Source organism: Ictalurus punctatus, chromosome 20 (assembly GCF_001660625.3).
Source record: "Ictalurus punctatus breed USDA103 chromosome 20, Coco_2.0, whole genome shotgun sequence".
Lineage (NCBI taxonomy): Eukaryota > Metazoa > Chordata > Actinopteri > Siluriformes > Ictaluridae > Ictalurus > Ictalurus punctatus.
This window is the reverse complement of record NC_030435.2, coordinates 19,033,333-19,177,511: the sequence shown is the minus strand read 5'-3', so window position 1 is coordinate 19,177,511 and position 144,179 is coordinate 19,033,333. Positions and strand designations below refer to the sequence as shown.

The window sequence follows — 144,179 nt, the reverse complement described above, 5'->3', positions numbered from 1 at the left end:
ACTGAAAAAGGGAGCAAGGAAAGAAAAATGAGAAGGAAAATGGAGGAGGGATGTGAAGAAAGAGATGGAAGGCAGGAATAAAAAAATATTGGAAAGGAAGGAAATGATGGAAAGAGGAAGAGTGTGGGGGGACAATTGGAGGAAATGGATGAAGGAAGCTCAGAAATGGAAAGAAGGAATGAAAAGGAGAGCGAAGCAAAACTCGGGAGAATGGAAAAACGGGATAGGAACAGATGGAAGGGAAAGAAGGAATAAAAAAAGACGGAAGAAATGAAATGTAAGATTGAAAGGAAGAAAGGTAGGAATCAAAAGAAGGAAGGACATGGAAGGAAAGATGGAAAGGGGTGTAGGAAAGAAATAAGGGCAAGTAAAATCGAAGGAAAGGTGAAGCATAAAACAGGAAGTAATGAAAAGAACGAAATGTACGTAGGAAGGTATGGAAGTAAAAGAAGGAAAAAAGGAAGGAAAGAAAGGGAAGGGACAGAATCAAAGAGAAAAGAATGGAAGAGGTGTAGGAAATAAATAGAAGAGCTATTTTTGGATTCATTGGATTTGACTCATCAGCCACATACATGGAGTTTCTTCTCCACATTCATTATTTTGTGTGTGTGTGTGTGTGTGTGTGTGTGTGTGTGTGTGTGTGTGTGTGTGTGTGTGTGTGTGTATTATATAATACCATAGACAATGCGCACACTTTTTTTTTTTTTTAAATTTCTATTCACCTTTTCTCCTCTAAGCCCCTCAGTGTTTCATTTCAGTCTCAGCTCTTACAGATTGGCCTAGGAACTCCCATGCCTGTGCCCCATGCAGCTGAGCCTGGCACTGAGAGGCCACTACGGCAGCCCCCTCACCTGTTTGCCACACCCACCGCAACCTGGGCCGAGTTCCTCACCCCGATGAGAGCCCGCCCCCCATTCCCCCCAACTTCCAGCAGCCTTAGTGGTAGGAGCGATCTGCAGGGCTTCAGGACTGCGCCCAGTTCAGAGATCAAGAACAGGAGAGGTCATGTGAGTGAGGGTCAGACAGGCAGGCAAGCAGCAGGGCCAGGGGTGGCACACGGATACAGGGTAGGTCATAGGTCAAGTTTTACGTCAGTCAGTCAGGATGAGGCGGTGTACAAATACAGTACAAAGTGTAATTGACAGACAGGAGACATTCTGTAAAAAAAAAAAAAAAGAAAAAAAGAATTTAATAAAAAAGAATGTCAGTGGCTGAAAGTTTGGTTATTATCTCCATAACAAAGTAGCAAAACTTTGACCTACTATTCAAAAGGCATTCTTAGCCTTCACGGCCGCTTTTCCACAGTGTGATGTCATCATGAGCATTGTCCCTGGCGACGGCCCACATCGAGCCGCAAGCTGGGACTTTTTAGCGCCAGTACCGCTCCCATGGTGTGAGCGACAGATTTCCCTCCCTGCCTCTGTGATGTGGTGGGTTTGGGACTCTAGATGAGGTTGTCTTGGCTTGGTCTGTGAATGTACTGAATATCATTTAAGCAGATTGTTGCATCATTCCCCTCCCCATTCTATGTGTTTCCATTACTTTCCTCATCTTAAATACACAGCAGAGGCATAAGTACTAATCTAACTACCTTGACTATGATGACTTTCATTGCCATGTGTAATACTGGATTTAGTGAAAGTTTTCATTCACATCAGCCAATCTGAAACTTCAATACTATTCAAGTCTAGACACTTTGACTTACTACCATTATACACTTCTTAACGCTGTGCTTTTAACGGCGATCGCAGAACGATGTGGATGCTGTGAACAAGGCTGCCCCCGTGTTAGCCTCCTCCAAGGTGGAAGGACCGTCTGCACCCAAACCCGCAAGCGCTGCCCTGGATGACACGGAGATGAAGAAGGTTATTGAAGAGTGCAAGCGACTGCAGACGGAAATGATCAAGCTGCAGGAGGAGAACCGGCAGCTTAAGGTAACATCAGGAGACCACAGCCCTGAGGAGGTGGAGTTAAAAAAATGTTTGACTGAATTGTATAAATAAAAACAGGCCTAAACATGAACCAACATAACTTGGAATTGGAGTTCACTTTTCAACCACTTTGAGACCACTGGAACTCATAACAGTATGAAACCCGGAGTGGTTTATAGCCTCATCATAATTTAAAATGTCAAAAAGATTTGAGTGCTGTCTGCTTGAATTTGTGGTGTGTGATTGTCAGTATAGCATTTTAACTTGCGTTGACCAATCAGGAAGTGGCTTTGTGTTTATGCTTTTGCAAGTATACACAAGTAAAGAGAAGACAAGCCAGTGGAATTATGGCAGAAAAACTGGTTATGCTGTGATATTTTGTTAAAAAGCTGTCATGAATATTAAGGAGTATTATACATAATATATTTGGCTTACTATTTGGCACAGTTTAGTAGAGTATGACATTAGACCCCTTATGCATTCTAATATTTTGTTGGCTTTGGGTATGTTACCATAATTTTAGCATTGAGATGAATCTCTAGGTCTTCAGCTGACACTTTCAAGTGAAAAACGGTTGGTGGCGTGTGTAAATCACATCCTGTGTTTACCCTACTTTCTCAGGATGATGGATTGAGACTGAGGAAAGCTCAGCGACCCGAGCATACGGCCGCCAACTCCAGCTCTCTGATTGGCCGAGAGGTGGCCACCAGCTCCATCCCATCACTCCTGGTCGTCATAGCAGCCATCTTCATTGGATTCTTCCTCGGCAAGTTCATCCTGTAGATGGACGTGTGGAGGGGAGTCTGATGTGTCTGCCTGCCTATCAACCGGTTCCAGAGAGAGGGAGGGAATGAGAGAGGGAAAGAAAGAGGGAGAGCTCACACGGCCTGGATGAAAGGAGAATGTCTTTCTGTTGACTTTGCCATATCATTGGTAGCTGGGCCAGCGGCAGAAACACACATCTGTGCGGCATCATAACGTCCTCAGCCTCACATACGGTTAGTCCAACACGCGAGAGAGAGAGAGAGAGAGAGGGAGAGAGAGATGGAGGGAGAGAAAGAGAGTACAAAAAGCAGGAGCAGAAGTAAGTCTCTTTCCCCTCTCTGTCTCTTTTTATTCCCACACCGTTCTTTTCTTTGTGCAATGGACAGAAGGTAACTCAGCAAAAAGGCTTAAAACACAGCAATGGTTTGAGAGAGTGTTGAAACCATCACACAAAGAAAAAAAAAAAAGACACATCTCAGAGATCCAAATTATAAATGTGTTAATATAAATATTTTTGTCCCCCACATCACCACTACAACCACCACCACACTCCTCGCCTCTCTCTTTCTTGTTTTATTAAAAGTTCAATGGAATGTTAGGTGTCTTGTAAATGTAATTTTAATCCTTTTTAAGAAAAGGAAAAGCAACCTCAATCAAAACAAAAAAGACCTTGTGACCCTTTTCACCCCCGGCAGCCTCAGAAAGACGGCAGATATTTCTACCCTTCGCTGCCTCTCCATTTCCACGGGAACGTCAACAGTTGGGCTGGGAACAAAGATGCCTCCTTTTGTACATTTGTCTTTTTTCCTGTCCCTAACGATACCAATGCAGACTTTTATTACTGTTATATCATATTATTAATATTATTGTTCTTTATTTTCCCTCAATACAAAGCATTTATCCCTACTTGAGGCAAATGTTGACTGAAGTTCGAGTCTACACCTCTCCTGTCCTGTTCAATGCTATTCAACATTAAAGAAATAAATAAAGTGGGAAAAAAAAACTCCATTTGTACAGCTGTGGGTTTTTCCCCCCCATGTGTTCTGTCTGATCCATCCATGTCCTCTTCTACATGTATGCGCGTGTACACATCCAAACCACCATGTTTAAGTTTCCAGAAGAATTTCAGATGGCTATCTTCCATAGTCTCCTTGTGTAAAACTTTAAGAACTCACTTGTGTATATATGCAATAGAACTTTCTGCAACACTGAAGCTCTTTTTAGGTTGTCAAGTAACTAGAACACCAAGTACAAATTATGGAATCACCACACTCTGAGGATGTTCACCTTAGTTTTTTACTTCATTGAAAATAAACAAAGCACGGATATGACACAAAAACAGTTTTTGTTTAGTAGCCGAACAAGTCTGGCTTTGTGAAACATACCTCAAACAACATAAATGAAATAATTTTTATTAATGGCATATTTTTTACCAGATCAAGTAGAGGAAAATAATTAAGGAATTGCCTTGTAATTTGCATTTCTGAAACAAATACCAGCACAAGGTTAATGGTGCAGATTAGTCCGCAGTTAAGAGTGCTTACAGACGTTAACCTTGGACTTTTTGAAAAGAAACATGGCCCCAACAACAGAGTTGTCAGTTGAAACAATGGAAAGGATTATAAAATGCCTTCAAGAAATAAATCCAGCACGGGGTGTGGCAAAAGTTGTTGGTGGTTCCCAGTCAGCTGTGTCTAAAAATTGGTGCAAGTATAAACAAAATGGGAAGGTTATAAAAGGAAAACATACGGGTAGACCAAGGAAGACCTTAAAGCATCAGGATAGAAAACTTAAAGCAGTATGCCTTGAAAATTTAAAATGCACAACAAAACAAATGGGTGGAAACAGGAGTCAATGTTTGTGACAGAACTGTAAGAATTCGGCTGAATGAAGTGTGATTTACGTATAGAAAATCCCAAATGAAAACCAAAGTTAACACCTAAACAGAAGAAAACAAGGTCACAGTGAGTTAAAGAGAAGCAATCATGGAGTGTGGATGATTGGATGAAAGTGATATTCACTGATGAATCACGAATCTGCATTTGCCAAGGAGACGATGCTGGAATGTTTTTCTGGTCCAGAAGAAAACCATCAAACTTCCCCACTCATTTATGATATGGGGTTGCATGTCAGGTAGAGGACCAGGAGAGACCTCAACATTCAATGCACAGGTGTACATTGAAATGTTGGACACTTTTCTCATTCCATCGATAGAAAATAGGTTTGGTGATGAAGTCATTTTTGAGGATGATGATGCATCTTGCCAAAGAGCAGTGTGTTAAAGTGTTTCTTCAGGAAAGGCTGAACAACTCAGTGACCTGGCCAGCAAACAGTCCGAATCTCCTAATTTAAAAAAATTGGTCCATGACAAGGTTCTGTCCTGCAAAGCTGAACTGTCAGCCTCTATTGGAGAAAGTTGGAACCAGCTTAATGTAATGTAATGTAATATTGTTTTTCGTTAGTGAAGTCCATGTTGCAAAGAATTCAGGCTGTCATAAAAGCCAGAGGAGGAGCAACAACGTACTCATTGTGATTTAAAAAAAAAAAAAAAAAAATTCTGTTGTCATAATTTTTTCCTCTACTTTATCTGGGGGAAAAATATGCCATTAATGAAAGTAATTTATTTTAATTTGTTTGCGTTATGTTTCATGAAGCAAGAATGTTCAATGTTCAAAAACGTTTTGTGTGATATCTGTGGTTTGTTTATTTGCTACAAAAGTAAAAAAAGCTGGGTGAGCCTCTAAGTGTGGTGATTCCATAATTTGTGCCTTTTTTCATGGTTTAACCCTATATAGTTTCATCACAATGTCGCTTAGCAATACCTGTGATTAGCATACGACTAAAAGTAAAACTCGTGTCAGGCTGGGACGTCAGGGTTCTGTTTTGATGTTGTGAGAAGATAATATAGGGTTAAAAAGTGAAACATGGCTACTATTGCCAGAGCCATATCACCCTGCAGCTCTTTCCTGGTTTCCCACGGACGCTAAGCAGGATTGAACCTGGATGGGAGACCTCCTGGGGAAAACAAAGGTTGCTGCTGGAAGTGGTATTAGAGCGGCCAGCAGGGGGCGCTCACCCTGTGGTCTGTATAGTGACGGGGACACTATACTGTAAAAACAGCACTGTCTTTCGGATGAGACATTAAACCGAGGTCTTGACTATCTGTGGTCATTAAATATCTCAATTAGCCCTTCACTATCATGCCCCCCCCCTAATAATCTCCATCCCTGAATTGGCTACATCACTCACTCCTCTCCTGTCCACCAATAGCTGGTGTGTGTGGTGGCGTTCTGGCGCACTATGGCTGTAGTCACATCATCCAGGTGGGTGCTACACACTAGTGGTGGTTGAGATTTCCCCGCCATACAATGTAAAGCACTTTGAGTGCCTAGAAAAGTGCTATATAAATATAAGGAATTCTTGTTAGGGGCCAAGCACTGAAGGTGTGCGTATCCGTTAGTTTTCTTCTTATTATTCTGCTTCTTCTTCTTTCCCACTGGGAGTCTATGGTAGCCCTCTGAACCGTAAGTAGGAAAATGATGAAATTTGGCCCACTCATAGATATGACCATGAATAGTATCTGAACCAATTATGAGGTCTCTAGGACAAACTCTATAGTGCCACCAGTAGTTCAAAAATTCATATTTCAAATGGTTATAATTGTTGAACACTTTGTCCTAGAGAAAGAAATTGAGTTCGTCAGATTAATCTTCTCACTTTGAAAACAATCCATATATTACATTAAGATTCCACCCATTACTGCAGTCACCATTTTCAATTTTTTCGCTATGGTTCGTTCAAATTTTGTCCGATTCTTACCAATGTTGGCTCAGATGATCAGAGGACAGAGCTGCACAAAAATGACTGAATATAATTTTGATGTTCATATGTGTTCAAAAGTTATGTTGTCTCAAATTTAACAATGTTGACCCAAAATTGGATCAGAGGCTGTATCTTGGCCACACTTTGATCAATTTTAACAAAACTTCATCAAGCATGATCTGAAGGGGCATGTTGGATTTGAGAACAGCACCACCTACAGGTCTTGAGATTTTAAAAATGAAAATTTTTTGCTCATAACTTTTGAATAGTTTGTCAGAAAATTATGATATTGGTGTCTACGGATTCACTGGGTCATGGCAAATCCAGGGACACCAATTTTGCCAGGATCAGACGAACTTCCTGTCTGCCATTTTGAAATTTGTCATATTGTAATCTCTCTTAAAATATTTCACATATCAGCACAAAATTTGGTAGTGATTGTTCATAGCATGTCCTCTAGGTATCTGAGAAATTTTAACACAGCGCCACCTAGTGTTCTAGAGAGAAGGGTTTTTTTTGTTGTTAAAAGAACCCTTACCAAAATTAGCTCAGATGATGAGTGCACAAAAATGACAGCAGAATTTTGATTTTCATATTTGTGCAAAAGTTATGATCCAGTATCTGTTAACATTCTAACTAATCATTTTGTGTGCTCATTCTCACCTTGGAAGCTCTCCTCAGCATCAAAACAAATGTACATTCTCTGTGTGGTGCACTGTGATAAGCGACAAGCACCAATTCCGAAAGTCCTGGGTTTAATTAACGTGTGATGCAAGTTCTTAAAAGTTTGTGTAATGTATCTTTGGGTTCCTTTCTTTTGTGACTCAACATTTCAACCTCTTGGCATGCAAATAAATGCCTCTGTTCTGTTAATTTCCTGTTTGGTCTTATTCTCAGCTGTGCTTCTGAACCTATCTTTTATTCATTAATGTACATTCTGTTTCTCCTGTTTGTGCTCTTCAGGCTCCACATTGTGCTTGCTGCGCATTTGGTGCTTGGCCCCGTTAAACACTGCATGTAGCTTTAATTATTATTATTATTATTATTATTATTATTATTATTATTATTAATATTATTATTACTAGTAATCTTACTACGTCGGGGCGCATTTGTTATTACCACAGTTTAAATATAAATAATAATAATCATTATATACAACCCATTCAAATATTTTATTTCTGTTCTTACAATCCAGTTATTAGGACAATGTCTTTTTAAGGCACTTGCAGGTAATTATGCATGTAGTTCAGCTGTGGATCTACATAGGCTTTAGTAACAATATAGCACTCTGTATCAAAACAAAACATAATCTAGAATGCCTCACATCCTCTCTGTCTCAAAGGAGTATCATGTTTTACTCTGCTTGCTTTTTAAGCCAATACAGTTCATACCAGTGGGGGAAATTAATATTGCCGGTTCATGTCCGATCCAGTCCTGGAAACTGCAATGAAGAATGTCAGTTTTTTGGTGGGACATCCGAAGCCACAATTGCTTGGAATATTTATGCCATAACCAAATACAGTAAGCAAAAATGATAGCTTACAGCATGCATGCAGACATCACAAACCATCAGGAAATCAGAACTGGCACTCTTCTTCCGCCCTGTTCCAGCTTTGCTCCAAGCTAAACATGAACACTGTGTAACAGCTTCACAGTTTCCTGTTTCACAGACGAAAAACAAATGTTAATTCTTTACCGTGCTGTACGAGTTTACCACTGACAATATGGTACACTGTCATTCCCTTGCTATCTACACAACCCTGAATTGGTTCATTTTGTTATTTCAAATGCACTTGCACACTCTCACGCTCATCATATCATAGAAAAATATCTCTTTGTTAGCATATATGTGTACAGTAAAGGTTGAGAAAATAAACAGGAAACCCTCCTTGATGAAGCTGATAAGATAAGGGCTATCAAACAATGTTTTTTATTTCATTGAAACCGTACAAGTTGCAAGTCATGCTTTATTAAAGTGCAGTTACTGTGGTGCAGCAGTTTCAGTTCTTTGCAGTCTTTTCAATACAGAGGCAAAAAAAAAAAGAAATCTTGCCTCTCCACACGTTTCTCCATCTCCATTTAATCTACCCTTGATGTAGGCCAGAAACCAGAAAAATGAGCAGAATGCCCAAGTGTGTCAAGTAAACTTGTTCCCAAATGGCCAGAGTGCGTTCTTTCGTTTTTCTGGTCCTCCTTGTGTCAATATGTACAAAGATGTACAGAAATATCAGTTCAGCTTCTGGTGGTGTTCTTTCAACCAAAGAAGTTCATAATCAGCATGTTTAATCCCACAAGAACCACAGTTTCCATCAAGTAGCTTTGGTGAGCTGGGCAACAGCGGTTATTCAACTTTTGCTGCTGTTTTGTATGGTGACCAAGGTTGACGTCTGACTTCTGGCTGTTGGCCAAGCACTGCACCAACGGCGTCTGGTAGGAGGTCGCACGTTTGTCGGGATGGTCAGGACTGGAGCCGTCGCTGGGCCGCTGGCCGTTGTAGAGCAGGTAGCGACCGTGAATGTCCTGCTCCATGTGAAAGAGCTCATACTCGGTGTGTGGGAGGTGGATCCCCAGCGCCACGCAGCCATTGGTCAATGTCACGTCCTGTTCCACTCCAATCTGCCACGAGCCTTGAGCACCACATTCATTCCCGTTAAAGATGTTCAGGAGAGATGTAGTGCCCGGGTCCATCGGTACCACCCGCATGTGGTTCACTAAAACCAGACAGAGCGAGTTACATAATATTATCTATATTTCATTTTACACTGATGTATAGATTAAATATGAATTCCTTTTGAATTATCAGTAGGATTGTTGGGTCTCCCATAATAGACAATTTTTGTTCTGTGGGGTACCCTGTCTAGTCAGGGCCTTGAAATCATCCCCCTGAAAACTCTGTATCTTGTCAAAAAAAGGGGGGTTGATGCCTCACAGTGAACTAACTAACAAGTTTTACCCATACTTACCTTTAAACACAAACTCGGTTCCCCCCATGACGTGTGTGGAGTGCACGCCGTGGCTGTACCTCCCCCTGGCAAAGATGCTGAACGTCGGGTGCTTGCAGACGGGATCTGAGTAGTGATAGTAGTGACCCTCCCATGTGTTGTTGTTATCATGGAAGATGAAATGTCTTGTGAGGAACAGTGCGTCTGGCCGAACTTCGCACCGCTGGGAAACCCACTGGCCATGCAGGTCTACAGTGAGCTCGGCCCGTGGCGGCAGGATTGGAGGGCGGAACTCGTCCGAGTGCGAGATGATCCGACACGCGATGCAGTTCTGCTCGTGACTCTGAAGGTGGCAAGAAAGGTGGAGAAAGAGAGATCAGAACTAAAATCTGACAAAGAAATGAAATCTTTTACCAATTTAACAGCTAGAATTGCTTTCTTTTGAGCATGCTGGCAACAATGATCCTTAGTTTAAAGGCATTAAATGGTATGCATAGGCATGGTGGTAATTTCCAGAAATATTTTCAAGATTCAGAAATGCTGGATGATTACAAAAGAGGATCAAGTATTTAATGATCTACCAGAACAAGAACGCACATTATATCTGGAGGCACATTTTTTCCCAAAAGCATTGCAAATTCATCCTGACTCTTCATTTTGTTTTTATTAAGCTAATTTATATGAGGGCGAACACTTTTTAAACACTTCTGCGTAACATTGTGACTTACACTGACTTACAAATGCAGGCCATGTGGGTGATTATCACATATTCAAGAATTTCAACACATTGGCGTGAGAAAAACATTGGAAATCCCATTTAATCACAACACTAGTAACTGCTGTTTTTATAAACTCCAGATAACCACCAAGGACAGTGTCTAACACCTGGATGCTGAACGGAAGGAAAGTCTACAGGCAGTTTTGCATAACTAAACACTCTAAACACTAACAAAGGATGAAAGCGATATGAGAGACAAGTTATGTGCTAATTTTATCTAACTTTTACATTTTGCTTTCCTGTGGTATCCATGCACCTATACAACAAGCACGAATTCTTCACTGTGAAAAGTAGTCCCATCTCTGAAACGGTAGCTTTTTTTTTCAGCCAAGCATCCACTTTTTCTATGATCACTACTTAATAATAAGCAGGCCCATTATTTTTCTGAACAAAGATACCACAGTTGCACCCACTTGTTTTATATTAGCTGAAAAGAGTGTGGCTTGTGAATTCTCAGGTCAAAGGTCACCAGTGTAAAAAGTGAAATTAATCGCTACCAAAAAATAGTGTGCCTTTAAGGTCTCCGGGTCCTTTCCCCTTGAGTGATTTGGCTTTTCTGGCATTTTATTGGTGTTTGCTCGGCTACTTTAGCTTTTTCAGGTGGCTCCTGTATTGCAGTAGGAAGCAATCAAATATCGTAAATGCTACAGCTATACTGTAGGATTTGCCACCTCCAAGAAAAAGCATTCTAAATATGTTTCCCATAAACATCAGTGGAATTCAACATCTGCCATTAGACATCTTTTATAACAGAGTTTAGTGCAAACGGGTTATCCGTGGTTTTCTCAAAATATGGAAATGTTAAAATTCTAGTCCATGTTTCCCACATGCTAAAAGAATATGAAAGAATATGTGTCAAAGTTAAGGTCAAACAAAACTGGCCACATGTTTAGACTTTACAAGCAAAAAAGGATTGTGAAACAGGATCGTCAGTCTTTGTTCAAATGCTTAAACAGGCTGCAGTGTCTAACGGACCCATGCCAGTGTGTGTCCAAAGGATTATATGTTCTGTCTGGGAGAAGAAAAACAGTTTTGACTAGAGAGCTGGACATGTCTTCCTTTACGCTTATTTTATTTTTTATTTTATTTTATGGAATGGCAGTAAATGGTGTGCATGTTTTCTTTCCTCGAGCAAATATTTAATGATGTGCTAGAACGAGGCGTCTCTACTCGGTACAGACTCCAACACAGGAAACAATGGAAAGAAAAGAAAAGACAGACTGCATGTGTGGACAAGATGTGTTCACCCCATCCTGCTGATGAACATTTCAGTTGATGAATCCCTGGTCTTCTGGCAATGCAACACATCTGACAACATGTCTCACTCTCTCTTCCTGTCTCACTCTGCCTGGCCCCAGTTTCTGTTTCATTTAGCCAAGCCTATCCAAAGTCATTTGGAAGTTGTGATTATTGTAGTTAAAACACCACATAAGAAAAACAACGTATATTTTCCTTTCTGCACCATTAAAACACGATAACGCCAACATCTCATTTGGGCGCTGACTTACTCAGTTGTGCCAGTCAATTAACAATTGACACCACTTGCAGACTGGTCCAAACTGGTTTGGAACGGGACAATGGAAAGCAGTGGCAGAGGAATGGGAAACGAGAGGAAAACAGTTGTGACTGCCACTGGCCTCTGCTCAGGCCGCTCTGATCCACCCAATAACCACAAATGAACAGAGTGGCACTCTCGAATCCTCTGAAAACAGATCCGGAGCTGGGCATGAGCAGCTATTTGCGATTTATGGCTGGAATTGTCATTACAGCAGTAAAAGATCTAAAAAAAAAAAAAAAAAAGGAAGGATCCCTCCTCCTGTGGATGGCGGAGTTGTTAATTAAATGTCTTTTATTCAAGGTTCCACCATGTTTGGCTGATGTGGTCACAATGCATCAAAGTGTAGACCAAATCGTTAGGGTTGATTAGAATGAAAATGAGTGCCACATGCTTCGGAGCTCATTTACGGTTGGTTGGGGTTTTTTTTCTCCTTGGCTTAGTCTTTAGAGCAACTCTTGTTTGGAATTCCATGTGGCTGGATTGTGTAAACCGTTTTTTATGTGGATATCGTTTCTGTAAGGAGGGCTTTCTGTCTCATTTAAGCAGATCTGAAATTATACCAGACATAAAAAAGTAACGTCTTTTTAAATGCAGAATGTTTTCCATATATTAAAAAAAAAATAAAAATCTTTTTACTGTACAGTTCTTGTGTCCAAGGCCAGTCTGCTTGTTCTTTGCTGTGTCTCTGAAGGATCCCATGTCAAACACTTGAAAGGTGTTATATTCTGTAAACTCAAAGGCCAGACTTGAATGAGGCTTTTATTTTCATATTGTGGACAAAGACAGAGGGGGAGCGATAGCTGAGAAACGGAGAACTTTCCAAAACTGCCCCAGGCATGTGTGAAATCAGACCCGGAATGTGTTTGCTGGAATAATTCATATGGCCGCGTGAATTCTGCAAATACCACATGTTGATTGCTCTGGGAGATAGGATAGGATTCGCCTTTCGTGTCCTTGCATGGAGGAGCTTAACACTGCAAAGCTTGTCGCTGGAAATAACATCTGATCACTGTTCCCACCCTGTTTGTACATCACTGACCCTATACTGATCTGTAAAACGTTAAATCATCGAAATCATCTGATACAAGGCTCGGTTTATTTAGACAGCTGTTTAATGTGGGGCTAGTGAATGATGTGACCTGTGCTATGACATGTATCCAAATGAGACAACTGCTGGACAGGAATGCACACACTTGTCTTCGGGGATAAAGAGACAGACAATGTGAGTGATTGTGAAGGTCTAGAGTATGAGCCAAAGTGTAAACCACCCGAAATGCTCATCAAAGCTCAAATCAGGGCAATTTCACTGTCGATTTATTTTGAATGTTTGACATAGTAACAGCAGTGCCAAAGTGTGGTGAACAAAAACCAGTGTTTCTAAAGTTTTATTGAGAACTTTGATCTTGCAGCGGGTTCATTTTATTGAGGTAAACAGACTGAAGTAACTATGCAATTTTTTTTTTTTTTAATCAAATAAATAAATAAACAAACGTCCTGTCCGAAGCAATCCTAATGATTCATTTGAAGCTAAGTTGTGAGTTCCTTCCTTATATATATATATATATATATATATATATATATATATATATATATATATATATATATATATATATATATATATATATATCATGTCTTTATATGAAGCTAAATGACTAAATGATACTAAAACCACAGCTGGTTGCCTGTTCCCTCCAATTTCTGCCTCAACAGCTGGGGAAGGCATACTTTCCACTTTTACTCATACACACACACAGACACGTACATATGATTTCAATCTGATTTGCAATATTAAAATCATTTCATGCACTCCTCAACTCATGTCAAGTCACAAAGTTCTCAAATCACCTTCCAGCATTTTTATATGCACATATGGAAAAGTGCATGAATGTACACATATGCACTCGTACACACACACACACACACACTGACCTTAGCATTCTGCAGTGGCGGCTGATAGCTGGAGGGCCTGTGGCTCATCCTCTGGCTCAGCTCAGTATTGATATCACCTAGGAAGAGCTCCTCCACGGGCTGCTCCATGTTCCTGTTCACGTATTGCTTCTCAACACGCAGCAGTTGCAGCTCGTGCATGGCGAAGTTCAGGCCGTGAGAGCAGTTGCAGCTTCCTTCCTCGCTACACAACTCATAACTTATGTTTGGCTCCAAGGAGGCACCTTTCATTCGCTCGCAGCTCTGTGCCAAACGCCTGCTCAGCTCCTTTGCCGTGCCCGTAGAGTGGCATACCACCTTTATTATGGGTAGAACGGTAAGAAAGCACTCATAACATCACATATACATAACAATAAACCTTAGCCACAGTCTCTGATTGGCTAAACATCGGCTAAACTCTGATTGAGTAAGCAAAACATGGTATATATGAAGAAAAAAGTGTATTAATATCTGAAACAATAGACTCTGTGGAGGAAAAGCCACTAGTGGTCTGATTTGCCTCAATTTTGTTTGTTGTTGCTTTATATAACATTAAATGTCATGAAACCCTGCAACCGCAAGGTGAATATTCACTAAATTAGTCTGAGCAACAATATATACCATTCTCTCTCATATTTACAAAGGACATCTAATTAGGATTCCTCTGTCAGTAGGAAACCTATTGTTATTATTAGCATTCTTCTTCTTCTGCTTCTTATTATTCTCCTTATCTCCGTAAAGTGCCCAAAAACTTAAGATCTGAATAGTAAAAAGTTTTTAAATTTGGCACATTGATACTACAGGCCACGAGTAACTCCCACACCACAAATGGCCCACATGAGCCTATAGGTGGCGCTACAGGCCACGCCCAAATCTATGCGATTTTCCCTCTGCCCCATAAGTCCAAAATGTCTGAAAATTGGTATACATGCCTTATTTCTCATTTCCCCATTTCTCATGGGGAACAAAAAAGCCATTGGGACCCATAAAATCTGCCATGATAGATTTTCTGGTACATTGATAATTTGTGTAAAACTACAAAAAGTCTTCTCCTTGGGAACCGTAGGTCCAACTGACTTGACCTGTGGTACATATATGTGGGGAAACATGTACTTCTATAGGGTGATAAGCAATAAGGAATCAAATATAAATTGATTGAACTATTTACATATTGGTGAATTGAAAACTGTCAACTGTCAATTGACAACTAGTTCTTGTGTCCATAAATCAATGGAACATTAACCCATGGACTTGATCTGTATCATGTGCGATGGCAACCTCATATCTCCAAAAACAATGGCATTAAAAGGAATAATAATTTATTGCTAACGCTAAAATAATCTTTTACACATCCGCTAGTCATAAAACGGATACTCCGATTCAATCACCAGTTTATATGAAGACTCTTGACAATGTCGTGTAGCAAATCTGAGAAATGGCTTAATGTAAAATGAAAAATAGATTTATTGTGAATATCTGAAATATGCATGCTTGGCTAAATGCTATTACACTCTGCCAGTGGATGTCTCCCTTCCTCTACAGTCCGCACGTGCTTCAAAATTCTCACTGACACCTGATTTTTCTCTACAATGATCATTTGTGGAAAACTCCAAAAATAAACTTAAAATCTGCCATTGATCCAAATGCGTTGAAATGTTGTATCTGTGGGATACATTCCTCTACCATGTAAATTTTGAAATGGTCCGCAATCTTGGGGAGGAATCCGCCATTGCTGCTTGCAGCTATATTTCAGAAATGTTTTTGTAAAATCCCCATCTACTCGTAGCCTATAGCACATTATTAATGGTGTTACAGATTTCCTTATTACAGTGTAACGTCATGCTGTCTCACCTGAATGCGGTGGATGTGGTAGTCAGCCTCTGTGCCACCACGAATAACCCATGAAGTCTGGCGCATTCGCACAAGACCCTGGATCACCAGTGTGTAGGTGGGCACCGTGCAGTGGTTGTCGGCGTAGTAGAACTGGTGGGCCTGAAATGTGTGGTTGTGTTGGAAGTGGTAGAGGCGGGTGATGAATTCCGGGCCAGGACGTACCTCGCAGCTGCCATAGAAACCGGAAAATGAATGGAGGAAACAAATTGTGGAGGGTTAGAAAGGAAGCTAGAACTAAGTGTACAAGCACACATGTTCCTATTTTCTATCAGTTATATGAAGTCATAAAAAATACCATTAATGCACAATTAAAAACTGTTCAAAATACATTTAAAAAATGTGACCTTTTATTGATTTTAATTTCACTTTAACGTGAGACACTAGATGTGATCTCTTGTTTTTTTTTTTCTTCAAAAATGTAATTTTTCAAACAGTAAAATATGACATTTTAATGATTTTTAATTTTGTTTTTATTTATTTCACTGTGAAGGTGCTCTCAGTGGACAACTTTGAAAGATAAGTTTGTTGGAAAATAATTTCTTTATTATTTAGTCAAGAAAATATCGTGTAAAAAATACTTTACACTGTAAAAATATTTTTCACTAATTTTACTTTAAAATCTAACGTGATGATCACAATTTTGGGAAACTCTTCTGTAATATCCTTCTCATTAGGAACAGGAATGAAAGCCGATCATCTAAAAACAGAGATTTTTGGTTCTGAATTTAGAATATTTTTTTTTTGTTGTTGAGAATAATGGTTTTAAAAATATTTTTTTTGTTGTGGTTCTACTCTAGTTACAGTATATGTGGAAAATGAATGTCTTGACCAAAATTGTCATTACTACCTACAATTATTTCCACAGAATAAACAATCATTCTAGCTAAAAAAAAATCCAAGTGAACCTCTTTATATTGTGAATTACATAATGCCCAAGTCTTTGCCAGACCGTACCATAAAATATTAATGTTCCAGACAAACAGTGAAAGCCAATGTGGGTTAGATATTCCTTAAATAATCCATCATTTTCTTCATTACCTGTACGGCATTAAGCATCTATTTTCACATTCAGTACTTTTCACTATTACAGGTCAGAAGCAGATTTGATCTCAGGTCACATGCTCACCTGGTGGAGACCCAGAGGCCATCTATGTTAGGGGGCATCGGCACAGTAACACGTGCTCCATTATGGAGACGCTTTAGCATGTGCTGGCACTGTGTGTCTTTGGGCGGCCAACTCAAGCTGTTCTCCAGAGCCAGACGAGGTGATCGAGCATCCGCGACATACAGAGATGAACCCACTGTCCAGCCTGCTGAACACACAACCACATGAAAGACATGCTTAGCCCTCTGCCTATTTTGTATTATTTTAAGTCATAATCTTAAGGGTTATAAAATAAAGCACTGCTTATTAAGTGGGATGTACTGACTTGATTCTATACACTCACTTCATTAGTGGATTTTGGCGGCTCACTCACTTCTGGATTTTCATGCACAAAAGTCTCTAGAGTTTACACAAAATGGTGTGAAAAAACATTCAGTGAGGAGCAGTTCTGAGGGCAGAAACACCTTGATGAGAGAGGTCAGGGGAAAATGACCAGACTGGTTTGCGCTGATAGGGAGGCTGACTCAAGTAGCCACTCTTTACAACTGTGATGTGCAGAAAAGCATCTCAGAAAGCAGGACATGACACAGCCAAGAATCTGAGGCCGCAGTGGGTACAGGTTCACCAAAACTGGAGAGCTGAAGATTTGAAAAATGTCACCTGGTACTTTTCCAATCTTCAGAGCAGTTCTAACACTTAATGGCAGACCACAGTGGCCCAATGACAGACTCTTTCATATTGATTTCCCAGTGGGAGGTTCTTTAAGCAACACTTTTTAAACCCTTCAAAACAGCCCACTCTTGTGATGATTCAAAAATGTGAGTTGGAAAGTATTGAGTTTTGAAAGGTGTAGACGTCAGCTATTAGATTATCATTTATATCACATCTGCTGATATATGGACTCATATTATTTTCTAAGAACTTTTATTTTGGGATAACATTGGGCACATTTCTTACCTCATATATTACAACCACCTCTGTGGTCACCAGGAAGCCCCAAAAAGCTGAGGAATTTAAAGGCAAACATATCCGAAATGAAAGAGCATCAGAGCTTGAGGCTATTGGGCAAAAATCCACGTGTGAGGATGTCTTTCATACACCAAGATAAGTTTGGAAATCATTATTAGGGATAGTTATGTGCCAATGCTGACCAAAGACAATGCTAGTCTGTCTGCGCTACTCTCAAAAAACACAGTGAACACTGTTAGCTCATTTGAGACCTCTCTAAAGAGCTAAAACATAGTATATCCTTGAAATGATTGCATTTCAAACACAACTGTATTTTTTTAGCATTAAATAGTCTGTTTTCCATGGTGTAAAGCACTCAGTAATCTCACCAGCTCAAGTGAAATCATTAGTGACCATGCATGTGGGGTAACAGGTCCAAAATTTATGTCTTCCAACATTTACTTGCATGCAAATAGCATGTAACATGGAGTAAACAGGCTCAGGCTAACCAAAGGTTATCTCCACAGGATATTAAAATCTATCTTAAAGCAAACTTCAGATACAGTACTGCATCTAAGTGATGTAGCTGAATGGCAAAACTCCACTTATAGTTTGCATTCATTCCCTGACTTGTAAACAATGGTTGTAGCAGAACAGTTCACACCAGGCTTAGGAGAATAATGGCATGGGGGCATTGGACTCCTGATCAGAAGGTCATGAGTTCAAATCCCACAAATCACTACCAAGCTGCCATCACTGGGCCCTTGAGCCCTTAGCTCTCAAATGCTCTGTTGTATAAATGAGGTAAATGCAAGTCACTCTGGATAAAGGCATCTGCCAAATGCCATAAATGTAAATTTAGGAGATGCAGGTGTGTGGGCTCTTGTGGATGCAGCAGTCTTAGCTGTGTTCCTCCCCCTTATTGAAAGCCATTATTTTTGGAAATATGCAATGTGTTGGAAATATACAGTTCTGGAATGGAAAAGTTTGTCATATTTTACCACAAAAAAATGAAAGTAAGCCAATATTAACCTTGCTGAAATATTTGCATTAATGACAGTATTTTGAGGTATAGTCCCCTCAGAAACTATTGGAACAGCAAGGCAACAGCATTTATTTTTGCTGTTAATTGAAGACATTTGGCTTTGAGATCAAAAGATGAATATGAGAAGAGAGTTTAGCTTTTATTTACCGGTATTTATATGTAGATGTGTTAAACAACATAGAACATATAACAAAAATACTGGAACATTTGCTTGTATTTTTCTCATTTGTAAGTCGCTTTGGATAAAAGCGTCTGCTAAGTGAATAAATGTAAATGTAAATGTATGTGACTGACATGTGTTTCTTGTTACCCAGGTGTGTCCTGTTAGATTGATAGTTTATACAATAAATATCTCTGAACAACTACTCCTGGTTCTGTGAAGACTGCCTTTGTTGTTAAAAAGCATAAGCCAACATGAAGATCAGACAGCTGTCTATGGGAGAAAAGAAAGCCATTTTGAAGCTGAGAAAAGAGGGGAAATCAATCATTGGACATAGCGAATTAGAACAATTTGGAATGCCCTGAAAAAGAAAGAAACCACTGGTGTACTGAGCAACACACACCAAATGGTTCAGCCAACAACAGCTGATGACGGAAACGTTGTGAGAGCTGTGAAGAAAACCCCAAAAACAACAGTCAGTGACATCACCAACAACCTCCACAGGGCAGGGGTGAAGGTATCACAATCCACCGTTTGAAAAAGACATAGAGAGCTAAAATATAGACGCTATACCACAAGATGCAAACCACTCATCAGCCGTAAGAATCGGAAAGCCAGATTGAAATCTGCAAAGAAATACAGGAATGAGCCAAAAGAATTCTGGAACCAAGATTAACCTCTAGCAAAATGATGGAAAGGACAAAGTGTAGAGGAAGAAAGGATCTGCTCATGATCCAAAACATACAAGCTCGTCTGTGATTGTGATTGCATCAGCTTGCAAACATTTTATTAAAATGTAACCCAAATCCTGTTCAAATGTTTACATCCCCCTGGATCTTAATGTATCGTTTTACCTTCTGGGTTGGCTGTGGCTCAGGTGGTAGAGCTGGTTGTGTACTAATTGTAGGGTTGGTGGTTCGATTCCCGGCCCACATGACTCCACATGCCAAAGTGTCCTTGGGCGAGACACTGAACCCCAAGTTGCTCTCGATGGCAAGTTAGTGCCTTGCATGGCAGCTCTGCTACCATTGGTGTGTGAGTGTGTGTGTGAATGGGTGAATGAGACACACTGTAAAGCGCTTTGGATAAAAGTGCTATATAAGTGTGCCATTTACCATTTATTTTACCATTTACCTTCTTGAGTATCAGTGAATGTTTGCACCTTTTGTAATAGCCGTGTACGAGTCCCTCAGTTGTCCTCAGTGTGAAAAGATGGATCTCAACATCATATAGCCGCTGTTGGAAAGGGGTCAAATATGCAGAAGATGCTGGAAAAGCAAAGAATGTGCAGGACCTGGAGGATTTTTCTGAAGAACAGTTGGAAGTTTAACTACTCAGGACAAACAAGGGACTCATGAACAACTATCACAAAACATAAACACAGTCATTGATCATCCAGGTGACGACACAGTATAAAGAATCAAGGGTATGTAAACTTTTGAATGGGGTAATTTTGTATAACTTCAGCTGTTAGCTTGTCTTGTGGACCATATGTATACAAAGAACATGAGATTTTTATGATACCTCTTATTTTGTTAACAGTATTAAGATTTAGCAGATTCTGCAAGGGGTATGCAAACTTTTGGGCACAACTGTACTTTGCATAGCACTGTAGCAACTAATAGTAGTAGCATGATAGCTTAGCTGTGCCTCCCCTTGGCTAGCAACACCAAACTAGCCTAGGTAGAAAAGTTTTATATTTTATCGTTCTGGTAGTCCTACAAGCAGTAACAACACCCGAGTCATACATTGATACGCCCTAAAATTACTGATAGAACTATGAGTTTCACTTTGTAGTGTATTTTTGTAGGCTTGATAGGTTTTGAAAGTAACATGAAAGTAATCTGATTACTTTTTACACGCAGTAATCAGTCATGTAAGAAGATTACAATTTTAAAGTAGTAATTAGTAATCTGTAGTGGATTACGTTTTTTGAGTAATTTACCCAACTCTGGTTACCATATTCAACAAGGGTTCAGTTGTATTTAGGCAAGACACAATAAAAAACAGCACTTTCCATGCTTAAGAAAAAGGCATAGGATATAATGGAGTGTAAATTTTCAGGGGATGTTTAAATTACCTGGAGTTACTTCTAGAGATCGGTTTTTAGTAGGTAAAGGACAGTATAAACTTTCCACATATGAGAACGTGCAGTCCATGAAAAATTATGCTATTGCAGATCCAGATAAAACAAAAATCACAGAGATTCTTAGGTTATAATTACATTACCGCACCTATTCAACTAAACTAATCCCATCCAGATAGGGCTTTAGAACCATAGTTTTTCATATAGAATGAGCAGCATGTTGACCAGTGAGGACAAAGTAACAGTAGTACAGTATTTTGTCCCAAGTCCCCCCCCCCCATTTGTCTGTCTGTCTGTCTGTCTCTCTCTCTCTCTCTCTCTTCACCCTGAAGACATACCGGCTCCATTTGCACCTGCACCTACTCCCACTCATCAAGCCTGCCAAGTGAATAATTCTAAACTGTGATATCTGAAACCACTGTGGAGAAGTTGGCCACAGCAAAACCCGGAAGGCTTCTATTATGTAAACATATTGCAATAACATGAAAAGGCAACTTGACATGTCTGCTGTTGGGAGATTTTCTAATGGCATGTTAGCCCCCTGCCTTGTCATCGAGTTGCACAGTTTCACTTTTTTCAAGGAAGGCAATTTTGTATTCACAGCATTTAAAAAAAAAAAAAAAAAAAACAGAAAACCTTGCTATTTATTCAAAGATTGTAAAGTTTGATGTTATGTTTATATCCATGGACTCATTAGGAATTTGAACCAAACTGACTTGACGTTGGTACGGAGACTTAGACAGATTAATGTAAATCTGATATTGCATGACGCTCATGGACAGAATAAAGCCAGTACAGTGATGAGCCACTGGAATAAATAAGATCATCCAGCATTATGAACGCATACATGATGCCAAAACCTACAGTATAAATATACAGTGGCACTGAACCATGGAGTGTATTTATGACCCATGACCCATTGAGGGCATTTACAACCTACTGGCGTCCAGCAGCCTGGGTACATAGAGGACATGACTGGACATGATTTCATTATAATTCCCATGCATGAGTATGCTGCCAGCCTTTGTCTACTGTACTCTTAAATGTTACCAGTGTATCACAAATGAGTTGGTGTCTGACCCTGCCTGTTTTTCTGCTTTCGCTTAACAAATCTGCTTTTTAAAATCCTTCTTATGAGGTTAATTGTCAAACCTCCATACCTGGAAGCCAAATAGCCCCTTCTACTCCAGCCTGAGGCTCATAACCACTTTTTCTCAAGCTCTAATTCAAAGCACCCACTCAGTTCCCCATGCTTTAACCACCGAGAACATTTCCAGTTGGACGGATCCCATCAGTGAGCTAACAGTCCTGGGACAGCTCACAAACAGACAGACGAGCTCTGGTGAGAGCTCGAACCGACCGAATCTGGTGAGAGAAATCCAGGACTTCGGTGACATGCTGCTTCTCTTCTAAAGCACTTTACCGTGTCTCCCTTCATGTCTGAGGGATAGCCTGTCTCTGATAGCCTTCTCTCAAGAAACCGTTTATTAGTTCCTGTGTCAATACAGGTTATATACACAAGTTTTATGTATCCACAGGAAATTTATTGGATGTATATAAAAAAAGAAATAGATCTTAATGTGCACAGGAGTAAGTGTATGTATTAGATTACATTGCCTCATGTCTGTTTTGCTTAGTGTCTAATAAGATTTGGACTGAATATTGTTTTTATGTTTGATTAATGTTACTTTATACATTTTATTGAGATTTGCTAACTCGTATGTGCCAGCAGCCTAATCATTTTTGCCTCTTAGTCTACTGAGTAGGATTTCACAACTTTAGTGTCAGTGTGTAGGAAAACGGCTCTGCATAACATCAAGCCGAGCTCTAAGCTGCTCCTTTGGTTTCTCTTCGACCTTATCCTGAGGTTTCCCCCCCCCCCATAAATTTACAGTACGCTCTAATCCAGCCTGACATCGGCAGTTTTATGGGTGCCAGGAAAGGCTGCAATAACGTGCCACTTAATTGAACGTTAGATTCCTTTAAACACACTTGAGAGTTCAGTGGATTTGAGAATATCACTTTTTTATCTCTGGGCCCCATTTGAAGTGAGAGCTGAATGTTTGGCCTCCGGGTGTCCTTTCTAGCAAATAGAACGGGTCAGGGGCAATGCAGTAATCTGTGCTTACCATGCCAGGCCAGCATTACAGAGTGCTAAAGTGAAGCCTTCAACTCCTGAATGACCCTCATCTACCCAAGAGCCCCAGGGAGTGCACTTTATTACCGTCTCTTCCTCTGAAAAGAAATGATTTAAACATAATCTCCCCATTGAACCTCCATAGCATGGGAACATTGTTCTTACAAATGTGAGCTTGCAGGCCTTTTGGAAAAGAGAAAGCAATACTGAAGAAAAGTCAGTGATGTAGTAGGGTACCCCTGGTCCAGAACATTTGGTGTTTCCCCTGATCTAACACACCTACTTCAACTCAGTAAGTGATGGTAATTAGCTTGTTCACTGAATCAGGTGTGTTGGGTACAGAGGAAATGCTAAAATGTTCAAGACAGGAGGCGACTCCAGAACCAGAGGACGCTCATGAGCACCCTCTGTGTGACCTTACTGAGCCTGCTGAAGCAGACACAACAGCTGTCTATGACCCAAAACCTGTTGCAATTATCGAAGACCAATCACTGCAGATGAGTTGTAAGGCTGATGCATCAGCATTAAAGCCAACAACAGTGAAAAAGATGTTCAAAGAAAATGAGTCATGAAGTGTCTTTTGTTAGTCATTTAACTTGCCATCAAGCAGCATTTACCATTAGAGTAACAACTGATGTGAAATTGATTATAGAGTGTGATCAGTGATCTAATTAATCTGTATAGCCTACACATTTATAAATCGTATTCCGTTTTAGAAAGAATTACAACATGCAATCCGCTGAGTTCATCATGATGCAACCAATTAAATTTTTATCAGTGTGATCAGTCACACACCTCAACATCACCAAAGTGCAGACTTCGAGAAGGAACGCAGGACAGAATCAAAAGCAAAGGTTCACTTTTCCTCAGATTTTTTTTTGTGTGTGAAATGACAGACCACCAGTATTTTCATCTTTCCAAACAACAGTCTGGAAAACAGTTTTCAAAAATTGATCCTCTTCAGATTGACCACATTAGCCAAATGGATCCTATACAAAACAACTGAAGACTAATATCAATAAATTTAGGATGCCTTTTGGATTTCATCAACATCTAGAGAGTGCGATAAAAATAAGGAACAAATTACTGAAGATCATCTAGCAGTAAAGTTATGCATTACGTCTGTAACATGTTTTGTCTGCATGAGCCATGAGACAGTTTGCACATCTTGTAATGCAGAACTTATGATATTACTTTACATATTACAGAGATACAGCAGTTTATGATGTGATGCGTAAAGACTTGGTAGCACATTGTGAGCCAAAAAAATTGTGAATTCTGAAGAATCTAATATGGGATTTGAGGAAGATGAAAAGTAGTTTGCATTATGATAAAAAAGAAAGAAAGAAAGATTGAAAGAAAGAAAACAGCATTACTGATGTGACATGTCTCAAACACTCTTTGGATTATAGAGACTACAGGGTTATCTGTTGTGTGAAATTTTCATTAAGAATTAACTGAGAATGAAATAAAAAAAAATATTCCGAAGCCTGACTACAATCTTAGTCTTATTCATAACATAAAGAAAAAAAATATATGTATCTGACTCTTCTGTTTGGGTGAAACATGCCATCCCTCATTTCTGATGGATATAGCCTATGATCAGATATTATTTAAAAAAAAAAAAAAAAAAAAAGTTTATTAAGAGCAGTTAAACACACAAACAAGTGAGCAATTTACCAAATGTGCTCATTTATTTTTTTGCATGCACACCCTGCACATTTGCGCATAGTAACGTGCACATTTTTGCGTCCAACAGAATGATCCTATATACAGATATTGGGTACTTAAGCACCCTTAAGGTTTTTGTTTGTTTGTTTGTTTGTTTGTTTGTCCTGGATAACTGCAACTTTGAGAAAAGAGTAGAACCCCTTTAGAAAGCTTGGACTGTTAAAAGAGTGTGTTCAGTAACGTCGGAAACATGAATGAGTGGTTCGGACTCACCAAGCGTTACCAGCAGCAGTGTTACAGTAACGTCCATTCTCCTGCAGCATGAATCACAGCTCCTCATTGTGTCTTCATGCACTTCCAAAATAAAGCGCAAATCAAAACGCGCATCCAGACTTCAGTGAAATCGCTGCAGACTCTGCGGGTTCAGAGGGAGCCTCCAGAGCCCCGAATCACCCGATGAACTGCGGCGAGTGCAGCGCCGATGCCGAAGAACCGTGTCGGTGCTTGGAGTGTTTGGAGTCGTTAGACCGCGGAGAAGAGCGAGCGCATTGCACCGGGACTAGATGAGCTGAGACAACTTCCGTTAGCGTGCTTTCAACTCCAAGTTCGCCATCACCACTGGAGGCTGATCTCTAAAATCGGAGCCTTTTACTATAGTGACAAGATTCACTTTACTGATCCGACTCTTTTGAACATACTATTATGCTATGAGTGAATCGAAGGTTCAGGGTTGATTCTAGGTTTGATTCGTTTGATTCACCACTCAATTCTACATGGCTAATGGCTCAGGCTACAATTCTAAACCATGGAATAATCCACACAAGTTTTATCCTCTTAGTATGTCTATGTAACAACAGTTAACACCAATAGTCTACTGATAATAGAGTTTAAGCAGTTTACAGTAATCCCCAGTTTCTCCCAGTTATGAGTGCATCCTACAGCCCTGTTGTACAAACTGTGTACATTTTCAAAAACTATATATTTGTGTACATATAAGTTTTATTTGGGGGGTGGCAAGGAGGTTTAGTGGTTAGCACGTTTGCCTCGAACCTCCAGAGTTCGGGCTGCGAATCCCACCTCCACCCTGTGTGTGTTGAGCCTGCACACTCTCTCTGAGCCTTGGGGGTTTCCTCCGGGTACTCCGGTTTCCTCCCGCCGGTCCAAAGACATGCATTGTAGGATAATTAGCATTTCCAAATTTTCTATAGCGTGTGTGTGTGAGATTGTGCCCTGTTATAGGTTGGCACCCCGTCCAGGTTGCCCCCCGCCTTGTGCCCCGAGCTCCCTGGGATAGGTTCCAGGCTCCCCCGCGACCCTTCTGTATAAGCGGTACAGAAAATGGATGGATGTTTGGATGGACGATTTATTTACTGTCGCAATTGTGACCTCTAGGAAGGGAAAGTCTCAAAACATACACAATTAAATCCAATTGTTTTTTAAAATGAAACCCATTCACTAACTTGTATTTTTTTTTTCTTCATGTTGCAAACTAACCACCATGTTAATATTGATACATTTAACATACATATATAATGTGGATAGTCAGAATTATCTATGAGCAGTGAGCTGCTGTGTTTCCACCGGTTTCACCTGTGACTGTTCACGTTTACAGCTCATGTGAGAATATTATAAATGTGGCACTCATTACAATTTTTAATTAAAATAATCAATAACAACCCCTTAAAAATTACATTTACCAAATAAGGTAAACATAGTCTATTTGTATTATAACAGGCTTTACATAATTCCTTTTATAGAGTTCTGATACAGACATCATCTTTCTCAGTTACATCCATCCATCCATCCATCCATTTCTGTACTGCTTATCCAGGGGAGCCTGGAGCCTATCCCAGGGTACTCAGGACACAAGGCGGGGGACATCCTGGACGGGGTGCCAACCTATTGCAGTCTTGGGTACTTATTTAAATCAAATTAATCTGGTCATGTGACCAATGTGCACTGCACATTTGAATGTTTTTCAGCTCTAACACACCCAATTCAACTCATCAGCTCATTGATAACTCTTCTGTGAATTAAAAAATGGGAATGTAAGAGCTGAAAAACTCTAAAATATAGAGATCCTATATGAGCAGGATTGGAAACACTGGACTTTTCTAAAATTATATTATAATACAGTTATGTAGTACTGTATGTAATTACATACTGTAATTACATACAGTATGTATATATGTTTTTAATATATCCACAATCACATGTAATTTACATGATATTAAATATGAAAACCTATCTAACAATTATTTATCTTAAAACTTTCATTTAATTTTGGTAATGTACAGGAAAACAGAAAGTCCCCCACTCTCACTATCCGATCTAAAACCTTCAATTTCTTTCCCTGTGGTATTAACAATATAGTTGCATAAGTATTCTAAAGACAGCAGTGCCTCAGGGAAGAGCTATGTAATTTCCTGCAACTGTCATAACTGTGTGACCGTATGGAAAGGGAAAAAGCACAAGCGTCCAAAATTTGGGTTTGGTTTCTATGCGTTCAAAAGACTTTAATCTCAAAGTTTGACTACAATCAGACATGGCTTTTCTTTCTCTCTCACGCTCTCTTTCTGTTTTTATCTCTATGTCTCTTGCCCTCTCGAGAGACCCTGCAGCTGTAAAAGTGAGAAAATAGAGAGGCTGTAATGGTGTCTGTAAAGTAGTGACTGCATACATATCCGTTTCTGTCAAACTTGGTTTTTCTCCCTCACCCTCTCCATTGTTCTAACTAAATGTTTTCAGCGTAGTAAAACCACAGGTATTAGAACAAGTGGCATCCCCACCCCTCTCTCAAACACACTTCTCTGGAGTGTTCTCTAGTGAATAGCGTCTGAGATCACAAGTAAAGACAAGCTGAGATTTAAAAAAAAAAAAAAAAAAACCCACTTGGCAGGGATGAAAAAGCCTACAGAGCTTATTATCTGTGGATTTCCAGTGACCTCACCCTGGATATGAGCTAACTTCAGTATGGAGAGTTCTCTTCAGAGAGTAAAAGCAGCATAAATATGGACCTTTAACAATAAATCAGTGCATATTTTAATCCCGTTAATAAATAAAAATATTAAAAACCTCTCAAGGAAACATTCTTGCATTTCTTCTTGAAAATATAGTGCCTTTTTATAGTCGTAATTATTTCAGCCAAGACTCTGTGTGTGTCTGTGTGTGTATTTAGGGTTGGGAGGATTGTATGTGTCAAGGCTTGGTGCACATTCTAATCTATCCGTTTTATTAGTCTTCTCTGATGCCTCCATGGTGGAGATCCATACAAGCACAGCAAAAATTCATTTAAAGACCACACCACACACTTTGATTTACCCTGACTTTTGACCCCTGATCTGTGTGACCTGTAGCACTGATCCATGAATAGCTTTTACACACCCTCTCTGATGTTTTTAACCCATATGTGTGTTTCGAGATCCAAAACAAACACCAGCCTAGAGAAACACCCCAGGCACTAGAGAGACCTCTGAGATGAGTTCCTGCCTTACTCTGGGCGCTAACTGAGCACTAACTCAACCTGCTGGTCTGCAGCTCACAGTCATAACGCCATGGCTGGCTGTGTATGCTAAAAATAAGACATGCTATATAGTTGTTTACATAGTGACATGTAGCCATGTACACATTACCATGGTGTTTTTTAGTCTGCCCAAAATGGATGCTGGTCAAAGGAAAGTTATAATAATGCTAGCTACTTATTTAACTGTGGTTCAGAATGACCAGATAATGCATTCTAAACAGATACAAATACAGATATGAATAAAAGGCATGTTATTGTTTTTAAAAATTTTTAAAAAGCTTATGAGAAAGGTTCACATGGCATCTGGTGGAGACTAGAGGTGTGTATCAGGACTAGGACTGGGACCCATTTCAGGTTTAAATCCAAGCTATAACACCTGGATTACATCCGCCAGCAATGTCACAAGGAACAGGCCTGACCCTAGGACTGCCTTGAAAGGTGCTCATAGATGACCGTCACACACTCACTACCGAGAGGGGTGATGTTAACCTTGCAACACTTGGAGAAGGTGCATAATGACACCCAGGTAGCAGCAGCCCAGTTGTCTTGGTGTGGTACACCTCTAAATAAGCCCCATGAGCAGGAGATCCTCAGAGAGTGGCGTCTAGCCCATCTATGGGCTAAGCTGATGGTCTGAGTGGATCAGAACAGTCACGTCTGATAACTTGCAAGAAAGACTTCAGGGCCAGATGGACCACCCTCAAGTCTAGTTGGTTTATCTTTTTGTTAAAGCTAACTTTCTTTTAGAAATCAACTATTATAATTCAATAAATATTATAATCATTATGTAGACTTTTAAGACAGGAAGAAATGTGAGGAAGATTCAAAAATAGATCAGGTTAGAGTACTAATATTAGCAGCACATTTGAATGCACAGACTTCAGAATGATAACTTGGGAATCAGGACATCAGGTGAACATATAAGAACGTAAGTATAAGTGGTTTTGGTTCCTTCTTCTTTGCTGACACTGTCTACATTTTTCCCCCCTAAAACTGTTTGTCTGTCTGCCAGTCAGTCTCTATCTTTCTCTTTTTCTCATAAAATAGTGATTAAGTGATTTTGGCCCACATCCAGAGTGTCTAATTGAATTTATTATTTGGGGGATTTCTTCTCTTGTTGCGTTACCATGGAGTTAGTCACGGTTTCACCCTCCCTTATTCACTCTCCGCTCTGCTCCCAACATCCCCTCATTCCCTCTCTCCTACATTTTCCCAGATTACGGATAGGCAGGAAGCAGGATCCGGAACAATGCTCACAGAGAGAGGAGGGATTTAGCAGCCTGGTTTAGAAATGAGAGAAGAGGAAGAGAGAGGGAGCGAGCGAGGGAAACAGAGTAGTCACGGTGTGTTAACCATGTCTGCGTTCAGTAATCAAAGCCTCTGCGGTTCCTCTTTCAGAATCAGGATATGCCTAAAGAAGTTATACAACAAGGTTTCTATAGAAAGAATAAATAATTATGTATGCTTATATTTTAAGACGCGATACTTAAAATTAACCTTATACAAGTGTTATAACATATATTATACCACAGTGCTATTGAATTTCTGAATTTGATTGGTCACTGATTGGTCAGTGTGTGATTAATTTTCTATAACAACATCTCTGACAGTAGTTTCATCTGCACAGAAAATCACAGGTTTGTTTTAATGTGCTTGCTCTAATACATTATTGTTTTCATAGCAACAGCTAATTCACAGGAACTTGTCTGGAGGATGATCTATATAATCTAAGGCTAATAATGAACAGAATAAATAGACGAATAAAGCGATTCAAATCAGTAATATATATATAAGTTTTCTCTAAGCAGACATTAGCATTTTTATGGCAGGAGTCTCCGGTGTCAGCACTTTGTAATGGTCAGAGGTTTGTCCAACCCAGAAGAGTTTTTAAGACAGAAGGTGTATACTTCTGCTGTGGGAAAAGAGGAATAAAAACACTATAGGACTTTCTGATATTGAACGCCAAGTTGTGTTTTGTTCCTTACACATTTTGCTTTGAATCAGAATCTTGACTCTATATAAACCAACTTTAATGGCTATGATAGAACGGTGTCAGAACACACAGCGCATCGAAGCTTGCTGCGTATGGGGTCGAGTAGCCACAGACCGCAGTCAGAGTTCCCATGCTGACCCCTGTCCACCGCTGAAAGTGCCTACAATGAGCACGTGAGCATCAGAACTGGACCATGGAGCAATGGAAAAAGGAGGCCTGGTCTGATGAATCATGTTTTCTTTTACATCGTGTGGATGGCCGGGTTTGTGTGCGTCGCTTACCTGGGGAAGAGATGACACCAGGGTGCACTATGGGAAAAAGGCAAGCTGGCGGAAGCAGTGTGATGCTCTGGTCCTGGCATTCATGTGGATGTTACTTTGACACATACCACCTACCTAAATATTGTTGCAGACCAAGTACACCTCTTCATGGAAACGGTATTCCCTAATGTCAGTGGCCTCTTTCAGCAGGATAATGTGTTCTGCCACACTGCAAAAATTGTTCAGGAATGGTTTGATGACCATGACACAGAGTTCAAGGTTCTGACTTGGCCTCCAAATTCCCCAGATCTCAGTCTGATCAAGCATCCATGGAGGACACACCTCACAACTTACAAGACTTAAAGGATCTGCTGCTAACGTCTCTGTGTAAGATACCACAGCACACTTTCAGAGGTCTTGTGGAGTCCATGCCTCGACTGATCAGAGCTGTTTTGGTGGCACAAGCTGGACCTACACAACACTAAGCAGGTGGTTTTAATGTTATGGCTGCTCAATGTATATAATTAAATGAAAAGAAATATTTTATATTCCGTCTTATATTTGTTTAAACTGTCGAAAAGTGTGGTGACTGTTGATTAACTGCCCCTTTTAAATCATTAAGATTGAGGTTGGATATTCAACTTTCTGTCCGTCAGCTGCTGTGTTATTGCTTGGGTGTTTAACTTGTCACCATGAAACATTTGCTTTTCAGTAAAATCGGACATTCTGACGTTTCTGTCCTGCAGCTACTGTACGGTTGCTTTGTTGTTGAACTTGTCACACTGAAAAGTGATCTTCTCATTCTCACTTCCTAGCTGAGGGCTGCAGGCTTTCTTCAAAACTTAGCCTGTATTTTGTGCCATCCATCTTCCCTTAAATCCTGACACGTACCTCACTCCCTGCTAAAGAGAAACACCTGCACAACAGGATCCTCTCACCACTGTGTTTTACTGCTTAAATGATGGTTAACTATACTGGCTTTTCTCCAGACATAGTATTTTGGAGGACATCCAAAACTTTAGCTTTTTTTTTTATTTTTTTTTTTAGTTTCATCTGACCACAGCACCTGTTTTCACTTTGCTAGAGAATATCTAAGGTGCATTTTAAGTTAAACCTAACTGAGACTTAATGTAGCCTTTTTAAGTCAGGGATTCTTTTCATGTAGGAAGAATTGTGGAGAGATTGGAATATTGTTGTTGACCCACTGACGCATTGACCGACATTTGCCATAAAACGCTATAACTCATTCAGAGGTCACATGTATATTTTTTCATTTGGCTGATGCTTTTATTCAGTGCGACATACAAGTGAGACAGGATACGATCCAAGCACAGTGTTTGAAAGTTGAAAAGTTAAGACTCCGACTCTCTGGTAGTCCTGGGATTTGAACTTGAGATACTAGCACTGGACTTCTGAGCTTGTACTGCTAATGCACAAGTAAACGTCACAGTTTTTTGCCCAGTATGGGTCATATTCAGAATTTGGCAAAATAAAAACACAACAAATGATATTAAGAAATGTAGCTATTAATTAAATAGCTAAATAAAATATTTAAAAATCATTGTAAAAAGCATTGTTTTTGTGCCATTAATGTGAGTACATTTGTGTCAGTTTGAAGGCACAGTATCAACTTGTGTATTTGGTGGTCCTGAAAAACAATGCAACATGGACATGTGTTTAGCCAAAACTCAGATAAATAATTAAGCTCCATATGCAAAGATAATAATGTTTTTTATTATAGTGGCTTGCTTTCAATTGTTTTTTTTTTTTTTTTTTTTTTTAAATCATAATGATATTCTAGATGAGCTGTAAAGAGTATAGACATATTTATTAGTCTTTTATATATTACCATATTTAGGCATACTGCATTTCCATCGTAACAGTATGCATACAGAACATGCCTGTTCAAAACAATTTTCTGACTTTGACAAAGAAAGAAACCAAATACTGTAAATATGCAGTAATAATCAGTATATAGAATAAAATAATAATCAATCATATTAAAAGACTGGAGGAGAACTGAACTTTCTGGAGAAGCTGATAGCTGAACTAAATTAAATAAGATTAATAAGAAATAAGAACTGGATTAAATAAGCCCTCAAAGCTCAGAAAAAGAGGAGAAGGAAGAGGGTATGAGATCAACATTGTTTGGCAGTCATCAAGCCAGAGCTGAGCTTCAATATGGCCAGCATCTGCGCAGAGTAAGCCTGAGACTTGTTTAAACAAATCCAGATTTAGAGTGAGAGCCCAATGATAGAGAGAGGAGATTCTGGTGATGTGGGTCTACACAATCTTACCTAGGTTCACAAACATTACAGCAAATAAAAATATCTCAGAGAGAGAGAGAGAGAGAGAGAGAGAGAGAGAGAGAGAGAGAGACAGCGAGAGAGAGGGACATCTAAAGTTCCATCTTCCTCATACAGCAGCCCACACCCTTTCAAACGTCCCACTGAGAGAGAGCGAGAGAGACAGAGAGCTGACCCCTCTTTCACTTTTGCTCTTTGCCAGCCACTGCCAGATCCCTGCTCCAGAAATGGAATCTCTCTGTAGTGTGGCCACAATCCCACAATGCCCCACCACGGCCGCCCTGCACGGTTCAGACCTCCGTGGGTGAGCTTTGTCAAAGCGTCTCTCTTTCTCTCCTGTTTGATGTGGTTTAATGGGAAGATTTAGCCAAGCACTGGATCTGCATCTGAGCCTTCGCCTGTTCTCTATTTCACAGGTGATGCCATTCCTATAAAACTTGGAGTGCTCGCTTTGATGCTGATGTTTACAGTAATTGTCTGATTGCTTAGTGTTCACCTGAAATGGGAAAACTGTAAAAGGCTAATTTTCTTCGCTAGCTCACTAAAGAAATCCAGAATTCCAAGATTTAATCCACAGCAGAAGTGGAACATAAACAAGTGCAATTACTTTGTTACTGTACTTTACAGTAAATGTACCGTACGGTACATTTTACTAGAGTTTTCCCTCTCACTTTTGCTTTTTATAAGGAGAGATCATCAAGGAAGCATGCCTCATCCCCAAATCCTGCTTTCTCAAAAATAAATGCACGTGCTCTCAATCTATTTGTACTTATTTTGTACAGAATCAAGAAAAAAAGATAACATTGTGAATGAAATATTGGTTGAGGAGATTGTCTCTTTCTTTCAATGAGAACTGAAACTTAATCCATCCATCCATTTTCCATACATCTTATCCTACACAGGGTCGCAGGGTCGCCTGGAGCCTATCCCAGGGAACTCCGGGCATAAAACCAACCCATCATAGGGCCCAATCGCACACACATTCACACACCCATTCACACACTATGGACAATTTGAAATGCCAAACAGCCTACTGGACAACATCTTTGGACTGGAGGAAGGAAACTGGAGTACCTGGAAGAAACCTTCGAAGAGGGAGAACATGCAAACTCTGTTTGCTGTTCCTAATGACCATTTGGTATGACATGCCAAATAATTTCTTATAGAAGCATTATTACTGTGCTTACATTTTGTCCTCACCCTAACATACAAATAGAAGGATGATGAACTGGATTCACAGATCTGTGGTGAATGAAAGCTGATTCGCCCAAGCCTCAATTCGGTGATTTTGAAATCTATGCTAAAATTGTGTCAGGCCAACTTCATATAGACTTCATAATCTATCCAGTGGTAAATGTAGCTAACTCCAGTGTTTTAATGAATTAGCATTTGCACATAATTGCCACTCATTTATGTTAATTCACTATTAGTAACACTGACCTTTTTGGTGGAAGTAGGTCATGTCCTTTAAATGTCATTGGTGAATACACATCAAAATCCTCAGTGTAGAATTAAGACCTAGAGCATTGATTTAATTCTTTCAGAGTTCATTAGTGTCCAAGTAGACATATACAAATTGCATAGATGTTAATTCAACACAGGGGATTTTGCTGTGACTTAACCCAGAAATGTCTGATATACTCTTTCTTGATTATTAACAGTTTGTGTCAGGACTTTACTCAGATCAAAAGGTGATGAGCCCCTTTGCAGGTCAAAGGCTCAGACATGATGGGGGCAAAGAGGAAACAGTTCTCTGAAGCAGTACTGAAGTGCCTGCAACATACAACATACTCCTGTCTGGATGATGACTCAAATTGATCACTATCAGATATAGACTCTGCCAGGTTTAGTAATGTGTGTGCGTGAGCGTGTGTATGTATTTTGATTTATTACGCTCCGAGCATGCCAGTGCAATCTTAAACATTTCCGATGATGAAGGCTTAACTGGAGACAGAAAGATGATGGCGGTTGAATGTAACTGATCATCTTCCATATAAGAATATTCACTTTTCACTTGTTATGACTTCTGCATATATGTAATTATATTGCAGTTTATACCTGACAGTAAAGCAGGCAGGAACCTGCAGTTAGCTCTGTGTGTATCTGTGTGTGTGTATCTGTGTGTGTGTGTGTGTGTGTGTGTGTGTGTGTGTGTGTGTGTGTGTGTGTGTGTGTGTGTGTGTGTGTGTTTACAGCAATGTGGCAGTCTGTAAAGATACTGTGAAAAGATGTTTGGGGAATTCTGCAGTGCTGTGGAGTTTTCAATATGCACTGTAATTAAAAGGTAGGTAATTATTAGTGTCATATTTTTCCTGGAGATGCTTCAAGCATACAGCATACAAAGAGACTCAAAAAAGAGGTCTACGCAGAATTTAATTTGAAAGCATATTCATCATGAAAAATGGGTCAAACAAACAAACAAACAAACAAACAAACAAAATAATACAAGCAAATCCACTTTCAAGCACTTTCAGCTTTTGGTAGCTCTTTAATTCAATTCTTTTGGTAGGATTTGGTAGTATTTAGATGTAGGTACATCACACAATATATGATGTATTGTTCTTTAATAAATAAACAAACCATTTTAATTGTTTTTAAGCTGTTGTAATTTTACTGTGGTGCAAGAGGAATAAAACACTGCAGGACATTGTTTATGGAAACCTGTCATCGTTGCAGTTTCATCAAATGCATTGCTGTTGATTATTTTCTTAAAACAACATGCCACTTTAGTGTTTTATTCCTTATGTAACACCCAAATGTTTTTCTTTAAACATAAGTTTACGTTATATAGTTTAAAATCAAATGTATGCTATGTGTGCACAAAAATGACATGTAATTACAACATATTTACCCATTGTCCAACTAAATCTCTTTGTTTTGCTCAAAACTCAAAGCGGTGTAACCTTAAAGCCAAATTAAGTTGGTGGAGGCCCTCAAAGCCGATCTGTGCATGTCAAGTGGCAGAGGCTCTGGAATCTATCGATTCACAGTGTGACCTAAACTATGTGCACCACAATTACTTCCATAAGTCCTGGCAGACTGCGGGTTGAGTGAACAGCGATTTCTCCCAGACTCCTCTCTTCCTTCCTGTCCCTGTTACTCTCTCGTTCTCGCTCTCATTCCTGTTCCCTCTTACTCTGTGTCTCCTCAGTCATGGTCTGAACCGCTGTCTGTGCAGCAGCAGATGCTCTGGAGCATGGCTAGAACCGGAGGACTCAAATCTACATACATAAATAAAAAACAGCCTTTCATGCCAATGCAGTTTACTTTTATGTTCCCCTCACAAAACATCCTAGTGTTTATGAGAGAGCAAATATATTCAAAACATTTTCTAGCCACAAAATTAGTTCTGCCCAAGCGTACCCCTTCAGGACCCCAGTGCTGCCATGGAAACAAAATGTTTCTAATGTAAAACAAATATTAGTGCCAACCTCATCCTCTCATAAATCCTCTCTTCAGTTTTATTTGTAGCACATAGGAGATTTCTCTATTTATTTTATTTTTTATTTGGTCTCTTTTTAATATGTGATGAATATGTGGCTTTGTATATGAGAAAATGAAGAAACAGCTTTAGTTGACCTTTTATAGAGAAACAAGTAAATGACAGAGCAAAGAAGATGAGTAGAAAAAGAGAACGAGTGGGACTTGCTCCTCACAGCCTGAATCAAACTCTCTCTCTCTCTCGCTTTCACTCTGGTTATTCACGAGGCCACTACCACCATTATAAAATCTCATTACTGTATGATTCATGGTTCTTCACTGATACTTTAGTGTTTTGCTTCAGTCAGGAAGCAATATATCACTGTGCATGACCTGACCACATAAATGGCAAGACCAAGTTAGAAGAAACTCATGACAGAGCGAGAGAGAGTGGGGGAGAGAGAGGGGGGAGGAAGACAGAGAGAAAGACAGAGAGAAAGACAGACAGAGAGACAGATAGAGGAAGGGAGAGAGAAAGACAGAGACAGAGACAGAGAGAGAGAGAAACAAAAGGAGAGACAGTGAAAGAGAGAGAGAGAGAGAGAGAGAGAGAGAGAGAGAGAGAGAGAGAGAGAGAGAGAGAGAGAGAGAGAAGTATGTGTCTCAACGTACACTGTATATCAGTAGATCCTGGGAAAAATCCTCTTATCTTGGTCAGAGAAGGAGCATGTGACAGTGTAATATAAAACGTGATTAACATTGCATCTCTAAATTTAGATTTTGTGGTATTTTAAGGAGTTTCCAGAGGTTTAGGGTCAGTTCGAAAGTATCTAATGTACAATGCACTGAATCTTGAATCATTAAACTAAACTAAACTAAACTAAACTAAACTTTATATATTGGATTTAGTCCTTAGAAAGACTCGTAAGGCAACATTACATACTATGAAACATTAAGTAAAGAAAATTATATAGAATGAAAAATGTGTTCTGAGATGCTTTTCTGCTCACCATGGTTATAAAGAGTAGTTATTTGAGTTACTTTCTTAGTTACTTAGTATTTTTCTCCTGAACTCTCTCATCAGCAAGGCATTTCTACCACACAAATTCTCACTGGATGCTTTTTGTTATTTTTTAATTTCTTATTTTTAATTGCAAAATTCTGTGTGTCAACTCTAGAGAATGTTGTGTGTGAAGAACCCACGAGATTAAAGTGGCCGGTCAGTGTATATAACAGTTTTTCAAGTAAAATCTACAGTAAATTGTGAAATGCTTCTTTTGTAGGTTTTTTTTTTTTTTTTTTTTTTTTAAATTCAAGACCTGCATTTAATAAATGAGTAGAACTAATAAAGGATAGCGTAGGTGCTAAGCTGTTTTATATATATAATACTTTTATGTCTCTTAAAATGACAGTTAATGGTGACACCAAAATATAAGTGATACCAAGGTATTTAAAGGATTACACCAGGATGTTTTTTCCCCCAATATTGTGATTACCAAAACGAGAATAGTGACACATTTCCCTGTACTGAGAATTGAATAGAAAACATCTTTACTTAAAAGTCATTTATTATTGTTGAGGCATCAATAAACTGTTAATGTACATCTATTACAGAATGATTCAGTGAATACTTCAGAAATAATTTCTTCAGATATGGGACTGCTTTTTTCCGTCTCGTCTCAGGGAAGAATTTATGGTTATGTTCAGGGTTTGGCACAGAGGTAGTGTTTATACCTTTACTTATGACTTCATTTGTATGAAACCAAATGAAATAAAACCCTCACTCTTGCAAATTCTTAGGCATTTTCTCATGGGATCAAGTTCAAGTAACCAGAATTACTTTTTACATTATTGCTCCAGTATTGGAAATTAGGATAAAACCTCTACATTAGAACAGATTTGAAAACTTTCTCCTATGTCTGTTTGATCGTAAGTTTAATGGTTATAGTTTAGAATTTGTGTTGCATAGTCAAATATTTTCAACAGAATCCCTTAGACTTCTCTTATATGTTTTTTTTTTGTTGTTGTTGTTCTTTTCTCAGTACAGGATAAATGTGTCTAAGTTTTTGTTTGCTTTGTTTGTAATCATCCATATGCTAAAGAGAAGGTAGATGACGAGGTTGAAAAATAGCAAGCATCAAGACTCAAGGTGAAATCTGAGTTACTTTTAGTATTCATTGGGCCATAATTGTGTTCCCACTGAACACACCGAAATGTTTCCATCTAGCCATGATGGTGATTATGTGAATATATTGAACATCTAATGACGCATCATACAAAATATGTAACAGACTTGAAAACCAAATGGTATTCATCATGTAATTAAAAGCAATTCATGGATGTGGCAGTCAATGCTGACTCCACAGATACATTCTGGAAACAGTTGGATCCATGTTTTTCCCCTTGAGACCACGGGACAGTCATTTAAAAAAAAAAAATACATCTTTCAAGTTTATAGTGAACAATATGTTTTCAGAGCCCAGGCCTTGGTGGGGAATCCAGAATCTGTCTTCTATTAAGACTGTGTTATAAACTTATCATGAGAAGGGGAAAAACAGCTTATTAAATCAGTGTGCTATGCAGTGCATGAGGTTATAGATGAAATGTCTACAATCTATAGTGCCATTTGCTGTGACTTATGTTTCTTAACTTATGAAAATGCCAACGGAAAACGTTAAAGCTGGTTTTAAACTGTGTGATTTCAAGAGTCTTGTAAGATTATTACTTAAGATTATTACTTGTCATTATTCCTGAGATGACCTCAATAAAATCTTGGCCGAAGTTCTATAACAGGCAAAGTGCAATAACGTGTTCTATATGTCAGATTATACAATGAAGTTCCTCAATAGATTTTAGATGAAAGAAAATGATTATGTTATGCTTAGGTCTGGTATCAAAATTTTCTGTTCATTAGCATGTTTTGTTTACGTATCTCCATTGCCATTACCGTATTTGTAGTTGTCATGTGAGTTTCGCTTTATCCTATGCTATCCTCCTGTTTGGTGGATTTTAATTGAGCTCTGCAGTGGTCACACACTAATATAGTCATTTAAAAAAAAATTCTGCCAACCGCCTCTGGTCACATGAACCACATTATATGTTCTCAGGCAGCCAATCTCAACTCATGACCTAAGAATTCTTTTGTTGATTTTCATCTGTGACAGCAAAATATCAAAACTGTATAGTGTAAAACCAGCTTACGACTAAAATCTGAAATGTTGTTATAACAATTTTTATTCATTGTTCTGCATTGTACCATAACAAATCATAGTTACAACAGATATTGGATTCAAGCCTGAACATTTGATCTTTTGATTTAAGAAATTAGCCACCTCTTGTAATGACATTCTTGAAGGTCGGTATTATGATATATGGCGTCCTTTAAACATCAGTCACTTTGATTTAACACACTTCAGCCTGAATTTTCCATACCTTGGGTCAAACCTTCACTCAAACACTTGGACATACTCAGACTAGTAGTCTTAATGCTATAGCTCTGCCCACGGATAAACAAAAATACATTAAAATCCTGATACATACTACAAACACCATCTAATAAAAAAAAATGCAAATACAGCATTTTGAGATATTTCACTTGAGGTAATGTTCTGGTGGAAGATAACTAACAGCAGCACTAGGTGTCCTTCACAAACCAGTGTGCATTAAATAATGAAGGGTCATTCGATTATACAGTCATTTTCTGCAAATTTGTTGTGCCACAAATGCTTACCTGTTGATATTTTTCTCCCATCTGTTTGGGGAGAGCATAGCATAGCTAAAAGATCATAGTAGCTTTGCTTGATAGCTAGCATCCACCTTTACTAGCTAGCATGCTAGCATGCAAATAACAAAGGACTTGTTATACTGCATGTCACCTTTTAAAAACATCCAGCAACATCAGTCATTTTTTAATCAACTGTTTTAAATATAGATTGATTGAAATTGGGATAGAATTGAAGCAGTGGTCACATTACTACCTTTCCATTTCCTCTCTGATGAATCAGGAGTTTTTACAAAATATATACATTACAAAATAGCATTCTGTATTTCCTGTATGTACTTCAAACACATTTATTATAAACACTGAATACCTCTTAAGACCACGAACAGAATACACATTATATACAACTAAATTACAGATTATTGCCTGGTATGGCAGTCACTTTAGCAACAAGTGTTGTTTTTCTCATTTTTCTAAAATTTTCTCATTTTTCTAAGATTTCATTAGGCCAAGCGATCTTGTACTGCAAAAAACCCCAAACAACCTGTTAGCAACAATAGCGGTGTCCTTTACAAGACTTTAACACTGACAGACTCCTACACCCCACTTCCTTCACACTCCAGGGATGGCCATATCTATCAGAGCGCTGTGTAAACAGACAAGAGTATGTAGTGATATATAAAGTGTTATATATGAGACTGGTAAAGGTTGGGAGGGAAATGTGTGTGTGTGGATTACTGCAGTGTCGCTCTCTCCTCCTCAGGGCCTCTTTGACATGTCAAACAGTGTGTTACTGATGAGCTGCGGCCCGCCAGCCTCAGCAGTCTCCTACATCCCTCCTGTCTTTTTCCCCCCATCATTCGTCTTTTGGCATTTTTATTCTCTCACACAGCACAGGTGGAGTGAGGCAGGGTTTTTTTTTTTTAAATCTTAAACATGTCACAGACGAAGTGTGGTCATAAGATTTGCAGATTGCAGACTGTAAGATTTTGAGTAGTTGTAAATAATGAAAATAATGATGGGATACATTTTCACGTACGCCTTGCAGGAGTTAGCAAGTTGGGAAACTACTCTAGTACAGTTCAATCTAAATACTTTAAGAGGAGGGGCGTTTAGGTGTTTTAATGACTGTTGTGGTTTTGAACAACTGCACAGAAATATCCAGCAACAAAAAGAATCCAGCATGATTATTAAGACATTTCAGTCAGCCGGTGAACTTAAATGGGAACTTAAAAAATATATCTTAATATACTGAAGATCATTTATCAGTAGAAGACTGAAGAAATATTTAGCACTAACTACAATTTATTAATTCATTTGACTTCGGCAACCACTTTATCCTTGTTAGGATTGCTGTGGATCCAGAGCCTAACTGGGAATACACCCTGGATGGGTCATCACAGGTCACCATGCACATGCCCATTTATTCACACCTAGGGGCAATTTAACATAGCCAATGTACCTACATGCATGTTGTTGGAAGGTAGGAAGAGACCTGAGAACACAGAGAAACTCCATGGGGGCATATCAGATCATGCAAGACTACACACAGAGAGTAACCCCAGCTCAGGTTTGAACCAGGGACCCTGGAGCTGTGAGGCAGCAAGACTATGTGCTGCACCACCATGCCACCTAACTACAATTTCATTCAAACTACAGAAAAGCTGTTTTCTGCCTGTGGGGGCATGCCATATCTCATAGTGATTGATAGTACTGTGGCAGCTAGCCAGCATCTTTGGAACAGTGCTAGTGCTAGTACAAGAAAAGCATGCAGGAATTTTCACAAGTCATTGTGTGGTTTGTTAATATCCAGTACATGTTAATAATATGTAAAATGTTGTACACATTTCCAGCAGCACAGTGCTCTCAGAAAGCAGCAAAATAAGATAACATTGCTAGCCAGCCTGTAAGGGAAGTGATAATGGTAATTATACCTCTACAGTGGGGCTTTATTCTGTTTGGAATGTCCTGCATTGCCAGTGATCCAATGCTTGGATTCCTTTCATTGAGACAGGGACACGTTTCAGTCTGTGGTGTTTTAGGTTCCAGCTGCGGGCTGATAACTTACTTGTGGAATGTCCACAGCTCCAGCAGTCCTAGGGGGGATCAGAGACGAGACTGCCGTCATCAGTCTAGCAAACTCAACAGAAGCCTGGCGGACTCTGATTGGCAAGCATAATAATATCCCCCACACATTTTAGTGTTAGGGATCTCTTCTGCGTGTTCACAGTGAGACTCAGAGCTGTAATGGGGTAAGCAGGCTGGATGTGTCCTGGATGGCTTGCTCTATTGTTGGGGCACGTGGTAATCCATGTACGGCATTATCCTGATGCCATTTGCAATCAAGAGAGACACTTGGTTACAACTTGAAAACAACCTTAGTGCTAGGGATAAGGCTAAGAATGTTCACAGAAAGACATGACAGAGAGACAGTCCGTACAGGATCGTTGTGGGAAAAAATGCTTGATTTTGCTGTGGCTTTTTGAGGAAAACCACTTGAATTGGTTAAACTGCAATTGCACAAAATTGTCTTTCAGAATTGTCTTTCACAGGGATGTTCTTTTCTGTAGATGAGACATTCTAGCTGTACTCATGTTCAATGCATGTGAATCGAAGAGGGCTTTGACTGAATGTGCATTGTGATGACGTTACATGACGCGTATTGGCCCAAATCTGCGGAAAATATGAGGTAATTTAGAAAAATTGCAAGCTCCTCCGAATACTGCAGAAGTTCCTGGATTTTGCGTTAATTTCTACGATTGCAAAATCACAAAATCCTGGAGGGAATGGAGAGAGAGAGAGAGAGAGAGAGAGAGAGAGAGAGAGAGAGAGAGAGAGAGAGAGAGAGAGAGAGAGAGAATGCATTTAGTGGATGCTAAATCAACAGCAGAACATGTCCAGAAGCCTGCTATCTGAGAGAAAGAGAGAAAGAGAGCGTTTGGCCCATACTTTGTGTAAATCTACACATTCTCTTCAAAGGTCTTTTATAGAGCAAAACCAAAACAAGTCAAGATGTGGTTTCATCAGGACAGACAAGATAAAACTGCTTGTCAAATAAAACTGCTTCACAACAGAGACACAGATGAAATACTGTATGAATTAGTTTGGAACCATCCATGGATACTTACCTACTGTATGCTTTGGCTTTGCTGACTGACTTTTGACTGCAATGCCTCTGTGACTCATTTACTAAATATATTTTTAGTAAAAAAAAAATTCCATCTTATTGCACGTCAAGGTGTGAGTCCCACCTCATCCACAAACAACACACAAGTCAATATTTATCTGTTATAAAATATTCCATGCGTCTCCCGATGATGAAGTGTGCTTTGTGTGTCATATCTCTAAATATCCTTGACGCGTGGCGCAGGAGTATGAAGCTCTGTTTGGGCTGCCTGCGGCTCTGGTGCTGACAGCGAGGGTTGATATCATCTCGGGGAGCTGAAGAGAAGCTCTGTGCCCGTCATGCTTTATACAAGCGCAGCCTTGTCTGCATGCTGGGATCAAGCCTCCATCAGAGACACCCAATACAATGCAGGTCTGGATTAAACATGTCATATTTCAGGCCTGTTTGTCATCAGGCCCGGATGGCACCGCTTGCTATGGGATGCAGCAGGGAAGTGATGGTATTAACATGGTAACCCTTTTAAGCCTGCAATCGCTAGCCTAAACATTGTAGGAGAAATTGTAGAACTGGTTTCAGATCAGCAAAAAGGGCTCGTTTGTCATATTTCATTCAATGAACTATTTCTGTTTGGTCATTTGATACCGTATGTTGAGGCATTTCCCTTTGAAACAGGAAGTCGGAGTGACGGAATTTCAAAGTGTTTGACTTATTTACAAATGTAGCTTTCGAGATATGCCACACCCCTACTAAATCTAAACAAACTTGACAGTAAATTAGAAAACTAGTTACATACGGAGAACTGTGAAGAGGTTAACAAGAGCCCGAGTTAGGTCTTGCTCTACAATAGATAGCACTTTCCTCCAAGCAGGTTACGCTTCCCTTTGGCAGACCTGCACCAGAAGATATATACATTCCAGAGACCATTTAACTAGATGAACACAAGACTAGTACAGGCTGAATCATCAAAAAATGCATGGGCGTAACCACGCATTCTATGGGGGGGGGGGATCGGTCATGTCCCCCCCAATGTTGAGGAAATACCAATCTGTCCCCCCCAATAAACAGTACAAATATTTTCTATATGTCCCCATTTAATGAACCCTGCCAACGGAGCTGTCTTTTCTTCATCTATTCTATTTATTTATGTCTATTCCTTTGTAATATATTCCCGTTTGTTCAGGAAAATCGGTGTGTGCCCCCCTCCAATTGTACTCTTGGTTGCGGCCATACTCAATGCAAGTTCGTTGATATATTTTAGCCGCTCAGTCTGTAAGAAAAGGAGACAGCAACTAAGCTTTTTTCAGACAGTAAGTAACTAGATACCTAAATATAGGTAACCTTAGCTTAGTATAGAAGGCATCATACCATGGCTTGGTTTGTTTTTAAGAACGTCAATTAACTTTTGATATTTGCACACCCACAAAGTAGGCTAGGGTAACGGCAGTTCCAGTTTTTAACCAATAACGTTACATTCACTTGTATATCCTCCCGTTGTGTTCGTTGGACCCCCAATGGGACCCCCCCCCCCAAAAAAAATGTCCATACCATTGTTACGCCCTTGAAAAAATGTTAATCATTTTGCTGGAGGTGATGAACTATGAAAGTATAATGGGTATATCTTAAAAAAGGACCCTGGCTCACTACAGAATGGGACACTCATAACTCAATTTCTGGTGACATGACTACACACTCACGTTGTAAAACGTCACCAAAAATTTTTAACTTAAAAATATTGAAGTTTTATATGTCATATCAGTTTGTTAGCTTAATCACACACATTTCTGTCATGGTACTTCAAGTAGGATTATAAGCAAGCTAGTGGATTTTTTAAAAAAAATCATTAAACACTTAAAAGTCATTATTTTCAAACAAACTGTATATAGAACATCAAATAAAATTAAAAATACTGAAATTTGTACACTGAAGTTGGCTGATGGTTCATCTCCCGTTTTGTTTTGAACTGAGAGGCTTCAGGAAACATGACGTCATTTGCAGTAAAGGAACAGAGTGAGCTTTGATGCTCCTTGGTTTTTTCAATGCATTGTGGGATTATTTTAGGGAGGGAGCATTCCAATGCACTGGAAGGATTTTGCGATTGAGACAGCCTTTGAAATGGCAGATTTGTACAAGAAAAGCATGCAGGAATTCAGTACCCTGACTACTGAACTAAGGAGCTGATTGAGATGCACCCTTAGTGACCATAACACTGTAGGATGGACACAAGCATTTCTGAAACACCAATTTGGATTTCAGGGAACTTTAAGGAATACTCCAGCAATTTTCAATCTAATCTGCAGCAAATGCGTATTAACCAAAATCGAGAACATTTTGTTTACCTATAATGAGAAAAGAATGTAAAACCTATTTTTACTCAAAACTCATTAAAATGTTTAAAATATGCAACAAATAACGTGTATTCAAAGCTACATCTGTTAAACTCAAACAATAAAGGCCTTAGGATAAGACAGACATGAAAGAATGTTTTGCAAAAAGCTGTTTCTGTGAACTTTTACCAAACTTATCTATGCTTTCCCAAAGGTTTATGGTAATGATGCATGATCAGGCAAATTGGAGGCACTCCAACTCCATGCGTTTACACATGTAACACAAAACGGCAAATGTTTCTCTCTAGAAAAAATAAAAATCCTCAGAAAGAGCATTCAATATAAATGGCTGCCACAACTGCCTTAGACTTCCATTTTGAGTGAATAAACAGTTGTCTGTTCTATTCTCAGTAAAAATTTGTTTATTGTTTGTATTAATTTCAAGTTGAGAAAAAAAAACACTCCTGATTATTCCTTTAATGCACACATAAATACACCTTTGCTTTTCTGAATGTGAAGAGACACACTTTTCATTATTTACCCTCCCATTCTAGTGTGTATCTGTGTGTGACGTGCTGTAGATTCCTTTACACGACTGTGAACAATCAAGACCCAATCAGCATAGCTACGCACTTCAAAGAGAATGAAGACCTATACCATTCTGTAGCACTGTATGTGCGTGTATGCAGATCCAAACGTATGTATGCCTGATGGAAAAGACCTGGCAACCATTAGTGTCATCTTTCTTGTGTTTAGGTTAATGAGATGCAGACACAAGAAAAGTGCCTTTCCATACACATGGAGAATAAGCCCTTTGATAAACCAATCAATGTTAAGAGTTATAGCTACACCCAAGATTCCATCTAAACACAAAATGTTGGGAATTTCTACTAGCTATCAGACCATGAAGTCTTGAGTCTGTCAGTTCTGTGACTGCCATGGACAGTTCAGGGTGCTAAGAAAGCGTGCATAAACTCTGGAGACTGTTGTGTGTGAAATTCCCAGGAGATAAGAAGTTTCTGAAATACTCAAACCAGCCCATTTGGCATCAACAACCAAGAGATCACACTTTTTCCTCATTCTGATGTTTGATGTGAACATTAATTGATGCATGATTTTGATGCATTTTTCTGCAGCCACATGATTGGTTAATTGGACAATTGCATAAATGATCAGGTGTACAGGTGTATATATATAAACAATGTGAGGTACAGGTACAGTGTTCTGTACCTGACATAATAAGCCTTTGTTTATAGGGTGCGATTCTCTGGTGTGTGCTCTTGTTTTTGGTTTCCTGGTTTCTTGATTCTGGTTTTGCCCTGTTAACTCTGTATGCTGATCACCAGACCTTCCGCCTGTTTCTTGTTGACATTTTTTTGCCTGAAGATTTGGCTCTGTTTGCCTGTCTTTTTGAATAAAAGCATTAATTGCAACTACAGTCGTCCCCACCACCTGACAGAGTGACACTGACCCTCAACCAGGAACAGTATCTGACTCTGAGATAATCTCATTCTCAGTAGAATACAACCTTGGTACTTTGAGTGATTCCCATCCTCAATAGAGCTCAGACATAGGAGTAAGTCTTTCCCCCTCAACTAAGATCATTATCAGTGCATGACTTATTCTCATCTTCAGCTCAAGTCAGTAGCAGTACCTTGAATCAATCTCATCCTCAATTAGGAACAGTATTGTGTATCAATTAAAATACAACATTTGAGTGTTTCTCATCCTCAGCAATATACAGTACTAATAGACTGAATGATTCTCATCCTCAGCAATATACAGTACTAATAGACTGAATGATTCTCATCCTCAATAGAGTACAGTACTAATAGACTGAGTGATTCTCATCCTCAATAGAGTACAGTACTAATAGACTGAGTGATTCTCATTTTCAAGAGTACAGTACTAATAGACTGAGTAGTTCTCATCCTCAATAGAGTACAGTACTAATAGACTGTGATTCTCATCCTCAGTAGAGTACAGTACTAATAGACTGAGTGTTTCTCATCCTCAATAGAGTACAGTACTAATAGACTGTGATTCTCATCCTCAGTAGAGTACAGTACTAATAGACTGAGTGTTTCTCATCCTCAATAGAGTACAGTACTTATAGACTGTGATTCTCATCCTCAGTAGAGTACAGTACTAATAGACTGAGTGTTTCTCATCCTCAATAGAGTACAGTACTTATAGACTGTGATTCTCATCCTCAGTAGAGTATAGTACTAATAGACTGAGTGATTCTCATCCTCAATAGAGTACAGTACTAATAGACTGAGTGATTCTCATCCTCAATAGAGTACAGTACTAATAGACTGAGTGATTCTCATCCTCAATAGAGTACAGTACTAATAGACTGAGTGATTTCCATCCTCAATAGAGTACAGTACTAATAGACTGAGTGATTTTCATCCTCAATAGAGTACAGTACTAATAGACTGAGTGATTCTCATAATCTACAGAGAGCACTATCAGTACTCGACTGACTCTTATCTTCAGTAGAAACACTATAAGTACTCGAATGATTCGTATTCTTAAATAAGATAAGTATCAGCTAGAAAATGGTAGTTGGATATGTTAAAATATAAATAGGATCCCTCTACAAGTCTTGTTTTATTATTATTTTTTAATCCTAGAAATCCCCTGGCACAAAAAGAATGTTAAAATGATATTTGGATACAAAACAACCGCCACTATGATAGATATGACGGAAGTGCTACGTGCAACTAAAGTACCTCAAACTTCAAGTTTTATAACAGACATTAAAACACACCCAGAAATATTGGTTAGTTTGGACAGCAAGTGTGTTATTTATCTAGAGTGATATCGTTAAAAAAAATGAAGTTATGATGTGTATAGTTTCTGACATTACACAGGAGTAAGTCTGTACCCTGTATAACGTGCACTACAGGGCTTTTCCTAGAAATAATAAAGCAGTGTTTTACTTATGTGCTATAAAACACCTACAGCTAACAGTTTGAGTGTTAAATAAAGAGCTCAACCTTGCAAAAAGTGTCCTGTAAACATCTGTGCATGAAACTAACTGTGAAGACTTTATCTGAAAATGAATGGGTCAGATTACTTCTGGGCAATGAGAAGTGGTATTTAGTACAGCAGAAAAATTATCCACCCTCTCTTAAGGGTCTTAGGATTACTAACAAGTCCAGACTTGTACAGGTTATTTGTGAAATAAATTTCAACTTCACACAGTATCTGTCACTATTTGTGTCTATTATCTCTTTGTGAGATAATTACCATTTGTCTTTGTTGCTTGTTAAAATGAAATGAAAAGAAATAAAAGCTTGACTTGATCTCATTCATTTGAAGCCTTGGCCTGTAGTGCTTTTATCTGATTAAAGGAAGACGTGGAATACTTTTCTTGGCTTCATCCTGTGCAAAGCAAAAACCACAGATGAAAAAATCTTGCCGCTCTTCTCTCGTATAAACATTCATGTGTGTGTGTGTGTGTGTGTGTGTTTGTGTGTGTGTGTGTGTGTGTGTGTGCGTCTCTTTCCATGTCAGCACATATATTCTGAATGATTCTGAATGAACAGTCATTATGCTGACACACCAAACTTCCTATGATGGCATAATCATATTCAAACACAGCACGAACTCCCAGGCCTTAATTAAGCCAATATGTCCACATCTTTATTCAAGGTCACATTCAACACACCATAAGAGCATGACAAGTGCACGGATGGTTAAAGGTGTACTCTGTAATGTTTAGAGTTCTTTGTATTCCAATAAAATCCATATAATTTCAAACATATATTAGGAAATACATGTAATTCATTATATTACTATGCAACGGATATGTGTAATTTCGGGATTTAAAGCTTCTGTTTACATTTGCCTTTTTTTAAGGGCTGTAAAAATGACAAACAGCTCATTTAATGTAAATTAACATTATAAGTATACTTCACATAGTACTGATTTTCAGTCCTACCCTGTACAGGTTTGTTAAGGGTAGGGGAAACTTCAAGCTGCACAGGGAAGTGGATACCCAGGACTGAATTGGAGATCCGTTGCTATAGATAGAACATTCATCTGTGTAGAAGAGGAAAAGTAGAATTGTATAAGTTTGCTGCAAACATTGACAGGCTTGTTTGAGCACTGGCTCTGGCTCTGTAGCGCAAATAGCCAGGATCCCGTTCAACAGACCAGACCACCCAGTATGGCCAGTGAACCCGCTCTACCTCCTTTCTCCATCCCTCTCTCCTTCCCCCACGCCCTTTCGCTGTTTTATGTTCTCAGATTACACTGCTTTAGTGGGCGAGAAGAGGAAAATGTCACACAAAAAAAAAGGAACTTGAACTTCAAACAGGGGCTAATCTGACAGCGCCCCAGTTAATCACCTGCATCTGTTCCTCAAAGAAAGACAGAGAGTGAGAAATAGTGAGAGAGAGAGACCTACTTACCAATTCATCCACAAACACTTTACCAGCATTGTGTAGAATAGTTAGGCATGTTATTTACAGTCTGTTTGGGTGATTCTTAGTATTAAAGGAATACTGAAATCATATTTCGATTCACTGCCTCTGTTATATACAGTATATGTGATTACTACAGACCAGAATGTTGACATGTTTACCTGTATTGAGAATTTTTTTCTCGTTTTCCAGAAATGTATTAATGGATGTCAAAGGGCAGTTGTTGAACTCCATCAACAAATTCTTACCATAGTAATTTTATCCATATTTCCAAGCCTGTATGAGTACAATAGTAATAAAAAAAAAGTTGTTTACAATTTTCTGGGGGAAAAAAAAAAATCTCAAAGGACAAAATACATAGATTTCGACTCTAATTAAAACACAATTAACTGAAGAATTAATCAACAATGTACTTTAATAAGCTTAAATGTTTATTAGTGGAATTCAACACCTGACTTAAGACATCACTCATAAGTAAATTGCAAATGAACAGGATTCTTGATATTGTTTTTGGTGGTGGTGTTTTTTTCCGTCAGTACAGTAAAACATGGGGAAAATATTTCCGTAGTTATCGTACACACACTTAAGACACAATAAATAATGATTAATTCGAAAAACGCTAGAACATGCCATCAAGGTGTATTTATTGCTTAATGTTCGCTAGAAAAAAAATTAAATCCATAAAAGTGAAATGTCTATACTTCTAATTGGTGGGAAAAAATATATTTAAACTCATACATACATATACATACACATATACATGTATATGAATCTATAAGTGCTAAATAAATGTTCAGTCCTGCTGGTCCCCGGTAAGCCACAGGCAGATGTCAGAGGACTATGTGTGCAAGTCTGTCTCTATTTCTCCTTTAAAATTATTTGACATTTTTAGCGAATCTAAAAGCTACTTGGCTATAATTTTTGTTGCCTCTGACAGTTTCCCACCAAAAGGTCAATTTAGGGTGAAAAGCTCTTTCTCTAGCTCGACACCCACGTTTTTTTTTTTAGCTCCTCACCATCCTTTGCTCCATTTTTTCCCCTCCTCGGTAGTGTCTGCATTCTTTCTCTTGACACGAAAACAGAGACTGCTGGGTTTCGTCGCCAACAGACACTCAGCCGGGTGATAGCAGCTGAAAGACATGTGGCCAGTGCCCTTGAAGGCAGCTCAGAAACACGTGTGTTAACTACAAACACACACACACGCACACACGCACACACCCTCAGGGTCCCCCGAGCATGGCTGTTGGGAGATGATTAGGGAGATGCCAGAATCAAAGGAACCAAGTGACTAAATTATAGGACTGCCTAAGACGTTGATCTTCCTCGCGTCCCTCCCTCTGTCCTGTATGTTAGGGTGAAGAATGCATTTCATTAAAAGAGCCCTCTTTAATTTGGCTCTTCTTTTCAGCAGATGTGGGGAAGCGTCAGAGAAGCTGATTTCCCTCGTTCTCCTCCTCGACAGTAGGGCAAGTGGGTGATAGCGTTTACATAGAGGGATGTTCATACACTGCACTGCAAAAATGTATGTCTTAGCATGTGGAAATACCTTGATATCAAAATATTGTTACTTGCTAAGATTAATTATTTTGCAGTGTGGTATGATTTTATCACACTTACTAATGAGATAAAATAAGATAAGATAATACTTTATTAATCCCCAGATGGAGAAATTAAGGTGTTGTTAATTTCTCTTCTCTTTCCCTCACTGTTTTATCTGCTTTTCAGTAAATAAGCCTCATATCATTTCAGTGGATGTTCATTTTTTCCCTTTTTAAAATTAGCTTAGATTTTTAACAAAAATATATATTACTTTTGGTTTGTATTGAAAAAAATCAGTTTTGTTTGTTTTAGTCGTTTATGTTTTAGTTTAGCAATGAAAATATATTTTAATTCAAGAGAAAGTTTTTTCTGAAAGTTTTTATATAATCTTGAATGCATACAGACACTGGGAAGGGGAAAACATATGTAAGTTAATGGTGGTTTACAAGTCAAAAATCAGAACCAGTAAAAAGCTGCATTTAATTGGGCTACTTAGATTTGTTTTTGTATGTTTGGAGTACTTTCCCCCAGTTTTTCTAGTTATAGTTTTTACATAATCACCGAAAACTCTCCGTTTATTAATCAGCATTCATCTTATTCATTATGTTATTCAATAGCTAAAGTGAAGAATGGCAGTTTGGACCAAAGTTTTACTATCAAATCTGACACAAATCTTAAAGTACCACCTACTTTCACAGAAATACACAATAAGATAACAGATATCCAAGAACATACCATCCCCTGGAGTTTGTCTGTAAACATGCCAAATTATCTAATTTACTCAACATTTACTGCTTCAAACAAAACTCGTTAACATGCTAAATTACTTTAAAGATGGGATTCTGTGAATTTCTTATCCCAGTTCAGTGACTTATATCTAGCTCCAAAATTCTCAAAAATTCGTCACTGACGGGTGTATACATGGAGCCAATCAGATTGATTTTGAGGCTAGAAAGGTGTAAAAAAAAAATACAGTATATTCCTTGTGCAACGCATTTGAGACCAAGACTAATCTGGACCCACCAACTAGTTAATGGAGTTTAAGGGCTGATTTTCTTTGTATATTATTTTATTTCAGTTTGCAGAAATGGTCTTTTTTTTCTTTCTTGATAATAATACCTGTAATAACTCTAAGTCAACTTAGTTATATGTTAAACATACACAGATGTACAATGTAACAAAATGCTTTTAGCCACCCTTAGGTCCAGATTAATGTTCAATACACAACAGTGCCATTACACAACCAGAGCAGATGGATAACAAGAAGCACAAACAACATTCAACACACCATGAATTGGATAAATGGTCATAAACACTGAATAAATGTCTCCAGTTCCCTCACACCTCTTAAAAAGGCCCGTAAGTGGACTGGCTCTTCTAAATTACCCTAGGTGTGAGTGAGTAAATGAATATGTGTGTGTGTGTGATACCTTGTGATGAACTGATGTCCTGTTTGATGTGTCCTTCCCCTTTTGAACTTCCTGTTTTTGTTACACAATTTACATGGATTGAGATTAATGAACATTTAATTTACATTTAACCAGCCAGCTGGAAACTTGAGCATATAACGGCTAGACTTCCTTTACATTTTTGGTATGACGTAGGCTTACCAGTACAGTAATTATCCTAGCCAGCTACCTAACATTTAGTGAGCTAATTATATAACTTATCAAATGTTAAAATATCTTTTTCAGCAGATGTTAAGCTAGCTAGCATTAAACAACAATTTATTGTGTACTAAAACTAGTAGCCAATCTTACTAGATAATCTAGCTATTAAAGCTGGCTAGCCCATTTCTCTGCTAGCTCTACTAGATTACACTGATCATCAGACAAAGTTCATTTTAACAGGTCAGCTGACTTTTGGTAGAAATGTCACTGTTATAGACAGACTGAATTTATGAGTATATATATATATATATATTTAATTTTTTAAATTGTAGTTTAGTGTATTATTTTATATACTATGGACTCAGACGTTTTTTGCTTTTTAAATACCTCTGATTCCATGATATATCTTAAAGAAAATCTCTTGAAAAAAAACAACAACAATGCAGGTCTATGAGGTGATGAGATATAAATTATAACAAAAATAAATACAATTAATTGAGTAATGGAAAAAATACTCAATTAAAATATAATGGAGGAAAATACATGTGACAGAAATAGTGTACATCTGATCACCAGATGTTACACGATCATTTTCTAGCTCTGTATGGTATAACTGTATGGTATGATATTGTGTTGCTCATTAAATCTTTAAAATGACTTCTCTGGTGTATGATAGCGATAGTTGTTTGACAACAACAAATGAGAAAACTATATAACAAATCACAAACACAACGGTAAATCAGAAACACAACAAATAATCTGAAAACACAACAGTAAATCAGAAACACAACAACAAATCTGAAAGCACAACAACAAATCTGAAAACACAACAGTAAATCAGAAACACAACAAATCTGAAAACACAACAACAAATCTGAAAACACAACAACAAATCTGAAAACACAACAACAAATCTGAAAACACAACAGTAAATCAGAAACACAACAACAAATCTGAAAACACAACAACAAATCAGAAACACAACAACAAATCTGAAAACACAACAGTAAATCAGAAACACAACAACAAATCTGAAAACACAACAGTAAATCAGAAACACAACAACAAATCTGAAAACACAACAACAAATTTGAAAACACAACAGTAAATCAGAAACACAACAACAAATCTGAAAACACAACAACAAATCAGAAAAACAACAAAAAAACTGAAAACACAACAGTAAATCAGAAACACAACAACAAATCTGAAAACACAACAACAAATCAGAAACACAACAACAAATCTGAAAACACAACAACAAATTTGAAAACACAACAACAAATTTGTAAACACAAGAGTAAATCAGAAACACAACAACAAATCTGAAAACACAACAGTAAATCAGAAACACAACAACAAATCTGAAAACACAACAACAAATCTGAAAACACAACAACAAATTTGTAAACACAACAGTAAATCAGAAACACAACAAATCTGAAAACACAACAACAAATCTGAAAACACAACAACAAATCTGAAAGCACAACAACAAATCTGAAAACACAACAGTAAATCAGAAACACAACAAATCTGAAAACACAACAACAAATCTGAAAACACAACAACAAATTTGAAAACACAACAGTAAATCAGAAACACAACAACAAATCTGAAAACACAACAGTAAATCAGAAACACAACAACAAATCTGAAAACACAACAACAAATTTGAAAACACAACAGTAAATCAGAAACACAACAACAAATCTGAAAACACAACAACAAATCAGAAACACAACAACAAATCTGAAAACACAACAGTAAATCAGAAACACAACAACAAATCTGAAAACACAACAACAAATCAGAAACACAACAACAAATCTGAAAACACAACAGTAAATCAGAAACACAACAACAAATCTGAAAACACAACAACAAATTTGAAAACACAACAACAAATTTGTAAACACAAGAGTAAATCAGAAACACAACAACAAATCTGAAAACACAACAGTAAATCAGAAACACAACAACAAATCTGAAAACACAACAACAAATCTGAAAACACAACAACAAATTTGTAAACACAACAGTAAATCAGAAACACAACAAATCTGAAAACACAACAACAAATCTGAAAACACAACAGTAAATCAGAAACACAACAACAAATCTGAAAACACAACAACAAATCTGAAAACACAACAACAAATCTGAAAACACAACAGTAAATCAGAAACACAGCAACAAATCTGAAAACACAACAGTAAATCAGAAACACAGCAACAAATCTGAAAACACAACAACAAATCTGAAAACACAACAGTAAATCAGAAACACAACAAATCTGAAAACACAACAGTAAATCAGACAATGCAACAGTAAATCAGAAACACAGCATATCTGAAATCACAACAGTAAAACAAACAAAAAAACCCCAGCAAATCAGAAACACATCAGTATTAACTCAAAACAGAAAGGGTTGTTCCTTATTAAACATCACATGCTCACTCCTGATTGGCTACAGTCTGAGACACTGCAGAAAACAGTTGGAGGATGTTTACAATATGAGGAAATATGAGACTAAACAAATCTACTGATCCTTTTATTTGTATGTTTTTGCTTTTTTTTTTTTTTTTTTTTTTTAAATCAGGACATTCATATATGTTATTTTAGATATGCTGTCCACATTGCATGGTATTAATATGAAAATGAGAAGGTGGAAACCCTGTCTAAAGGAGTTATTCAGGACAACAAATCACTTCTCACTATAATAAATTGCATTAAATTGTAGATAGATACTGCAAGACTGAAAAAGCACGATTCTGTCCTTTGTGATCGTATTACGAGATGTACAATACAGGACAGTAATGAGAATCAGTGAGGACCTACTCTTTCAGCTCTGAGCTCATGTTGATGTTTCTAAATTTGGGTCACTGTGACATTTGACTGCAAAATGTGACTGCACAGGGAAAAAAAAGTCATCCATTTTTACATTAGTAGGGCTTCACGTCTAGACTCAAACTGAGAATTTACTGTTTTTGCCAAGTTACACATGATCACACTGACATGGATTAACATTTAAGTTACATTAAGTTACAAGCCAGCTCAAACTTGATTATATAACCCCTAGACTTTATTTACGTTTTTGACTTGACATAGCGCTTACCTGTTTAGCAGTTACCAAAAGTAGCTATTGTATGCTAGCCAGCTACCTAAAGACAGCACTGTACTAACTTTAGTCAGCTAACTATATAACTTGGCTAATGTTAAAAAAGCTTCTTCAGCAGGTCTGAGTAAGTCTCGATATTCACTAGCAAGCTAGCTAATGTTAAATAAAATCTTTATTTGCATGTGTGACTAAAACTAGCAGTCATGCTGGCTAGCCCCTTCTTTCTGCATTCATTTGCTAGCTCTGCTAGCTAGCTAGGTTACTGTTGATTTAAGTAAGTTAGGTTACATTTGGTAGGCAATGAAACAAGGAAAAATGATTCACTACTGTCACCCATTTTTACATTAAGGCCTAGATTCTAGATTCACACTAAGAAGATTAAATCTAGTCACGCAAGAAAAGGGAGAAGCTGTTACTTGCAGGACTCTACTGTGATATTCATGAATGAGCTTGATAGATGGGGAAAGAGTAAGACTGATTAATACACATCTATGAATGCCAGAAAAAAGAACTGCCACATTCCTGAGAAGAAAAACAGAAGTGTTTCTTTAAAAAGGTGTTTTGCCAGGACACACACCCAATCAGATATATAACTTTTGCTACACACAGGTGTTACACACTCTCAAGCCTTTTCAAGAATCGAAATCCTTTTACATGGTATGCTTGGCTTAGCGATGTGGCAAAGTTAAGCAGGTTTTGTCCAAGGTTTAGCACATATTCATTGTTTGATGTATTAGAGACTGAAGAAAGCGTGCCAAAGGTCGGTGATAGATGAGCGAAAACAGTGAAGGGGAAATATTAGCTTTGGCCCAAGAGCTGAGAACTGTGTTGTGTGCTCAGTGCTCATGGTATGGCATATAATCTTTCGTTGGGTCTCCCACAGTGCTTTTATCGAGCACACAGTCTTTGTAGGCGCACACACTGAAAGTACACGCCCATCCACACACAACATGCTCAGGTATGTGACCCTGTGCGTTTGATGTGAAGTGTTTCCTGCCTGTCTGTCAGCACAGCAAACTGTGATTTATTGCTGGCCCATATTTCACTTCTCTCCATCACACACACACACACACACACACACACACACACACACACACACACACACACACACACACACACACACACACACACACACACACTCTCTCTCTCTCTCTCTCTCTCTCTCTCTCCTAATGTCCTAGAACATACTCTGACACTTGCTCTCTCTCACACACACACACTCATATACCAATTTCCGTGAAATACACATAATCTACAGGCTGTTTGTGAAGTAAATACAACAAATTAAATCACCTATCTTTTTACTCAGTGTCTGTTATAGACTCGACAACTTTAATTTTTTGACTGTAGAAAGATGATCAAAATAGCATGTGATAATATATTAGCTGCTGTGTCAGATTCTGGACTTAAAGAAGTACTCCACTGTGTAAGGCTAAGCATAATTACCATAATTACTTGCTACAAACTACAACTTTCTGTCATGTCTGTTTCATTTCAAAACCTTTATGTTTAAGTCAACAACTTCCCTGAGATTTTCATTATAAATGAGTTTCAAGGCAACATGGTTTATTTCCTTGTGTTTTTTTTTTTTGTAATGGCACATACACCACCGACTGCTTTATTACGAACACCAGGACAACTACTCATTCACGCGATTATCCAATCAACCAATCATGTGGCAGCGGTGCAATGCACAAAATAATGCAGATGCAGGTCAAGAGCTTGAGTTACTGTTCACGTCAAACCTCACGATGGGGAAAAGGTTTGATCTCAGTGGCCTTCACCATGGCATGGGTGTTGGTGCCAGATGGGCTGGTTCAAGTAGTTCTGGTTTGAGACTCCTGATCTTGTGGACACCAGTCTCTAGAGTTTACACAGAATGGTGTGAAAACCGAAAAACACACAGGCATTGTTGATGAAAGAGGTAAGAGGTGTATTGACAGACGTAGGCTATGGTAACTCAGATAACACCTGTACAACCGTGGTGAGCAGTAAAGCATCTCAGGGCACATCAAAACACATCACACATTGAGGCAGAAGGGTTACAACAGCAAAAAAGCCCACTCATCTCACTCTGGTCAGCCAAGAACAGGAATCCAAAGGTACAGTAGGCAAAGAAACTGGGTCACCTGGTCTTTTTCCAATCTTGAACTGTCCAATTTTGGATGAATGAGCAGATGTAAAAGTGGTTGGTGAGTATAGGTGACAGATGTGGTAGATAAAGATTCAGTTGAAAAACAATGGATTATTGGCTTAATGGTTAGCACGTTTGCCTCACACCTCCAGGGTCGGGGGTTCGATTCCCACTGTGGCCCTGTGTGTGCAGAGTTTGCATGTTCTCCCTGTGCTGTGGGGGTTTCCTCCAGGTACTCTGATTTCCCCCCCCAGTCCACAGACATGCATGGTAGGCTGATTGGCATGTCCAAAGTGTGTGAATGTGATTGTGCCCTGCGATGGATTGATACCCCGCCTTGTGCCCGATGCTTCCTGGGATAGGCTCCAGGTTCCCCATGACCCTGAAAACCATAAGCGGTATAGAAAATGGATGGATGGATTCTTTGGATAATTGGAGTCTCATAACCTATGAACACGGATATGACAAAGCTGCATACAAAGGTTCTATTATACTGATTGATACCCATTGTACATTTATTTAACAACACATTTCTAATACACTTCTATATACATTTCTAACTGTACAAAGCATGCATGACAGTTTAAATAGAAAAATATATTTATCTTCCTGGAATCTGCGTTACAACAAGTGAACTGCTTTGTACTTAACTGCTATGTTGTCTTATTCCAGAATTCGAGGTTTAAAGGCTGGTTTAAAGCTTTCATCACATTATCCACCAAAGACTGTGTAATATCTGTAATTATTTACTCGGTCATCTCGTTTTCATTGTCTCGATCAAACTCGGCTCAAGAACAGCAGGCTGTCTGGAGCCCTTGACTGATGTTAATATATGGCAGGCACGCTGGCGTGCACGCACACACACACACGATGAAATGTGGTTTATTTAATTATGTATGGAACTAAGAGGACAGAGAGGCATTTAAAATCTTCTTACACAGACATAATTGAGAAAATCTGAAATGACAAAAGGGAAAATTCAATATATACCCAACCCAAATACATTAAGATAAAAATAAAATAAAATCTCTTTGCCATTGGTGTTATTTATACAGGTCTACCAGACAGAGTATATGTCCTATACTAGACCTATAACAATATGATTGAAATGATTTAATGCTTGAAGAAGCTCGGCCTGTAAGATTTCTTCAAACAATGTGTGTTGATACAGATGGTTTCAGGATAAAGAGCAAAGGAGCGAGGTGGGATGTTGTGATTTCATGCAGGTCAAAGAGGTCACGCCATTACTTCTTCATTCCAACAAAACAAAAATGGCAGCGGGGTAACAACAGAGACAGAACACATCCCTTTAATCATTTATTTACTCTCAGTAGGGGTAAGTGATTCATATGAACCAGACGAAAAAATACGACAGAAAAGAAAGACAACGAAGGAATGGATGCTAATTATGTTGTGTTAAGTGTTATCTGCTGCTTAATAAAGCAAGTAATCCTCATGCGAGCTCCTATTATTTTTAACAATAACTCTGACACTGATTTAATATTTAATTACCATTTTGAATGACTCTTTGGCAGCTACTTCTCTTTTGCCGAGAGCCTTTTGTTGATCTTGACTTCAGCTCAGTGGACTTTCGAGATCTCTTTATGGGGTGTGCAGGCCAACATGAGCTGAGATCTGGCGTGTAGAATCATATCTTAAACACTTGAAATGTCTGCTGCACATGTAATGTTCTAATTAGGTTCATTTCCACCTAATCAGCATCTAGTTGGAAGCTGACACTGGAACTTTTTCCAACAACTTGAGTTGCTTTTCCAACAGAGAAACGGTCAGCGATTTTATTTACTGAGCTGCAGTTCCAGGAACTTTTTTTAGTTCCTGCCAAGGGAGGATTTCAATCGTGCAACAGCATGATCGATGAAAAAGTATGAGCAGAAAATGAATTCCCGCAGCAAAGCAAAAAATGACAATTAATATGTAATTTGAACTCAATGACAGTTAGAAATATTACTGATCCAAAAACAGAAATCACTGAACATATCAGATCAGGTCTGTGGAGTGGATGCAGTGAGCTCATCTAACAGTCTGGATATAAAATGGATTGATTAGGTTCTAAAATCCACGTTCAAAGCCGTTGTAAAGTTCTCAATAAACACACAGCTGTGACCGCATCACAATAACTACATTCTGTATCAATGCACCAGGTTTTAAACCAATAAAACCAACACACAGCTCATCCATCTATTCATTTTCTGTACCGCTTATCCTTACTGGGTTGCAGGGAACCTGGAACTTATCCCAGCGGCACGGGATACAAGGCGAGGGACACCCTGGATGGGGTGCCAAGCCATCGCAGGGCACAATCACACACAGACACACTACGGACAATTTGGAAATGCCAATCAACCTACAATGCGTGTCTTTGTATGGGGGAGGACACCAGAGTACCCAGAGGAAACCCCCGAAGCATGAGGAGAACACGCAAGCTCGGCGCACACCTTATGTCTTACTGCTTCATTAATATGAGCTTATCAGATATTAAACTGATATGCACCAGACACTACACTTGATTCCAGCCAAGGGGTTGAGAAGCAAAAACTGTCAGTTTACATAACTTGCTATTTTACAGTCCCTGTCTCTGCAGTGTGGTAAAAATCACAAACCTGTGGAGCTGTAGTTCTTGTTCAGCTTCTCAAAATGTTCTGGATTAAACCTGATCCACTGTTAGGTCAGTATCTTGTCAGTATCGTTCTTTGTGCAGAAGTCATAATAGACTAAAGCTGTTTTCTGTAACTGTTACTACAGAAATCAGTGAAACTGTAATAATACCTTTATGGAGTAACTTTACGGAAACACTGATGGTAGTGTATCATCTCCTACCCAAACCAAGCTGAAAGCAAGTCAGGGCTCAAACAAATAAAATACAAGATAGTATAGAAATAGTATAGTATAAATCCAATTCTATAGTATGAAGTCAAGTGAACAATGTTATACTTTTTGGTGCAACAATGCATACATCATGTAGACGATCATCTCCATTATTTATATAGAGCTCTTTAATCTCACGCAAATCAGTCATAATCATTGATGTTACTCGATTAATGTCTGTCCTTGACAGACATATGTTTGGATAACTTATTCCATCTGAATAGTATGTACAAGGATGGGAGAAGATCAGAGAAGAAATTGGACCCTATGGATGAAGAGAAGCAGTTAAAGACCATGAAGAAATAGGAGAGGAGATCTAAAGAGTGGCGGAGGATCAGTGCGCTGATTCCGGGTCATATCTGGAGCTGATTAGTGTAGAATGAGGGTTGGAGATGAGAGGAACTCTTCCCAGAAGTGCTTCAAATGACATTAGAGTCAGTCAGCATGTTCAAAAGCATTAAATCAAGTTTGTCTTCAGAGGGCATTTAAGTCCTCAAACTCATACCAAGAAGGCCTTGTTTCAGTTAGTGCTGCATAGTGAAGAGTCTGTGAACCGTGACAGGGACACTGCGGCATGCAGGACTTACAACAAGCATAAAGAACATGATAATCACAGAAAGAAATAATTTAAGGCCATTGTTACTCTATAACATGAAACAAATGGAGCACTGAATGCGATAGTTATGATAATGCTAATGAGTCATCGCACTAAGATGGGACTGGCGCTCCAGTCCAGACTGTATTCCCATCTTACACCCAGTGATCCCGGGATAGGCTTCGGATCTGGACCACCACCCTGACCTGGATGAAGTGCATACTGAAGATGAATGAGTGAATAATGAATCGTCACAGGATCTCGGTCTCTCTCTCTCTCCCTCACACACACATTCTCAGAGTGATTTAAAGATAGGGAATAAGAAGCTGAGGAATTTAATTAGACAGAGCTATGCACCATAGATCACACACATACACAGTCTCACACTGAGATAACTGTGTGTGTGTGTGTGTGTGTGTGTGTGTGTGTGTGTGTGTGTGTGTGTGTGTGTGTGTGTGTGTGTGTGTGTGTGTGTGTGTGTGTGTGTGTGTGTGTTGCTTAAGACACATGTGGCTTTGTGACCTCTTGAGAACAAAGCTAGTCTCAGACCTGCTTAACTCTATAATGCGTCTCCATGCAGCTTATAGCTTTTTTGACCATTTATAGTCATTGCATTCAAGATTATTAAAAAAAAAAAAAAAGGAAAACAAAAAAAAAAAGATCTTCACAGGGCTCATTTCTCTTGGGACAGAAGAATAATAGGATAAAATAATTGCACACCATAGACACATGAACCACATGTGCATCAGTGAGCTATTTACAAGTGCTTTGTTGCTGTTGTAGCTTATTAGAGCTGAGCTTGTGTTTGATGGTAAAGATAATTCAAGATAATAAGATGGTTATGAATGACATGAAACAGCTGTGTGGAGTGCAAGAGTGAGGGAGGAAAAGACACACAGAGAGAGAGAGAGAGAGAGAGAGAGAGAGAGAGAGAGAGAGAGAGAGAGAGAGAGAGAGAGAGAGTTCCAACTTATTAGGTGTTTCACTTGGATTCCCTTAAGGCTCTCAGGGTCAGGAGTGATGATCTGATAACACATCTGTGTGCATGCTGGTGTGGTGTAAGAGCACAGAGGTTTAAAGGAATACTCTAGCATTGCCAAACTAATCTTGATCCACCACATCTGTAACATGTGCATGACTACCACGGACAATCATTTCAACACGGTTCTACATGCTGAGAAAACAAGTTCTGTTCACGCAAAAAACACTTAAAATAGAAGAAAATATTATCTATCAATGCATGGTTAAAATACAGGACTATATTAAAAGAGCATTTTTTTTTGTGTTACACTTTTCCTATACTTGGGTCCAAAAGGCTGATTCTGCTCCCCGCTTTCATTTTCAGATATAAAAACCAACACAATTTTAGCATTTACACATAAGCCGTGCATGCTCACTTTTGTTTACTGTAAACATGTCATCATACCAGCCTTGAATGATGAAGCAAATGTTGTATACAACAATCAGACATAACATTAAAAGCACCTGCTACTAACAGCTTTGACTGAGGCATGGACTCCACAAGAACTCTTCAAGACCTCTTGGTGGTATCTCACACCAAGACGTTAGAAGCAGATCCTTTATGTCCTGTTCGTTATGAGGAGGGGCCTCCACAGATCAGACTTGTTTGTCCAGCACATCCCATAGATCTCGAGTGAAATCTAAGGAATTTGGAAGCCAAACCAACACCTTGAACTATGTGTCATGTTCCTCAAACCATTTCTGGACAATTTTTGCAGAAAGGGGCCATCGCAATTAGGGAATACCGTTGCCATGAAGAGGTGTGCTTGATCTGCAACAATGTTTAAGTAGGTGGTACAGGTCAAAGTAACCTCCACATGAATTCCAGGATCCGAGCTTTCCCAGCAGAATATTGACCAGAGCATCGCACTGCCTTCTTCCCATAGCTCATCCTGGTGCCATATCTTCCCCAAGTAAGCGATGCACACAAACCCGGCCGTCTACATGATGTAAAAGATAATATGATTCATAAGACCAGGACACTTTCTTCCATTGCTCCATGGTGTGGTTCGGACGCTCACATGCCCATTTTAGGTGCTTTCGGCAGTGGACAGGGGTCAGCATGGGCACTCGGACCACTCTGCAGCTATGCAGCCCCATACGCAGTGTTCTCACACCTTTTTTATCATAGCCAGCATGAACTCTTTCAGAAATCTGTGCTACTGTAGCTCCTCTGTAGTATCAGACCAGATGGGCTCCCCACACGCATCAATCATCCTTGGTGCCCATGACCCTGTTGTCCTTCCTTGGAGCACTTTTGGTTGGTACTAACCACTGCATACCGGGAACACCCCACATGACCTGCCGCTTTGGAGATGTTCTGACCCAGTCGTCTAGCCATCACAATTTGGCCCATTTCAAAGTCGCTCAGATCCTTACGCTTGCCCATTTTTCCTGCTTTCAACATATCAATTTGGAGAACTGATTGTTCACTTCCTAATATATCCCACACATTGACAGGTGGCATTGAAACAAGATAATCAACGTTATTCACTTCACCTGCCAGTGGTTTTAATATTCTGGCTGATTGGTGGATTTTTACATTATTTCAATTTCATAGAAGGATTTCTCTCATTTCTTTTGTAATTAGCATCAGTTCACAAATTATCTTCTAGATTATGCATTATTGTCTGGTGTGGTCACTAAGAAATGTGACCAAATGAAGTAGAGTATACTGGACAGGTTAGTGAGCCAACATCGGGTAACTGTAAAGAAAGTTACAGATTTAGATATCAGCGCTGCATGTGTAAAATTTTGAAGAGTAAGCCCTGTTAAATACCAGAATTCTTTAAACTGTACAATATTTGTATTGTAGCCTAGACATGCTTTATAAGATAACATTGCCAGAGGCAGCTTTCTTCATGTTGATAAGAGCACGCACGCTGTGCTGGATTTATAGGCAATTGATGTAATCATGTCGATAAGGTTATAACCTATAAAAGAATAGTGTTTCACCATAAAATAAAAATAGTACCCGTCCCTAGCACCTGTAGATATCTTGTATTTGTCCTACTAAATACTCTCTAGAACATGTCTCACTCCTGGAGGCGGGTCATGCGCTACAGAAGCAGCTTGTTAGCAGCAAACATGATTAATTTTTGGTTATGTCTTCTCACATACAGTTCGCTTTTCCAACCATCCTTTGGTTGAGGAAAAAAAAATGGGTGGAGTTTATTTATTCCGAAGTTGGAGGCACTGCTGGAATTTCTTGCTTCCTAATGCAATTCCGTCTTCATACACAAATTCTGATTTAATCAACCAAGTAGCGTAATATTTAAAAATTATTATAAGCATACCATTTTATTACAAGCGTCAGATTGTACCTGGTGACAACCCTGGAGCTCTCTATGTACAGCTTGAGACTAAATGAGGCTTCAAACCATCATTAACGAGTTCATTACAGGGGAACAACACAAGCATTAATGCACAGCTTCATCTGAAAGTAAAACTTCATTCTGAATTTCTTGACACTTTTTGAAAATCCAGTATATCCCCACTCAGTACTAATAATAGTGAATTGTTATGCTGAGTGTAGGGCTACACAGTGTTTCTCTACTGATGGAGGAGGAGGAGGGGTGAGGCTTGTGGTCTGGCCCAGTAAGAACTACTGCCTGCTAATGTAAACCGGCTGACCCGCCCACACAAACACACAGCGATCAAAACACAGGCAGCTCTTTCATGCAATAATGCATTGTCCTTTCTTGGTGCAGATGCTGCATGATCAGATTTTAAGCTTATCACAATCATCTTCATCATCTTTTTCATTATCATCTCTTTGAGCCAAGAATGTGCTTATGTTCCTGAATGCCCATACATGCCCCTACAGTACACACTCAAACCCAGAATATGCCCCCATTACTGTGAACATACTGTGAGTATTTTGGATCAGAAATGTAAAAAACAGACTTGTGGCCACAGTGTGTGTGTGTGTGTGTGTGTGTGTGTGTGTGTGTGTGTAATTCAGAAAGCAGATCTGTGGTAGAATGCAACACCACCAACTCTACTTAACTAAACCCCTCCATTGCACTCGGAGCATGACGTCACTTTTCCACACAGAACTCTTTACTTACAGATCAGACCCCAAACCCAACCCTGCCTTTCTCTCTCTCTCTGCTCCAAGTTAATAAGGCATCAGTTTAGCGTGAGATCCACTGCATAGACACACCGCTGCCAGTGAGTCAGATTTCTTGTTCACGGCTATGCCTTAAAAGGTCTGTAACACAAAATATGGAGCTAAAAACCTCACGCATGGGTGACAATCGGTTAAATCATTGTGGACATCTCATGGTAAGGAACTTCATATACAGTACATGATGGCTCTCATCCTATACAAGCCCAAAGGCATTGAAAGTGTGAATTGTTTTTTGTAAGTAGGAATTTACCAGACGCCATCTTGTGGTGAAGAGTAAAAACAGCATGTGACCTATTAAAATAAGTCTCTTTTAGTCAGGAAGTTGAAAGATTAATTAAGCATCTTGCTGGATTTGCTAATGTCACCCATGATACCATCCCTAAAGAAGAACTTATTTCAAGTTAAAGAAACATGAGGTAGCTGAAAAGCACACTGAAATAACTGGGGTAATATTGAACAGGCAAATAATATTGACTCAGCACAGTGCGGTTGAATTCTCTAATCTGATTGGTCAGACGGTATTTTCTATAATAGCAGCAGAGATAACAGTGACCGACTAAAATTCAAATCACAAGTTTATATTAACGTGCTTCTTCTAACGCATTATCGTTACTATAGTAACGGCCAACATGGGGACTCGTAAGGTGGATGCTCCACATAAGCGAAGAGTAATAAAAAAAAAACAAAACGGAATAAAACATGGTATTTAACAAACATATAACTCTTGATATAGTCTCCATTGTCAGCGCTTGTGTCAGCGTAATGGTCATTAAGTTTCCCCAAAATCTTCAAGACAGTAACCAGCTAGTTTCACAAACATTCCACAACATTATATGTAACGTACAAACAGATAAAAGCAGGATGCGTTTCTTAATGATTTCATTATTTCTGTTGGCAAATTGCTTTTGGTGTAAGAGGAATAGAACACCCTGTCCCTGAATATTTTCACAGCATGCCCTGTTGTATTTAGATCCTTACATAAATTACAAGAACCTTAAAAGGCAACAATATGCAAATGCAGGCTATGTAGGGCCATAAGCAAACATTTCTATGCCAAACATTTTCACCCAATATTTTTGGGAACCACCACTTTATAAAACGGTCCATTTGAATTTGAGTGATTTTTATAAAAAAAATCCTAAAGTGGCTAAATAAATGGAATGGAAACGGTTGACTTCAGTAATATTTAATTACAAAATAAAACCAAAATAAAATCACATCCAAATGTGTGTTTTTTTTTGTGTGTGTGCAGTATATCCGTATAATCTACGTTGTGTGTTTAGAAAGAAGAAAAAGGTCAACAGGATTCTGGGTAATTCAGGTTCTATATCAGGTCACCAGGGGAAAATGAAATACACAAACTGTTGGGATCAAAGTTTTACAAAAGCCTCAAGAGGTCAAGGGTCAACCCCCCAACCCCTTTAGAACTTGCCAGTGTAAAATTTGAGGACGTACAATTCCGTATCTTCCCCAGAGCAACAATGAGATAAAAAGTAAAAAGATCAGATTTAGAGTTTCCAAGTAAAGTTTCCAAGAGCAGCCCTTTTAATAGTGGCCAATTATGAACAAACACTGCAATACAGAGAATTAATGCTATTGTGGATTATAACCTTATGTAATGTACATACAAGACTTAAACAGTTTAACTCAATACCATTAACTCCTGGCCTGTGGGCTGGTTTTCTCCATGTACAGATTAATCCAAGTTTTGCTAATCTGATCTGCCAGTCAGAGTTCAGTGAAAACATTTAAGACACTTGGACGAAATTTAATCTCCATGTCAGCAAACCTGTGTCGAATTCGATATCTCCCTGGAACACTGGTGTATGGATTTATAGCTTTGTCGTTGGCATGGTGATCAAGTGTCTGCTATAAATAAAAATGAAGGTGCATAAATTAAACACTTCAAGGTCAAAAAAAAAAAAAAAAAAGTTTTTGAGAAGATTCTCCTGCTTTCTGGAGCTTTCACATGTCCATAGCTTCTGCAGATTATTGATGTTAACAGTAAAATGATTGTTCCAATAAAAAACTGAGCTTCTGGTAATGTTGGAGTGCAGGGCTGATTGGAGCGGGTGTGTATGTGTGTCTCATATGAATCATCGCTTCTCCAATGTCCCAGCACATCCACTGAGCTGTCTGGATCTGAGATCAAAAGGTCACAGAAGCCAAATGTCCATGGGGCAATGGAGTGGAGAAAATGGCAGTGTCCTCTGTCAGACTGGTGTTTACTCCTAAACATAGAAGAGAGAGACAGAGAAGTCAGCGTGTGTAAATATGAGTATTGCAATCCGGCAGTGTATTGTAGCTACACACTATGGTGCTAATGATTGTAGCATGAACTGAAAATGTAACAGAAATGAATGGGGGAATCGCATTTATGCTGGTTCTGTCATGACACACTCCAGGACAAAGGCTGTAAGTGCTTCAAGACCAATACTAGAACTCTTTACATAAATGCCAGGACCAGACCAGCAGCAAATGACTTCAACATGCACCGAGAGGCATCAAAGCTGTCTGTACAGCGCATGCCAGATATGGAGAGGAGGACAAAGCTGAGGAAGATCTTCTGTTCTCAGATCAGTCATAAACAGAAGTCTCAATCACAGAATGACAGAGATGCATGGATTTCACTCTAAAGCCAGGGAAGGAACACAAACAGCACATAGACACAAACCCCATTCTGATACAGAACAACAAAACAAGCATCAACAAGATGCAGAAGCAGACCTCAATTCTTTAAGGGAGAGCACCAAAGTGCTGAGCAAAAAACCTACCTGATTAGACTAAAAACTTTGTAAAAGTGGAGTGTCCCACAATGGCAGCAGCAGAGTGAAAGCAGTATATACTAGCAACAAAAGCAAGTCAATTCGGTTGATACAGCCACTAAAGCGCACACAAAACAAAACCATTACACATACACAGCTAAACTAGCACAGGTCAGAAGAGAGCGTGCAGAGTCCAGTAGGAGAGCACTAGTGGAAAGCACTACGGTTCTAATAGAGGCTTGCCTATGCTCCCTCCCTTACCTGCGTCACTGGTCACCTTCACTAGTCAAGATCTCCGTCTCTTTATGAACAACTACTTTGGTGACCGACATGTCTGGGTGCTGCTCTTTGATCTCTTTTATGGCTTGAGCCAGAGCCTTGTTGAGAGAAATGCCACATAAGACCAGCAGGGGGCACACAAGGGACACAGGAGAATCATCACAATTAGATAAGAAAGAATCAGTCAGTGAATTAATGTCTGCAAAATGGGGAACATTTTGCTGTAAAATTACATACTTTCATTGTACAGTGATTTAAAGATTTGACGCTTAAACAATGATGTAACTTACATGAAATTCATTTAATAAATTACGTGATTAACAATTAGATTTTTTACAAATATTGTTGAGATTTATTTAGACTAGAAGCACAGCCAAATACCTGACCCAGCATTCAAGTAATACCTACAAACCTCAATTGTGTGTGTCTGTGTGAGTTTGGGTTAGAACAGAAGAGTTGGCCTGTTTCAGTACCTGGTCATGATCGATGCTGGCATCCCCAGAGATGACGATCCTCTTCTCAATTCGTGTCTCCGAGATGCCTCCCTTCACAGTCTAACACAGCAGAAAGATGCAAACTGCATATTAATATAAATGGATGTAAAAGAGAGACGATGTCCTTTGCTGAAATGGAATGTATTCAAATCTAAATGTAAAATAATGTGCTCAAAAGAAAAACAATGGCAATAATATGTATGCTAGGTAAAATGTATTCATGTATTCTAACAACCAGGAAGTAATGAGGCAAAAATGAAGTAGTGATATATGCTGGATATACTGGGAAATGGCATCAAAAACACTAGTGCTTTCTTGTACTGGTATTAAAAAAAAAAAATAAAAAAAAAAATAGAGCAGCTCAAATGTTGCACACATGCTTGTGTTACTCAGTTTGTTTCCAACTTTTAAAAGACCAGAAATTCTGTTGGCCTTCTAAGACTATATGTAAAATAATACAAATACAAAAAGACTAGTGAGATCAGTCAAGTGGTTGAAATATCTGGGGGGAATTAAAAAAAAAAAACAGCTCCACAAAATAAAGAAGGTGGCACAAGCAAAAGAATGTTCTTCTCTGAAGAGTTTTATTAAATGTTTCTGTTTGTTCTGCACTGACTGAGTGGTTAAGGTCACCTCGCTGACCTTTGTTATTTGAGTGGTGGTCGTGGTGCTGTTGTTCTCAGACGTGATGGTCTGAGCACTCATCAGAACTCCAGGATCTGCGTCACCGTTAGCATCCACCTTCACATTAGTACCCAAAACAGAAAAAGTCAAATCATCTAAAATTGTTTAGGAAGTAATTGAGCAAGGTAACGTATGTTAAAATCTAGGAAGTGATGGGCAACTACAGTTAGTAAGTGTTAGCACTGTAAAGTAAACATGAAGATGCGTACCTCAGCAGACTCGTACGTAATGGTTTTGGTCTCGGTATGAACAACAGGCACCTCGTTGGTCATCGGTTGCACAGTCTCCCCCGACTCCACCGACAACTGCACAGGTTGGAGAGATCAGAGAGTGAGGAATACACGACTAGTGGAAAATACTAAACATGAAACAGTCGTACCGACATCTACACTTTAGTTGGAAAACTGATCTACAGAAACACTATGCTTTTCTGCTTTCTCAGATAAAGCAGCAGTTAGACCAAACATAAATAAAATTTATATAGAGGAAAAGCCAACGCACTGAAGGGGGAAGGATGCAGGACATGAAAAATGCTTCTGTTTCTGATAGCGGACATGTGATGACCATGATGACTTTATCTAGGCGAATTATGACCTGTGAATTCATGAGCCTTGGATTTTTAAGCCAATAGAAAACAAGAAGGTGGGATTGTTATCTGTTTGGTCGGTTTGGTCGGTAAAAAACTTAACCTAAAAAAAAATTAATTAGCAGCCTCACTGCTTTCTTACTGTTGCTTGGTGCACATATAAAATATATATTTTTTATATTATATATATATTGGGTTATATATATATATATATATATATATATATATATATATATATATATATATATATATATATATATATATATAACCCAATATATATATAATATAAAAAATATATATTTTATATATATTTTATATAAAATATATATTTTATATATATTTTATATATATATATTTTATATATATTTATATATATATATATTAATATATATTTTATATATATATAACCCTATATATATATTTTATATATATATAGGGTTTTCTCTCTGCCTACTACAATTTTATTGTTAGCAATGTTGGCACCTAATGCAACACATCCTTAATAAACCCCCTGGGTTACACTTTCTTAGACTGATACTTAAATAGATTTCTCAATTTGAATAAAGGGCTACTTCTCCCAAAAAGGCTAATGTAGCTGCAAATGTCAAAGATAATTAGCATTTTTGGTTGAAGTATTTCATCACAGGGAGTACAGGTAGTGCTTTCTCCACATATTGAGTGGTTATTATTATTATTATTATTTAATATTTATTATTATATAAAAAGCAAAAATCACAGACAAAAAATGAAACCATGAAATATACATGCACTGGGATAGTACTGTGACTGGCATTTCTATTGAACACAGTGACAATGATGCAGATCCTTTTTTCAGTTCATGCACATGTACGTGGCATCACCCCAGTGATCATGCAGTGATTTACACACTGATCAAACATATCACTTCAGAAATAAGAGAAAAGGAGAGGTGGATAGAAGTCCCTTCTGAATTAGTCAGAGTTTGTGATAGATGTGGGAAGACTGTGAGGTTAAACCATCCAAGTTACTTCTACAAAAGCAGTGGCACTAACTGTGTTCACTTCCCACTTCATCTTTGTTACTTCCTGTAGAACCTCTTCCACGTTGTTCTCATCTTTCTGTCCGTATTCGGAATAAAACTTTGCTTTTTCACAGCGTAATGTCTCCGAAGGTATGGAGTTTTCATATCCTGCTGCGTGTTTCTCCTCCACTTCCTGAGCCATGTGACCCTCTTCACAGGGTGACACTAGCTGCAGAGCTGCAGTCATTTGGCTTTCATCAGGTTTGGCTTGTCCCTGCTTACTGATGGGTGAGCTAGCAGAAGCATAAATGGTGAACCTCAAACTCTCCCTTGGTTCATGAGAAAAGCTTTCAATATCTTCACAGAACGACATAGATTTCTTGGTAGGGGTACGGCTCTCACAACCTGCGGACTCGTCCTTTTCATCAGGACAAATGTATTCCTCTTCAACTGCAGGGGACACAGACTCCAGATTGGCGTTCTGACTTTCTTCACATGCAAACTCTCTTTCTTTAGCATGCTCATTCATTTCTCCATGCACTTCCTTAGGAATCTTATCTTCTTCTGAGAGCTGAACAACAGCTGAATCTACCACCAAATCACCTTCTGCTTCCTTCACTTGCAACTCTATTTTTTCTACATCGTTGTTTTCATCCTCATTAGTGTGGATTAATTCCTCAACAGGAACCTCTTCCTTCTCAACTGAAAATTCTTCCTCCTCAATACGAGTCTGAGCAGGACGCTTTGCTTCATCTAGATAGATTTGAGAAGGAAATGCATCCTTCTCAGTGTGGCTTTGAGCAGAAAGTTGAGCTGGAAGTTCTTCCGTTATAGCTGAGGTCAAAACCAGAAATTCTTCTGTCTCAGTAGGGGTCTGAGCAGGAAGTCCTTCCTTATCTGGGGTCTGAGAAAGAGGCTCTTCTTCCTTGATAAGGGCCTGAATAGGAAATGCAATCTTCTCGTATTGGGGCTGAGCAGGAAGTTCTTCATCCCCAGTACAAATCTGAGCAGGCAGTTTTGCCTCCTTTAGATGGGTTTGAACAGGAAAACCATCCTTCTGTACTTGGACCTGAGAAGAAAACTCTTCTTTCTCAATATGAGTTTGAGCAAGCAGTTCTTCTTTACCAGCTAGGGTCACAACCAGAAATTCTTCTGTGTCAGTATGGGTCTGAGAAGGAGGGCCTTTCTTCTTACCAGGGGTCTGAGCAAGGGTCTCTTCTTCCTCATTATGGGTCTTAATGGAAAATTCTTGATCCTCAGTAGGGGTCTGAGCAGGAAATTCTTCTACCGCAATATAGATCAGAGCAGGAAATTGTACCACCTCAGAAGACATGTGAACAGGAAATAATTTCTCCTCAATATTAGTCTGAGCAGGAAGTTCTTCCTTCTCTGTATATATCCCAGAAGAAAGCACTGGCACAGTGTCCAATGCAAGAGTACCTTGCTTAAGCGAAGCTTCTACCATGAGCACCTGAGTTTCACCAGTAGAGGACACTATTGCAGTGTCTTTACCGTCACCCTGGTCTTCAGATTCCTCAATCATATCCTCAATCGTATCAAGTACAGACATTTCCTTTTCAGTATTTGAGAAGTCTTCGGTGCTCTCACTGACTGATTTTGAATGAATGCCTCCAGATAATGAGGTCTGCTCCTCAGACAAACACAAAGGAGCTGGAGGACCAACCTCAGTAGTACCAGCTTCCTCAATTACCACATTATCTGAAGCTTTACGTGTCAGAATATTCACCATAGCTTCAGCTTCATCTTCCTCTACTACCGCAGTGTCTTGTTGGTCATCTGATCTCTGCAAGAGACAAATGGCACTTTAGACCATCATCTATGGAATTGTATTACAGATAAAGCTGTGCTTGGCATGGGTTTGCATATTAATGCATAGGTACTGAAAAATAAAATACAGAAACTTAGTACATAGCGTATTTGAGACAAAAGACAGAAAGCACCTGAATCAGATAATGTTATTATATTTCACTGTTTTATTGCCTTGCTTGGAAAAGACTGTTGCAGGTTAGCAAGAATATTCTGGGATATTTTTAGATTAGGTGCAGAATGGAAAATATATGGATGAACAGAAAAGTAAGGACATGTGAGGGAGGGGTACTGCAAGATGTTTTACCCAGACAGTAAGTCATATTCAGTGCACTCTCAGTTAACTAGGAGTTATTGTCTCTCGCCCTTGTATCTTCAATATAAAATGTCACATAATTTGGTCTTTAAGCAGGGACTCGAGTGGGTCACTTTAAGAGGACGACAACAATATATATACGAAGATAAATGTGGGAATGTAGGCACGACAGAACTCCCTGAACTGTCATACTACTGAGATATGGACAAGCTGAGGCCATGCTCGCATATCTCACAACCAGAAACATCTTTTCCGAATAAACGCCCGTCATGTCAGGACAAAATATAATCTCCCAAAATGAAAACAGGAAGTGCCAATGGCCATCGATTGCTTACTTTGAAGAGAGCCACACTCCCAAAAAAAAAAAATAAATAAATAAAAAATTCCACCTCACATGAAACGCAGTGTTACAATTACTCATAATTAAATATTATTTTTCACTTTTATGGGGTCTCTCTAATAAATAAGCTGTGTGAGTGAATATAATACACCAAGAATGAAGAGTTATTATGAATTATTCAATGTAATTAACATGAAAAAAAAAAATCAGATGAAGGATAAGGATAATGACCTGTGTGTGAGAAGATGGCAACATCAATCTACATCAATCCAGTTTTTAGAGCACAATAAACTCCATTTAAGGATGGAATCAAATCAAACTAAGCAAGGAATAGCTAATAGCTTTGGTTTTTCAGGTTGTTTGTTTTTTTAAACAAAAAAATGGTTTCAGGTGAGTTAGTGAGTGAATGACTTCCATGTCCACTTGGAGGGCAACTGAATAGTAGTTCACATGGTGCATCTTCCATTCATGTTCCATCACATGGGCTTCTGCTTACAAATCCTCAAATGTTCTTCTCAGTATTAAATATGGAAGGAATCCCCATTTTATACTTGGCATGGCCAGTCATTTCGAGCGCCTCGTCTTTACTGTCATCACTCGAGGTGTGCCTTGATACGATTACAGTTTCGCTTTGGTCTGCTATCTCTTGGCAAGTTACAGCTGTAGCTGGTGCCATCTTGAGCTCATTGTGTAGCACATTGCTGACGTTATCACATACCACACTGCTTGATCTGCTCTCAGAGAAGTGCATGAAGCTCTTTCCATTCGAATTTTATCACATATGTTGTAACGGTCTGGGACTGTCAGGGTGTCAGTTACATCTGGCCTTTTGTTGTCGGAGTCTATTTCTTTTCATCATAATGGATTTTGTGTGTCATGTTTTCAAGGAGAGCATTTCTCCACATCTCCCTTACACCACTGCTGACTCATATCTCCTGTACAAAAACCTGGAGGGGTAATTTTCCCACAAGCTCCAACCCATTGTATATACACAAAACAGGCAATGGGAGGAATATCTTCACCAAGGGATTTGTTCAGAAGCATTATAAGAATGATTTTGAACCACTAACCAGTTCATGGATGGCAACAACCAAATACTTCTACAATAACAAATAGATATAATAACATTAGCGGCATATGCATGGTAAAGGAACACTATTCTTTATAAGAGTTTATATGTTTAAAATTAATACTTGTATATAAATAAGTCTTAAATACAGCACAGCATTCTATGCGAACGTTTATCCTGAATTCAAAAATGTGTTTAGGCAGACCACAATGTATTTGAACCCCTCCCCCTCCCAACTTCATACGCATCTATGACATCATGTTAAAGACATTCTGTGGTTTCAGCAGTGGAACCCAATGGATAGCGGGAAAGCAAGAACTGGCAATATTTTACTAGCTTCCCACAACCGCTATATCTGGACAACACTCCCTTTCCAGACATGGTCATTAAATGAAAGATCAAAACACAACCCTCCGAAAAACTTAAGGCGACTGAAACAAGCACTGTTACAGATCATGCTAGGACAGTACAATAATAGAACCGTTGATTTTAGTGCTACCTCAGCAGAGTCAGCCTCCGCGGTCTCTGGTTTTTCTTCCAAAATGTTCTGAGGAGGTTCAGATTTGGCATCTTCTGCAGTCTACAAAGAGAAACAGAGAAAAATATAATGAGGGTTGCTGTGTTTACAATAGTGAAAACCCAAAGTATATAAAGACTGTGGGTGAGGGTGTGCATGTTTGGGATGTGAGGCGGGTCATGCAGACCACAAGGGAAAAAATGACTTGAGCAAATAGAAAACAAAAGGAATAAGAAACCCACAACAATGGCCTGAAACAAATGAAACTGTCTAAAAAGTTGAAAAAAATCACAATAATATTAAACAGACCTGCTCAAAGATCAACAACCACTGGGGATTAATAAACAAACACTTAGCCACAGCTATCAATTATTTCTGAGTCAACAAATTCTGTACATTCACTTGCATTAATGTAAACATCGCATGCCTGATATTCCACAGCAAACCAAAGCTCTACAACTTAAAGCTCTAGAGCGCATAAACAAGCCAATACAAGCCACTTCAATACTCTTACATCCTGCAAGGGTAAAAGAAGTTTGATCATGGTCGTGTCATTCAACCCTGGACAGAGAGCAGGGGAAGAGGTCAGCCTCTTGTCCCATTCACTGCTTCCTGACGACTCAGGGCACATCTCCAAAAACGACCTCTTCAGCTCGTTGAGGTTCCTCTGACTCTTGAGCAACTCTTCTGAGGTCTCAGATTCCTGACACACCAATCACGACAGGGACGGCATGAGCATAAAGCATTCAGCGTTTAGATTGATTGTCATTTCACTCACAATCCTAACGTGGTGTTTAAGTTACTCAATGTCTGCCACACAGTGAGTGACATTTGTTAAAACATGTCAACAAAATGGATCAAAATGTTATGCACCATGCAAGCAAATTCGTCTAGAGAATTAGAGATACCGAATATGTACACCGGGTTCTCTTGTAGAAAACATTAGTTTCCACACCATTGTTAGAGAGCAGGTTAGCTGGAAGCTGGCTGAGTATGAGGGATTCAGATCAAGAATTAGTTTAGCAGTCTAACACACTTGAACTTTTCTCATGAGCTTCCTTTCCATGCATTCCTAGACTGAACCACCCACACAAACACTCCACACATACTGCTTTACCAACCTCCAACATGAGATTACTGTGTTTGATAAACACGTTGTCTCCCTTTATCTGCCTTATGATACTATTCTACGAGGAGAAAAAGAAGACTAAAAGGAATAAAATACATTTGGAAGAGAGTGTTATAGGAAAAGACTAATAAAAAATAAAACGACTGTCAAAGCTGCTGTTATAGAAAGTTAATTGACATCCATCAACCAATCAAATTTGTGAATTTAACAGTGTTGTGGTATATATATATATTTTTTTAATTTTAATATAGTGGTGCATTTTCAACTACAGTAAGAGAGGAACTGTCTCTTTTAGCACAGACTGGTGAGACTCATGCAAAAACAACACGCTGGTCAAGCAAGTTTGCATGACATTACCCGCAAACTTTACTCACCAAAGACCATAATCATTGATGGTTCGATGAAACAAAAAAAATGACTTTGAAAACAAGATGATATTGTGAGGGAGTTCCTGAAGTAACAGCATGGCAAAATCAGTTTGAGATCATGTTACATCACAGTGGAATTAAAGAGAACAAGATTGCCGAGAACACTGCAATGGAGTACCTGGGTCATCAGTTCGGATTCATCCTCTGGCTCAGACTAAAAGCCAAGGTCAACATCAAGAAGAAAAAAAGCAAAGGAACAATGATTATCTGACATCCTCCCCAAACCCCAAAAGGCTCTATAAGCATTCATTGATTTAACTGATTTTTAATTGAACTGAAATACATATACAACATTATTCTTTAATTAGCTTGTAGTCTCAAGCCTATAGACAACAATAGACAAAAATCTGAAACATTTTGATTTTGCTGCTAGTTAATATGAGGGTCATAAACACAACCAAAAGATCCCCAACAGGACACCCCCCCAACACACACACCTCGGTCGATGTCTCGTCGCTTGCATCGCTGTCTGTCTGTCTCAAATACGACAACAGACAGGACAGTTTCCATTGGAAAGCAGCAGTGGGGGAAAAGATTAGATTAGACTATTTCTCAGCATGAATCATGCTACAGGATACAGATGGAATGATGGTATGAAGCAGGATGGTATGAAGTACCGAATCTGAATACCGAGTAGTATATGGAGAAAAGACTCACAAAATATTCAAAATAAGCTTGCATATTAAAAATTTAAATAAATAAATAAAAAAAATACAAAAAAAAAGAAAGAAAGAAAGAAAGAAAAAATAAAGGGTGTACTAAGACCTATCTAAATAAAACAAATAAGCTATTCATGCATTGCATATTCTTGGAAAGGGACATTCACCAGATTTTGCTGGTTGGTATGGATACTTTTGATTGCAAGATGGTTTATACCAGTAATTTTTCATGTCTGTATGTATGGTGGTATGGAAAAACCTGTCGCTGCCTATAACATTCTTTTACATTGAAATAAATTCAGCACTGCAGTGGAGTTGGAATGGAATATTTAAGTGCAATTTTGTTGGAGGAAGCCAAATTTTAAATGGCAAGAACTTTATTTGCGGTTGAGATGCATGTAAAAGAGAAACGTATTTCAGTTCAGGAAAGCCGGTAGGTTTCAGAAGTGCATGTAATTTCACACGTTTAGAGTAAGTAAAAATGTTCTGGAGATGTTTTCTGGCCACTTCAGAAAGGGCCAACATTTTCAGAGATTCTGGATTTCAACTGACTCGCTGCTTTGTTCTGATGTTAACCATTGGTGTACCTAGTGCCGGGTATATAAGCATACAATGCTATATGGCCTGATCACAGGGAAACCAGAATTTAACAAAATAAATCAAGGTACAGGTTATTTTTCTTCAGGCTCCAAGAATTAGGTCTTTACACTGTCTTGGTTTTCTTGGAGGCGTTTGATGTCATGGACTGCCCATAGATTGTGCTGAATTTATATAGAGAGATCTAAAAAATAAATAAAAATCTGAAGGACATGTGCCTATTTTCAGGCCTGGATAATGAAGATGTAGCTTGATATTTCACAGTGGCCTTGACTTGACATGCAGGTACATGTAAAGTTATAGGAAATATGAAAATGACAGGTGATACAAAGATCAATATGAAGAGAGATGATGCCACATGATGCCAGCCTGAATGGCCAAACACATACACACACACCTCGTCATCTGAACTGTCCTGAAAGCTGTTGCTAAACGAGGTGTTGAGTGACGCAGTCTTGGGCTCCAGATAGCAGAGGCACAGTGCCAGCGGGAAGGAGAGCGTAAGTGCGTAGGGTACAGAGAAAGAGGTAGACAGCAGAAAGAAGAAGATGAAGAGGAAGCAGGGCACAAGAGATGGTGACTTGATGGGCAGGAAGTGTTGGAAGCTCTTAGGCATGAAGTTAATCTCGGACAGGTCAGGGAAGCTCAGGTAGCCGTCTTCGTCCAGGAGAGAAGACAGGTCTGGGAGGTGCAGGGAGAAGGAGAAAAGCGTTCCCTTTTTGGGCCGGTTCTGGTCTGCAATCCGCTTGCCCTTTTCTGGGCTTGCTGAAGCTGTGTGCTCAGAACTGCTCCTTCTGCGTTTCCTCCTCCGCACTTTAGTGGAGGAGAGCGGGGAGGCAAGGAGGGTGGGTTCGGAGGCAAGAGGAGAACACTGACGAGAGCGAGATCAATTGAGGCGTGAAGAGTGGATGACGCCAAAGGGTCCATGGAACGGTGCAAATGGTAGTGTATGAACAAGTGAATCAAACGTGCATGAACATGAGTGTAGGATGAAAGAAAGGGTATAAAGAGAAACAGCTAATTAGTCGAAAGATCAAATATTGTACAGTACAAATACCACAGATATCAGACATGCCCAAATTTGTAATACACCAGCAACTCTTTAGAAAAATATCAACCATAACATGTTCTTTCATAGAATTTGGCTACTTAAAAACCTCAATCCTTCATTTTTTTAAATAAAAGATTTTATTTCAAAACTTTCTTTCGATATTTCTGATCATAAACAACAGTAATGTTCTACTACAAGTATATTTTACAATAAATAAATAAATAAATAAATAAATAAGTTGGGGACACAAACATGCTCATCTACCAAACACTACTGGGGAAATCACCAAAGGTCAGGCCTCTATTGCATTACTATTGAAGCAGTGATTTATTTGTCTTCCAGCAAGTGATTTATTGCAACTTCCTACAAAACCGATGTAACACGGCCAAGTTTCTTAAGGCTAAAGTTGTTTTTTCTTTTCTTTTGTAGTTTTCTATAGGTATCAGTTTATGGGAATTCCTTTACATGCCCACTCGTCATAGTGTTTTTCTGTGGTCGACCCTCCAAATCAGTGACGGTGTTTGAAAATGGCTATTACCACACCTACCCAGTCAGATGAGGGGAGGAGGAAATCGTCTGAAAGTGTGGTTACCTTGTTAACAGCAGTGGGTGGGGCAGGCTCGGATGTCTCTGTAGCAGGAGTGCTTTCGTCTTCGACTGCGTTTTCTTCCTCCGCCTTTTTCTCTGGCGTTACCGTAGTGATGAGGGTCCCAATGGCAAAGGCTGGTTTAGAGTCCTTCATCAAGTCGTCATTGTTGGCCATGGCTGGTGCTGGAGGAAAAAAAAAAGTGTATGCGAAAACTGCTAAAATTGGCAAAAACAAGACAAAGATCACCAAAGACTTTATACTGGTGAGTGTACAAAGTGTACAGCTTTGAGGACTGTCACGGGATTAAGCTTTGGTATTTTCCTCTAAGCAATATACCTTGGATAATATAAGACGGCTGGTGAGATCAGGAACAAATTCTAAACAGCATAACAGTATCAAAGATCACTTTGACAATGTTGTGACAAGATGATTTAATCTGTAGCGCACACATGCAGAACAGTTATTAAAACATGGCATGCTGCAGCTTACGAGATTATAATTATTACAGTAACAATTACAGAGCAGCTCAATTTCTACTACTTTACTACATTAAAGAGATTTTAGAAAGTCTATAAATGTAATATTTGTTTCGGAGCAGAAGATTCACTTTTGTAAAGCTTCAAAGCAGAGACACACCAACACTCATTCCAAACTGATATTCCCATTGGTTACTGTTACTGAGATGCATTACTAGGCATCAATGTTCACCTGCCGGAGTAATATACAGCTATCACATTACCGTTATCTAAACTGCGAGTGGTGGTGATCCGTTTGCTGGAGGAGCGTTGAAACTGCGGTGCAGGCCGAGAGATCTGGGAGCTGGCTCGGCGTGTCTGCGCCTGCGTTCTCCCACTGTAGCGGAACTTAGAGCCCAGTGACAGGAACTTTTTAGCAGGAGTTTCAGGAGCCACCAATCTGCGGAAGAGGCAGCGATGATCAGTAATCAACGACGAGTCAAGCATTACAGGGTCATACATTCAGACAAGTGTGGAGAGCTATAGAGGTTTTGTCCATCGAGTAACTCCTTTCCATAACTAATTTGTATAAATAGCCTTCAATACTCATTAGTAACAGCACTGGATTTCCTTCAAGTCCTTTCCCCAGAGTTTTCTTACTCTGACACAGAGGTGTTCGATCTGTTCTCTGCTTTTTACCTGAAAAACGTGTGATGTTCCACGCACACTTTCCACAATCTCTTTGCAGCTTTGTGATTTGGTAGCTTGAAACCAATGGTGCTTTCAAACTGCTCCAACTAGAAAAAACAAAAAGAGGCACCTCTTGATTACAAGAAATTCCTATATACCAGATATAACTCCAGTTAGATACATATTTTCTAAATCTAATTTCAGTCTGAATCGATCAAAACACGGGTAATTAGTTCCACTCCCTGGCAAAAATGCAACATCGAGTCAGAAATCTCATGATCATTTCATAACAATATCATGTGCTAAGTGTTTCACCTCTCCGGGGCGTATCTTGATATAGAAGTTGTTCCGCTTGTAGGATATCTTGAGGATTTTGGGCCAGGCGAATCTATTTATGCGCAGTCGGTCTCTGTATATGAGAAGGCCGCTGCCACACACACCTAACATAATCTCCACTCCCTCCGAATCCTGAATAGAGAAAAACACAGGGAAGGTGAGGAGAGTGCAGAAGGAAAAGGAAATGACGAGAACAACTATGACGGATTGAAACACAGAAGCTAGCAGCGGACGCAGGGAAGAACGAACATAAATCACTAAAAGGCCTACATCATCCCACACAGGAGGGAATGGGAGCGAGCGGTAGAGAAGCACAGAAAGCGACTGAAGAGTTACTGCAGCACAAACAATTTCACCAGCGATGAAGATCGTGATCTGCTGAAGGATGAACCAAAGTATTTAGCAGGCTTTAAAAACAAAAACACACGAATGAAAAAAGGGAATGAGATAAATGCGGACACACGTTCGTTAATCTTTATAAATACCGCATAACAGCACAAATGATTACGAGACAGAGATGCTGCCAAAATAGATTTGATTTAAAGCCCTTAATAAAGGTTCCGTTAACAACCGTGAACTACTCCACTTTCAGCACTGTTGTGTAAGATTTATGAGGAGATGTTCAGGCATTTGCAGCCGATAACGACTGGATGCTACAGTGCAAAGAACAGAAAGCTGAGAGAAAAATCTCACACAGCACTGCAATGCAGCATGTGGTTAATACGTTCTCTTTCTATTCAATGTCATGCTCATGCAGAGAACACAAGACATAAAATGGTGCGCACACACGCACTGAACCAACAGACACGCACGCAGAAGACATTCATAATGTCAATCATCATAATGTCAGAATAAGAATGCAGTAACTATACATCATACATGTAGACATGTGAGAAAACACACACACACACACACAGACACAAGACACAGCACATCACCACATCTTACCTCTTTCTTAGCCAGAGCTAAGCACTCAAACAGCCTCCCTACCAACTACGTCATTGATGAGCGGAGAGAGAGAGAGAGAGAGAGAGAGAGAGAGAGAGAGAGAGAGAGAGAGAGAAAGAAAAGCAGAGCGAGCTGAGCCAACAGCAGCATTTACATTCAGGAGGAAACACTATAGAGCCAGAGAGCTGTAGAACTAGAGGCACTGCATTCTTCCAGTTATTACGTTTGTTTTCATTTCCACTCAATTTTAGCTGTCCTTGATTTCCAATATTCTCTTTGCCCACCAGACAAAACATCCTTATGCAATGGGTGTACCATTTACTGAAAATTATATAATATAATCATATAATATATTTGCAAAAAAAAAAAAAAGATTATTAAAAAAAGAAAATGTAAGAATGAATGTCTCCAATATCTTTGGCTTGTGCATTTATTAATATTCATACTTAATCGGATTTACAATCTAATAACCTGACTAAATATACCACACCAAATAAATAAATATATTTACTCCTATGTGGGCCACACCGTGGTTCAAACTGAAAGCTTTATTCCTGCAGGTCTTTACGTCTCCCTTTCCCCACAAGGCCAGTGCTCTAGTGGCGTCTGAATTAGTACGATTTCGTACAGAATGAAAGCGGAGATCAACGTGCAACACGGAAGCAGCAGCAGCAGACCAGCAGTGAACAAGAGCAATGTCAGCACAGCAGCCTCGAGATACACAGCGTCCACAGAGCGAGCACGTTCATCTGCATTACGCTTAGTCAACACTTTTTCGTCATATTTCTTCATCAACCTGCATATTCATATTTCAGTTGGGCAACCCGTCACTAAATCTGTTTTCGACAGCAAACTGCAATGCTTAGATTAAGGTTACACAATCATATTTACCCCTGCTGAGAAATCCCCACTATCCACCATTCAGTAAAAACACACACCATCTCTGTTTAGGTGCAAACTTGAAAAAATAAAATAGGCAAATAATTTAAACAATGTAATTTTTTTAAACAATAAAAAACAATAACCCCCAACACGCCCCCCCCCCAAAAAAAAAAACAACAACAACAAACAAACAAAAAACAAAAAGACAACAATGATAGTTAATTGGACTGCCATTAGATGGTGCTACAATACCAGCAGCAGCCACAGACTGTATATATTGATGTGTGCTTAATATTTCAGTTTCATTTTAAACAACAGAATTCTGGAAAAACACCTAAAAATACTGCAATTCATTGAAAAGAAAGCAATAAGGCCTAGAAAGGTTTACAGTCAAGGAAAAGTTGGGCAAAAATTCTTCTTAATAAAAATAATAATGCACTTCATAATTATAGAGTTGTATGTTTTAGTTATATTTGGACAGTTTTTTGTTGAGTCTGTATGGACTTGGAATACCTGGAATAATTTCCCCTTTGAATATAACGAAAATATTTATCCATTTCATGGACAATCACTACAGATACTGTTTTCAAAAACAGATAGTCGGGTCTGTGTGTGTACATACTTTCCACAAAAATCTTTCTGATCACTATCGGGCCTGTTTTTCCAGTTGACAGGTAACCAGGTCAGTTTTAATGCTACTTTGAGACGTGTTGATCACAGTCATACATCAGTGTGTGTTATGTTGATGCATTGTTTAAAACTGCTCGCTAACTTAAGTAGTTAGCTACGAGTTAAAATAATGTTTAGTCTCTGAAACACTACCCAATACACCGAATACATTCAATAACATAATTACACTCACACCAGCCATATCGGGTTTCTGTCTCCCCCCCCCATTTTTTGCTGTCTCAATCGTTTTCTCTTGTTTTTACCTTAGCATGATGCAGATCTACTCCATACATGGAGAGCTTCTTGGCGTTCTCCAGAAACAGCATCTCCGCCTCAGCTGGAGTCATTCCACTGTAATGAAGGTCAAAAAGAAAGAGAAAGTGTGAGACTACATTGCAGAATATGATCCTTAGCAGACCTTATTTGGGGGGAAATCCAGAGCTGAAAATCAGTAGATGTTTCTAAAATTATGGAAAGTGAGCTGCCTTTGTCTAGGAGGTTAAGAGGTTGAGGAGATAAATCAGTAGTACAGCTCATTAAACCGATGCAACAGTTAACAGTGAATCTACTGAACACAGTACTCACTTGTGTGTGAGATTTTATAGACTCAGGATAAAGCGGTGATGTGTGGATGGAGATGAGAATACAATAAAAGCTTTAGTGTGACTGTGTAAACAGATATTCATCTGCATCCATGTATTCATGAATAAATAAAAGAAGGGCTTATTTTTTTTGAGTTACACAGACACAAAGCTTACACGCTGCTGTGAAAAGATCTGCAGTTTAAACAATCAAAAAGGACTGGAATGGATCTAGTGCACTCAGTGTTACTGCTTTTTCCTTTGTGGATATATTCTGCTTATATAATTGTAGGCATCTACACTGAATAAATTTAATATTCAAGCATACTGGAATTCACACACACAATACAAAGTTGTTTCTTGTATATACTAGTCATCTATTGTCAGTCTCTATTTGAACACATTTACAGGTTTTGTCTACATCGTAGCTGTAGGTCAAGTCGAGATGATTTGCACAATGGAAAGTTCTGCTCACTTGTAGTTGCGATGCAGGTCTATGACCTTTTCCTCCAGCTCTTTGGTCTGGTTGGGAGCGAAGCGGAGGTCGCTGATGTAATCGCTGCCCAGCTCTTCAGGGTCGTAGTCTCCCAGCTCAGACTGGGCGATGTATGAACCCAGGAGAGTGTGAGTGGCAAAGGAGCACGGCAAACGGCCCGACACGACATCGTCTCTCAGCTGAAGGCACAGGTAATACCTGACCAGGAGAAAGAACTTTCATGATGCCTCGACATACTGCGATTCATTTCTGGGTTGCCGCTATGCAAAAAGATATGTCGTATCACATTACTTGACATTTTTCATTATACACATCACCACAATATTAGGTTCGCTAACAAAGTGCCAGCAGAATAGCGAGGTCATGTCACACAAAAATAAAAATAAAAGCAATGGGGATGGGAGGGGATGACATGAACAATGTTTTCCGGATGTCATTTATCTTGATATTATACCACAGCGCTCTTGAACGCGTGAGTACGATTGATGAAAGCATTATAAAGATTTATAACAATCTCCAGTGGCAGGACTTTATAACAATAAGTAGCTGTAACTAACTAAAATTTTCTGAAGCACTAAAAGTCTTCAGGACAGATGAACTTGCAGTTTCTTGGTAACATTACAAGCTGCCCCGTCTTAGGAACTGAGAGCGAGAGAGAACTACTTTCTCCATTCATTCATCTTCTATACCGCTTATCCTCTTCAGGGTCACGGGGAACCTGGAGCCTATCCCAGGGAGTATTTGGCACGAGGCAGGGTACACCCTGGACAGGGTGCCAATCCATCGCAGGGCACACAATCACACATACAACGGACATGGACTACTAATAATCAACCTACCATGCATGTCTTTGGACTGGGGAAAGAACCGGAGTACCCGGAGGAAACCCCCACAGCACGGGGAGAACATGCAATCTCTGCACACACAGGGCCACGGTGGGAATCGAACCCCCGACCCTGGAGGCGTCAGGCGAACGTGATAACCACTAAGCCACCATGCACCCAGAACTACTGTTGCAAGTGATAACAGGAAGTAACTTGTTTCACAGACATTGCACAACATTAAATGTAACTAAACAGGGGGGGAAATTATGCAGTGTTATTTACTTAATACAACATTTGTAATCTTGGCAAAATGCTGTGTTATAAGATGCATAAAGCACTCTGAAGTGCAGCTATTGGAAACTAATAAACTTTAGGGTGGTGTGACCCTGTCACTGATTCCCCCCCAACAATAATTCCCAGCATTCCTTGACATATTTTATTCCTTACTTAATATCATTTTGTCTTATTAGATTTACTAAAAACTGACGCATGCTGAACTGGCCTGTGGAGAGAATGTGATTAAGTGAGCATGTGTGGGTATTTTTCTGTGGAATATCAGACTTCCCATCTCATGCTTCGTTATAAGGTATGCTTCTACTGAAAAGAAACAAGCTGTTGTGAAAACAAAAGCAATCATGGTATGCGACCGGCCATCAACACTTCTAACTACAAGAGAAATGACTTGGGTGTGAAACAGTTATCATATGAATATTAAATACAGCTGTAGGAGTGAACAGAAGTCTGCTGAATCTTACCGGGTGATATCTTCACACAGCTGAGATGGGTCAGGAGGATAAAACTTCACATTAAACCCAAAATTCCAGGGTCCAGCTAATACATACAGACACACAAACCATTCCCATTGGCATGAGCTTTACAGAATTTGAACTAAGAAGAGAAACAGAAAGTCATGATGTCTAAAACAAACAAAATACAAGAGAGGTGAAGTACTTCTAATTTGTTTCTTCAGTTCTTTCGCAGAGTCCATCCAGTTCTGGAAAGAAACCACGAAAACAGGAAGTAAGATATAGCGATAAAGGGTGATACTCAAAGAAAAACATCTAGGCGATGAGGGCAAGCTCGAAAGCAGTCGGTACCTTCTGATGTTCTGCGTCACGGTACGTCAGGCCAAAGTAGTCCTTCTCCATAAGGTTGAGGTGGTCACACACTTTATCAAACAGGACCTGGCCTTTGGCTTTCTTCTGTTGATGACAATGCAGAACAGAGAGAGAGAGTTACTGTTAAAAATGTTAGCGTGGAACGTGGTGATTTATTGTGAAACTCAGTTTGTTAGGGTACAATAAGGTGAAGCCATGATCAGGGTGGTTTACTGGGTAAACAAACTCTGAGGTTTCAGTGACAAAGACAAACTTCTTTAGACATCACTTCATATACAACTTCCCACAAATCATTTTTGTACAGGTTTGTAGTGTGCTTGAAAGAAACCTCACACACTGAGGGATAAACTGATTAAGCCAGACACTTAATGTCCTTAAAAAAAAAAAAAAAAAAAAAAAAAAACACAGTTCTGCTGTCAAGCTGTCTGAAAATGAAAATGAAATTGAGCCATCCTGCGCTGGAAGCGTAGAACACCCGCAACTGAGCAAGAAACGGATCCTAGATTCTACTTCGTTAAGCCAGTCGTAGAATAAGAGTAATAAGCAGTGCAATGATGGTTTACACATGCTTTAGATTACGCAGCATGTAATTTTGGACAGCAGTAGGTGAAGGGCTACGGGGTCCAGGAAAGGAAACCCCAAGACTTGGCTGGTCTGACAGATTACTGCCTGTTCTGTATATACTCACTCTGCCAGACCTCTAACATCACACAATCCTCAACACCGCTTTTCTTATCTTACATTACACCAATTTTTAACTCCGATCCCCCCCCAACATCTAATCATTTGAAGAACATAAGGAAGTGCTGTAAGAATTCAAAATAACATGGAATTAATACATTGGCTAGAGATTTATAAGTAAACCATTTTGATCCTTTCATCATACACCAGTGAACCTTTTGCAATGTTACTGCTACTGTTGCAGGTAGGTCATCAGTTAATATCTCAACAACTAAGCACAGCACCTAAAACAACAAATCTCTTCCTAAAAAGCCTGACTCTCAAAGCCCTACAAATACACAGTAATCTCAGGTGCTGTAGAGGTCAATGGTTTGCTCCAACAATGCTCCGATGCTCCAAGACACTCGAGTCAACTCGCTGACTAATTTCTTAAGTACTCTAAATAAACGTCACCGCACAAGAAACTTTATCGTATCGATAATGATGCACGTTACTCTAGAAGCAATGACGTATTACAGTGAGCGAATTTATATAAACCTTATACCAAGAACTATTGGCATAGCTGCTGGTATAGAAACTAAAATCAACGCATTCTGACAATCAGAATTGAGAATTTAAAAAGCGCCGTTATATAATTAGAGAATAGCATTGCATGATTATTTTCGTTTCTCTCATACTGTAGATAGAGCGGTTATTTTAAATGATTTAATATCATTATGATCATTTCTGGTTCTCTTTACTAGTCAAAAGTCCCCTTTAGCCACACCGACTGAGGCATCTCCCGACCCCACCCACCTCCACCGCGCAGGTGTAGTCAGAGCCATCCAATAGGGTGATCCTGCACTGCATGGTGTTTAACGAGTGCGGTCCAGGAAAGCTTGCTGCTTAAAGACTTCTGGGATATGTAGTCCTCCTCGCCACTCTACTGAAAACACAAAATGGTGGACAAATCGTTATAAAAATCGTTATATGCAAGTACCTTTTATCCATAATTTCACTATCAAATCAGGCTCAAACTGGATTTAATAAACAGTGTCGTGTCATTTCAGTGGCTGTAGTAATAAAAAGTCCTCCTGCTAAATCCATTTCAGTAAAAGTTCACATTCGATTACATAAGCAGACATTAAGGAAAATTGTGCTTATTAAGGCATTCCAAAAAACACTGCGGTGTTTTGCTTCCACAGTCATTACATCCAGAGTCTGTAATTGAAACATAAATTTAAGCTACGGTAAATTAACTTCAATATAAACCCCGAGTCGTTTCAAAGGGATCCCATCGATGCAGGGGGTCAAAATGACAAATTGCGATTCAGCAAATTCATTTTTTTTTTTTTTTTTTTTTTACAACTCCAGAACTAAAGAAAGTGGCAAAACAAGCGTGAAAAGGTACAGACAACCTGAAATCAATTCTAATAACACAACACTGACATGCTGAATTAATTTAGCTCTATTACTGAGGCTGTGTTGCTTAGAAAAAAAGGCAATAGGGACAGACAGCTTGGAGGAAAGTAGCATTAATCATAATGAACAATTTAGTGGTACTGAAAAGAGTAGAGACAGAAGGGAAATCATATTTGCACGGTAATGATCTGTACTCTTATGCCATACAGTCAATTTGAAGATTTTGGGGGAAATGACTTTGAATCAGCTGTAATGAAAGTGTTTTTTCCTGTACTTTATGGAAATAAATGATATTTTTGAAAAGCTTGACAGTTAAATTCACACTGAGATTTATTACTGTCTTAAGTGCTATTCTAGAGCTGTAGTCTATCTTCCTTCAAAAGCCTTTTATATTCTTATGCCAGAAGGCACATCAGCACTAATCTCGTTTTAACCTCAATCTTTTCAGCTACAGAATGGCTCAAAAGCTGGCGGTCTTGAAATATTTGCCAAGTCCTTTGGTGTTGGTTAGGAACATAGATTCTGGTGACGGATAGTGTGAGAAACGCCTCTCGAAAACCTCACAAACCGCAGCTGGCTTAAAGTTCAGTTGCATTACATAACTTCCCTATACAAGCCAAGCTGTAACTAAACACACAACCCTACCTGTGAAGAAAATCTAGGCTATCTTTTACATTTACAGTAGAGGGAGGATCAATTAGTTTCGGGAATAAATTTACGTTGTCTCTCCTTTGTTTAAAGTATGGATATTTTATTTACATTTACTCCACTAATCCAGATGAGGGTTAACGGCCTTGCACAAGGACCAAACAGTGGTAGCTTGGCACTACCGGGACTTAAACAATCTTCAGATTAGGGATGTCAATTTACACAAACTCCCAAGATCGATAATTGTTAACCGTAATACCGCAAGATGTGTCTACTGCAGTCGCATATAACCTCCGGCACGACAGGGTGTGAAAATCCCACTCGAAACGCCAGCTTCCTCACCCACATGAAAAGATTTTTTTTTTACTCTAAATAATAGGCTAGCAGGACTGTAAAAAGAATCGATGAGATTATAATCATTTGATAAAATGACTTAATTAATAATCAAAGATAATGACTAATATACAGGTCACCTTCGATGACACTGATAGGCAACATGTCATTTGCAATCATTTTACACAATCGTTTAGTTATTCCTTCTGCCTTTGGAGCTCCAGTTTTTTTTCCTCCCGGCTAAAACGGAAATTATTGTTGGTTGTGTAGTTTCAGATCCTCTCACAGAGGCTGCTGGATGCTCCTTTTCTTCCCCCAAATGGTACATCATAGTGCTCGTTGCTGTATTGTATTTTAGAACACAAATCACAATGTTTGCAATTAACATGATCTCCATTTAAACTAAAACGATCCCAAATGTAACTACGGTGCGCTCGCTTCGTTTTTCCTCGGGTGTCTGTCGCACGCACCTCAAAAACTACACGCTCTAATGATGACCTTGCTTAAATTGACCATCGATAAGCTTTATCGATTCATTTATTAACGACAATTAATCAATCGTCGATAAACATTAGCATCCCTGCTTCAGATCAATAGTCCACAGCCCTAACTGCTGAAACACCGCTACAATAATCATTAAAAACTGATCAGTTCAGATGAGCCATCATATAATTAATCTCCGCTTATACAAGGAACCTGAGTGTATAGGTGCCACAATATATATATGTGCGTGTGTGTGTGGCAGGCTTACCTAGAGCGGTGTACGTGTGACCCGTTTTGTGTCTCCACCTATTGTCCGTAGAGCACTTGATGGACGATGATCTCGGGATGGCTGGAGCTGCTGGTTATGAATGTGATTCTGCCTGGCCACTGAATCCCAGCATGCATCAGCAGTCATGGCAAGTCACACTATAATTAAGAGGGATAGGAAGTCAGATTTAAATTCTTCAAAAAGAACTCCAATAAAAAAATATATATATCAACCAATAATTTCTATCTAACATGCTAATTAATTTTTTGTACATGCATCGGTCAGTCAGTCACATTACATACATGCAAATGAAACTCCGTGGCATATTTCTCAAAAATTTCTCCCTGTAACTTCATACAAAAAAAGAAAATGCATGCCTACAAACACACCCTACTTTAAGAAGCATACATATAGTTCACCAACATAAAATGTTATGTACTTTTAATCTTGCCTTGGTGTCTTCCTGTGAAGATCATGCTAGTTAAAGAAGTTTAAAAACTATGGTGGTAAAAACAGTCTAAAGGTCTAAAACATTGCTAGCAACGTGTGATTTACTTCCAGGTTGAAGGTCAGGCTTTGATCAAGTCGTTAGAGAGCTACAGTGATGTGATAAAGTATTTCTGCCGTTTTTGTGTATATCTCCTACTAAATCCTTCTACATCTTCAAACGAAATAAAACATAAAACTAAGGCAACATGAGTAAACACACAATTAGTTTTCATTTATTTTACTGAAGCAAAAAAAGTTAGCACCCATGTGAAAAACTAGTTACCCCTTAAACTTAAAATCTGGTTGTGCCACCTTTAGCAGCAGCAACTGCAACCAAATGCTTCTGATAACTGGAGATCAGTCTTTCACTCACTTCTAGGACTAGCACTTACTCCTATGCTTTGGATCATTGTCTTGTTGCATGATCCAGTTGTGCTTGAATTTCAATTTACAGACTGAAGACCGGACATTCTCCTTTAGGATTTTCTGGTAGAGGACAGAATTCATGTTTCCCTCAATTACTGCAAGTTGTCCAAGCCCTGCAGCAGCAAAGCATCCCCACACCATCACACTTCCACCACCATGCTTGACCGTAGGTATGATGATATTTTTGTGGAATTCTGTGTTTGATTTATGCCATATGTCTTCAAAACAGTTCCATTTTCGACTCCTCAGTAGGGATGGGCAATATAGACAATTAATCTAATATATTACTATAAATATAAACTATATATCAATATTTTCTGGTATTTATTGCGAGAACGAGATCAGTGACTATTTAAATATTGTACCATTCACCACTGTTTTGGGCTACAAGTGACAGCTGCATGCAGTCTTATGAGCCTCAGAAACACAAAACTGATCTAAAAGTAAAACTGATTTTCTGTAACCAAACCAGTTCCAGATTGTACAGGTAGCTCCTCGTTTAGCGAGAAACTCCTCCTCAGCTTCACGTCCGCCTTCCGCCACACTTGTTTTCGCTCTGCACGTGAGCTATGAATTCGTCGCACACCGTCATACGTCAGTCATCAACTAGGCTTTATCGGTATTATCGCGGGAAGACTAATTCTATTTGTGGAGAGAATTTCTACCACTATATCGCAAAAGAAAAGATATCACCCATCCCTACTGATCAGTCCACAGAACATTCTCAGAAAAGGTGTGTTTTGGCAAAATTCAGACGAGACACTTATATGTGCAGGTGTGTGGTGTTTCTTTACAAAATGACACCGCCACCTACAGGCCTGGCATGTATAATACAGCGTTTTTAGGCGTTTTCGCGGATCCGTGTGAACGGGGATCGTTTTGACAGCGTTGTCGTCTGGACACAAAACCTTTCAAAAACGCAAAAATCCTTTTTAGTACATCGTTGTCGTGTAAACGTACCCTTAGTCGGAGTAGCACACACGGCACAATGCAGATTTTCCTGTCAGACAGGAACACATTCGTGTCGGACGTGCAAACAAAGCCAGGCTAACAAATAAAGCACTTTTACGCTTCAAATCTCGGGGAGAACGAAAACCGCATTCTAAACACTGGCAAATGTTTACATGAGCCGAGGTTCAATTAAAGTGAAACTATTCATGCTGGAACAGACATCTCGCTAACCGAACACTTCAACAAACACGTCCATTTACACCGAGGAACACTAACAGCAGTTACGCACACAGTGGAGACTCTGAGGCCAGAAGGAAAATGCGGAGTGAATAATTCCCATTTCTGTCTCTCTCTCCCCAAATCACTCCTCTCGCTCGTACATACAGAGCTCTATTTTTAGCGGTGTTTACACATGAGTCTGTGTGTTCAGGGCATCTCATTGGCACATGTGCAGTCAGGACCGGATCTCAGAGCTCCTAGAAAATGTCAGAGTTCAAGGATTCCAGGATCGCAGTGGGAATGTCAACACCAGGCCAAGGTATGCAACAAAATAGTCCCTACTGGGTTAAAGGGCATATCATAAACCTTAAAATGACAGTCCTGTTAATCAACAGTTAACGTGACTATAAAAACAGAAAACATAGATGACCATCTTTAATAAATAAATATTGGAATCGTTGGCAAACTGCTGTGGTATACGAAGAAGAGAACACTTCAGGATGGGATGTTGTTGAAAAATAATCACCTTTGGGGTGATGACAGTAACTCCACCATGTGTGGATTGCATTACACCACCATATTATTCATTATTTTCCCATAAGAGCACTCTCTATCGTGTTTTATTCCTTACATAATTGGTTAGATATTTATTACTCGTAAAGAGTAGGGGTATAACACTGGTGTCCTGGCGAAATTCCTTATCTATTGGCCCTCATCAACCATGGACCCCTAATAATCTCCATCATTGAATTGTCTACATCACTCTCTCCTCTCAACTAATAGCTGATGTGTGGTGGCGTTCTGGCGCACTATGGTTGCCGTCGAATCATCCAGGTGGATGCTACACTCTGGAGGTGGTTGAGGAGATTTTTATGAACTTTTATGAACAACATTGACTTCTCTCCGTTGGTGTGTGTTCTTTTGGCAGCACTCAACATAGCGCGAGTTTATCTGCTTCGTATACACAAGTCGAATCAAATATTTTGTTAGAGCCGGCATTTTGTTTAAAAGTTCGTACACAAATGAAGCAGATCTGTGTGCAAATAAGCACCGTTGACAAACGAGTGCCACGGTCTGTCAGGACTTTTTCCTCCCTAATTTACTCATGGCCGATTCCCACCCACCAGTTCAGTCTCTGAACTGGGGAGGGTGTAATCTATTACATGCTTTCTCCAATACTTGTGAAGCCAGACGTCCTCATCTTTTCAAACTGCTCATCCGGCATCACAGAGGAAAGCGCTATTCCTCATCTGTCCGTATGCGCGAGATCACAGACGCCCGTGACTGACTATTCTCGCTGTGATTGACGAGGTAGGGAGAGTATGCCATCCCTCCCACCCAAAAAGCAAGGCCAATTTTGCTCTCTTGGACTCCTGGCCACAGATGACTGTGGCATCGTCAGGATTTGAACTCGATCTCCAGACGATAGCTTGAACGCTTTTCACTCCGGTGCCCTGTCAAGACGATTTCAAGCACTGTATCTCAAGTGACCACTGAAAAACCGAGGCCCCTCGTTCTTCATCTGGCTTCAGAGTATTAAACCATCAGTAATGCAGTCATCCAAGTGGAAAAGAGCTAGAAGAGTCTGAGCAAATCCTAAATAGGTCAGCGTGAACCACAGGGCAGGAAAACATGGCACCGAGTTTGCTCTTCCTGTTTAATACTAGCGTGAGAGAGAGAGAAAGAAAATGATGAGTGAGGGAATCAGTGCACACTGGAAAGGACTTGTATGAACACGAGGATATAAACCTACCCAACTTTATAATACAATTTCAACCAGTCTACGTTTTTATGAATAAAAAAATAATGCACACCCCCTTCACCCCCCCCCCCCCCCCCCCCGCCCTTCCTGACTTTACAATAACGGAGCACCCACGTTAGTTACCAGAGAAACACCATGTTGTTATAGTAACCCACGGTTTCGCACTGAATCCCATCCATCCTTAATGAATCAGATTTTTAAAAATAGCTGACCATAACAACTAATACTTTTTTGACACCATATTCCTACAAACAAAAGAACAATGGATAAATAAGATTAAAAGATGAAAGACATCCTGCTCTAAACATCCTGCAAACGTCTAATCATCTAAACATCCTGCAAACGATGCCTGAAATCTTTTTATCCATTAGCTCATTGAAGAGTGACGATCACTCCTGGCAGAAGGCTGCTGGCTGCTGAATCAGCGCTAATTGACATCGTGTCCCTGGGACCAATTCGACACTGAAACATCTGTCAGAGCTACTGTGGCAATTTCATGCCAGTTTGTTATGGAAGCCACAATGCTAAAATAACGTGGGTGTGGATCATAGTGTAGCGAGAGGGAGGGAGGGAGTTTTGGGAGGCCAGAAAGCATTTGCATGCTTTCCGGGCACATCTGGAAGAAAGTGTGTGTGTGTGCGCATGTGTCCTCCAAAATTAGTGAGGTTTCACAAGATCCTAAAACACTCAGCCTTACAAACACCGCAAATAACATCCAAACATTACAATTAAAAATCTATTGAAATAATGGAGATTATTATTTTTTTTTTAGTTTTTATTTTATTTTCCCCAACAACTTTCCATAAAATAAATCTGGCTAAATTTCTGGAACATTCAGTTTCATTACTGAAACGTGCTACTTGTACTTTAATTCTTTAGACATTCAGGAAAGTTTTACAGTGTTGAGTCGGATTCTTCCTACTAAAGTTTACCATTAAGCATCAAATAAATCCAAACACTTTAGTCTGACCAACACCAAAAATAATTATGGTTCAAAATTAGCTGTAGGTTTCAGTAATGAGAGAAATAATTTTTATATTTATCTAAATTAACGTTTTATAGCATTTACTAAATGTGTTTATTATGTTTTGATAATAAAACAACCACCTTTACTATTTCTGATCCAACAATTGTAAGCAGTGATGCTCTAGAACATGTCCGTAAAAATATCGGAAAATGATTAAGTCCTCATCATAAAACGGACCATAATTTCGTGAACCGAACCACATTTTAAAAAGTCTGCTCTGAATCAAATCGCCATTTCACGAGAATTACGCGCGTATGTGTTTGGAATCCGAGTCTCGGATGTTGTAAATGACGAGAGAGAGTCAATCTTTGTATGGGCTCATTCAAACTCGTGAAGCATGGGAACAGAAGAGAGACAAAGTTGCTCGTTTATCCCCCGGCTTCTTATTCAACATGAACGCTCGTTCGTCTGAATAGCGGCCATGTACGCAAAGTCAAAAGGTCGTGTGGCTGTTGCAGAGAAATGTCATCCAGCTACACAAAAATGGCAACTATTTATGTTGCCCAGGGGCAGGCACAGAAAGACATGTTACACAATGCCTGAGCTGTTACACGTGTGTGTGTGTGTGTGTGTGTGTGTGTGTGTGTGTGTGTGTGTGTGTGTGTGCACACAGAACTATTGGCCTGATACATAGGACAATACCAAACTTATAAACTGGCAACTTGGAGCATAAATCACTAATATTTATGCGTTAACTTTACCGATAGAAATACAGTTTGAACATGAAGACAAAAATGTTTCTTATGGCCGTCTACTACCAATGTCACAAAACCCATCTCTCCTGTATCCCAGATTCTTCACTCTCCTTTCAACCGGATTAACCACTGTACAGTCGCATTAGCCATCAGGCAATCACGCCGTACTCCTTACTGCCATCTGAACATGTGCGACCTCTGACACCGAGCTGGATAAAGAGGCTCACCGCAAGCCATCTGATCCACAACCACAAACGAGCAAGTGAGCTGTGTGAAGCGTTAGTGAAATAAATCGATATATATGAGAGCGACCCATTTCAAATTCAAAACCGAATTCAATTCAAATTCAATTCAAAACCGCATCCCAGGAAGGAGACAACACTGATATTGAAACGGTTTTTTATTATTTTATCGTAGCGATGTACTACTTTCCCGTGGATGTGCGTCTTTCTCTCTCGCCATCCACCCGACTCCAAGGGAAAAATATATGCTGTTCATTTTAGAATACATTTCATTTATCAAGACGCCGTCCTACAAAAGAGCAAGTGAATCATACCCTATTGCTGATCTCCTTTCACCATTAGGGATGTTGATTGAAAACACAGATCTTCCACATGAACACAAAATGCAACATGTCTTTGAGCAGCCACTGCTATGCTGTGAATAGAGCATGAGGGTTAAACAAACAGCCCGTGTGTACACACAATTAGAGACGTACCTATCTAATACCCCATGTTAGTTTTAAAAAAGGAGAAGAAGAAGAAAAAAAAGTCGTCGATACTAGATCGAAACCCTGAACTGGTTTCGGATCTGAATTTCCCATTTCTGATCTAATCTACTGCCCGTGTGTGGCGTTGACGGACGGCATTAAGTCTGCACAGGAACATCGGACACAAATCTTGCTCGTGCATGCCGTCATTACGTCTTTGATCTTCTGCGTAAATCCGGCCAAATTCTTAGTTCGCGAGCATGTGATATTTTAGAATTTATAAAATTTTAGATGCTACGACACTCGTGTAAAAGGTACCAATTAGAGGATTACGCAAAAAGCTAAATAAATCACAAGACGGCTATGAAAACGGTAATGACAAATCATAAACTAAACGTCCTAATGGACAGAAAATTGAATCCTTTATTACGTCAGTCTCACTTTAAACGACGTTTCTATTTATGAGACGCCATTTGATCGCAGGTCTATCGTTAGAGGATTGTCGCTGTATAATGGGACATGTAGAACACGCTTCTGAGAACGTTTGAACGCGATCATCTTGTACAGTGAGACAAGTCATAATCTCTTCAAGACTGCTGAAATGGCAGAGTGAAAAACCAGCTAAACGTGGTACGAGAAGCTTGCAGAGACTTGACGTGGTTACTGCAAGGATGCCAGCACTGGATCAGTATTGGGTACCGGTATTGGTGTCTAATAGGACGTTCTAATCTAATAGGTAACAAATTAATGAGATCACAAAACGCGTTCCGCGTTAAAATATATGAAGCAGCATGGATGTGAAGTGCGCATGCGCAGAAACATCTGGACCGTTAATAATAACGGGGAATGCCTCCAAAACCGCATACTACCTTACTACATAGTATTCGAAATACAACATCACAGTAACCAATAGTGACCTGCTATTCTATTCTCGCGCACTGTTTAGTACACTAGTACGCAACTTGGCACGTGACCAATACAATGTGCGCGTGAGTTTCTCTGTACTGCATTAATAAAGCACAGAATGAACAGTTAAACACCGAGCTCCAGTATACCACATAACAGAGACTTGTTTATGCACAAGGCTGTCTAACAGCACAAAAAATGACCGAAATTTACTGGATATTTCAGATACTTCTAATAAACAACAACCAATAAATAAACACCAACAAACCGGAAAAGATTAAGCTAGCGTAGCTCTACGTTTGGACGAAAACAAGCCACAACATGCTAATACGGGTTACCGCAACACACTCACACACACACTCAAGAGAGCACACTTCCAACACACCGCGGTCTAGTAACGGTAAATGTTGACATTACAGGAAATTCGGTGTCCTTTCCACCGTTCTCCGGTCACAGAGCCAGGACCAGCGACGCGGTTTAGATTCACCGAGTCCCACTTAACATCCTCGCACGAGCTGGTTGTGGGGCTGGAGTACGCGCGATGTAGCGTAGTGACGCAGATACTGCAGCCAATCACAGCGCGCCAATTCAACGTCAGACGCGCCGCGGGAAAAGAACGCGGAAGCGCGAAATCCCCAAGCGTGCGCGCGTATGCGTGCACGGTTAAACTACCGTGTTAGTTGAACCATACAGATCCCACGAGTTCTTGAACAGAATGGAGGATCAGCTTAATACCATACACAACATGAGTTAAGGAAAAAGCGCTGATGTCAAATCTTCTCTCTCCTTCACCCCCCGTGATTCCCAAAATATTAAGAACAGACAATGCATGCGCCAGCTGTTTCCCAACCCTGGTCCTGGATTACTCCTTTTCCTGCACACTTTAGTGTTTTCTCTGCTCCCAACACACCTGATTTAGACCAACAAGCTAATAAACAGTCGTTCCTAAAGTCGAAGAGTGTGTGTGTGTGTGTGTGTGTGTGTGTGTGTGTCTTAAAGCGGAGAAAAGACTAGAATGTGCACAGTACAGTACTCCAGGAACAGGGTTAATGCTACAAGTCTTTGAGAGTTATGCATGTCAGGGTTTCCGGATCTGCTTGCCAACATCAACCAATGCAAAATCCAGCCCAACCCCAAAAAAACTCAACTCTATACGCTGCTTTTGAAGTCTAAGATCATGACAATCCTTGCCAAATATATTGCAATTTTTAAATTTAATGAAGCAGTATTTTTTAAAAAAGAACCTGCTTCCCTAAATGGCTCTTTCATCACTGGACTTGTATTATTACTCATAGTCAAACAAATGTTTCATTCATGCTAATCCTGAAATACACTAGAAAGAAGAGAGAAAAAAACATTCCTGGCAACACTAACCTCCATTGCAAGGTTGCCTGTGGAGTGGTAGCATGAAGTAATTATTTATTTATTAATTATAATTTCTGATTTGTAATATAATGTTTCTATAACATTATACTTAACATGGAACACATTTTCCTACAAATGTTAGTAGCCTTGGTAGAGAGGCTTCCCCCCGCCTGCCTTTTTGTTTTTTGACGAATCACCCTATATTACTACTGTTCCACCACTGGAAATAATTTAGAATTGTCCTTGACAGTATAGAGTCCAAAAACCCACTCAGGTTACATGTTCAGTTTAGCGACATGCCTGCCCCCACCTTTCTTTAAATACATCACTCAAGAGACACTGCATGTGTGACACTCACTAACTTTAACCATGCTTTGAGTCATTTCCAAATCACACACACTGAAACACAATGCTAAACGCAAATACAAATATAAATCCAGGTTTGGATGTTCTTTGAGGATTAGTGGATTTTAAAATCTAAAATAAAAAATAATAATAAATGCTTAACGAAATGTGGAAACGTCTTTGGTGAAGTGAAACCTCCTGTTACTGCAGTAATTCCTAAATGCACAGCTCAGCTATTTTAAGAGAAGTTAAAGTTGTAACAGACAACAAATGGACGTTTGGCCAGAGGCGTCATTACAGGCAAAGTTCTACGATCAGTTTTTAATCTACTGTGCCTTGTCAAAACAGATTTGGAAGATGTGGCTAAACAATCCACATGTACAGTAATAACAGCCTATGGAACACCACTGTTATTGTAAGAGTGAGAGAGTAAAAGACATGATGCCTGCCCTCCTTCATACAGTGACTGCTATGATCAGTGATAGAAAGAAGGACCTTTCCTCTTCTTCTCTTACACACCTACAGATTTTCTGTACTCAATCCTTCTCAATAATTAGCTTTGTAACGTATTACTGCAATGATTCCTATTTCACAGATGGAAACAAATGATAGCGCTAATGTTTTGGCCAAAAGATATATCTAATTAACAGCTAATAATTAGTTAATACTGAGGTCCATATCATCATCATCATCTGTATCTGGAAATATCACTAGATACACAATTTCCCAGCAAGACCTCTCATTAATTCATAATACAGGGTGTTCCAAAAGTCTCCATGCAGACAGGAAATGAACACTTTATCAGAATATCTTCCAGAATTTTTTTGTACTTGGTTATACATGGCTTCTGCAGGTTTCAACAAGTCGAAGACCATTATGAATGCAATTTAAGACCCATTTCATGTGCTTACTGGCAAACAAATTATGACAGATATGAAAGAAAATCGGAAACCCTGGTTAGCCCACACACCACGCCGTGACAGACTGGGTGTGCTCTGATAAATTCTTCCTGGCTACACGGTTTGCACGAGCGATTATCAATACCAATTTTTCCCGAAAACACATTTAAAAGCGAGACTGAACTTTAGAACTTTATCGAAGTAACATTACATAATCAAAACAGTTTTTAAGACCTATCTAAATCATATTTAAGACATTTTAAGGCCTAAAATTTGTTTTAGATTTTTTTAAGGACCAGTGGACATCCTGATATAAAAAATTTTTCACAGGGTATCCTCTCCCCCCCCCAAGAATGTATTGAAATCATTTTCATGGCTGGATTGGGGTGGACTTTAACAGGAAACATGGCAAGCACATCACACATTCACACACACACACACACACACACACACACACACACGACACGGTTGCCAAGCTTAACAAATTCAAAAAGACTGGAAGTGTTGCGGACCAACCGAGAAGTGGACGTCCATGAACATTTACTGACGAAGGCACAACCAACGTGGTGCTGGCAAACATAGTCCCCTATGTATGGAGACTTTTTGGTACACCCTGTATAAGGCTGTTCAGCTCACCTTACACTTCTGCTGTGTTGAAATCATTTTTAAATACAAGATGACAGTATGCTTTAAGACCGATCTCTACATTAAGGGTGTGTAGATTAGAACACTCGGGGGTTTCAAAAACATTCTTCCAAAACAGTCAGACAATTAGCTAATATCAAATTTTCTAACTTAAAATTAGAAAACTATTTTTGTTGCAATTTAATTAGAAACAATTGAAATCTTTAGCATTACACAATGTTCCTAAATACAGGGGCAATCAACTAACAGTTCAATATTTTAACACAGGAATATTTTACATTTACGATCAAAGATACACATTTATTTTGTTCGCTACATTGATTGGGTATGAATGCATACTTTGGACCAATCACTGGGAAGTGTACTGCTGGTAGGAACTAAACAACTCAACAAAAGCCTCATATTCACTGCACCTCAAGCCACTGACTCATCATCATCATCATCCCAGAACACAAAGAAAAGAGGAAAAAAAACTCTGCTTGTTCATCAGCAGTATGACTAAAAGCAGACATCAGCTGATCTCTGTTCTGCACACTATTTTAGTTTTCATTTATTTTGAAATGGCTTGCTTTATGGTTACTGGCCTGTAGGAGGCTTCATAGGGACATCTCAGCCAGTTAGGACCTTCACCTCAGCCATGATTACATGTCTGTGTAAAACATCATGTCACTGATATGAGCAGTATGTGCATGAACACGCATGTGACACGTGTCAGTGGATTGACTCACTTCATTTTTAAAGAAGCATGAATCTAATATACTCGATTAAGCTTGGCAAAATGATGAGGTTTAGAAGTATGGGTAAGTATGGCAGAGACGTTTCCACAACAACTCTGAGACATCTGGCGAAAGCAACTTCAAAGTCTAAAGGTCATTCTTGTAGCCATACGGCGACACATTAACGGTACGTGCTTAATAAGATATGATGAGACAGCATGTGTTGAGTGCTTGTTCAGGCCAGTCAGTGCTTATCTCAACACAGGGTCAGCACTTTCATTACATCATAAGACACACAGCACGTCCCAGTAAACACATCAGCACTTTCATTAGATCATAAGTCACACAACTCCTTCATAATTTAAAAAAAAAAAAAAAAAGGTCTCATCATTGGCACTATTTGCATAGTACATGCGTGGCGATTAAATACACCTGTGATGTCATGAGAGCAATACAATGTCGCATGATTTGAGGAATTGCAACGTAAAATCTGCTGTATGGTTAATTAACATTTTTACAGGACTAATTTTTATATCGAAAATAACATTCAGAAATATAGTCATTAAAGCGTTTCAGAAATTACATTTCTGAAATTCAATTCTTATTTTCAGTGCTAATGCAATTCATTCACAGAACCTTACACTTACATTGTGATTATATACTACTTCAAACCACCAATGTCATTATAAATTATTTCTTTTTATACTAAAATGTTATTAAGGGCATGTATTTAGATGGAGATGCGGAGGAATCTCAACACTTAAGGTTTTTCTTTAGCATCAAGGAGCTTGTAAGTACAAATACAAACAAGTACAGCTATAGATTCAATTTACAGCCCTTGATCGAGCAATGCTATAAACCCTAAACTCTCAGATATGTGGTATGCTTAGATTGGATTCTACCGCACTTGTTAGCTACCTTGGATAAGTTCCACATGGTTCAACGTTCACCACTTTCAACGAGCTTTTGGAGAGCTAAATTAACTCATTTGAGAGGAAAAAGTGTCTGAATTGTGACTAGCAGTCATATATTATACTAATGCCTGCTTATATTTACAAGACGTTTAGATCTTGATATTACTGGTATCAGTAACACATGATTAATACATTTACACTTACACCAATATCCATCCATCCATCCATCCATCCATCCATCCATCCTCTACCGCTTACTCCTTTTCAGGGTCACTTACACCAATATTTAAAATGGAATTATATAGTCTACAGTCATATAAGCGCTACAGAACTAAGTTTCCACCCAATCACGAAAGAAAGAATGAGGGGGGGACAAAACAAAAACAAACAAACAAAAAAATACATCCTGGATAGTTCTAAGAAGAACAGACAGAGTCATTCAAACTCTGAATGATAAAATCTTACAATCTGACTAGCAAGAACATACCCTCAAGCAACAATGGCCATCAATCAATATAACATCTCGCACAAGCAAGGAGAAGATATGTAGGAAATTCTATACCTACAGTACACACACACACACACACACACTCTACACTGTAGCTTCAGGATACAAATGCCTGGCCCACAGGTAGTGTCTTCGATGAAGTGTTTAAGATAGTGTAAAGAGTATCAACATTTAAATAAAATTAAAAAAACGCATCTACAAGACTTAAAGGATCCATGGTTGTATAGTTAAGGGCACATTTACATTGTTTGTACCTCAGGGAACAACAATGTACCAGCACAGTTCCATTTTACCGCCGAGACTGTTTAGTTTGCATCACCACTCACTTTATCCCCGATCAGATATGGATCCTATCCCGTGAACTTTAGGTGCAAAGTGGGAATACACCCACCATACACCCACATTTGCTCCACCTGTTTGCGTGATTCAGGAGGAAACCAGAGACCCTACGTGGACAGGAGGAAAACATGTAAAACTCAGCACAGACATTTAACCAGAGGTAAGGATTGAACCGGAGAACCTGGAGCTGTGAGGTGGCTGTGAGATAGTATTTGCTCATGAAGAGATTTAGAAAAATACACTCACTGGTCAATTTAATAGGTATACCTGTACAGGCCAAGAACAAGAATCTGAGGCTGCCATGGGCACAGACTCACCGAAACTAGACATTTGGATATTGGAAAAAGTCCAGGTGATTTTTTTTTCTCCCTCTAATTTTCAACTGTCCAGTGATATGAGTCTGTGCCCATGATAGCCTTAGATTCTTGTTCTTGGCTGACAGGACTGGAACCCAATGCGGTCTTCTGCTGTTGTAGCCCATACACCTCAAGGTTCAATGTTTTGTGCATGCTGAGATGCTTTTCTGCTCACTATGGTTGTAAAGAGTGATTGAGTTACTATATACTTCCTGGCAGTTCGAACCAATCTGGCCATTTTCTTCAGTATATCTCACTCTGGACAAGACAAATCTGCCTCAGAGTAGTAGGACTACGTTAGATTTCCAAGTATCTCAGGAATTATAGATCATGCCTTTCAGATCTTCCGTTATGTCTTTCCGCCTGCTCTTTAATTACTTCTATTAACTTTTAGTTCTGTGCTTCGAAAGTGTGGTTCTCCTCAGAGCGTTCAGATCGATCTGGGGAGCCTAAATGAACGCACACTAACACATGCATGCTTAAATAGACATCCGAGTTTATTCATGCAAACCAAGAGTATTTATACACATTGATAACAGCAGTGCGTGGACAGTTTCTACTGGTGCAGGGGCCAGACAGATAGACAAAACACACAGCACACTATGAAAGTAAGTCTTTTCAAGAGACAGAAAATACATGTGCCAGCTATAAGAAAGGATGGCAGGTGATCTGCTTATTTAAAGAAGTAATTAAATGTATACATTCATCATAGGTATTTGATAGCGTTTTATAATATGACAGTACATGATATTACATGAATTATAGTCTGAAAGGAAATTCTCTTACGAACTGCTTGGAAAGTATCCATTATATCCACCTAACAAACTCAGACATATTTAATATGTGAGTGTATCTGATATCAGAACAAATCTACTATAGTGCACATCAGAATCATTATAATAAGATTGAGAAGTATGAATAAAACACTGAAACTTCCAGACCTAATTTCTGCACTTCCAGAAATCAGATACGAGGTGATAACTTATCAGTACAGCACACAACTCCAGCACTAACTGCTATATTAAACAAATTAATAATGTGTGCTTGAATAAAGCTGATATCTGAGGTTTTATTTCCTGTAATGGCCTCGATAACTGCTATTTTACTCTTGATTGGTAACAGTGATGAGGCTGGTAGTGACAAACCATACATAAGGCAACAAAAGTCAATAAATTCCTGCTTCCTGGAACCAATGCAAAAACTTCACAATGCCTGTTCAGTGTCAGAGATAATTTCCTAAAGCACAAGATAAGAAATTCTGGAAAGGTCTTCAAGAATGTGGCAGAAATTCTTATCATCCCTTATCTATGTGGGATCAGTAATCAACGGCTGGAAGAACCATCAATGGTTGAAAAACATGGATATAGATTTCAACATGGAAGAAACAATTATTCCTGCCAAGACTGCAACACCTTTCTGGGAAAAATCACACCCATACCCACTCAGAAGACTTTTCAAGACAGAGAAGCCCACCTCTCTGCTATTAATACCCACTGATAAGGTGCTATCTCTCCCCTGAGTACCATGTCTGTTTATGGGCAAAATCAGAATCAAGCCACTGAGTACAGCTCATCCTTGAATGTCAGCTGGATCAATCAGAGCTTCCTTATCACTACTGTGCCCATGGTTTTGTTGAGACACACACTGTTCACACCCCATACCCCCACTCCATTTCAGTGGGCCTTCGGAAGGAAGTCAAAAGTGCAGACTAAGCACCAAGACCAACTAAAGTCTAGAGGTCTAGAGTATAGTGGAACTCGACACAGTTGAGGAACAGAACAGTCAGGACAGTGTTCTGGAACAATGACGAACATGGACTATGAACCACCTTCAACCTTTGAGCAACATGTTATCATTTGCAGGCCTGATAACGAAGCATTAAATGCACTGATGCTTCTTTCCTGTGACCTTTCATCCTTAGAACAATCTAGAGACACACTTATTATCTGACACCTTCCATGTAATGTAAGGACAAAGTCAGAGTCATTGTTCCTTTTAAAGGAATTTGTATTTTACTTAGCATATGAGCTTAATAAGTGGCTATACAATTATACACAACAATGTAGAGGAGATTAATACGAATAGAAATGTATTCCATTAACTCTTACGTCTAGTACTTCACAGAAAGCAAGAAAAAAAAAAAACTCACTGTCCACTTTAATAGGAACACCTGTAAACCTGCTCATTTATGCAGTTATCCACTCAGCCAATTATGTAGCAACAGCACAATGCATAACATCGTGCAGGTACAGGTAAAAAGCTACAGTTAAAGTTCAAATCAAAATCAGAATGGGGAAAAATGTCTGTGACTTTAACCGTGGCATGGTTGTTGGTGTTGGTGTTTATACATATATTTGAGAAACTCCTGACCTCCTGGGATTTTTAAATGAAATGTCACTTCTATGCTGGGCACATGGTGGCTTAGTGGTTAGCCTGTTCGTCTCACACCTCCAGGGTTGGGGGTTCAATTCCCACCGCGGCCCTGTGTGTGCACGTTCTCCCCATGCTGCTGCGGGGTTTCTTCCAGTTTCTTCCCCCAGTCCAAAGACATGTATGGTAGGCAGTCTGGCATGTCCAAAATGTCCGTAGTGTGTGAAAGGAAGGCGCACCCTGGGCAATGTTCAGAATCATATTGCTGAGCGGCTAATTCTTCCACCACGATGGTTCCACTATGAAGAGGAACCTCGACACGAAAAGAAGAAGACGACTTCTTGCCCCCCCCCCCATTTAATTTTAATATTGAGACTTTTTTTTTTAACGTGTGAAAATAAATAGTGCTACTTTTTTACTCCATTAAGCAAGTCATTTGGGTAAAACATTTAGGACAGGTGTGACAGCTGACAATATTTTGTCAACAATAAGAATATCGGGCATGTTGAACATTGCGATATATTTCGGAAAAGATTATATCAACATTCATAGAGAGTAGAAAAATAACTTCATGGAGATCAAATGGGACTGCTCGAGCAAGATCACATTCTGTCTGCAGGACATTTCAGTTGGAGTACTTCGATCATCATTGCAGCCTAAATTGGCAAACATTCTCCTAAGTTTTTCCTACAGATATCCTGTAGTGAGTCATTCCTACTGATCTTATTTTTCAAAGGTAAGTAAAGCTTCAGTAGTCAACATCAGACAGGAAGTGAAAGCCAGAAACAAAGCGGGATCATTTCCTCTTTCCAGATCACTGCCAGCACTTCTGACACATCAGCAAGTGATCATCTGACTTCAGATACTCAACTAATTATAAAAACGTACAGTAAGCAGAGCCATGCACGCCAGATGGACACCATGAACATACGTTTTCAGAGTAAACATGATCAACCGAATCCATGGTAAAATGTAGAGAAAGGTCAGAAAAGGGAACTATGCAAGTACCAAGGGGTTTCCTGTTCCATAATAAGCATTCAAAGACAGTCTGTTTCCACAAAACAAAGATCTAAACACCGAAATGAAAAAATGTTTGATGTTTCTTGGAAAAGTGAACTTACCAGAGCAGAAGAGATGACAAGGTACACACCATGGTTCAACATTTGAAGGCCAGAGTCCCAGTGGATTGGGGAAAATGGGACAAGGATACAACAAATTCAGTACATACAAACAGAGAGAGAGAAAGAGAGAGAGAGAGAGAGAGAGAGAGAGAGAGAGAGAGAGAGAGAGAGAGAGAGAGAGAGAGATTTAGGATCCCCAAAATCTGTACTGCATACACTGTATATGAACTCAGCACACACTTTATACAGAGCCAGCTGGAATTGACTATTTCTGCACACTAGATTAAAATGATATTAAAGCTAACTGATATAAACAAATCGAATTAGTGTTATAATAAGCGCTGAAACTGTGTACACACCCAGAACATCATCTCCGTTTAAGAAAACACAGCGAGCACGCGCGGACTATGTTCAAAACTACCCACCTTCACACACTTGACTCTGGACGTTTAAAAAAAAAAAAAAAAAAAGTTACAAACAATACACAACCTGGCTAAAATCCCGCCGTTGAAAGCAGTTAGAGACCCCACTCACGTCACCAGCGACAATTAACAGGCGTTAAACCCGGCACGGAGCCACTTCTAGCACTTCTGGCACGGCGCACTTTCGAGTGGAAAGCCGCAAAAAACACAACGCTCACCTGAGAGGAATCCGCTTTGATCCACTCGGATCTTCTGAGGGAGGTGTCCTGAGATCACAAAGCCACGCCCCGTCTGCGCTATTGGCTGGAGATGCTGTATGTCAGCGTAGTAACGTATTAACCCCGCCCATCACCACCTACCATAAGACTGATGCCTGTCAGCTAAAGGTCGCTAATGGGAAATGCTAACGTTACTGAATGTGAATGTTTCTGAAATTATTATACCCTTTAACCCAGTCAGAACATTAAAAGTGAACACTTCAAACGTTTCCAGACACCGGCAGCATATGTAGTATTATAAATGATCAATTATTAATTAGGATAACAGTTGAAAATATCACTCCAGCCAGCAAGAATAACGGGAACAAGACGACATACTAGGGTTAGGGTTAGGTTTAATTTTAGTGGGAAGGAATGGTGGAGTCCCCCAAAAATAAAAGTGCAAGTATGAAAGCACCTAAACCTAAAATATTATTTCAACATTAAAAATAACTTTATCATTTATTTTTATTGTTTGTTTATTTTGAGTTTAACTGGAATCTAATCTACAGATGGTACAGAGAGATAAATAGAATAGAAAAATAACATTGGTAAATACTAGGGCTTCACAAATGACCTGCATTAAATAATGTATTGGTTCTAAAATGGAAAAAAGATAAACAAATAAAACAAAACATGACAATTAAGCAAGAGGGGAAAAAACTTAACATTCCACATTGACTCCAGAAATTTTGTCATAAAAGTTCACTACCATTCATCACCAACAGAGGTCAGTATAAACCAAAACATACTCACTTCACAAGTATTTTTAATTGAAGAAAAAAACCGCAATAAATATTAATTCTGTCATTTGTATGGTTTTTATTTCATCTAATGACTCTTGACAAGTAACAGTTGTGCATGAACTTGACATACATTCAACCACAAAATAGTCTATAGGAAAAACACTTCATTTATGGCCTTCATCATTTTCCAGCCAGGGTGAAACCTGAGAATTCATCTCTAGCAGTTATTGCTGTTTGATTGCACAACAATATCCAGGTACAATGAAAAAAAGTTTATGAGGTTGCATAATTATAGTCTGTTGATGTATATGCAAAGCAAGATGGCGTTTCTTTTACAAATACAGTAGCTTTGACTAACAACTGAAAATAGGTCTTTGATTTTAACTGAAATAGTCATGTGTGTGGCAAAAGTTGGTGAATCGGGAGAAAACACATCAATAACACAATTGTTCAATAATTATTACAAGGAAAGTTACTTAACAGGTGACACAATGCAGGACAAGAACAGCGTATAAGCCTAACAGATCAGTGGAAGGCACAAGAACAACTCTGGTTCTACTCTTGGACTTGTCATCTAAATACTGCGCAAAAGTGAGTGATGGTCTCCTCAAAAGCTGGATTGGACCTCCAGTCTTTTTAAATACTAATATGTACTTTTATGAGTGTTGTTTTCAGCACAAAATCTTATCTTGGTTATGCTACAACTAAGTAAATTGTCCACAGAAGAACCCTAAGCAGTTAACAACTACATCCTACTTATATGCCTGAGCATATAGACTTGCTCAGACCTGCTCTCCCTGTTGGAGATTTGCCTTTGGGTCCACATCTACATCGGCTGTATGAGAGTTCGACATGGTAGGTTCTGTGTGCAGCTGTGTGAGGGAGCTATTGGGGAATATATGTGCATTCATAACATAACTCTGCGTTCCTGTCTGCTCTGGTCCCTCCACACCTGTTTCTGGCGCCCCATCTGGGGCTTCAAACGAGTCTCCTCCTAGTGCTGCCAGTTTTATATAGCCCTTACTGCCCAAGCGGTCCAGCCTCGGGCAGCTGAATCTGCGTGACCTTTCTTCGTGCCGTCCAGTGCCCAGGTCAGAAAGGGCATTCAGGGACAGGTGGGAGCCCAAGATCCTGAACCCAGAACTGGGCAGCTGTAGCTGTTGCTGACATACACTGGATACATCACCTGAAAGCTTGGAATCCCGAGATACCGACAAACCTGCCCTCAATACCTCAGCTTTGGTTTGTATGGCAGAGCTGAGAAGTTCTTCAGAGTATGTGGAGCCCTGGCACTCTGGCTGCCGGTTCTCTGTCAGATTGCATGGTGTAGCACGCTCTCCCTCCCGCTCTTCTCTTGCCTCCATTTCATGGTTGTTGAGTTTAATTACAGGTAACGTGAAAGCATTAACTGATGAGGTGACTATAGAGCGTGTCTCCCACTCCTTGGGAGCAGGTGTTGGCTCTTTAAGCCTGTTCTGATCTCTGTAAATGGTGTAGATTGTCTCAGTAAGCGACTGTCTTTCTCTAGACCAGCTAAACTTTCTGGTGAATGACGATGTCCTGTAATCCTTTTCTTTACACGAGACAGTAGAAGGCCAGGAGCCTCTTGAAGGCATGGCTGTCTTATTTGTGGCCAATGTAAGATCTCCTTCCTTGGACTGAGTGCAGCCTAATAGCCCGTTAAGAGGGGCATGGCCTTTGGAGCGCAAGCTGTGGATGTCTATAACCGTAGAGTAAATGTCCCTCAGGTCAATGATTTTTGTCTTTTTGTCACGGTTCTCGTGGAGCACGGCATTGGCGCAAATAAAAAGGAAGATACCAATACCCATGACCAGTGGTCCAAACACTTTGAGGTTGTCGGAGTACAGATAAGTGGAGAACAGGCCTTTAAAAAATCCAACAGGCCGGAAATTAGGCTTGGTAGCATTAATCATACCATCACTGCTATTCCAGTGCAGCTTCATCCAGAGCTTGGTATTGCTCGTGAAGTTTGATGGCGGCCGAAGGGTTTTTTTGGAATCAGTTGCCTGTTTCATGGGCTGCTTCTCTCTTGGAAAGACTTTAGGGTAAGCCGGGGTCTCTTTGGGCCAGTATCCCAGGACAGCCATTGATATTCCCACCATTAAGACAAACAATCCAAGGGCTGCAACCAGGCCAGATACAGAGAACAGCTTCAGCTTGCCCTTCACCACCACTACATTGTTCTTCATCTTCTTCCTGGCTTTCCTTCTTCGCTTGTTCTCTGCTCGATTCTTGGTGCGCAGAGAATCCTGCCGCCGGGAGATCCTCAGTAGCCCGCCTGTCGCTATCATTGTGACTGCTAGACAATGGATCTGTCAGTCATCCTGCAGGAGACACGAAAATGTAGATATATTACACATCAGTGGCTTACTGGCTGATACTCTGACAAGTCAAAAACAAAACAAACCTGAGAACAGGTATATTAACATCATATCCAAACAGCACACATGAAGACATGCTTCAATACAATAGCCCTGTTCCCCTCAATAAGGATTAAGGGGAATTATTAAAGAAATGCACATCCAGTTCCTGTCAGTGGTTTAGTATCATATGCATGATGCCCAGAGACACTCGGTCCTCCATTTTGGCTTGTGCACTTTCCCAAATTGCCTGCAAACTAACCGAAAGCACCTGCACAACACACCTGATACTCATTCATCAATTGGCTTAAACACTATAATGGTGCTTTCTGCATGGTCACTCATTTATTCTTTCCAATAAGGTTTGTAGGCAGAGCAGAAACCAAAGAAGTTAAGCAAATATATGTGGAAATGTGTGCCATATTCATACATGTTTATAATGTTTATAGCTAACTTGATTTATTTTCAGAGAATCTTCTTGTGTTTTTGTCAGATCCTTTCACGACTTACTTTTCTATACTCCTATTAAAGTTCATTTAGAAAAATGGCTCTGTTATGATGTGAAAGGCATTTTGCTGACATTTTATTCGGTCCCCTCAGAATGATGGGTCACTACAAATCAGTACAAAGTTCTTCTGAACTTTATCCTATGATGAAACATTTCTCTCTTGATAGTAGTGATCTCATCCAGGATGGCCCCGCCCCCATCAACAGGGCATAATGGCTCAGTGAATGGTTTGATGAGGATTAAAATGATGCCTTCACAGTCACCAGAGCTCAAAACAATTGATCACCTCTGGGATATTTTGGAGCAACATGTAAGACAGTGCTCTTTAACACAAGAATCAGAACTTTTTTGAATGAATTTGAGGCAATATCTTTTGGCAGAAGTGTTCACCCTTTCAATACAGTGGAAGTACTTTTACAATCTTTAGTGAGGCACACTGAAAATGTTCTGATGGTTCCCAGTGGCTCAAAACCTTATTACGACGCTTTACATTGATTTCCCCTTTAATTTGTCACCCATCTGTAGATTCAGCATCAGGCGGTTAACCTAGCTCAGGCATTCTGGGCTGTAGCCCTGAAGATGTTGTAATTTTGTATCTTCAGCGATTGGAGTGTTGTATTTTATCTTCAGTGAATGGAGGCAACACCAATCACCAGAGTTTTCAGGAAATTATGTGGAAATACTTGGATCTTATTGGCTGACAGGTCTCAGTTCTGCCAAATGTTAGCTCACACAGTCAGTTAGTGTGAGGGGGAAATGGATATACTCCTTTTTTTTTTGCTGTTGTTTTGTTGTGTTTTTTTTTTTTTTTTATACCAATAAAGGGGTTGAAATTGAAACACTAACATCCTCTAATGCTGAGCTAGGAAAACAAGGTGTGTACATGTCTATATGAGTTCCAAGTTACACAAACATGGTATTAGCAGAGCATAAGAACAGCTAATGTACTTTGCATGGCACTATAGCCAGCTAAACCCATACAATTATAGCTTTGTTGTTCCTCGAGCCTAGTCTCATGTTAGATAGCCAAAAAGTTGTATATTTTATCAGTCTGGTTGTCCTGCAAACAGTGATAACACCTGAGATGATTTTTATTATAAAGCCAACATTTGGTCAAATTTAAAAAAAATTTAAGCAATTAGACCTCACCTGCAAGAAAGAATGCGGTCTATTTAGAAGTACGTTGTTGTTGTTTTAAAATGTTTTTTGATGTAGAAAAATCTGGGCTCAGCCCCGGATGCTTAACGGTCTAGCTAACGCCCCTCTTCACATCATGTCTGGTTGTTTTAGCAGTGCAATGCATAAAGTAATGCAGATACAGATCAAGAAGTTTAGTTAATGTTCACATCAAACATCAGAATCTGAAAAAAAGTGTGATCTCTGTGACTTTGACTATGGCATGGTTGTTGGTACCAGATGGGCTGGTTTGAGTCTTTCAGAAACTGTTGATCTCTTGGGATTTTCACACACAACAGTCTCTCGAGTTTACACAGAATGGTGGGAAGGACAAAAAAACAAAAACAGAAGAAAAAAAAAACTGTGTGTTGAGTGTCTGCAGGCTGAAACACCTTGTTGATGAAAGAGATCAGAGGAGAATGACCAGGCTGGTTTGAGCTGGTTTGAGACGAGGTGATTTTTTCCTAATCTTCAACTGTCCAGTTTTGATGAGTCTGTACCCATGACAGTCTCAGATACTTGTTCTTGGCTGACAGGCATGAAACCCGATGTGCTCTTCTGCTGTTGTAGCCCATCCACCTAAAAATTCGATGTTTTGTGCATGCTGAGATGCATTTCTGCTCATCACGGTTGTAAACATTATGAGCTACTATATCCTCCCTGGCAGCTCGAACCAATCTGGCCATTTTCTTCTGACCTCTCCTATCAACAATGTGTTTCCACCCACAGAACTGTCACTCACTCAATGTTCTTTGTTTTTCAGACCATTCTGTGTGAACTCTGGAAACTGTTGTGTGTGAAAATCCCAGAAGATCAGCAAGTTCTGAAATACTCAAACCAGCCCTTCTAGCACCACCATCCATGCCCCGATGAAAGGCACAGAGATTGCACTTTTTCTTTATTCTGATGTTTGACATGAACATTAACTGAAGTTGTCAACCTGTGTGTATTATATTTTGCACTGTGCTGCTCCCACATGATTAACTGATTAGATAACTGCATGAATGTGCAGGTGTACAGATGTTCCTAATAAAGTGGACAGTGAGTGTTTACATTATATATTTTATGAATAGATAAGAAACTCATAATCTGAAGCAATTTCAACCACACCAACTACCACACAATACCATACCAAAATCAGATAAGCAATGCAGTTTACCTTGAACCCATGGAATACTACAAAATGTCTGCAGATAAGTTCTAAAATGTGCAATTTGTGCTTTACGACAGCTAGTACCTCACATATGACAAGCCCCTAAACTGCCTCATCACATAAACCAACTGCTTTGAGAAGATGCCATGGTTTAATTGCTCTGAATAATGCAGAACTCACCCCGACTTTGCCAGTTGGTGATCCTTTTTCTTAATCATTCATAATTATGTATGGCTTAGGGTGAATTTATGAATAATTCATCTCATAAATGTCTGCCCTGGCACACAGTATTTTTTGAAAATGCCAGGATTTTAGAATGGCAGGCTGTCGGGAATATGAGCTTGAATGTGCTGGCTGAGACCCCTGCTGGAGCTCCATAACAAGCCCAAGGGTCAGGGCCCTTCAGTGACAGTCCTTTCAATGCATCTCAATGCAGAAAGTCTCAACAGCTTAATCGTATTCATAATAGCCATCCATATTGTAGTATACATCAACAAATAGGACTGCAAGTTAGTGTAAATGTGTGGCATTTGCAGCCCAAGGGTTTTTTTCCCCCAGATCTCCCTCCTCAATGGTGCCTTTATCTAAGCATACTGTATTCTACCATATTCTTAAAAGTCTTAAAGCCACAATGATGAACTGAGTACAGTTTTGGACTCTAATGTTATTCATTCAGGATGTTACTGAATACGAATACATTATTTAGAATAAACTGATCATCTACACATACAGATACGAATAGGAGGTGAACTATTCATGCCAGAAAGGTTCAAAGGGCATCCAGACCATACAGCATGATGCATTTTGCAGCATTCATTCATTCATGCTTAGTAACTGCCTGGTCATTGTTAATGGCGGTTTAAATTAACATACTAGTTTGTTTATATTTTTTGTAAAAGAACCAACTGAATTTGATGGAAAACATTGAAGGCAAGTACAAACAAGAATAATAACCAAAAACTGAAACTGATTAAAAAAAGAAAACTGTCCCAACTACATTATGAATGTGCATGACAGAATATGACAGAATTCACAGACCATATTAACTGCAGATTAAAATACGAATACAGATATGGATATTTAGTGTACTAAACAGATACAGGAGCAGACAGTGGCATTGTATTACACCCATAAGGCACCTAAGGGAGCCTTTTCATGTCATTTTGATGAAACTAATAACTTGTTCTTCTTAAGGTTCATTTACAAGATAATTACTGACACTGATCTGCACTTTTCTCTACTGGAATATCATATATGGTTTTATCATTTAATATAAACTGTGTAGGTTGTCAACAACTAACGTGCATGTACATCCATCCTTACTGGGTCATGGGGAACCTGGAGCCTATCCATGGGGCACAAGGTGGGGGACATCCTGGACGGGGTGCCAAACACACTACAGACACTTTTTTTTTTTGGAAATGCCAATCAGCGTACCATGTATGTGTCTGGACTGGGGGAGGAAACCCCCGAAGCACTGGGAGAACAATGAAACTCCGCACACACAGGGTCGTGGCGGGAATCGAACCCCCAACCCTGGAGATGTGAGGAAAATGTGCTAACCACTAAGCCAGTAGTTTTCAAAGTGGGGGCTGCCAGGGGGCGCCCGGGGGGCCTCAACAATTTGGTGTGAAAACTAAATTCTCACTCTCAGACAAACACACACACACACACACAATCAATTCCTAATATAATGTAATGTAAAGATGTAAGATGTAATTATTAATAAAAAAGAAGGGGGATGTATTGAGAAATCTGTATTTTTAAAGTGTTTTAAAGACATCTTGTAAAAGGGGGGTCTCGGTCAAATGTTAATGCCATTTTGGGGGCCTTGCCCTGGAAAAGTTTGGGAATCCCTGCACTAAGCCACCGTGCCCCCCTTGTGCATGTATATGTTTATTAAAAACATTAAATGCAGCTTTGTGCGTGTTCATATAATGCTGGTGATATAATACAAATCTCTCTCTCTCTCCCCTTCTTTTTCAACTGAGCAGAGCTGAAAGAACAATGCAAATCGTACATGCATACAGTACATACTCCCACACTCACACCCTAAAAAAAAACCTCCATATGCCTCTCTCAAAGGGTCAGTAAAGGGTCAGTCCTCATCTTTGGGCCATTTATAAGTTGGCGTGATGTTTCAGTAGAACGCAGTATCACCTCCATGTGTGAAGAGCACCCTCTCTGGAAAGGAGCACCCTCTCCTTGGTCTTAATGTATGTGAAAGCACAAAGTTCAAATAACAAAACACACACACACACACACTCCCACGCAACATACAGATGTATTACTGAGGCTATTTGCACAAAGACACAAAGCACCATGCTCTAAAGAGTTGGTATTTTCTGCATTTCATCTAGCTGCCAGATAGAGGACTGTCTAGAGGTTTTTGATTAACTGATCAAAAGCCTCACTATGTAATGAATAAAGCATACCAGACTGGGTCATTTTCCTACAACAGTGCATCCTGAATGGTTTTCTTCCACCTATACCACAGCAATTAGCAAAAAAAACAAAAAAAAAAAACAAAAGTCTTATTAGATAACCGTTTATAGTTGCACTTACCGTTGTGAAACATCCACAAGACAAGTTCCTGTTATCACCTAGATTACAGCAGCAATAAGCAGCCACGCCATCACCAGTCTCTCTTTTTTCTCTCTCTTAAAGTTAATAAGACACAAAATGCAGCTTGTCATTGTTACTGAGAAATCAGAACATGCTAAATCCTCTGTTCTGAAGAACTTTCCTATGGCGGAAAACTTACTGAAGGTTACAAAACGCTGGAGACTCCTTCCATAAATGTGTCATAAAAAGAACATCTAATAAACTTCACCGTATCGATGATGACAAGATTTATGTTTTTGTTTCCACATTATCGATCATTAGATTATATAGAATGTAATCTATTTAAAAGAGCGCATTGATATAAACCTTGCTGCTGTTACAGAAATTGAATCAACACCTTTTGACCAATCAGATTTGAGAATTCATCAGCACTGTGTGCAATTATTGGTTACACAATACCGGTTCTTGTTTGAGAAATCTGCCACCACATCATCCATCCATCTTCTATACCACTTTATCTGCTTTATCAGGGTCACGGGGAAACCTGGAGCCTATCCCAGGGAGCACAAGGTGGGGTACACCATTGCAGGGCACAATCACATTCATCACCATTTACCATTCATACACTATGGACATGTCAATCAGCCTACCATGTCTGGGGGAGGAAACCGGAGTACCCGGAGGAAACCCCCCGCAGCACGGGGAGAACATGCAAACTCCACACACACAGGGTCACGGTGGGAATCGAACCCCCGACCCTGGAGGTGTGAGGCGAACGTGCTAACCACTAAGCACTGTGCGCCCGCCACCACATCATACTGTTGCTTAAATGTGTCACTCTTTTTGTGTACAGTTATGTAGTCAAAACGTTCAAAAAGAAATTGTGATTTGAATTTCAGTCATGGACTGTACGATACCGTAGTCAAATTTAGGCGTTAAAGTAGGTGTTTTGATAACATGTTTAACGATCTCTGATCAAAGACAACAGGTCATGCCTTGCTCCACAGGAATAAAGTGTTGCATAAAATTCTGCTATTAACTTTATATAAAAAAAATAAATAAAAAAGGTTAATGTTGGCAAAAATGTGAAAAGAAATTGACCCAAACAGAACATAAACAATAATTCATGATAAACAGCAAAAAAACCTTTGCTCTGTCCGTGGTGCTGATGTGTTACACACACAGGAAGATTAATGTGCTCCACATGACTGAGTCCAATTAACGTCAAGCACACACTTTAACCCGGCTTTAACCATACATTACAGCCTGACATAATGCACATGCTGTCATTCTGTGATGTTTGGAAATTCATTTAGAAGTGTTTGACCAAATCTATGTAACTTCTATGTAATTTTGTTCTCAATGGAGCATTATATTCTGATATTCTATCATTATTTATAATTTATGCTTAAGCTTGATCAGTAGAAATGATTAAACCACAAAAAAACAACACACAAATATGCATTCTCGATCTCACACACACATACACACACATCCTAGGGGTTTTGGATCTTCTGTTCTGACACCTGAGGCTGGAGGGCTAATTAAACACTGGAAGGATGTTGAGACTCAGGTGTGGTACAAAATGGAACAGTGTGGACCTGCCTGCAGTCCTTGAGGACTGGGTTGAAAATCCCTGGTTTGTGCAGTTTTATAAACACAGCATAACACCACACACACACACACACACACACACACACACCTAACGCTGCCTCATTAAACATTTTCCGCTTTTGAATACAACACCACAGGCTTACTGAGAAAATAGTTCTTCAAATCTTTTCAAAGCTCCATTTTTATTTGAGTAGCTCCTGGGCCTTTTTGAAAACACTGAACCACATGTGACATTCTTGAATGATGAAACAGCAGCTTGTGCTGTACCCGATTTTCGTTCGAAGCTTTGATTTGTTCATCAGCATCCTCCATGTGCCATTTCCATCTATCCTGAGTGTTAATGGAAGGTGACCACAGGACCATCGCTGACCAGATCTTATTATGTCTCAGGACGGTCTTAGGACAGCAGTGACCCTAACATGACAGTGGCCTGTTTTGTGAGTGTTGCAGAGGTAAGAGTGCATCAGGTGCAGCAATGTTACTGGGATTTTATACACCTGCGGTGATCAGAAACTGACTCTAATGAACAAGTATTGGACGATTAATAAAAATGGTGCATGAAAAACACCAACACCAACACGCTACTAGTGTCCAATAATGCACATGATACCCTCATACCAGCATCAAAGGCACTAAGTTTATCCTACACAGGGTCATGGGGGAGCCTGAGATTCCTCCGGGTAATCTGGTTTCCTCCCCCAGTCCTATTTTGGAATAGTCTGTAATGTGTCCAGGTGTCCACCCTGTCCCAGGGAACTCAGGGTACAATCCTTCACACACCCGGAAACACTATGAACAAGTTGGAAATGCCAATCAGCCTACAACGTTTGTCTTTGGACTGGTGGAGGAAACCGCAGTACCCGGAGGAAACCCCCGAAGCACTGGGAGAACATGCAAACTCCGAGCAAAAAGGGTGGAGGCAGGATTCAAACACCCATCCCTGGAGCTGTGAGCCACCCAAACCACAGTGCCCCTCACTGCTGGAAGTAAAGGTACCAAATTGTACTTTTCCTTGATGTTGTTGTGGTGGTACCATCCAGGGTACATTTGTGTATGGTTATTAGTATGGTTATATTGTTATATTGTATACTTATATTATTATTATTATTATTATTGTATACCTTTAATAATCATTTATGGTATATAATGTGACTTGAAAGACTGTTTAAAGATAATTAAATACACATACTAAAGGACAAAAAAACGGTACACTTTGAGAATGGTCTCTTGTCTGCCGTGGCCCTATGGTGGTCCCTTTCCACTGATGCATGGGGTAAAATGAGGATGACAAATTGTGCCTAGCAACAGATGGGCTACAGTCAGTAACCATACCTACAAAGCAGTACCTGATAAAATGCCCAAAGTGAGTGCATTTACCTTATAATAACAGTTCGGTGTATAGTGAATACTGGAACATTTATTAAGCTGATAAAAAACGTCATTTATAATAGAACAGGCTCTATTGTACTGTTAGAGAGAGATGGAGCTGCGCCAGACTCACGCGCTTTCATCACCGGGGTGAAACGGCCTTTTACAATAGACTGACCATTTGCACGAATTAAAAAACAAGCAAATGGTTATTCAGAAATGTTCAAATAACTGTTTAAAATCAGCTCGACACTTCTGTCTGAGCAGTTACTCCGAGTTTGGAGGTAGAGAATGAAGGAGCGCGCGACAACGCACCTGAGTGATGTGTTTGCATATGAAGCTGTTCATGGATTCCTAGAAATCCCAGAAACTGAGCAATATGATGGATATGATGGCATTAAGTAGAGAGATTACTTAGCACAATCTTAATATAGAAAAGAGACGCGCGTGCTGCTCAGTGCTGTGCTTTGACCGGTATTATCACGGTTATGCGCGCTCACTGAATCAAAAAGACAACACTAACGCTCGAGCTTAAAGGGTGAGTGCACAGTATTCTCCCCAATTATCCTATAAAAGTTCCGCCATCTTAATGCAATATGATGCACGAGTGCGCATCGATTTAATCTGATAAAGTTTCCATCAAAGACAAAGCAAGCCCTGTCCGCGCGCGCCTTACCGAAATGACGCCTCTCCATCGCTCGCGCCTCAGAGCTCTCGCGCCTCTACTTCAGTGATAACGAGCCATGGCGCTGAAGGATCTCTCACGCTCGTGCGTCTCACTGGCCTCGCTAATGAACCGACAGTCGAGATCCAGTCGCCTAAAGGGGCGGGCTGAACCCACGCGCGTCCCGCTGATTAAAAAAAAAAAACATGTTGCCAGATCATGCAATTTGCCAACCAATACCCCGAGTTGAAGAACAACAAGTTCAGGGGGTGGATTCGAACCCGATCCAGCTCCTCCCATATCATGACGTACCACTCGTTTAGAATTAATTATTAAATCACACACAACGCACTTTTAAAGTCAGTGTTGTCCTCAGTTTGTGTATCAACTTATAGGGGAAGCAAAATCACATATACACACCTACTGACCACTTTATTAGGAACACCTGTACACTTGCTCATTCATGTAATTCAATTATCCAATCATTTGGCAGCAGTGTAATGGATGCAGATACAGGTCAAGAGTTTCAGAATCATCAAAATGGGGAAAATGTGATTTCAGTGATGGAAACTGGACACTTAAAGACCAGGCATTTTCCACCAAATCTTCAACCGACCAGTTTGGGTGAGCCTGTGCCCACTGTAGCCTCTGTTTCCTGTTCTTGGCTTACAGGAGCAGAACCCAGTGCAGTGTCCTGTGGCCTCAATATTTGCCATGTTGTGCATTCAGAGATGCTTTTCTGCTCACCATGGTTGTAAAGAGTGATTATCTGAGTTACTGTTGCTTTCCAGTCAGCTTGAACCAGCCTGGCTATTCTCTCCTGACCTCTCTCAGCGACAAGTAGTTTCTGCCCACAGAACTGGATGTTTATTTTGCAAATTCTACAGATTGTTGCGAGTGGAAATCCCGGGATCGTCAGTTTCTGAATTACTCAAACCAGACCGTCTGGCAGCAACAACCATGCCATAGTCAAAGTCACTGAGATCACAATTTCCCCCATTCTGATGTGTGATCTGAGCATTAATTGACGTTTCTTGACTTGTGCCTGCATGTTTTTATACATTGTGCTGCCGCCACATGATTGGCCATGTTATGCCCTGTAATTGCACATGTGTTCGGGTACATTTGTTTTCTAGGAGTGAAAACTAATTGTTTAAAACACCAGAAACTGATTTCTTCCTTTATTTTTCTTAATAAATGTTCTATTAGTTAAAATTCAATGACTTCCATAAGTGGAGTTGTAGGGATGAGATACAAATTTATTGTTTGATATTTTCTTACATTTAAAGGGATGTAATTTTTTTTTAAAGGCTAAGATGGTCATGTTTCATATATGCAATTATTGCATTACACTTAAAATATTATTTGCTCCATCTGTATTTGAATATGTATTCAATAAAATATTACATAAACATTTGGCTTATGCCATGGGTGCAGTTGGATCAGGTCCGACTCTGACGCTGACTCTGCAGTAAAGAACGTCTCTTTATTTCGTTATTTATATGCGATCACACTGGGCTGGAAAATTGATTTGGAAGCCATAATTTGGCAAATTAATTTGGCTGGGTTTTAAACTGGGACTGGGCCTCAAACTGACACTGCAATCTGGCAAACTTTAAACCGAATGTTGGATTTAAGAGCTTGTAAATCTCTCTTTCCAGTGGATTCATAAATACATTAGAATTAAAATGTCAAATGTAATGGTTTATAGAAAAAAAAAAAAAAAAAAACATTTGCACAGTATCTTCACCACTAGCTGTTCTAATGCTTTTGCTTGCACTCAAAGCCTGATGAAATCCAGGCCTCCTAGTTTGTCTCATAATGTTTGGATAGTGAGCAGCTAATGCACTGAACAGGAACAGGCTACTAAACAAAGGTGTGTTTAACATTTTTGGCTGATGAGTATTGTGTTTTTGTGATCGTGTGCTGGACTGGTTTTATGAGTGACCTGGTGGAGAAAATGACAAGAACGACGGATATGCACATCACACATGGTAGTTTTACTAAAGTGTAACAGCATGTTAACATTCTGACTCTGGGTTCTGCAGAAAGGAAGTCAGTGACACATCACAGACAACCCATTAAAGTGCAAATAGACTGGTCTGTTTGGTCTTTTTTTGTTGGTGTTGCTGGACTGCTGAGAACATCACCAAGAATAGTCTTCACCTGACTGACAGTCATTCTTTTAAGTGAACTGGAGCAATTGATCCACCGGCCAATTTGCAGTATTTATTGATCTGCACATTTTCACAAAAAAAAAATAAAAATAAAAAATAAACCCACAATATTATTAGCTAAAAGTTTGTGCCTGGTGGCTAGCAGGGCATCTTCGCAAGCTAGCAGAGCTCTATTTGTTAGCAGAAAGATATAACACTAGAACTTCAGGTTTAAAAATTGCCATGCATTCTTTCCAAGCATTTAGAGATAACAATATAGTGTTGCAGTTATGCAGATTATTACAGTTATTACAGATGCAAGGACAATGTTAGCACATCAAATAAATGTTCAATACTACAATACAACCTTACTGGGAAGGCTAGGCTGGTAAAATGAGCATGATCATGCTAGTTAGCTGGCAACCAGCATGTATGATGCTGTTCACGCTTGTTACTAGCTATACTGGTCTCTTTTTTATTTCAGCAGAGAAAAGAACATCTAGCAACAGTGCTCGCTCTCAGCATCTTGACATGATCTCCCAAGGTGATACTGACAGAGTAACAGGACAGTGACCTGCCCCAAAGGACAGATCTTTACAGGTATGTGACTATAATTTGGCAGCTCACAGTGTGAGGTTCATCACAGAGTGGAAAGACACTTCAGAGCTATTAGTGGTGCAACACACTATATTTTGGGGTGACATATAATAGAAAACATTTATTTAGCTAATCCAGTCACCTGGGAAAAGGAAGCAACTGAAAGGAAAGAACAAGCAAGGAAAGTTTTATTGTGTTTCATATGATGAAATATGGCTGCTATAGCTGTTTTGCCTCATCCACAACTAAAGATCCTTCATATACATCTAGCCGAACACAACAGACACCAGGCCTATAAAGTACTTAAGTAATGTTACTTTGTTTGTGTACTTAAGTACTGCTCAGTAGGATTAGTACTTTATGCGAGTATTATTGTGATTGAATACTTGTACTCTTACTCAAATAAATTTCCAAGAGAAAAAATATACCTCTTACTCTTTACATTTTCATTTTGACTTTCAAGTTACCAACAAACATGACTGTGAAAGATGCACTGTACAAAACAATTTCATGCATTTGCAAGTTCACCAATTCAAGTAGTTTTCAGCAAAAAAGCACAGAACAAAACTTTGCAGGTTGTATCGCAAACTTTGAAAGAAGCCACAGAAGAATTAAGCATTGCTGGCTGCAACAATCACAAAAAAACCCTCTGTGAAATCCTGTACAGACTGAATGAGGTGTCTCATGTGCCTTGCATGTGAAAATGAAATATCAGACTTCACCAAAATTCACCATCAAAGCTAAAGAATTATGTTAATTTTAGGTTTGGTAAATTAGCTAGATAAGTTTTATAATGTAGCGAGTTACAGTAAATGTGCTAGCTAGTTATGTTTGTTAAATTAGCTAGCTAGATACGTTTTATAATGTAGCTTGTTAAATTAGCTAGTTCGTTGAGTTTTATACATTAGTTTGTTAAATTAGCTAGCTCAATAGGTTTTGTAATTTAGCTAGTTAAATTATTTAGCTGGTTGTGTTTTGTAAATTTGTGTAAGCTAGTTACTTAAGGATTGTACACTAGTTTGTTAAATTAGCTAGTTAGTTAAGTTTTATGAATGAGCTTGTTAAATAGACTAGTTCATTCATTTTTGGTTTTGTTGATAATGTGCCTTAGTGTTCTTTCCAAAAGGATTATAAAGCTTTAGCTAACCTGAAAGTCATGCAGGACTGGGCATGATGAACTTGTAGTCAGCTCTTTTCATCAGTTAAAAATAATTGCTTTTTACTCTTGAATACTGTAAGATACTTTTTGACTTTCATTCAAGGAGATCTACTGAAGTACTTTTACTTGCGTACAGTTTCTCTGTACATTGTCCACCACCGATGGGCTCCAAGGCAACAAATTTCTCTTTCTATTTCTCTTGCATACTGATCACACTTGGGCTTTTTTTTTTTTTTTTTTACACAACCAGTATTAACCTACGTGCCTTAGCATATTCCTTAAATCAAACAGTCTAGACTCTCTCTCCCTCCTGCCTCTGCAAATGAGGTCTGGGACCGGCGCACGGTTTCCCCCAGTCCCTGGGTTGACATTTTGCAAATGGGATCTGGAGGCTAAGATCACAGCACACCTGTTCCTTCTCGTTAAGTGTACATATCTGAGCAGGGAAAAGAGTTAGAATTCATTATTCTTTGCTATCTGGAGCGATAGAGGAGTCATGGGCTAATCTTTTCTCCCATTTAAAAGGGCCGTTCTTTTATTGGACAGAGCTGGAGCTGAGGCACCTGGACCTCTAGTCTGAATCATTTCATTACTTCTGTTAGATCAAGGAAAGTAGAAAGTGTTTCAGAACTGAGATAAAAACGAGGTGTCAGTCCAAATGATTTGTAATTTGTATGTTTCACTACTGCTAACAGGAATTTTGTTGTCTCCAGCTTGTCCTTGTGGTTGTCTTGAAGGACAAACACTTTTACAGAAAGAGGCATACAAAGAAGGACACAAAACATTTACATTTACTTAGGCTTTATCTTATTAAAGAAATGAGATTGGAAAAACATATAGAAATAGAAAATATCCTTTATGCAAATTGCTCAACCAGCAAAACCGTGAAATGAGCTCTGTGATTGGTGCCTGGTTCCCTCGCATTCCTGGGTTGACATTTTGCAAATGTGATCACATTCTACACCAAAGGGTACAATGTCAGGGTTTTAACATTTTTTATTTATTGATATTATTTATTTAAAAAATAAAATACAATTTTTTATATATATATATATATATATATATATATATATATATATATATATATATATATATATATATATATTTAAGGAAGTTAGATATGTGCTCTAATGCTAAATTATATATGTGTTAAATATGTGCTCTCATTCTAAACTATAAGCTATAAAAAATAGAATATTACCTAATACAGTTGGCCAAGAAAAAAACATCATTTCTTCAAATGTTGTCAACAATTTCTAAATGTTGGACATGTCCTTGCTAATGGAACTTACAGTTCTTCAGAATAATAATAATTTATATGTAAACTTGAGAAAAGGAGAGAGGAATGTGAGTTACCCTGCACTGAAAAACTGATTTCATTAATTAGAATGAGCTAAAGTAGCACAATTTTTTGTGTGCACGGAACAAAAAGGAGTGGCTCTTAATTTCATTGTACATGTGTATAGTGACAATAAAAAGGCATTCATTCATTCATTCATTCATTCATTTTTGAACATTTTGTCACAACTTAATTTCATTGTGTTCAATCCACCTCATATGTTTAAACCTGATGTTTATTTAATTCATGTGTGATAAAACTACATGAATCATTTTTGCTGACATAACTAACTGGGCAGTGGATCTGTAGTTCCCAGCATGCTTTGCAAGGGACCGCATTAGAAGAGTATATTTAGGGATTAAGTGTTATTTCATGTGTTTTTCAGTAAAGGGAAAGACATGTTAGTGTTTAATGTTCAGCTATGTTGGACATTTGAAGGAGTTTCTGTAATGTTTTGGAATTTTATGGTTATTGTTGTGCTGAAAAATTGCCCTTGTGCTTGGACTATGGCCACTCAGCGATCTATTCTAATGTCAGTACTGACACCAGTCTTTTTTTATTTGTTCATTATATACATTGTGTATCATGATGAATGAAACTGCTTGTTTAAACATAAGAAAATTAATTAAACCTCAGTAAATTAGTTAAAAAAATGAAGTTGGACCAACATAAGAAAATTTAGTTTGACACATGTAATAAAGTTAAACACACCAGAGTACATTAATTTGACCTAAACCAATTAAATTGTGTTGACCCAACTAAACTGATTTATTTTGAATGAACTAAATTAAATTGTGTGTAAAAACATTCTTCAGTTAAGTTAAGTAAGAGTAATGAATTGGCTTTTTGAGTGTGTTTATGGCCTGGCATTAAGCATAAAAGTATGAAAAATCGTTGCTATTTTATCATGGCAAAAGAGCAAAACCCATCTGCATCTAATGAACTAATGCATTTTCTATTATAACAGATACCACACAAAATACATTCTTAAACCTTTTTTTATTTGTGAAATAAAGCCTGCTTGTGTTGCATTTTATTAAAATTATGATGATACCATATATTTCATTATGAACACCATATGTTAAGTTAGAATTACGGCAATGAAATGATCACAGTTCAGTGCACAGAGCGTTGATTTAATCTTGCATGATTCTGTATATAACCTAGTCGAGGTTGTGCTAGCATGGAGCCAATTTCTGAAATCGTTCCTTTAACACACCCATAATATTAACATCAATTTAAAGATATTAAATTTATTCCAATACTGCATGCAACCCTTCCATCGTCTTACAGTACAGTGTTCCTCCAGTCCTACCATCGAAGCAATTTTTATTCGCTTATTCAAGGCAGCTCAGACGCATCATTTTGACTGTAGGAGTCATCTTTGTCTGACAGTTCACCTGCAGCCTTTGCCGTGGGTGGATGGGATAAATATCAGTTTTCAGGAACACTCTGGAGCCTTCACAGGAATGTGATTCAGGCTCCTCAGCCAGATTTGCCAAAAAAAAAAAAAAAAAGCTACAAGCGCATTGGGCCAGGCTGAGAGACAAAATAATCAATGACAGCTGAATATTTCAAGCTACAGTGTAGTGTTAAAAATAAAATATAAAACATGATTATTGAGTCACGGGTCAAAAATACTCTATAATCTGATGTTCCTGAGCTGCTGTGAGTCACCCGGAAATCCTGTAATAGTAATTCACAGACAGTGCTGTGTCAGGGGTTGGAATTGGTGGGAAATGTATATGGAAAATGTCATCACGTCCCAACTTCACGCACAAAAGAAGCGATTGGCAGGAGTGACCACCAATAAGGACAAAGTGTAAACAAACAGGACGAGAGTGAAAACAAGATGAATATTTATAGAAAAAAAAAAAAGATTCCGAACTGATAGACTTTTTGCCTATATTTTGTTGAACGTGTGTTCTCTAATTGGTTGGAAGGTAATGAATGATAATCAGATAATGCCACATGTTTTTAAGTTGTAAAAGACAATCCAAATATTAGATAATACACTCTGGGTAATACAAATACACACATCAAAAGCAAACAGATGTGATGGTTGGTTTTGTTCTCTACACTGTATTTTAGCTAGCTAGCTAGAGTTATTGAATGAGGTAGTACCTGTACCCATGTACTTTGCATTTAGATTTATGAGAGAAAACCTTCCCATACACACACACACATGCACCTACAGTAAACATGTTATCCCACACTATAAATGATTATTCTAGCAAAGAATAACCTTAATAAAGTGCACACACATGTGTGTGCATGCACAATTATCAAGACATCGATTACAAACACCTCATTTTTAATAGCATTGAATATGGAGCTGAAATCTTTCAAGACAGAAACAACTTTCCATCAACACTTTATTTATTAATACAAAAATTCGATTAAAGATGAAATCTTTGGCGCAAACAAGTCCAGGCATGCAAGTGCCTATGAAGCCACCATTTTGTAATATGAGAGAAACAATCTGTGCTTTTGATGTAATGAACATAAGATTGAGCCAAACCAAGATTATACTTCCAGAGGAAATGATAATAATGCTGATGGCAGTGGTGCAGTGCAGATGTATGGGCAACCAGCCCTACCTTGGCTATAATACATCTCTCACACTGTGCAAAGAAGAGGAACTGGAACAAGGAAGAAGGATGAGATAGAAGAAAGCACTAAGAGAGAAAGAGAGAAACCCAAAACCCTTTATCATTGACCTAGAACACCTGCTGCAATGGCCCCATCTGGAGAGCTTGTTCACGATCACCTACTCTCCCTGTGTGTGTGTGTGTGTGTGTGTGTGTGTGTGTGTGTGTGTGTGTGTGTGTTGCTCTCAGCTCATTGATGAGCCTTCAAGGGTTGATGGATTTAAAGTCATGACCTTGTTAAAGCCATCATGCAGCACGTATGGCATTCCAATGTCATAGCATCCCAGCTTTATTTAATGAGAAGTGCTAAAATAAGTAAAAGTGTTACTGTGAAGTATCGCATTCGCAAATTCTGACCTTCCCAAAGGATTTGTGTAAATGGCCCGATCTGTTCAGATCACAAACATTGATGGTCAGGGTCTTAGGTTGATTTCTTTAGGTTGCTTATGCACATAAAAGGCAATTATTTTAGTAAAGTTTTCATTGGCATGTCTGTTTGCACTTTTCCACCAGGTTCTTTGATTTCCATAAAAACATGCTGATAGGTGAATTAGTGACTCTAAAGGTCATTTCTGTAACCATAAAATTGCTCTATTAAGTATTATCTGGCTTGAAGCCTGAAGGCCACGTTTTTTTTTTTTTCTATACGTATTTCCACTTTTCTACAACATGCCTATTTTAATTTCAGTCTTACTTTACTTATTTATTTTGGATCTTGTTGAGAATTCATACATTGCTTTTTTCTTAACGGCACACGATTTCAACATGTAGCTACACAACTTGGTTCAGAAGCTCTTCAGATCACTTCAAATCTGTAAAGTTGATGGCCAACATCTTCAGTAATTAAATGGTAATTGGTCTGCACTTTTTTAACCTTAGTGGTTCTAGAAAGCACTTTACACTGGTTCTCATTCACACACACACTCACATACAAATGGTAGCAGAGCTGCCATGCAAGGCAGCTCTGCCATCGGGAGCAACTCGGGGTTCGGTGTCTTGCCCAAGGACACTTCGGCATGTGGAGTCACGTGGGCTGGGGATCGAACCGCCAACCCTACGATTAGTGGACAACCCGCTCTACCACCTGAACCACCGCCACCATTAATTACCACTATTTTTTTCAATAAAAATAAGTTACTCTAGCATTCAAACCCAAATAACACTCTTAGAAACTACCCGTCTTCTGTTTTCTAAAAGTGAAGTGCATAACCACCAAAATGTGCTTTTCTAAGTGATATTCAGCATGAAGACATTGTTTCCTTTCTTTCCTTAGGTTTTAGCATAAAGCTTTAAAAGTATTCTACATGCATATGCATTCTAGGTAAAAGATACACACTAAAGGTACAAAAAGTATATGCTTGACAATACCACCCCAGTAACAACAGCCTATTTTGTACCATTTTTCTCAGAATTGATAAATTAATACAAATGAAACTCATGATTATAACTGTTAGTACAGCTGGGGTGTTTTTGGTTTCTTTCTTCATAGATGGATTACAGGCTGTGCGCTTCAACGATACTCCTCCTTTTGAACTCTGCAAGGCTAAATAAAGCATGAAAGCCTGCTTGTGTTTGTAGTCTGCTTTGGACAAGCCGTCTATCCTGCTGTGGCCAGCTTCAGCTTTGAAGTCAAGACAGCAGACCACATATGGTCCATGTATAAATTGTGGTAATATTTCATCTAGCAGTAGTATGTGTATTCAGTCAAGAGATGGAACATGGCAGAGCTTTTAGTTGGACACGTTGGTGTGTTGTTTTACCTCAGACTTTAATCTATGCTACTTCAGTAAGTTCCAGATGGAGAACTTGTTCAGCTTCTTTTTCTTTCTCACTCTCTTCCCCGTCCTCGCTGAGGTATTTGTAATTCCCAGTCCTATCAGTCAAGCATTTTGCATGATGAACAATAAAAGCTTATTAAAATTCCCTGCTCTCTCTCTCTCTCTCTCTCTCTCTCTCTTTCCTTCCCTCTCCTCACCCTGTGTCATTTCTGCTATTATGATAAGAATGTTTGAAAGCTTGTCACTTTCATCACACTATCCTGATGATTTAGGTCACGCCAGTCAAGATGCGCAAACAAACCACGCGACTCACTGTTTCTCTGTCGATGACGAAGAAAGACACTAGTCACCACCCTATCTCACGCCATCCCGACTGCAATATTAGAAAGAAAGCTATACGTCATCTCGAGGATGGATGGGATTGAAAGAAGACTTACATGTGTCAGGTCAGAGGAGCGCAAGCAGCCTGGAGCGCAAAGAGATCAAGCCTGTCATTTTGGATTTGATTCAGGATGTATGCCGTTCTTGCAGATGAGGTTGTAGCCATGGCAACCGTTTCATAATGCATCCTGAAACACCTTCATACAGGTTTACAGCGTGTGCTGTGTTTTGTTTTTTTATTAGAGAGAGAGAGAGAGAGAGAGAGAGAGAGAGAGACTAATGAAATGAAAACTCAGATTCACTGACATTTATTATAACAGCTCTCCATCCCAGCCGGATAAAATCCACATTTTTAATAATACGGGCCTTCAAATCTATATGATTATCATATATATCAAAGTCAAGAAGTAGCACTGTTTGATACAAGAACTACAGTTGTCTCGAAGATGCAGAGAGCAACCTTAACCCTGCATTATTTTGCAACTGAGCCATTTTTAACAGCCTTCATCGCTCATTGTCTCTTGAAGTATGGAAGCAATTCACACTGGCAGTGCCTCTCTAGCCGAATGAAATCAAACCATATTAATTCACCATGAAGGACATCAAAAGGAATGAAAAAAACACAAAGTGCTTATGAGATCCTATCAGTGCCTGTGGGAGTTTGGGATTGAAATGATTCCCATCTATCTTGACACCTCCTTCCACTCAACAGCTTCCACATCTGTCTCTGTTGTATCGACTCCATCATGGTTGAGCACAAAATATTGCCTACAGACTTTCCATTGCTGGATATAACCAGGCAGAACTGGACAGGTGGTCATGAGCGCATTTCAGACTAGAGGCCTCAGCATAATTCACGTGGATATAACATGTGGCTGGCCTGCGCAAACAATATGACATAACTGAGGAGCTTGTGCTTGGTTGTTGCAAACAATGCGTACACACTGGCCAGAGAGATTGCGAAGGTGGTTTTATCTTTCCACGAGATTGCTAAGCTGAGGTAAGATATGTGAGGGCGAACCACATCGTCAGTTCACTGATTGCAGCCTAAGGGCTGAAGGTGAAACTGTATGCATGGAAAACAGCTCAGAAAGTTTGGGGCAGAATTATTTAAAAAGTGCAGAAAACACACTTTTTAGTATGCAAAATAGTCTATTTCCTGATGACGCATGGAGGACAGGGAGGAAAGGGGAGGTAGTAGAGCGTGAAAATTCATCACAGAGAAGAATACATGCTTGCAAGAAGGAATATATCACCTAACAGACAGGACTATCAGGATTTTCTCAAAAAGTTATTGTATAACTCAATTTATTTATGTGTCCTGTGTGACAGTTCGCAGAACTCATTTATAATGTGTGAGCTTTGAGATTCACTCCAAGTAGCCAAAAGGGCAGAACATGAATCTCACCAGGACCTGACAGCTCTCATCAGTCGAGCTGCTGGGCATCAGTACAGTAATCTCAGAGATTCGGCTTCCTTTGTGCAGCAGATGGGTGGCAGGTGTCTCTGCGGCTACGGCATGACCTATAGAGATAAACCAAGATTGTGAACAGCATTTCTTGTTGAAGCAAGGCTTTGTTTTTAATTTTTAATTTATTTCTTTTTTCTTTTACAGAAATCAGGTTGCTCCAGAACCACAATGCAAGATACCAGACAGTCCAAAGGAATGACAAAATGCAAAGTGTGATTAGAGACAAGGCACAAGTGTGTATTCTCAAACTATGTTTTATTTGGGGTATTCAAAAAAAAAAACACAGTTCATAGTATGGGGCAATAAACAGGAGAAGGCAACAGGAGAACAGGACAATTCATAAACACAAACAATAACAGGTACAAGTTGGAAAAACAGAAAAAAGAGCAAAAGCTAATAAGGATCAGATTTACAATGAACAAGGCAATGAACAAGGCTCCACAATGACGAATGGAAACAACAGGGCATAAATAGGCAGTCCCATTAAAGTCTGAACACAGAACAGGTGCACACATTAGGGAAACACACCAATGATTAGGGGCAGAGACAAGACTGAAAACTAAATAAAAGCACATGGAGAACTGAGGACACAGCATTGCTGTGACCTTCAAACGGTCACCGCAGCCAAGTGCGATTTGTAGAGAAAAAGGTGTTATGAGTTCTAAAATAGTTCTGTGCAAATGAGTTTGACTCTCTGAACTTTACTAATATTATCAAGTCCTGATATGCAACAATCAGGCCAAGTGCTAATTAGCATGTTGAGTCTAGCTGTAGCAAAAATTAAACTCAGAAGAGGCTGAGATGTCAGGAACTGCAAAACATATTTGCGTGACAGCACCAGCCAGCCTGCTATTTAATCTTTTCTAGCTTTTATCCCCACTGGAGATGCTCGGTGGTAATTCAGTCAAGTAATTACGATGGATCTTATTCCTCGTAACAATATTGTAAATCTACTTATTCATTATTTCCCATATGATCAGAAACAGACACATTGGAAGGATGCTTCATTTCATTCTATTCGTAACAGTCTTTTGTCCTAGATATTCATATCCTGCTTAAAGGGGAAAAAAACATTGTTTCATGGTCTGATAGGAAGAAGCCTCGTGGATTCCATCAAACACTAGAATTAAATGATTTTAATGGTTTCCAAGAGTTGGTTTATTCTTGGTTTAGTTACAGATCCAGGATATATTCAGGGTGTAAAAATTTTAATTGTGTGTAAGAGTATTTGCCAAGTTTATGACCACAGTGTCATCATCAGAGATGATCACACTCTTGAAAGATCTTTGAGTGTCATTATAAAACCATCAAACACATAAACATTATTAAACACATCAAAAATCAGTCACAGTTCACCTATTAAACCATTTCGAAACATTTCAATACCAAAAGGAACCAAGAAGAACCTGTTACCATTTCTGTGTTTTTCCTTTTTTTTTTTTTTTTTTTTTTTTAGCACCTTTTATGAACCTTGTTACAGTGCAGTGTTATGTTTTTGTATTTTGAGCTTTACTTGTTCTTTTGCCTGTCAGCCAAGCTTAGCTTGTTATTTTGGGTTTCTCTCCAGTATGTAGAAGATGTATCTAGAAGACAGAATGTACATGCATATATATACACATATACTTCACAGACACCTCAAGCACTTATTCTGTGCAGTGGAGGAGACCAGTTTTTCTAAAGCTGTCTAGACACTCACAAACTGCAGGTAACCAGCACCTGTGGTTTTTCAGTGTGTGTGTGTGTGTCTGTAAAGTTTGTTCAATAAGGTCGTTATGTACCTACAAATGTATCTGTTGCACAACAAGACACAACTGGAACAGACTGGGTGAATTTAGTCTCTTTTGCATAGCAGCATTGTAACATCAGTGTTCCCCAAAAATGAAATACAATAAAAATAAAAAAAATAAAAAACAATTTAAAATGTAAGCACAAATGCATTTGACCCATTATAACTGCTAAGTCAAATTAGCTGCAATCTATATGTTTGAACAACAGTGATGGCTGGACATGATATTGAATGTGAGGGGAAAATTTTACTCTGATTATTATGGTTGAGCCTTATAGAATTATAATTCAGTAAAAAATAACACATTATGCCATTTGCTAACAGGAAATAAGATGATGCTGAAAATGAATTTTTTTTCTTGAAAGAGAGAAAGGGCTTAGCGTTACTGGACAGTTTATGCCAGCGACCCTATTGCGACCAGGGTACGACCCTATTGCGACCCCACGCTTTACATCCATTATATTGTTCTTTACTGTGATTTTTTTGAGTGGAAAATGCCACAGAACATCTCCATGTCTATTTTCTAATAAATCCATAGACAATGAGGACCAAAAGTCTGAGAGCACTAGTGAAAAATCTTGTATTCATTCTGTGGATGCATTCTTTTCTCATTTTAATACAACGATTTTCATTCTATTATTGACAACAACTTGAGGGAAAAGTAGTCTTACATGAATTTCAGAATATCTTAGTATTTGGTACGTTCCCTTTTTGCTTTAATGACAGTGTACACTCGAGCTGGCAAGGACTCCACAAGTTTGTGTAAAACCTTATGATCCATTTTTTGATCAAATCCATTTGAGTTTCGCCTGAACACATGCTTCAGTAGAACAGATTAACCAATAGAACTGAAAAATCTGACCTTTTGTACAAAGCAGTTAACATGGCTAATACCACAAATTTGCTTACATTTAAATAGGGACCTGGAAATAGTGCAGAATCGTGAATACTAAACATTTACATTGCTTAGTTAAAACTTTATATATATATATATATATATATATATATATATATATATATATATATATATATATATATATATATATATATAAAGCATATGAACCTTCTGTTTTTTTCCAAATTAAAAATAATTTTCAATGTGATCTCCAACATTTGAATTTTTTCCCCCATGTTTTAACCCCAGAAGTCTCAGTGTATCATTCAGTTATTCCTCTTTGATCATATTATTCAGTAACTACATATTTACAAGAAAGAGGAATGTATGGTTGGAACTGCTGACAGATCCTGAGTGATTATGGGGTTAATGATTTATTGTTTACGGAAATGTTTTGTTAATGTATTTGCTCTGCTTAAATGGGGCTGTAAACATTATCTCTTCTGCCAACATTGACATTTCAATTCGGATATAGACTTCGTTATTGGCCTCATCGCTCTTTGGACAGGTCACATCTGAAATGCCCTCAAAATGATTCAATTATTCAAATGCAAATGTGTTAATCAGTGTCTCAAAATGAACCGGGCCAGCGCTCTCCCAAACCCATTTGCCTTATCAGCTCGACTCGTACTAAACAAATTAACCTTCGCTCATTTGAGGATGGACTCGATTCTGCATGCTGTTTTATTCTTGTTGAACTGTGTTAAAATGACTTCACAGAAGACACGGTGTATATTCATTCTTTAAGTGTATGCAATGGATAGACAGAGATTAAGAAGTTAATCAAGTGGAATGTGAAGTTGAACATTATTACTGGAATCAAAGCAGCATAACCTTTATCTAGTGCAAATGTGAGTATCATTACATATAAAAGTGAGTATGATTACATATTCCTAGTGTTCTTCACAACATGTTTCAGATAATAACAACACTTAGATAATGGCATTATGCCCAGTCCAGCCTGATTTAACTACACTTTACCTTGAAATATAATTAAATTATAACATCTTTTACCATGAGTCATCCGTTATTGCTTGTGAAAAATATACACGTGAGTTATCTTCTTTTCACTAACACTGTAACCTGAACTCAATCACCCCTATGAAATATTTGTAATATTCAATGTTCAACAGGAAGAACATTCAAGTCAATGTTGAACAGGAAGCATATTTTTATGAGTTACAAGGGATAAATAGCACCATAATAAAGCTGTGAGCCATTTGACTCACGCTAAGTATGCTGTGCTTCTTTGCTAGATAATATTATTCAAATAAACCAAGCCAGCCATTTTCCACAAGCCATAGTCATTAAAAATTAGGATGTACTCAGATTTTCTTTTTCATTTCCTTAAGCCCATGTACAACCCCAATTCCGAAAAAAGTTGGGACAGTATGGAAAATGCTAATAAAAAAAGAGGAGTGATTTGTAAATGTACTTTGACTTGTATTTAAACAAAAAACATATAAAGGCAAGGTATTTCATGCTTTACCTAATCAACTGCATAGTTTTTTTTAAAAGATAAACATCCATCCATCCATCCATCTTCTATAGTGCTTATCCTTTTCAGGGTCACGGGGGAACCTGGAGCCTATTCCAGGGAGCATCGGGCACAAGGCGGGTTACACCCTGGACAGGGTGCCAATCCATCACAGGGCACAATCACATACACACTCACACACCCATTCATACACTACAGACACTTTAGACATGCCAATCAGTCTACCATGCATGTCTTTGGACTGAGGGAGGAAACCGACGTACCCAGAGGAATGAATGACCCAATGAAAACAAGCTAGCCAGTTAAAACAAGGAGCAGTAGACTGGAAGACACAAAACAAGGTGAAAATAGGGTAAATGCATTGATAAAGCAAATAATTACTTGCTTTACTAAATCACTTATCTATGTATATTTTATTAGATGCAGACATTTCTCCCATTTATCATTTATCAAATATTTAACTTCAGTAATGCAGTTCAGAATTGCTGTCTTGTATTCAACCTTCTTTGTGATTTGTTTTTCTTTTTCTATTAACCTGTTGAACTCCCATAATTAATAATAGCTGAATAATTGAAATATACACTCTGGCTTTAAAGGGTTAGTGCACAAAAAGCTGCATGACGTGGAACATTTACCATAAAGAAAGAAAGCAGGCTTCTTCTTTTGTGTTAAATGTCTTTTTCCCACAGGAATTGCATGGCCTTTGTTTGCACGCCAACTTGTCAAAGTATATGCAGTCCCCCAGGGACGCGCTGCATTCCATGATAATTGTGCAACATGCATTCGATGACAGCAAGGCCATATATATATACACATATATATATATATATATATATATATATATATATATATATATATATATATATATATATATATATATATATAAACTCTATCACTGTATCGCTTCATACATTACAGATAATGTATACAAGCTCAATGTCCTAAACCTGAACTGCCCTTGTCATGTCATCCTGATCCTGTGTAAACTCCTGTGTGGAAACAAAACCACGAACGAAGCAATGCACAGCTAGATCCTCCAGTTGTTGATTCTACATCACCCCCCCCCCCCCCCCCCCCCCTTCCTCGCCATGGTAACAGGTTCAGACATGCAATCCCGCTCCTCTTTGGTAGGGTTTGCCACCATTTCTCTTGCTCTGATTCCCCGCCGCTGCCATGGCAACAGGCCGATCGTATGCAAAGAGGACCGATGCAGGCGTAGCGAGCCGAGGCCAAGCCATCATTGCAGTCTTTGAAAATCAAATTGACTGTTATGAGAGTTAGTCCAGGGTGCATTCATGCTGTCTATCACACGCATACTTTTAACTTTGCAGCTTTAGGATTTTGAGGACGTTGAGGACTGAGGGAAACTGAAAGAACAAGAGGTGCACAAATTCTCTTCTCTCATCAATGAAAATGTGGATTCTTGAAGATTCCTTCTGAATGGCAATTCTCATAATACTTTTATAGTGCAGTGGTGAAAGAAGAGCAGTCTGATATTATTTGAAGGCTCCAAAGCCATAAAACCAATGATCCACAATGAGTGCACTATTAAGCACAAAAACACTTTTCTCATTTGTTCCAGAGACATTATTCTGATTCTCTCATCCTGGATGATTATGATGAAACACATGCATAGTACAAAATGTGGAAAGGTTGAAGGGGGTGAATACTTATGTATGGCAAAATTGCATAATCTTCATCAAATGTTGTAACAATTGATAAAACTTTGTGAGATCAGGTTGCCTTTCAGTACATTTCTATTGATGGAAACGTGGCTGAAGAGTCCTGCTGTCACGAAATGGTGGCTCAGACGGAAGCAAGTGCAGGTTAGGTAGTTTAATACAATAGTCCAAGGGAACAGACAGAAATCAATAAACAAAGAGAGGCAGTGGTCAGGCGATCAGGCAAACAGTCCCAACAAGGCAAGTCAAAGAGATAAGGTCGTAAACGAGAACATGGTCAAAACCAGAATAAACAAACACGGTATCAAAGCTTGGTAACGACAGAGACAGAAGGCAACTGCGTGTATACTTTGCCAAAAGTGAAGTCATAGAAGGTCCTTTTAAACTGTGGTTGTGAGTGCTGTGAATTGGATGCAGGTGTGCGTGATTAGAATAAAGGTGAGTGTTCTGGGAATTCCGGTCCATGGCGGCCATGTTTGTAGGCCACAGTACAGGATGGGAAATGTAGTCACTGGTTTGCTGTGATATGACACATGCAGAACTGCTGGTGCTCTACCAGACCATCTGAGGGAGAGCTCATCTGTTCTCTGTGTAAACACAACTGTCCAGAAAAAGCGTAACACAGGGCCATGGCTAAAAGAAAGGAATGCCAGAAACTTAATCCAGCTGAGAATATCCAGATAGCATTCAGTGTTCACTTCACATTAAGATGAATTATGGGCATGCTATGGATTAGATCCAGAGTGTGTGTGTGTGTGTGTGTGTGTGTGTGTGTGTGTGTGTGTGTGTGTGTGTGTGTGTGTGTGTGTGTGTGTGTGTGTGTGTGTGTGTGTGTGTGTGTGTGTGTGTGTGTGTGTGTGAGTTTCCCATCAGCAACTCAACGCAGCTACTGCACAGTTCTACCAAGATGAGTCTTTACACATAAACCATCATTTTCCTATTGACTAAGCATTCATTATTAGGCAGCAGGCTCACTAGGGACAGATCAGAATTTATAATGTCAAAATTAAATTTCCCAATTTAATCCTAGGTGTCGTGCCTAAGGCACTGTAGATTTCCTCCAAAGCACATGATTCATGGGGGCTTAGTTTCCTCTGAGGGGAAATGGTGAGGGAACGTGGGCAGGAGCCTGTTAAAAAGAGTAATGAAAAAAAATCCCTGAGTTGAGTTTTGTTTAGAGAAAGAAAAATGAACTACTTTGGCCTACTACTAATAGGTCTTGAGTGTAATTATTTAAGGACCAACTTAAATCACAATTGTAATATAAACCTGGACAAGCCTTCCCCTTTCTCCCAACTGACCTCACCCTCTCTGTGAAAATTATTCCTCATGTGTTGAATTTTAGGAAAGAAGGTCAAAGCTGAACAGTATTATTTTTTTGTCTTAAGCTAAGACAAAACACAGCTTGTCCTCGTATTACTGGTACATTCTCCGTTTACAGCAGTGCATTCCCTTTATCTATCTTCAGCATCACTAATATGTCAAATGTGACATTTGTAGAACTGCTGGTTCTGGATGCAGTTTTTCTGCCACTTTATTCTGAGACAAATCAATCGTTCCGTTCCATTCTGACTGTCATAGGTGGCCTAAGGGATGCTGAAAGGAGATGACAATCAACAACACAGACAAGAGGATGAATAGAAAATGAAAATAAACATCAAGCAGAGTAGAAACGTCTGTCAACCTAATTAAGACACTGCATTAAATGGATTAGACGGAATCTTGTCTCAAACAACTCAAACAACCTCCAGCTCTGAACTTCACTGGCAGGCGAAACACACACTAAAAACAATCATCAGTGTTTAATTGTTCCCAATTAAGATGTCCAGTATTCATTTTGATTTCATCTTCAGAATTAGACCAAGTGCAGTCAAGATTGTTTGCTGCATACTACTTTTACCTCCATTACTACTAATACTCATACACCTCCTCCTGCTCCTCCTCCTCCTCCTTCTACTACTACTACTACTACTACTCGTACTCATATACCTTCTCCTCCTCCTCCTCCTCCTTCTACTACTACTACTACTACTACTCATACTCATACTCATACACCTCCTCCTGCTCCTCCTCCTCCTCCTTCTACTACTACTACTACTACTACTACTACTCATACTCATACTCATATATCTTCTCCTCCTCCTCCTCCTTCTACTACTACTACTACTACTACTCATACTCATACACCTCCTCCTGCTCCTCCTCCTCCTCCTTCTACTACTACTACTACTACTACTACTACTAATACTCATACACCTCCTCCTCCTCCTCCTCCTTCTACTACTACTACTACTACTACTACTCATACTCATATACCTTCTCCTCCTCCTCCTCCTCTTACTTCTACTACTACTACTGCTACACCTCCTCCTCCTCCTCCTCGTTCTACTACTACTACTACTACTACTACTCATACTCATACACCTCCTCCTGCTCCTCCTCCTCCTCCTTCTACTACTACTACTACTACTACTACTACTACTACTACTACTACTACTCATACTCATATACCTTCTCCTCCTCCTCCTCCTTCTACTACTACTACTACTACTACTACTACACCTCCTCCTCCTCCTTCTACTACTACTACTACTACTACTACTACTACTCATACTCATATACCTTCTCCTCCTCCTCCTCCTCTTACTTCTACTACTACTACTGCTACACCTCCTCCTCCTCCTCCTCGTTCTACTACTACTACTACTACTACTACTACTACTCATACTCATACTCATATACCTTCTCCTCCTCCTCCTCCTTCTACTACTACTACTACTCATACTCATACACCTCCTCCTGCTCCTCCTCCTCCTCCTTCTACTACTACTACTACTACTACTACTACTACTACTACTACTACTACTACTACTACTCATATACCTTCTCCTCCTCCTCCTCCTCCTTCTACTACTACTACTACTACTACTACTCGTACTCATATACCTTCTCCTCCTCCTCCTCCTTCTACTACTACTACTACTACTACTACTCATATGCCTTCTCCTCCTCCTCCTCCTTCTACTACTACTACTACTACTACTACTCATACTCATATACCTTCTCCTCCTCCTCCTCCTCTTACTTCTACTACTACTACTGCTACACCTCCTCCTCCTCCTCCTCGTTCTACTACTACTACTACTACTACTACTACTACTACTCATACTCATATACCTTCTCCTCCTCCTCCTCCTCCTCCTCCTTCTACTACTACTACTACTACTACTACTACTACTACTACTACTCATACTCATATACCTCCTCCTCCTCCTCCTTCTACTACTACTACTACTACTACTACCACTACTACTACTACTACTAGTAGTCATACACCTCCTTTTCCTCCTTCAGGTACTACTACTACTCTTACTCCTGCACCTCCTCCTTCTACTACTACTACTACTCATACACCTTCTCCTCCTCCTTCTACTACTACTATTACTACTACTACCACCACTACTATTCATAGACCTCCTCCTGCTACTCCTCCTAGTTCTACTACCACTACTACTACTACTTGTACACCACCTCCTCCTCCTTCTACTACTACTACTACTAGTAATACCAATACTACGCCTATTAGTTCTCCTTCTCTTCCTACTAGTACTCTTACTCCTACTATTACTGCTCCTATTACTACTACTGCTACTACTATTCCTCCTCCTCCTTCTTCTCCTCCTCCTCCTCCTCCTACTACTACTACTAACAATAATAATAATGTATGTTTGAATTTCAAAATCTCAAACTGTTTTACATACAAAAGATTGGAAGGGCAAAACAAAAACCAGTGTAAATGAGTAATGAATGAACTACACGTCTGTTACTGCAAATGAAAATACTAAGTTAAGAAAGACAAAGACATGCACTAGTTTTTCAGTGTCCTGTAGATTTAATATTTTACTATTGATTCATTACATGATATGCCATTTTAGAGATGCTAGTTACATAGTTCCATATATTAGCAGGAACACATCAGAGCTTGGCTGAAACCTTAAAGGGCAATGATGCCAAATGTGTCTACATCTAAGACCAGTCTTCCTTCATGCAGAGAGAGCTAGTGTGGCACCAAAGGCCAAATTTCATGTGCACGCCTGGCTGGAATTGATCAGTGCAGTAAAACTGTAGTTTGTTTTCATTCTTCTTTCAAGTACTGTAGAATGTAATGTTATTCTGTGCCGGTTATGTGCTGTTTTGTGTGTGTGTGTGTGTGTGTGTGTGTGTGTGTGTGTGTGTGTGTGTGTGTGTGATTTGAGTTATTTTTGCATCAACATGTCTAGTAGGCATATTTGTCTATATATGCTTAATATGACATTGAGAGTTGTAAAATTGTTTGAAGTTACATTTACAGCCCCTGAAAACATTTATTTATTTATTAATCTATTATTATAGTGCTTTGTTATAAAACGCTTGTAGTGTTCTGCTGACATTTGGTCTGACAACACCACCTAGTGGCATGTCATGAAGTTTCAGCAGGAATTTCACCCTGCTTAAAGACTTCAGTCTTGTTATACTAGAAACCTTACTCATGAATGCACGCATCATGTTACTTTCAGGCATCTCTGCAAAGATATCTCGATCTGATACAGTATCACAGGGGGATGGAGTGAAGATGAACCTGATTAGTTACACTAGTTACACCATTAAGTAATATTTTAATTTCGCCATTTGCATTGTGGTACTCACAAGTTCTGAACAGTCCAGTTAGGTGTATTTTAAATGCAGAGGTTATATCCAGATGTCACTATGTTTCCTATATTCCTTTTCAATTAGACCTTCGCCCATGTCCTACTTCCTCCCTGAAGCCTAAACAAGCATTTTTAATGGCTATGAATTCCACCCAATCACCAGGAAAAGATTAGCTATATCCTTTTGATGTGAGGCAGAAATCTGATGAAAATAATTAGTCTTTCATCTACTTACACATCTGCAACCACAAGTAAAAACACTTGGTGTGTATCATTTTAATTGCATATTCTGATTTTTATCACAAGCTGAAGAACAGAAAAAAAATATTTTGAAAACATTTCATCTAAACTTTTAATACGGGTTATGCACATTCTTATTAATGTGCAATTGTTTGACCGTACTGGCTAAATTCAGCGAATACAGTGCTTGTAAGTCCACTGCACTGGTTTTTCTGGAACTACAGGAAGTAAACAATAGTTGCTCTGTGGTTCAGAATGCAGGATGGCAAATCTTCTCACAGTAGACTGCCGTGTCCAACGCTGTGAGAAAACATTGCCTCACAGAAACTAAATGAAATATTCAAAACCAAACTTGAAACAAGACCGTGATTCATACAGATTTACAATACACTGCTTCATTACTGCTTCACACACACACACACACACACACACAATTTTCAGTATCACAGTTTACTCATTCTTATCAACATAAGATTTAAGAATTAAGAAATGAAGTATGTTGGTGTAGTGTAGATGGGTTTTTTTTTTTAAACATAAATTCAGTATTGTATTCACTTATATATAAAGTTTGCTTTAGGGGGATTCGTCCGGGTATTCTGGTTTCTTCACCCAGTTAAAAGGCACGCATTGTAAGCTGACTGGCATTTCCTAATTGTCCGTGGTGTGTGTGTGTGTGTGTGTGTGATTGTGCCCTGTGATGGGTTGGAACCTCATTTAAGGCTAATATTATATGGATAAAAAAAAATAGTGTTGTTTAAAAAAAAAGTTTAGGTGAAGGAATGGCTGTTTATCACAACTATAACATAAGTGATAACTGGAACGTACTTGTCACTCGGATGTTCCACAGCCTTAAATTTAAATAGAAACCATTACAATTAAAAGAAAAAAAAGCATTAATAAATGAAACTTGTAATCGTTGGCGCATGACTGTGGTATACGTGGAATAGCACACTCCAGATTGTGTGTTTTCCTTTTCCAAAAACAATCCATTCTGGAGTGTGTTATTCCACTTGCTGTATATGACAGGGATACCAGTGCTTTGGTATGGAGTGTGTTATTTCTTACTTATTTCACTACAGATGTTAAGTAGAATAGACTAGAGTACACGGTTATCTCATTCAGAAAAGCTCACAGGCGTGAGCTAGAATTTCAAAAGAGCTCACACACCAAGCCTTCCACTGCCT

At 39.1% G+C, this 144,179-nt stretch overlaps 4 protein-coding genes across 22 annotated transcripts in view; 1 reads left to right on the top strand and 3 right to left on the bottom strand.

Annotated features, from left to right (window-relative positions):
* The window catches only part of vapal (VAMP (vesicle-associated membrane protein)-associated protein A, like), a 23,565-nt gene extending 19,866 nt beyond the window's left edge, over positions 1-3,699 (top strand). The window contains exons 5-7 of one of the 2 annotated variants that reach the window (XM_017496148.3): positions 759-1,067; positions 1,752-1,934; positions 2,553-3,699. In XM_017496148.3, the coding sequence (XP_017351637.1) occupies positions 759-1,067; positions 1,752-1,934; positions 2,553-2,714 (654 nt within the window). In that variant the 3' untranslated portion in view covers positions 2,715-3,699. The remainder of the gene's footprint in view (positions 1-758; positions 1,068-1,751; positions 1,935-2,552) is intronic. The other variant, XM_017496149.3, reaches the window with a different exon arrangement.
* Positions 3,700-8,330: 4,631 nt separating this feature from the next.
* On the bottom strand, positions 8,331-25,405 carry LOC108280926 (protein APCDD1). Of its 2 annotated transcripts, none has more exons than XM_017496435.3 (6): positions 25,041-25,405; positions 16,742-16,928; positions 15,574-15,784; positions 13,726-14,040; positions 9,482-9,803; positions 8,331-9,229 (listed from the first exon to the last, which is right to left on the bottom strand). In XM_017496435.3, exons 1-6 carry the CDS (start codon positions 25,105-25,107, stop codon positions 8,772-8,774), a joined length of 1,560 nt encoding a protein of 519 aa, XP_017351924.1. In that variant the 5' UTR covers positions 25,108-25,405; the 3' UTR covers positions 8,331-8,771. The 2 variants fall into 2 exon arrangements, with proteins under 2 accessions (XP_017351924.1, XP_017351925.1); XM_017496436.3 differs by having other exon boundaries at positions 16,742-16,925.
* A 41,680-nt stretch (positions 25,406-67,085) lies between these two features.
* epb41l3b (erythrocyte membrane protein band 4.1-like 3b) lies at positions 67,086-108,512 on the bottom strand. 17 transcript variants are annotated; one of them, XM_053673516.1, is made up of 22 exons: positions 108,461-108,512; positions 91,059-91,177; positions 88,721-88,850; positions 87,224-87,328; positions 87,078-87,120; positions 86,882-86,957; positions 85,282-85,500; positions 84,489-84,576; positions 82,675-82,719; positions 81,706-81,858; positions 81,400-81,497; positions 80,985-81,160; positions 80,249-80,427; positions 76,914-76,979; positions 76,307-76,495; positions 75,775-75,855; positions 73,471-73,527; positions 70,347-70,442; positions 70,096-70,194; positions 69,433-69,513; positions 68,942-69,057; positions 67,086-68,146 (listed from the first exon to the last, which is right to left on the bottom strand). In XM_053673516.1, exons 3-21 carry the CDS (start codon positions 88,772-88,774, stop codon positions 68,947-68,949), a joined length of 2,016 nt encoding a protein of 671 aa, XP_053529491.1. In that variant the 5' UTR covers positions 88,775-88,850; positions 91,059-91,177; positions 108,461-108,512; the 3' UTR covers positions 67,086-68,146; positions 68,942-68,946. The 17 variants fall into 17 exon arrangements, with proteins under 17 accessions (XP_053529491.1, XP_053529496.1, XP_053529494.1 ...); XM_053673521.1 differs by having other exon boundaries at positions 88,721-88,847; XM_053673519.1 differs by having other exon boundaries at positions 88,721-88,847; positions 108,310-108,482.
* Positions 108,513-109,245: 733 nt separating this feature from the next.
* Positions 109,246-120,899, bottom strand: LOC108280254 (transmembrane protein 200C). Its single transcript, XM_017495106.3, has 2 exons — positions 120,687-120,899; positions 109,246-111,590 (listed from the first exon to the last, which is right to left on the bottom strand). The coding sequence occupies exon 2, from the start codon at positions 111,555-111,557 to the stop codon at positions 110,028-110,030; it is 1,530 nt and encodes a 509-aa protein (XP_017350595.1). The 5' UTR covers positions 111,558-111,590; positions 120,687-120,899; the 3' UTR covers positions 109,246-110,027.
* Positions 120,900-144,179: the final 23,280 nt, after the last annotated feature.

Coding starts and splice junctions, on each gene's coding strand:
- LOC108280926 (XM_017496435.3), bottom strand. CDS start 25,107: ATGAGGAGCTGTGATTCATGCTGCAGGAGAATGGACGTTACTGTAACA. Junction 9,804..13,725: donor CGCCACTGCAGAATGCTAAG/GTCAGTGTGTGT, acceptor TGCCACCTTCAG/AGTCACGAGCAGAACTGCAT. Junction 9,230..9,481: donor AACCGAGTTTGTGTTTAAAG/GTAAGTATGGGT, acceptor GTCTGGTTTTAG/TGAACCACATGCGGGTGGTA.
- epb41l3b (XM_053673516.1), bottom strand. CDS start 88,774: ATGCAGTGCAGGATCACCCTATTGGATGGCTCTGACTACACCTGCGCG. Junction 85,501..86,881: donor CTGTGTGAAGATATCACCCG/GTAAGATTCAGC, acceptor TCTCCTGGTCAG/GTATTACCTGTGCCTTCAGC. Junction 76,980..80,248: donor CACCCACTGCTGTTAACAAG/GTAACCACACTT, acceptor TTCTCCTCGTAG/AATAGTATCATAAGGCAGAT.
- LOC108280254 (XM_017495106.3), bottom strand. CDS start 111,557: ATGATAGCGACAGGCGGGCTACTGAGGATCTCCCGGCGGCAGGATTCT.